The sequence below is a fragment of the Scyliorhinus torazame genome, chromosome 21 (genome assembly GCF_047496885.1).
Source record: "Scyliorhinus torazame isolate Kashiwa2021f chromosome 21, sScyTor2.1, whole genome shotgun sequence".
Lineage (NCBI taxonomy): Eukaryota > Metazoa > Chordata > Chondrichthyes > Carcharhiniformes > Scyliorhinidae > Scyliorhinus > Scyliorhinus torazame.
In genome coordinates this window covers 95,416,410-95,560,588 of record NC_092727.1, presented here as the reverse complement: position 1 = coordinate 95,560,588, position 144,179 = coordinate 95,416,410, and positions in this window count along the sequence as shown.

Genomic DNA, 144,179 nt, shown 5'->3' with positions numbered 1-144,179 from the left:
CCCAGCCGCATGTCGCGCCCCCGAGTTTGACAATGCCTGATCGAGCTAGTGAGTATTGGTAGGTTACATAAATGTGGAAAGTCCCCAGTTCTGCTTTTACCCAGGGTGGGGTTTTGGATCAGCTGAGAGGGTAGATTTCAGGGCAGGCTAGTGTACCGATTTCCCGATGTGAGACCAACACATGTAGACTCTGAAAGGAGCCGAAAGAGGCAGCACCCCCAAACAATGTCAATAGTTACTTTCGGCCATTGATGCATTTGCTTAAGGACCATTTACTATTGAATTCTTATGCTTTTGACTCTGTGAGTTTGTTTATTCTTGATGCTCACTGTGGTTGATTAGTGAAGCCGCGGCGTGGACTCAGAAAATGAAATAAAGTGTAGAAAAAGCTGAAAACCAGAGCTGGAGCATGGAGCAGACTATTTAAAACATTGTGAATAAAATTTGCTACACACATAGAAATTAGTGTCAACTTGGCATTGTTCTGAGATATATAAAATATACAACATGTCAGCTTTTAGTTTTAAGGGCCAGGTTCACGTTGTTGTCAGAATCACTACGTGGGGGAGGAGAGGACAGTCAGTGTGGTGGTATGTATTAGGGGTAATACGGTACACCACGTGTCGACAGGCTATTGGTGGAGGGATGCCAGGTCCTGATAGGATCTGCCACCTACTGGACTCCGCCCAGAAATGCCGGTATAAGAACCCAGCTTTTCCCTCCATTTCCCTCAGCAGCTGCATTCTGTAACCACGCTGCTGGGGATAAAGTTCTGCTTACTAAAGCCTTCAATTGACATTACCTCAACCTGCCTCGCGTCATATTGACGGTGCTACAGTGAGTTAGCGGGGAATGATCTGTAATCACAGGATAGAAGCAAAATGCAGCATTGAAGAAAGAAGCTTGAAGCATAGCATTCATTCACAGGCCAGGAAGTTGTGCTCAGTGATACGCAATATGTTTCATAATTTTCCACTCTTGGCAAAGACTTTTTTAAGAGGGTGGTTTGGGATCGTGGGAAGCCGGGGGTAGTGGGGTGATTGAGGCAGACTCTAAACGTGGATTGTCCATACTAAATTGCCCCTTAGTATCCAAAGATGTGCAGCATTGATGGGGTTATGGGGATATGGCAAGGGAATTGGGTCTAGGCCAGGTAATCTTTCAGGGGGTTGGTGCAGACTTGATGGGCCAAATGGCCTCCTTCTGCATCGCAGGGGTCAAATTGATTCTACGGATAGTGTAATGCTGATAGATGAAGGGTATAAGAGGAACTTGGATTAATCTCTCCTGAACTTGGTCTGACCAGAAGTGAGGAGCAGCATTTTCAGGAGTGAGGTACAACCCTTGGTCGCAGGGTCACAGGGGTGAGGACAAAGGAGCAGGAAGCCTTCAAAGTCTGCACCTTGCAAATCTCCTCCAGCTCCCTCCATCGCTCTTTCAGTTCTCTCTTCCCAGTTCCTTGAATATTCCCTATCTGAGGCAGATAGGGAATGGGTGACCAACAGACAGAGAAAGAGTAGGAAGGCAGTGCAGGGATCCCCTGCGGTCATCTCCCTCCAAAACAGATTTACCGTTTTGGAAACTGTTGGGGGAGATGGCTCACCAGGGGAAGGTGGCAGCAGCCAGGTTCATGGCACCGTGGCTGGCTCTGCTGCACAGAAGGGCGGGAAAAAGAGTGGCAGAGCTATAGTGATAGGGGATTCAATTGTAAGGGGAATAGACAGGCGTTTCTGTGGACGCAAACAAGAATCCAGGTTGGTATGTTGCCTCCCTGGTGCAAGGATGTCTCGGAGCGGCTGCAGGGCATTCTGGAGGGGGAGGGTGAACAACAAGCTGTCGTGGTGCATATAGGCACCAACGATATAGGTAAAAAACGGGATGAGGTCCTACAAGCTGAATTTAGGGAGTTAGGAATTAAACTAAAAAGTAGGACCTCAAAGGTAGTAATCTCAGGATTGCTACCAGTGCCACGTGATAGTCAGAGTAGGAATGACAGGATAGCTAGGATGAATACGTGGCTTGAGAGATGGTGCAAGAGGGAGGGTTTCAAATTCCTGGGACATTGGGACCGGTTCTGGGGGAGGTGGGACCTGTACAAATCGGACGGTCTGCATCTGGGTGGGACCGGAACCAATGTTCTCGGGGGTGTGTTTGCTAGTGCAGTTGGGGAGGGTTTAAACTAATGTGGCAGGGGGATGGGAACCGATGTAGGAAGTCAGTGGGGACAGAAACAAAAGGCAGGAAGGGAGAGTGTGTAAAGCATGACCAGCGAAAGCAGGGCAGAGAGCAAGAAAGGTCTACATTAAACTGCATTTATTTCAATGCAAGGGACCTGACGGGCAAAGCGGATGAACTCAGGGCATGGACGGGCACATGGGACTGGGATATTATAGCTATGACTGAAACATGACTAAGGGAGGGGCAGGACTGGCAGCTCAATGTTCCGGGGTACAGATGCTATAGAAAGGATAGAACAGGAGGTAAGAGAGGAGGGGGAGTGGCGTTTTTGATTAGGGAGAACATCACGGCATTACTTAAAGGGGATATATCCGAGGGTTCGCCCACTGAGTCTATATGGGTGGAACTGAAAAATAAGAAGGGAGAGATCACCTTGGTAGGACTGTACTACAGGCCCCCAAATAGTCAGCGGGAAATTGAGGAGCAAATATGTAAGGAGATTACAGATAGCTGCAAGAATAATAGGGTGGTAGTAGTAGGGGACTTTAACTTTCCCAACATTAACTGGGACAGCCATAGCATTAGGGGCTTGGATGGAGGGAAATTTGTTGAGTGTATTCAGGAGGAATTTCTCATTCAGTATGTGGATGGACCGACTAGAGAGGGGGCAAAACTTGACCTCGTCTTGGGAAATAAGGAAGGGCAAGTGACAGAAGTGCTAGTGAGAGATCACTTTGGGACAAGTGACCATAACTCCATTAGTTTTAAGATAGCTATGGAGAATGATAGGTCTGGCCCAAGAGTTAAAATTCTTAATTGGGGCAAGGCCAATTTTGATGGTATCAGACAGGAACTTGCAGAGGTAGATTGGGGGAGACTGTTGGCAGGCAAAGGGACGGCTGGTAAATGGGAGGCTTTTAAAAATGTGTTAACCAGGGTGCAGGGTAAGCACATTCCCTTTAGAGTGAAGGGCAAGGCTGGTAGAAGTAGGGAACCCTGGATGACTCGAGATATTGAGACTCTGGTCAAAAAGAAGAAGGAGGCATATGACGTACATAAGCAACTGGGATCAAGTGGATCCCTTGAAGAGTATAGAGATTGTCGAAATAGAGTTAAGAGGGAAATCAGGAGGGCAAAAAGGGGACATGAAATTGCTTTGGCAAATAATGCAAGGGAGAATCCAAAGAGATTCTACAGATACATAAAGGGGAAAAGAGTAACTAGGGACAGAGTAGGGCCTCTTAAGGATCAACAAGGGCATCTATGTGCAGAGCCACAAGAGTTGGGTGAGATCCTGAATGAATATTTCTCATCGGTATTCACGGTGGAGAAAGGCATGGATGTTAGGAAACTAAGGGAAATAAATAGTGATGTCTTGAGAAGTGTGCATATTACAGAGGCGGAGGTGCTGGAAGTCTTAAAGCGCATCAAGGTAGATAAATCCCCGGGACCTGATGAAATGTATCCCAGGATGTTGTGGGGGGCTAGGGAGGAAATTGCGGGTCCCCTAACAGAGATATTTGAATCATCGGCAGCCACAGGTGAGGTGCCTGAAGATTGGAGAGTGGCGAATGTTGTGCCCTTGTTTAAGAAGGGCAGCAGGGAAAAGCCTGGGAACTACAGACCGGTGAGCCTAACGTCTGTAGTAGGTAAGTTGCTAGAAGGTATTCTGAGAGACAGGATCTACAAGCATTTAGAGAGGCAAGGACTGATTCGGGGCAGTCAGCATGGCTTTGTGCGTGGAAAATCATGTCTCACAAATTTGATTGAGTTTTTTGAGGGGGTGACCAAGAAGGTAGATGAGGGCAGTGCAGTAGATGTTGTCTACATGGACTTTAGCAAAGCCTTTGACAAGGTACCGCATGGTAGGTTGTTGCAGAAGGTTAAAGCTCACGGGATCCAGGGTGAGGTTGCCAATTGGATTCAAAATTGGCTGGACGACAGAAGACAGAGGGTGGTTGTAGAGGGTTGTTTTTCAAACTGGAGGCCTGTGACCAGTGGTGTGCCTTAGGGATCGGTGCTGGGTCCACTGTTATTTGTGATTTATATTAATGATTTGGATGAGAATTTAGGAGGCATGGTTAGTAAGTTTGCAGATGACACCAAGATTGGTGGCACAGTGGATAGTGAAGAAGGTTATCTAGGATTGCAACGGGATCTTGATCAATTAGGCCAGTGGGCCGACGAATGGCAGATGGAGTTTAATTTAGATAAATGTGAGGTGATGCATTTTGGCAGATCGAATCAGGCCAGGACCTACTCAGTTAATGGTATGGCGTTGGGGAGAGTTATAGAACAAAGAGATCTAGGAGTACAGGTTCATAGCTCCTTGAAGGTGGAGTCGCAGGTGGACAGGGTGGTGAAGAAGGCATTCGGCATGCTTGGTTTCATTGGTCAGAACATTGAATACAGGAGTTGGGACGTCTTGTTGAAGTTGTACAAGACATTGGCACGGCCACACTTGGAATACTGTGTGCAGTTCTGGTCACCCTATTATAGAAAGGATATTATTAAACTGGAAAGAGTGCAGAAACGATTTACTAGGATGTTGCCGGGACTTGATGGTTTGAGTTATAAGGAGAGGCTGGATAGACTGGGACTTTTTTCCCTGGAGCGTAGGAGGCTTAGGGGTGATCTTATAGAGGTCTATAAAATAATAAGGGGCATAGATAAGGTAGATAGTCAACATCATTTCCCAAAGGTAGGGGTGTCTAAAACTAGAGGGCATAGGTTTACGGTGAGAGGGGAGAGATTCAGAAGGGCCCAGAGGGGCAATTTCTTCACTCAGAGGGTAGTGAGTGTCTGGAATGGGCTGCCAGAGGTAGTAGTAGAGGCAGGTACAATTGTGTCTTTTAAAAAACATTTAGATAGTTACATGGGTAAGATGGGTATAGAGGGTTATGGGCCAAGTGCGGGCAACTGGGACTAGCTTAATGGTAAAAACTGGGCAGCATGGACTGGTTGGGCCGAAGGGCCTGTTTCCATGCTGTAAACTTCTATGATTCTATGATTCTATCAGTATTAAATGGAAACACACAGGTCAGCCACCATGTATAATTTCCCCAGTGCTGTGTGGCTTCACTGCTGATGAATAGATCATAAACAAGTGACCAACGCAGTGGTCTCTGTGGATGGCCAGTCCTCTGAAGTGTCCCCCCTGTAGCTGAGGATGAGACGGATGCAAACTGCTTGCTTGTGCGGAGTTGCACCTGAGATGCCGAACTCACCACGTGCCGGGGGGTGAGTGGCACCTCCAAAAGCTGCTGCACTGGCATCACTGTGGAAACACCCTCAGTCACAAGGTGCAACACTCACGTTGCTTTGTCTATCTAGATGGCAAAGGGTTAAATGACGATGATAGACCTGGTTAAGGGTGGCCCCACAACACCATCTGTCACCTCTTCAGCACTTTCATGACGCTCTTGATCACTGGATAGCATCACGAGCTAGGTCGCAGCTGACACCCACTCTATGCCTCTCTGTGCCATTTGTGTTACTGATTAGTCAAAGCTGCTGAGCCTGGCATATACTCTGTGCTGTCCCTGCATGCACTTGTAACTGCACATACTCTCCAACAGATTGGCCATCTCTCAATAGAGGCACTTGACGAATGTGATATAAAATAGTTACTTTAGAGATATTAGTTAATGTAATGTAGAAATAAGCCACTTTGATTCTGGCAAGTAGAGACAAAGGATCTTAGACCGCATGGAAAAAAGCAGGAAGAGGTGTGTCTATGAGAGTGATGCTGAATTGATAGGGGCCGGCGAAAGGGATTGGAAGTGAGCCAATCAGAATAGATCAAACAGGTCAGGAGGGACATAGGATGACCTATGGGTGTCGAGTATGTGAAACTTGATGCCATTTGAATGTATCAGTACTGATCTCTTTGTCTGGGACATTCACTTAGTCCCGAAGCTGCAGAGAGCAACATGTTATCTGTATCACTGTGGACTAAGTTTAGCTTGCAAGCTGAATAAAATAACTAATGTTATACCTGCAAATCCATCTCGACTTTTATTGAGGCCAGACTGACGGATAAGAAATTTGGGATTCAACATTTGGTGCCGAAAACCGGGATTTCTCAGGGCGATCCTGGTCCAACTGCGAAATCAGAATTAGACTGATTATGAACAGGAGGATGGGGAACAAGGGGCCCTCAATGTAGAACTGGAAAATGACCGCGCATTGATTGTTCCCCTCTTCTTATCGTCTGATTAGTCTGGTCACTCGCGGTTGGCACAGAAAGACCGCCTCGACGAAATCACAGGTCAGTCTGGGGATTAGCAATTTAATTGATGGGATTTCATATTGTTGATTCGGCTTGGGTTAGGGTTTTGGGTTGATGTGACATCTCAAATGATGATTCAATTCCAAGTATAAGGGTTCAGAGGCTGATGGGACTTCAGTAGTGAAGGTTCAGTCTATTATATGGGTTCAGGGGCTGATGAGACTTCAGTAGTGAAGGTTCAGTCCAGTATAACTGTTTTTAAATCTGAAGATGGTTCAACTCTATGTGTGAGTGTTTTAAATATATAGTTGATTAAGCTAAAATTGTCTCCTTGGACTGTATTGGCGAAGAACTCAGTTCCGAGGACTAGTTGAGATTGTGGGGAATGCTACATATTGGTTGAAGCAGAAGTCTCTCAAAGGGTTAACAGCAGCAGGCAAAATCAAAAGACAGACAGTGCTTCTCACTCAGGCTTTGAGATAACAGCAGCAGCCTGTAGTGTAATCGGATACCTTTCCTTTGAGTCAGTGAACACCAGCAAAGTTACGTTTTGAATTAATTAAAGGAAACCAGTGGGTTTCTCCACCTCTTTGATAAAAGTTATTATTTTCGAAAGCAATTGATTGAAATTGCCAGAATCTTAAGTTTTACTTACTTGAAATAATGTATATCTCATTTTATCAGGAGATTAATAGAAACTTAAAGGAGGTCACGGACAGCATTAAAAAAAAAAGTGTATATCTGGAGATGATAGTTGATTTTGCCAACACTTATGTGAATGTAAAAGGAAAAAAAAACTTGTTAAAAGAAAAATTGTTAAGATAAAGAAATAATTAAGTTGTAAATGTTATACAAGTTTGTGTTAAGCAAATTGTAAATTTGGTTCTGAGTTGAAATCAGAGCTAAGCTTGCAAGTTGCAGTAATTCAATTTGAATTTTCAAACATTTTTAAGTTTAAAAAAAAAAAAGCGCAAGTAGAGACAGGAAAGACACGGGTCAAACAAAAGATGAGCTACGTAGTTCAATGGCTGGCCTTGAATTGACAGAAAAAGAAAAATTCAATAATTTGGAAAAGTCAGTAAAAGTTCCGTCCGCACCCGTAGCATGGTCTGCGCTCATTCCAGAACCACCAGAGTACAATAATATATACCCAATCATTGCTCCCCAGATTCCAAATATGCCAGAAACTCAAGCCCTTTTGGGTGATAGTGTGGGTCCTGATTTACCAACTTCACGACCAGAAGAGCAAAAGGAACTCTGTCCCACAAGCCCAGTTAGCTCTAGGACAAGATCTCGGACAGCGAGAGAGGGGCTTGACCCTCACCAGAAACAATTAAGCATATCACCTAAGTCTCTCCAAACTAAGGAGAAACCACAAGATTCGGGGACAAAGGAAGCTGAAACAACTTCTTTTGAAGAGAAAGAACTCCCCCTAGTGACAGGGAGAGACGTTGAAGTCTTGGAACAACCAGGGGAAATAGCTAGAGTGCCCCCTGGTGACATTCGGAGACAGTTACCGATTAGGAAGATGCGAAACCCCGACGCAGTGACTGCGGGAGCGAACCCCATGATAGACGTTTACTTCCCATGGACACCCAGTGAGATGATGGCTATTATGTCTACAATCCCAGATAGAAAAAATCTCCTGCTGCCTTCATGGATTCCTTGAGGACTACCATCTCAATTTATCAAGCTGATTTAAGGGACCTCTGGGCCCTAGTCCAGCAGATTTTAACCCCAGCAGAGTACCGCAATTATCTTAACCACCTGAATTATGCAAGTCATGCCGCACTTCAGCAGGCCTATGCGTTAGACGACGATAGAAGGACACAGATCCTGAATGCATTGAATAGCACATTTCAAAGGCCCATAAATCTTTCTGTTATCTTAGACCTAATACCTAAGAAGACTGAAGAGCCAGAGGAATTTCTGGAGCGTTTTAATGAAATCTACCGTGGGCAGTCAGGCGACTTGCTGTATCAAAATGGTCAGAATTCCCCTCAATATTGTGCTATGTTAATGCATTGCCTACCACCTTCTGTGGTTACTGCTGTGAAATGTAATAACATGAATTGGACAGAGAACGACCCTTCCCAGATGGCAAGGGCAGTCAGATTTTATTGGAAGGAGGGTGTAGGCCAAGAAGGAGGCTCAGTTACAAAGGTTAAGACTGAGTATGTAATGAAAAAGGATGATTAGCGATCCCAACAAGCAGCAGAAATGGTAGTTTATCAGCAGGAGCCCTAATATTGTGACTTTGGGTGGGTGGATCAGCGAGGAGGAGGATACCAAACCCACCCAAAGGGACCCTCACCCCCTTTTTATGGCCCACCGAATGCATCGACAGCTTTACAACCGCAGCCCCCTCTGAGGGGCCATTGGTGTACTGGGAGAAGAGGACGAGGCAGATATAGAGGGAGCAATGCATGTTTTAATTGCGGCCGTGCAGATCACTGGCAACAGGAATGCCCCTTTAAAAGACAGGACAGGTGTGTGAGTATCCTATTTCTGAACCTGTGACAGTCACTTACGAGAATAAGTCTGCAGAGCATCAGTTTGTAGTGACTACTGGATTGGACTGTAACTTGTTGGCCCGAGATTTACTGTGTATCTTCCAGCTACAGCTAGAATGCGGAGATGAGGGGGTAACGGTTACATCATGGAGGATGAGACAACAGTGCTATATTTCTATCACCCCCCAGTGCTGGACGTTAGACGTTGAACAGTCACTGCATCACATTACCCTGGCCTATGATGAACTGGACAAAACAGGGAGTTGGAGGACAAATACCGGCCATTACTTGAGACCGAATGGCCAGTCAAGGTTACAGCCACAGTCACGGGAAAAGAAGGTACAGCCGATTTTGTTACAATATCACCACATTTATGGCCACAGTCAGCTTCGGTAAGCCCTCATATTACACGTCAGGTCCACGACCAATACCATGCCAGGGATATGGGGCGAATGGTCAGGAGGGCAGTGGATCATTCGGATCCAACAGAGTACGCACTTCAAGTCATGCCGGACGGCACTACCATAAAACATTTTGAGGTCCCTGAAACGATTAACACTCGACTGCAGCATCACAGGAGACATGATGTGTTGGAATATGTCAATCCACAGGTCTGGGCGGAATACCCATCACAAGTGGGAAAGACAAATGTTACACCTATTAAGGTGATGATTAAGGATCATGTAAAGCTACCTTCCATTCGACAATACCCCCTGAAATCTCAAGCTGCTCCATCAATAGATAAATTAATTCAAGAGCTGTTGAAACAGGGTATTTTGGTCCCTTGCCAATCAGAATGTAACACCCCCATACTTGCTGTGCCTAAACCAGCCAAACCAGACCAGTACCGATTAGTACAGGATTTACGTTCACTCAATGCCATCGAATAGCCGTTACATGCTCTCACCCTCCAACAGGATATTACGGTGTATAGCTCCCACTCGGTCATCGCACTACTGAGGCAACTGCAGACTCAGCATCATACCGCAGCTCGTCAGAATAGGTATGAGATATACCTTTTGAACAATCCACGTCTGACATTTAACCACTGTACCACTATCAATCCAGCCTGTTTTCTTAGTGGTCCCCCTATCCATGAAGACGCACCTGGCCACGACTGTTTAGCCTTGATTCAGGAAACTACCACAATAAGGGGCGATTTGAGTGACATTTTGTCAGAACAACCTGACATGATTATGTGTGGTCAAATATCCCACCGGGGTTTAGTTAATGACCTACTGCAGGCCCTCCTTATGCCCGCGCAGATTTCCGTTATTAGATGCGCTGCCCACACGAATGGTACAACCCCAGTTGACGTTGGTAATGAACGAGCAGATTGTGCAGCGCGAACAGCCGCGCAAATTTCAGCAAGTGATGGTGCCTAAGATGTTAAGTCAGACTAAACGATCTACTATAAATATGTCTGCTTCTGACAAGTCAATGCCAACCATCCAAGACGTCATAAGGTTACAGGAGGACGCCCCTGAGAGTGATAAACAAATGTGGAAACGGTTAGGTTGTACATATGATTGTGTTTCCTCTTTATGGACCACGCCTGCACATCAGACTTGTATGTCTGATGTGCTGGCTTTATGGGTCATTGAATGTGTACACTTTGCAACTCATTGTGGGGCTCGAGGGACTAGTGATTTGTTGCTGGACACTTGGTGGCACCCTAAAATGCAGGGGTTGGCCCAAAGTATCAGTAATCGGTGTTTGATTTGTCAGCAATATAACACCGGAAAAGGTATCCCTTGTGGGATGGGGCAAACCCCGTTGCCCAGTGGTCCCTTTGAGACGCTCCAAATGGATTACATTGAGATGGAAAGGTGTCAATGTTATAAATATGTTTTGGTCATTGTGGATGTGTTCAGCAGATGGGTCGAGGTGTATCCGACTATCGATAATAAAGCTGCTACTGTGGTTAAAGTCTTGATGCGGGAAATCATTCCCCGTGCTATTTTACAGGTGTGGAGCATGATGGAGTGGCTACGCATCGTCTGTATGATATTTGGCCTCACTCCGCTTGGCGTGTTATTGGCGATGGACATGGAAAAGGGGAATATTATGTACCTGTGTAGCCCCAACCAATCTACAAGGATACATCACCTATGCAAAGGTGATGTTCTTCGCTGCCCCCATATACGAGGACATGGTATCGACTCATGGAAGGTCATCAAAGTTAAGGAGAATGCAGGAGTCATGAAGCAGTTGCACCGGTCCCGGCGATGGGAAGGGAACATTATATGGACATTGCCTTGTTTTTGGAATACATGTAAATTCGATTTTGGATGTGTTAAGAGTGGTGCAATAAAGGTAAAATCAGGCTGTCAGAAGAGCGTAGGAAGAGGCTATGAGAAAGTGAAAGGGACTAGAGAGAGGATGGGGCGTATGATAAGGGAAGTACAGCTAGAACGTAGGTTACCGGGAGATACACTTAAGTTAGTTAAAGGCCAAACTGAGGAAAACCCGGGTAGTAAACCTTGGGAGCCCTCGGGGCAATAACCAAGGAGTTGTCTCAGCTACGGTTGTTTGCAATGCAGAACCGGTATGCTCTTGACTATCTTCTGGCCCGTGAGGGTGGGGTATGCGCCATAGTGCAGGGCAAGTGTATCATGGGAGTTCAAGACTTGACCGCTAACATCACTAAATTTATGGATCACATACGGGATCACTTGGACGGGATGCAGGATCCTGGCTCTTGGGGTAACTGGGGATTTGGAGGTTGGAAGGACTGGTTGATAAATATGGCCATGTATCTAGTGGTAGCTATCGGCTGCATCTTTGTGGGCCTGGCCATCCTTAAATGTGTGATGAGTAGAATGCGGGGTGTACTGGATCAGATCAAAGCCCCCAAAAAATGTAACTGTTAAAATCCATGAGGGTGAAGCAGATGAGGGGGGGCTAGGACAGGAATTGGAAATGCAGCGATGGATCTTTTTAGATGGGGAACCGTAGCTATGGATTGGATAGTCCGGTTATCATGGAATGATAAAAGGAGGGAATGACGAATGTGATATAAAATAGTTACTTTAGAGATATTAGTTAATGTAATGTAGAAATAAGCCACTTTGATTCTGGCAAGTAGAGACAAAGGATCTTAGACCGCATGGAAAAAAGCAGGAAGAGGTGTGTCTATGAGAGTGATGCTGAATTGATCGGGGCCGGAGAAAGGGATTGGAAGTGAGCCAATCAGAATAGATCAAATAGGTCAGGAGGGACATAGGATGACCTATGGGTGTCGAGTATGTGAAACTTGATGCCATTTGAATGTATCAGTACTGATCTCTTTGTCTGGGACATTCACTTAGTCCCGGAGCTGCAGAGAGCAACATGTTATCTGTATCACTGTGGACTAAGTTTAGCTTGCAAGCTGAATAAAATAACTAATGTTATACCTGCAAATCCATCTCGACTTTTATTGAGGCCAGACTGACGGATAAAGAAATTTGGGATTCAACACACTCATGTGCTTAAAGCACTGGGTTGTTGGATGCATGAGATTCCTCCTTACTCCTCCTGTGGCCCTGCCCTGCCTTGGATTACTCAACATGTGAGCATACATCTCATGCAGGTCTCCAGTTGGAGCCATCTGTTTTGTGACTCACCTCTAGGGCTGTGCCTATTCTCTATTACTTCAGGTAGACCTTCCGCAATGGACTCTACTCCCCCTCTGAATGACCCAGCTCTGAAGTGACATGTGCTACCATCTCTAATAACCTGTGAGGACCAGCAGATGTGCAGTTCTATGTATTGGGGAAGGGTACACTAGTGAGATGGGACAGTTCAGACTTTGCGGTATCTTCTTCTGATTGCTCAGGAACTCTGACCCTCTGCAGTTGCTGTGAACGATATTAGAGAAGATTATGAGAGATCAGAACAGTCAACAGATGCTTCTGCTGCGTATAAAGAACGGCAAGACAGCTAATGCAATGACAGCTGGTTAAATAGGGAGCATGTGATATTGCAGTCTGTATTCAACCTCCTGACCATCAGCTCGGGTTCTGACCAATCCCTCTTTGCCCTCAGGAGGCCCCACTCTTTTGTACTCTGATGACTGCTGACTGGGAGACATGTCACCTGGGCCTCTGCTGCCACTCACTTTGAAAGGGCTTAACAACTGGCGAAATGTTTCCTGCACTTTATCCAGTCCCTCTTTAGCACCCCTCTACGGCTGTCCTCGTGTGTCACCTCCAGCCACACTCTCTTGGTGACTCTCACCAGCCTTTCTGTTGCGGCTGACAGGGGAGGGAATGTTCCTGCGCACATTCTCCATCTCTGGCAGGACTCCCAGAGAGCAGTCAGAAAAACAGGGTGGGAGGATACCTCGGCATGAGTGCCCTTCCTGTTTTTATGACCCCCCGGGCTAGCACGCGGTCAATTACAGCCCCATTTGACTCGGAGTTGCAACACAATTGAAATTAGCAAATAACTCTTTAAAAAACAGCCAAAGTCTTTAGCCCTTGGCTGCCCAATAACCCTCGTCACCAGGTTTAAAAATGTAATCATAATTAATTTTATTAATAATAATAGCTATAATTAAATATGTAGCAAATACAACTGGTTAAATATTATCGAATACCTAACTGCCGCTCATTAACTCTCCCCCACCCTCTACACACACACACTCACACACACACACACAAGACAGATAAACAAACACAGAGGGGAAAAGAGGTGTGTAAAAATAATGATGAAAGTAAAAGGTTAAGAGTCTTTGTTTCAGATGGTTGTCTTCTAACACACCTTAATTCAATCTCGGCTTTCAGGTTGAGGTTTCTGCTTTCAGCCTGTAATGGTTTTCACTGTAGATTCATCCAGATTCTCTGTAGGTTCAGAAATACTGCAGCTATGCAGCTTTTCTGGAGAGAATGAGATACAAACTTGACTCTTGATCCAAAAGGGTCTTTGCATCTCAAAATAGCTTTGGAACACATTTCAGGTCGGGACTCAGAAGTAATTGCAACATAATGATTCCAGGCTAGAAATTGAAATCCCATCCCTGGTATCCAGACGTGGTTACTGAAATAGTTCCTCCTAATGCCAGCACATATTCCAATATGGTGGGAAGATTTTATGGGATGCGGTAGCTCAAACAATGCAAGGGAGAGGAAATCGCTTACCAGATGCAAGTATCTCGCTGGAAATCAAACCATAGCTCACCCCTGGAGCTTCATTCTTCACCAGCTATGACTGTTTCTGATGCAGGGTAGGGGAATGTTCCATTTCAGCTGTACATGGGCCAGACATTTCAAGACTTTGCCAAACAGACAGACCCGAGACATGGCTTGGACCTACATTGTTGCTTTATGAAATAGCTGCATATAGTTAATATAACCGCATGTCTTTGCCATAGAGTTGCTCAATATTCTTGAATTATTTTTGCATCTATTCCCTATCTTGTCCCATTGAGAATGTCAAACAAATATACGATATTCAGGAAGTTTATAAAAGTTCTTTGCACGACCATTCCAAGCTGACATTATACAAGGTTCAAATCAAAGCAGTTTCTTCCAACACTGTACTTACTCACTACATTTGCAATTACGGTTAAATCTAAAATACTCGTTACATGTTGAACATACAGTCCAAGAGGTTATTCTTATATTCTAGCCCATCGGTGCACTATGGTGTTGGGCTTTGCCAGTGTGCTTCGCAGAGGCTGCCCCAAGCTTAGTGTATCCCTCACCTTGGAATCTGCTAGTCTGCAATATTCGGCTGAAGACAACTCTTTGCATTGGAAGGTCAGCAAGCTTCGAGCAGACCAGAGACCGTCTTTCACTGAATTGATGGTCCTCTCGCAGTTCATATCAGTGTGCATCCCTGGGAAAAGCCCACAGAGCACAGAGTGTTACACAGGACCACCTGCGGAGGGGGTGAGATTCTGGATGTGCGGAAAGGATCTGACAGGGAGGGGCCTAATCATCACCTATGACCTTTGTAGCAGAACGGAAGCTGACAATGAATTATCAAAACAATTCACCACTCAACCTCAGCCAATCTGACTGGTCCATTCCTCAGGACTTCCAGTTTTATTGCTTAAATATTCCAGCTTCGGTAATTGATTGGTTAGCTACAAAGTAGAATTGGATGTCGACAAAAGCAACTTTCATTTACGTAGCACCTTCAATACAGTAAAATGCTCCAAGGGACTTCACAGGAGAATTGTCAAACAAAACAAAACACAACACTGAGTCACAAGACAATATTAGGTCAGATGGTCAAAGTTTTAATCAAAGACTTCCAGTTCCTTGTGCTTCAGTGTCGGATTTATGTTTTCTGATCTTATCTCTGACTTTTCTTTCTCTGTCTGCCCCTTGGATCCTAGACTCTGACCTGCTCTGGTAGCCACAGTATTTATTTAGCTGGTCTATCCAATTTCTGTTCAATGGTAACTCCTCAGACGTTGATGGTGGCGGATTTGACTATGGTAAACCACAAGATGTTTGCCAACCGTGCCAGCCCAATGAAATACATGAGCCAAAGAGTTTAGTGAAGAAGAATGTAATGGCTGAGGGGCAGCTGAAATGTTCACAAAATAGTATTTCTTGAAAATGCTGACAAAGTACGCAAACTCAGCAAGGAATGATAATGCAGAGAGAACAGGTGGCTGTGAATGAAGAAAAGCTATCCGAGCTAGCTCAACAGCAACAAAATGTGCAAAAAGTAAACATTACAAGAAGTTCTACAAGTAAAGTTCTACAGGAAAGATTTTACAGGAAAATGGTTGCCTCAAGAGTTGAACTGGAAGATTTGAAGTGCAAGATACAAACTGAGTCAATGAGATGATGCACTGAAACCCAGACTGAGTTGGCAAGAGGCCAACAGTAAAATAAACAGTTGGAAGAATAGTTGATTGTCCTTTGATTGCAAATGCGAAAGGAATGTGTGACCATTCAACGACATGAAGACATGACGATTGTCTTAAATAGTAAAATGGAAGCAGCAGGAGAAACTTGAGGAGACGCGACTGAATTACAGGAAAGCTCAAGGTGAAGCAAGTGAGCTTTGCAAAGAGAAATAAAACCTGCTGAAAGACCTTCACATGCTACAGGAATTTAATAGGTCAAGGTTTAATCCTCTGGAAAATTGCAAAAAGAAGCAAAATGAATTTAGCGTCGCTCTAAACCAACTGATGGACCGGTCGGCAGAAAAAACTCGGCAATGTTCCATATTGTAGGTTGAAGCCAGAAGCTACAAGAAACAGACTGCAGAGCCGAACAAGTGGTTTGATGGCAAAGAGGAGGCAGTTAAACGAAAAACCACCAAACTTTCCAAGTTGCAGACAGAGAAAGAAAAGTCAGAAATAAGATCGGAAAACATAATTCCGACACAAGGAACTGGACGAAGACAAAGCTGACTGAAGGAAAAGATTCATAAGCTGGTAAAACAATTTGACAATAACACAGCACATAAATGTTTGGCGAAGATTGTCAAATATGTGCAAATGAAAGTTCCATTTGCGAAACATATATATCCAGCAAGAACAGGGTCGACAACACGGGGAAAAAAAATCGAGTCCCAAAAAGTTATCCCAATTTTTAAGAACATCCTCGTTTTCCAATATAATTTGAGGTATGTCAAATTCACAGTCATCTGGATTTGGTTCATCACTTAGAATCATTAAAACCTCCTCCTTTTTCTCTCCTTCCCTTTCAAAGTACCTTTTAAGCATATTCACATGGCACACTCGGTGAGTTTTCCTTCTATCCGGCGTTTTTACCACATAATTCACCTCACTTAATTTCCTTTCAATCTGATAAGGTCCACAAAACCTAGCTTTTAAAGGTTCTCCTACCACTGGTAACAATGCTAAAACTTTATCTCTACTGACAAAACTACAAACTTTGGATCTCTTGTCCGCTACGCGTTTCATCACATTTTATGCAGCCTTTAAATGTTGTCTAGCCAATTCACCTGCTCTATTTAATTGTTCCCTAAAATTTGACACGTAATCCAATAATGTAATTTCCGATTTCTCACTCACCAATTTTTCCGAAATTAATTTAAGTGGTCCTCTTACCTCATGACCAAAAATTTGTTCAAAAGGACTAAATTTGGTTGACTCATTAGGTGCATCACTAAATGCAAACAGTACAAATGGAATTCCTTTATCCCAATCCTCTGGGTAATCTTGACAATAAACCCTCAATATTGTCTTTAATGTCTGATGCCACCTTTCTGACACACCCTGCGATTCTGGATGGTACGCAGTTGATATAAATTGTTTTATTCCTAAGCTATCCATAACTTCTTTGAATAACCTGGAGGTAAAATTTGGTCCTTGAGCCGATTGTATTTCTGTGGGTAGTCCATATCTAGTAAAGAATTTAAGTAACTCCTCCACAATCTTTTTAGCTGTAATATTACGTACTGGAATGGTCTCTGGACACCTAGTAGACACATCCATTATCGTCAAAAGATATTGATTCCCACTTTTTGTTTTAGGAAGCGGTCCTACGCAATCAATTAGGACCCGTGTAAAAGGTTCCTCAAATGCTGGAATGGGTATTAAGGGCGCAGGTTTTATCACTGCTTAAGGTTTCCCTATCACTTGACATGCGTGACATGATTGACAAAATGTAACTACATCTTTATGGAGTCCAGGAGAATAAAAATGTTTCTGGATTTTAGCTTGAGTTTTCCTTATTCCCAAATGACCTCCCACTGGTACCTCATGTGCAACTCGCAACACCTCCTTTCTATACCCTAACGGCAATTCTACTTGATGAACTTCTGCCCATTTTTCATCCGCCTACATATGTACAGGTCTCCATTTTCTAATCAAGACATCGTTTTTACGGTAATAACACTCTGGTATACACTCAGACTCCTTTTCCGTGTATGCTTTCTGATTCATCCGTTTTATTTCTACATCTTTCTTTTGTAACTCCGCCAATTTTCCTGACCTAAAAATATCCACCTCATCCTTCACCTGTTCTTTTCCAACCATCTGATCAAAAATCGTTTCTGATAATTGTACTTCACCTTTATCTTCACTCTCTGATTTCTCCTTTTGTCTTAACATGTGACTTTATGACCTTGTTACTACACAATCCAGAAAAATCCCAGGATATTTGTCCTTCAACATTTCAGTTGTCTGATTTTCCATGGCTTATCAAGCACATCACTCCCACCTTCGATCCAGCTATATCATTACCCAAGATAAACTGTATTCCTGGACAAGATAGTTTCTCTATTACTCCTACTACCACTTCACCACTCTTCACTGGACTTTCCAACTGTACCTTATATAATGGAACACTACTCCTCTCACCCTGAATTGCACATAGTACCACCTTTTCTGGCAACATTCTTCCCAAACTACATAACTCCTCATCTCTTACCATTAAAGATTGACTAGCTTCCGTATCTCTTAAAATTGTGATTTCGTTACCTGGTCCTGATACACATGAGTAAACTTTACCCACAAAAGTAAATTCTTGAAAGAGATCTGGCACCTTCTTATACACCACATCTTGATCAGGCTGTACAATCTTGTGCACCTCCTTCGCTTCATTTGGGCTTTCCTTTACCACTTTCACAAACCCCACTGTCTTATCCTGTTTTACCACATCAGCCTTCCCAGTGCTTTTCTTCAACCACCAACACTATGACTTTACATTGCCTAGTTTATCACAGTGAAAACATTTGAAACTTTTCATGTCTCTTCCACCCTCCTGGATTTCTTTTTTAATCTGAGGTATACTCTCCTTATTATGTCCCATCAAATCACCTTTACTTTTACCACTTGAGTATTTCTCATGTCCCCAGTTTCTATCCCTCGCAGGCTGAAACTGATGTCGGAAACCAAGCTTTGATTTATGAACTAATTCATAATCATCTGCCATTTCTGCTGCTAACCTCACAGTTTTAACCCTCTGCTCTTCCACATGAGTTCTCACTACATCAGGAATTGAATTTTTAAACTCCTCCAAAAATATAATTTCTCTGAGAGCTTCATACGTTTGGTCTATTTTCAAAGCCCTTATCCACCTATCAAAATTACTCTGTTTGAGCTTTTCAAACTCCATGACATATTTAAATAGATCCCCACCAAGCCTTCGACTTTGACGCTCTTTCTCACTATCCTCATCACTGTCATCCACTTGTACATTTCCTTTTACGTCTGCCAATTTTCCCTGACTGTCATGTTTCATGGCAATTTTCTGATGTTCAAACTCTCTCTCTTTATCTTTTTCCCTGATCTGTATCACCCTTTCTCTTTCTTTTTGTTCTGCTAGGGCTATTCTTTCTTTTCTTCTTTCTTCTCTCTCTCTTTCTTTTTCCTCTCTATCTCTTTCGTATTGAAGCTGCTTTAATTCTTTCTCATGTTCCATTTGTTTAAGTTGTAACTGAATTTTTGCCATTTCCAATGAGTCAAACTGTATCTCAGGCAACTTTAAATGCTTAGCCACCACCATAATTACCTCATCTTTTCGCATTTTGTCAGGTAATGTTAACTGCAATGGTTTTGCCAAATCTAACAGTCTGCTTTTAGTCTCTGTCTGTAAGGTACTGCGTGTGATTGTCTCCACCCCCAAAAACTTCAGAGCCTCTGAAAGAGCCATTGTCCACAACACACTCCCTACCTAAACTGAAATACCACACCTGAAAAATAACCACAATATGCTCACCCCTCACTGTCTTTAAGTTCACTAAGACAATCCAATAGATAGACTTTTATCCCCCTCGAGCCCCCAATTGTTATGGGCCAGAGTTTAGAGAACCCCAAAGTGTATCATGTAGTTCACCTGACCCACAACGTTTATTACATTGTGATATGGGGAGCACACGGCCCACTCTACAGGTGTGGTACAGCAGAAATGGAAAAGTATTTTTTAAAGCAAAACAATGTTTATTTTATGAACTCAAGTTAACCTTTTTAAAACATACAGTGAACATCTTAGCAACCATCAATTCAAATACAACCCCCAAAGAATACAACACTAAGTAATCCTTAATAACTTCCCAAACAACATCCAGAAGACAAAAGAAACACCTTTTAACAGAAGCACATTAGGTTTACATTCACTACTGAGAACATTTATAATTCTGAATTCACCAAATGCTCAAGAGGTAGTCTTTTCATGGCAGAGAGAACAGCAGTACACCTGCTTTGTCTGGCTTCAGCTCCAACACAGAAAATGAACTGAAACACACCCTGCAGCAAACAGCCTAAAACAAAAGTAAAAAAGCTGACAGACAGCCCAGCTCCACCCCCTCTCTCTCATCACTGCAGTAATAAACACCCATTTCTTAAAGGTACTCTCACTACAGATATTTATATACGCACCCATTTATAAACACCCATTTCTTAAAGGTACTCTCACATGACAGAACACTCTGCAAGCTTATCCTCATGGAGAAGCAGCACGATGCAAGATAATATCTGGGATCTGTAAAGTGTTGAAGACTAACAATAAATGGTTTATGCTGAAATATGCATGTCTCAAGTTCCTCATCATAGACATCTAAAGAACCCATATCACAACTGGTATCTCAAGCTCACTTATGCCCATTTGAACAAAGATGTGATCTAGTTTTTAGTGACAAACAGGAAGAAAAATAACAGTTACTTAAGCATATTTAATGTAGAGAATCCTCCCTGGCACTTCATAGAGGACCCTCCACCTCAAAAGAAAAATTGATACAGAGCCAAAGAAGATATGAGAAGGGGTGACTAAAAATTGATTTTAAAAAGGTTGATTTCAAAGAAGGAGAATGCTTTAGAGTGTAATTCCAGGGTGCTGGGTGTTAACCATCCAATGATACATTGAAAGGATGGAGATTTGTGGCTATAACCAGATTGAGATCTGCAGATGGTGAAGATTGGGGTTTAGGGCTGGAGGAGGTACAAAGATTAGGCGGGATAAGGTCATGGATGGATTTAAACACTAATACTGGAATTTTAAATGGAAAGTTCTTTGTAACCAAGAGCCACTGTAGTCCATGGAGGACAGGGTGATGTGCGAGCAGGACTCAATGTAGGATCGAATACTTTAAGAGTTGTGAATAAGCAGAATATGGAGAGAGTGGTGGATGGGAGGTCAGACATTGGGACAAGTACCTCTACAAGTAGCAAAGCCTTAGATGATGCTTTCAGCACTTGAAGCATGTGCAGATACAGTTGTGGAATTAAATAGCCTTTTTGATGGAAAAGCTATCATGTCAGCTCAAGGTCAAATTGAACATTGTGATTGCAAATAGTCTAATTCAGCTTCAGACAATGACCAAAGAGAAGGATGGGAGAGGGATGTAAACCTGACTGTATAGGTACAGACAGAACTGCGAACAGCTTGGATACAAAGCTGGAAGGCAACAACACATTTCAGCAACTTGCAGATTGAGGAAGTACTTTGCTTCTGTGAAGCAAGAAAAATAGGTGTGGCGATTGTCCCTTTAAGGGCAACACAGCAGAGTAAGAGTCATCTGGGACTCAGAGTGGGGAGTCACCTGAGGTGGAGGAGTTTTCCTAGACAGAGGCATTTTAGAATTAGCTGCAAGCTAATGCTGCTGCTCTTGTAGATCACTGTAAATAAATCCTTTTGTATTCACTCCCATTTTTGCGCCGGCATCGGCACTTAGTCGCTTAGATAGGGTGGATGTAGGGACGTTGTTTCCATTAGCAGGGGAGACTAGGACCCAGGGGCACAGCCTTAGAATAAAAGGGAGTCACTTTAGAACAGAGATGAGGAGAAATTTCTTCAGCCAGAGAGTGGTGGGTCTGTGGAATTCATTGCCACAGAGGGCGGTGGAGGCCGGGACATTGAGTGTCTTTAAGACAGAAGTTGATAAATTCTTGATTTCTCGAGGAATTAAGGGCTATGGAGAGTGAGCAGGTAAATGGAGTTGAAATCAGCCATAATTGAATGGTGGAGTGGACTCGATGGGCCAAATGGCCTTACTTCCGCTCCTATGTCTTATGGTCTTATGGTCTTAGCCGCCCGATGGGAGAATCCCGCCCAGTGTTCTTACAGGGAACAGATCAGTCTGAGGGAGAGCCGTGGAGGAGTCTAGTAGCTGTGGGGAAGAAGCTATTCCTCTGTCTGGATGTGCAGATCTTCAGACATCTGTACCTTCTGCCTGATGGAAGGGTCTGTAAGAGGGCAAAGCCTGGGTGGGAGGGGTCACTGACAGTTCTATCTGCCTTCCTGAGGCAACAGGAGGTGTAGACAGAATCAATGGGAAGATGGCAAGTTTGAGTGATGTGTTGGGCTGAGTTCACCACACTCTGCAGTTTCTTGCGATCTTGGGCTGAGCAGCTGCCATTCCAAGCTGTAATGCAGCCAGATAGGATGCTCTCTGTGGCACATCTGTAGAAGTTTGTGAGAGCCGATGCAGACATGCCGAATTTCTTTAGCTTCCGTAGGAAGTAGAGATGCTGTTGGGCTTTCTTGACTGTTGCATCAACATGAGTGGAACAGGACAGACTGTTGGTAATGGTGACCCCCAGGAACATAAAGCTTCTTGAAGTGCATGCTCTTGGCCATGGAACTGAAATTTAGTTTGCACAAATAGAAGTGGTTAAATAATCAGTGGTGCACTCACAAAGCATTTCCTACTCTCTACTGAGGAGGATCACAATAATTAGTCTTTAACTTGGATTCTCATACTCCATTTCTCACTGTGGAGCACCTCCAGTGACAAAATTAAATCAGAGTTCATTTAAATCATTAATTCAGAGATATTTTATTCACATTCATCCTCTGCCAATGTTGTCCTTCTGCTCTCGGCTGCTACAGCGAGGAAGAAATCAGATTAAAGTTCCAATAGAAGTAGATTGATGAACTTTTACTTCATTCATCATTTACCGGACTCTCTTTGGAAGGAGCACTCCCGCATGTTTGCAGTATTTTTCAATGATGTTGTCAGTTTCCAGCTCTGAAGAAAAACATAACTTCCTTGTATCGGCGGGAAGCCATGGTTGGAAAGTTGGGAATATCAGTGGGAAGCCATGGCCCGCCGATACTGAGTGAGAAAAGTACACACATACCTGCGCTCAAAAATCACAGTGAACTTTCCAACTCCGGTGCAGCCTTGGGCCTGCAGTGGGACACTATGTGCAGCCCCAGCATGCGCAGTTTGAATGTAACCATGCCCCCATGAATTATGACGAGAAAACTCAGGAAACACCCTGTGGTATTATCAGGTATTGCGGTACCTAAGAGGCTGATGACCATTGGTTAAACCTAGGAGTTTACCATTAGCTGTTGATACGTAGCTCCACCCTGACAGGCGGAGTATAAGAACCGGTGCCATCCCAGCAGCCTTCACTTTCTGTACCGAAGCTGCTGGGGAACAAGTTCTAGTCGATTAAAGCCTTCAGTTATGAAATCACTTTGTCTTGAGTGTAATTGATCGTGCATCACACCCATTGAGGTCAAGGATTCAAACTGCGGGTTTGTATTGAAGACAACAAGCAAGTTTCACAGCAGGTTTCACAGCTGTTTTAAAGGTATAGTGAAGTATTTTTGTTCTTTCCTTTACATAGGCATTGCTATTGTTATTGGTTCTTTGAAAGTAATTTTTAATTTTATTTTTTATGATTGAAGACGATTATCATTTAAAAATTAGAAGCGAACATAGATTTTGTTATTTATTTGAAATCTCCAAAACTATTTAAATCTGCACTATATTAATATATAACTTTATGTGTGGCATGCTTAAAAGTGTTCGAATATTTTGACTTCGAATATGACAACTGAAAATTTAGTTGGGAAGAAAGGAAGACAGAACCTATCGGACCACTAACAATAAAGCAGGGCGAAATGTAAATAACACTGTCTCCTTACAGACATGCAAAAGGGGGTCATAAAATGCTGTTACAAGATGGTTCTCACCTGGTCATAAGATTGGAAACATGCCCCCCAGAGTGCGGGACAGAGAGAGGTCCCAGATGGAATCCCACGGAAGAGATAGGGATCAGGAACAGGTCCCATTAAGTGAAGCGAAAAGAAAGCAGCAAAGAAATAGACTCCGAGTTAATGAAAGATCGGCTGTGAGCAGACTTGAAGGGAAATGGGCTTGAGAGAAACCCTGTAGATCTGAGTGTGCAGTTGAAGGTTAGAGACTCCATGCTCTAGGCCGTTGGGCAATGGTACCCCTTTGAAGCAGTGGCATTCACAGCCGAAGGTCGGAGATTGTGCTTGGAAGGTCGTGCGTGTACTTGCAAATTCTGGGGGAAGGGATCTCGGAAGGTGAGATTGAAATCCTGCAAGGTGGACCATTGTTCAAACCATTCAAGTGGCAGTGACTTTTGGAAAGCATTATCTGGTCCTCCAGGGCGAATGTTCCAGCCTTTCCCAGAGGGTTAGGATGTGTGATGCACAGCATGCTCGACAATCTCCGATACAATCAATGGGAGGAGTGTAAAGTGCCCCCTGACCTGCCGACGCAACTGAAACTCAGCACTCCTAATGTCCTCATCACCACCTCGCCTGCGGTTGCATCCTTCCTGTGCTACGTTGTTGGACTTGTGGTTTGGGTCAACAGCCAAATTCCCAGAGGGTAATCCTTGTCACCCAGCAGCCATCTTGAACTTTGAGGTAATGCACTCATGGTCTGGTGCAACCTTAACTTTGCCACAATGAATCATGAGTATCCTCACGGTTGTCACGGATACTGAAGATACAACAAGGATCTTCAATTGAGTGTCACGAACGATCAGGACATTCAAAGAGTAGAAACTCTTCCTGTTAATGTGAGAAAAAGGCTCATTATTCGATGCCATCAGTGGAGTATGTGGTCCATCAATAGACCCGCAGGTTCTTTTGGGAAACCATTCGGAGGGAGAAAACAGTAAAAATGGGAAAATAGGATTGCCTCCTTACTGATTAACAATGCACAACTCACCTGACCTCATATTGCACAACATCCTCTCCCGATAGACTGTCAGAGCTGGATAGTTTATCTTTCTGATGAGCAAAGGGGTATGGTTCCTGACCTCCTTTCATGGTCCAATGTTGTCCTCTTTCTCTAACTAACAAAGTGGCATGATGGAAAGCAAGATTCCTAAAGCACCAAAAGGTAAACATGTCTCCATCTCACCATTGGAATTTACAAAGGATGCTGCAGCACCTGTTAAAGTGATAGCTTATGTTATTTTAAAATCAGATTTCTTGACATTAGACATTGCAATTTTCTCAAACATAGTTAAAAAATAAGTTACGCAGAGAACTGTAACAGAGAATGTGAATATTATGCAGACCTGTCTCATGTATATCACATAGTCCATTTTTAAAAATTCTAAAAATCCACATTCCATTTCAGAGACTTGTAAAAGTGAAATATACCATGCTGCATATCTATATTACACATGTCCTTGTATTAAATTTGCTGAAAAGCCAATTGCATGAAAAAGTTCCAAAAAATCAGAGATCTATCTTTTTTTGAAACTTGATGGAGATTGCCCTGTGTGTGACCACTCATGCCATGGCCACCACCAGAAGTCCCGAAACATCATGGAGAGTTACAGATGATTTGAACATCTTATTATCATTTTAACACACCTTCAGGAGTTTCTGTGATACAACCGCTGCCTGTTCTTTTGTGCTTTCAAAATCTGCTATACGGACCAGCAATGAGATTGGCAATTTTATGCACGATACTCTGCCTATTGACTCCAAGTCTCTGAAATGCACATTTCAATTAGAAGCCTGGAACAGTCGGAAGAAATATCGAAGCAATCCGGGTAGTGTAAAACCAGCTGCAGCATTCCTCTCTGGGCACCACACCTCAGGGGGCACATACTAATCTTGGAGGGGGTGCAGTATAGATTCACCAGCAGGAAACTGATTATGTGGATGGGTTACCTCTGCTTGGGTTTGTAGTCCTTTGAATATAGATGATTGAGTGGTGATCTAATTGAGGTGTTTAAGATGATTGAAGGGCTTGATAGAAAGAACAAAATTACATTCTCTGGTGGGGTGTCCCGGACAAAAGTGATTAACCTGAACAAGAGACAGGCCATTCGGGCGTGATGTCAAACAGTATTTCCTCACACAAAGGGTACTGGAAATCTGCAACTCAAAATACCTGGCTCATATTCATAAGCAACCAATAGGCAGGAAACGATCAGCAGACCCATTAAACCCAGACAAACATGTGCAGCAACGCACAGTACACATCCTGTAATCGCAGCACGGTAGCATGGTGGTTAGCACAATTGCTTCACAGCTCCAGGGTCCCACGTTCGATTCCCGACTTGGGTCATTGTCTGTGCGGAGTCTGCACGTTCTCCCCGTGTCTGCGTGGGTTTCCTCCGGGTGCTCCGGTTTCCTCCCACAGTCCAAAGATGTGCAGGTTAGGTGGATTGGCCATGCTAAATTGCCCTTAGTGTCCAAAATTGCCCTTAGTGTTGGGTGGGGTTACTGGGTTATGGGGATAGGGTGGAGGTGTGGGCTTGGGTAGGGTGCTCTTTCAAGGAGCCGCTGCAGACTCGACGGGCCGAATAGCCTCCTTCTGCACTGTAAATTCTATGAGACAAATCGCACAAATTGGGAATTACTGAGGCAGCCAAAGAGCAGTGTTTCCCCTGGCTGGGGAATCTAGAACATGGTGGCATAGCCTCAGGATAAGGGGCGAATAATTCAGGACTGAGACAAACAGAAATTTCTTCAATTAGAGGCTTGTGAAACTTTGGAATTGTTTACCCCTGGTGTGGTGGATGCCCCATCATTGAGTGTTTCCATGACTCAGATCGATAGATTATTGATCTCTTGGGGAATGAAGGGATATGAGGGGTGGAGTTTGGCAAAGAGTCAGGCTGAGACTGAAGACTGGCCTGTAACTCCCCAGTCGCACAGATCAATTTTCTCTTCAGATCTTGAACCTCTTTAAAGAAAAAGAAAGTGGGCGTTGTTTACGTCATCACTCTGTTAGGGAGGGGCCTGATAGAGCCGGCAGCCATCCAGTGCTGAAACTTAACAGGCCCCACCACGAAATTATCAGGGGCTCCACCCAAACCCCTGGGCTCACACTATGCCCATCGCCAGGTTGGCACTGCCATGTTGGCACAGTACCAAGCTGGCAGTGCCGAGTTGGCAGTGTCAACATGCGCCGGGCATGTCCTTCCACCCTCAGGGGCTATTCTTGTCTCTAACCCTGGAGTGATCTCCTCAACTGATTCTCGTTTTTCCAAACCTGTTGTAAACCTTGCCGCTGTAACATCACATCGACGAGTTATGAATATTTAGTCGCAGGGCACCATTCGGCGGGGGCCGTTAATGATATTTAAATATACTAAAATCTATTTAAATGATGGTTCCACCTCTTGTGGGCGTGGACCTTATGGCATTGCCGGCGAGGGCCGTGAAAATTGGGAAATATGATCCCTCCAGAAAGAATTGCATTCCCGATACTCTCCGGATATTCCGCCCACGTCGCCAATCCCACGCATGGCTTGTGCAGGCTCAAAATCACCCCCAAGGAGTTGACAGAGAAGTGGAGCTGAGGTAGAAGTTCAGTCATGGTCTTTTTGAATGTTGGACCAGCTTCGAGAGGCAGGTTTGTCGACTTGGCCCATCTCATTATATACATGAGTGCATATTATGACAATGTTCTTATTTTTTTAATCACTCATGGGGATGTGGGCATCGCTGGCTAGGCCAGCATTTAATGCCCAACCCTAATTGCCCTTGAGAAGATGGTGCTGAGCTGACTTCTCGAACCGCTGCAGTCCATGTGGTGTAGGTCAGGGAGGGATCTCCAGGATTTTGGCCCAGCGACAGTGAAGGAATGGTGATATGTTTACAAGTCATGATGGCCAATGACTTGGAGGGGATTCTCCTCATGGTGGTTCCCATGTGTCTGCTTCCCTTATACTTCTAGATGGTAGTGACTGTGGGTTTGACAGATTCTGTATCAGGAACATTGGTGAGTTCCTGAGGTGCATTTTATAGACACTGCTGCCACTGTGCATCAGAGGTGGAAGGAGTGAATGTTTGTGGATGGGGTGCTAATCAAATGGTTTGATTGTCTTGGCTGGTGTCAAGCTTCATGAGTGCTGCTGGAGCGGCATTCATCCAGGTAAGTGGAGAGTAGTCCATCACGCTCCTGATGTCTGCCTTGTAGAGTATGGACAGGCTTTGGGGAGTAAGTAAGTGAGTTACTCGCCATAGGATGTCTAGGCTCTGACCTAGGTCTTGTAGCCACAGGATTTATATAGTGAGTCCAGTTCAGTTTCTGGTCAAAGGTAACCCCCAGGATGTTGATAGTGGGTGAATTCAACAATGGTAATGCCATTGAATATCAAGGGCAGCAGGTTAGAATCTCTCTTGTTGGGGATAGCCATTGCCTGGCACTGGTGTGGCACGAATGTTACTTCCCACTTGTCAGCCCAAGCTTCATTATTGTCCAGGTCTTGCTGCAAATAGGCATGGACTGCTTCACTATTCAGTGGAGTTATGAGCGCTGCTGAACTTTGTGTAATCATCAGCAGACCTTCCCACTTCTGACCTTATGATAGAAGGAAGGTTATTGATGAAGTAACTGAAGATGATTGGGCCCAGGACACAACCCTTACAAAATTGTCCTGGATCTAAGATAATTGATCTCCAATAACCACAACTATCTTCCTTTATATTAAGTATGACTCCAACCAGCAGAGAGTTCCCCCCCGATTCCCACTGACTCCAGAAGGTTCCGCTTGATAGCACTGTTGATGACCCGTTCCATCACTTTGCTAATGATAGAGAGTAGACTAATGGGGTGGTAATTGGCAAGGTTGGATTTGGCCTTCTTCTTGTGTAATAATAATAATAATCACTTATTGTCACAAGTAGTTATTGTGAAAAGCCCCTAGTCACCACATTCCGGTGCCTGCTTTCCACATTGTCAGGTAGATGCCAGTATTGTAACTGTGCTGGAGCAGCTTGGCTAGGGGTGCAGCAAGTTCTGGAGCACAAGTATTTAGTATAATTGTTGGAATATTGTTGGGGCCTATAGTCTTTGCAGCATCCAGTGCCTTCAGTCATTCTTTGATGTCATGTAGAGTGAATTGAATTGGCTGAAGACTGAGATCTATGGTGATGGGAACTCGGGAGGAGGCCGAGATGGATCATCCACTCAGTACTTCTGGCTGAAGATTATTGCAAATGCTTCAGCTTTCTATTTTGCACTGATGTGCTGGGCTCTCCCATCATTGAGGATGGAGATATTTGTGGAGACCCCCCTCCTCCAGTGAGTTGTTGAATTGTCCATTGGTGTTCACGATTGGATATGGCTGGACTGCAGATCTTAGATCTGATCCATTGGTTGTGGAATAACTTACCTCTGTCTGTCACTGGTTGCTTATGCTGTTTGGCATTCAAGTAGTCGTGTGTTGTAGCTTCACCAGGTTTACATTTCAAGTTTCTCATGAGACTGTCCTGAACTAACCTTGATGGACATCGTTAATCTTAAGTAATGGCCAATGTTTGATAAATAAATAATTCTCTCAGACATCCACGTGAACAAATCAGGAGGTTTCAGCTGAGAATTAGAAGCCAATGAGAGTAAATGCGGGATTATACCATCAATAAGGATTTCCTTAAAAGTAAGACCTCGTGGTTGAAGTTTCATTCTTGAATTCTTGCCTTCCTGAATTCTTGAATTATCTATTTGTTTGTGATTTCTTTATGATTTTGTGTTTAATGCTTTCCTTGTATTGTTTCATATTTTGTTTCCACGTTTTGATTTAGTTCTGATACAAGTGTATTAAAGTGAATAATTAGCAATAAAGTAGTATTTTGGACACCTCAAATCAACCGGACAATCAACTCTTACTAGAAGATAGAATAAGAGATCCTACAGTCTTGTTCTACTCCTGATATGCCCCCCTTATGCCCTCATGCACTCTTTATTGAACCAGGTTTGATCCCCTGGCCTGGTATTTAAGCTAGAGTGGGCGATATGCCAAGCCATGAAGTTACAGTTTGTGATTGAGTACAATTTTGCTGCTGCCGATGGCCCACAGTGCCTCATGATCCCACAGTCTCGGGTTGCTAGATCTATCCCATTTAGCACAGTGTTAGTGCCATACAACACAATGGAGGTTATCCTCAATGTGAAGGTAGGACTTTGTCTCTACAAGGGCTATGCGGTGGTCACTCCTATTGAGCTTGGACAGGTGCATCTGTGGCAGGCAGGTTGGTGAGGATGACGTGTAGTATGCTTTTCCCTCATGTTGGTTCCTTCACCACCTGCCGCAGACCCAGTCTAGCATCTATATCCTTTAGGAACTCGGCTAACTTAGTCTGTAGTGGTGCTTTTGAGCGACTCTTGGTGATGGACATTGAAGTCCCCCACCCAGAATATATTCTGCACCCTTGTCACCCTCAGTGCTGTTCAAAATATAATCAGCAGAGAGGGGAGAGTGTTTTGGGTGGAGGGAAGGGGTTAGATAGTAATCAGCAGAAGGTTCCTTTTCCCATGTTGATGCCATGAGACTTCATGGAGTCCGAAGCCACTGTTGAGGACTCCCAGGGTAACTCCTTCCTGACTCTATACCATTGTGCCGGTGGGACAGGACATACCCAGGAATAATGATGTTGGTGTAAGTATAATTTCATGAGTATAACAATGTCAGGGTTTTGCTTGACTGTGAGAACAGCTCTCTCAATTTTGGTACAAGCCCCAGATGTTGGAAAGGAGGACTTTGCAGGGTAAACAGGGCTGGCTTTGCTATTACTGTTTCAGATGTTGAGATTGTATGTCCAGTTCAATTCTTTTTCAACTTTCTAATGTTTTGACACAACTGACTGGCTTCACTGGGGCATTTCAGAGAGTCAATCACTCTATGGAGTTGGAGTCACATTTTAATTGAATTCAAATTTCACCATCTGCTCTGGCGTGATTTTATTACCCTGGGTCTCTGGTTAGTAATCCAGTGACAATACCACTAAGACACCACCTCCCTGTTATGTTCTTCTGCTAGGCCAGTGTGAATGATGCACAGAACATTTAGTTCTTGACTCGTTAAAGTATTTTATTAGAAAATAAATGCGTGGCAAAGATAACCAGAATAAATATATCACAAATTACTAATACTGCTAAATTATCCTAGAGCTACTGCAAGTATGACTATCCACTAACACGACGAGCTCCCAGCTCCTCGACCTACAGAGACACATGGTCGACTTACATTGCCACCTGCTGGTCGGAGTCAGTTAAATCATGATTGACAAGATAGCTTATGCATATCATTACATTTCCCATTTATGCAAAGAGACCTGATCCAAGTTCAATCTCCCATCCTCATTTCGGAATCAGCTCAAACTTAGAAAGAGATTAGATATGTCCACCCCATCTTACACATCGAGAATAGCTTCCAATTAGCCATCCAATTTCTAATAAGCCTGGAATTGAACTCTCACATTTGTCTGACAACAAATACCAGAAACTGTTCCTGAGCAATATATTGCGTGAATTCAATGCTACGATCCAGTCAACAGCAATGCTGTTCATCAGTCTGTCGACGACTAAGTCCATAGTTGGAGGTATTAAGCTACAGTATTATTGTCTCTCTTCAAATTGATCATGGTAATCACTATAAAACATGAATAAGTAAGTGTGTGGTCTGAGAGCTCTCAGGAAATGCTTTCCAGCAGCTGCCACTGTGAAGGATAAGAGCGAAACCATTGATGTTCAAGGCCCTTTCCAACGAGAGTAACTCACCTCCTGTCTCCCCAAAGCATGCCCACCATCGACCACGGCTCAAGTCAGGGATGTGTTGGAATACTCTCCACTTGCCTGGATGAGTGCAGCACCAGCAACACTCAAGAGGCTCGACCACCATCCAGGACAAAGCAGCCCAACTTGATTGGCACTCCATCCACCCCCTTTAACATTCACTTCCTCCACCACTGATACACAGTGGCAGCCGTGTGTACCACATGCGTCAATTCACCTAGCTTTCTTTGAGAGCAGCTTCCAAACTTGTGTGACCATTACCACTTATAAGGACAAGGGCAGCAGAGGCATGGGAACACTACCACCTGCAAATACCCTCCAGATAACACACTATCCTTAGCTTGGAACCATATTGTCATTCCTTCACTGCCACTGGATAAAATTCCTGCAACACACTTCTTTACAGCACCGTATATGTACACCATGTAGATCGCAGTGGATCAGAAAGGTGGTTCGACACCACATTCACAAGGGGAATTAGGGATGATCAAAATATGCTGGACCAGCCAGCGACACACACATCCCAAGAAAGAATAAAACAAGTGAGACACCACCTTGAATTGTATCCTGTTTCCTCATCACTCCTGCACCAATAACGCCAAATTCCCGACCTAATACCATGGCAGGAACAACATCACCATACGCACTGCAACAGTTCAAGGAGCGCTCCCGCTAAAACTTTCTCAGGATACCCAGAGAGGGGCGATAAGAGCAGCCTTGCCACAAGGACAAACTTTACAAAAATTCAAGTTGAGCCTCGGAGTTTCCTCATGAAAAATGAAATGGAGCGTTTAAAATTTGATGATCAACTTATGACTGAAATATGAACCTGTCTGCTTTTAAGAAAAAAAGATTCTGACGGAGCTGCAGTGTATTGAAGGACTCATCATGGTTAAGTTCGGTTTTAATCTTTTTTGAGGTTTTTCTCTCAGCCCCTTTAATGTTACTGGCATGTAGCGATCCAGCCTTTTAGACTATTGGCGTTGAACTTTTGTTTTATAGCTCCTTGTCTGTTTGGATGCAGAATGATGTTTTGATTGCCCTTCTTTAGCTATTGCAGAAACTACAGTAGTTGAAGCGCTCTCCAGAATGTAATTTGTGTGTCTGTGTGTGTGGAGGGGGGAGGGGTGTGAGGAGGTAAAACAAATCTGTTATGGATTGTGTATTTTTTTCGCTTGATGATATCAAAAATGTTGAAGTAATATATGAAGGAAAACATGTCCACACAACACAAACACATGGCTCAATCAAGGAACTGAAAAATTCCACGGACCCTTGCAACTGATAGAAGGGTTTGCACACCCTGGCCAGCTCAGACATAGCCAGTTCATGCGGGCTGAAGAAAGAACTCTTTGTTGAGTTTTTTTTGATAAGTGCACTTTGGGGACATAACATTCCACTCTTGAAGTTAAGTGTAAAACTCAGGAAGCAGATAAACCAGTGTTTAATCTTATTGGAAGAACAGGCCCAGAATAATTCATTTACGTCAGGCTTAATTTAACCTCTTCTTCAAAGGGTTGTGGTAGTCATATTTGTGTGCCAATTAAATGTGTCTCTTTATCTCTTGATTTCTGTGAACCCTCCACTTCTGGCAATCTGCAACAACGCAGCTCAAAATGGGATGCAGTAATTCAATTGATAACGGAGAAGTTTGTCAATGTGGATCAGTTCATTTATCATTTAGATTTTTTTTTGGTTTCCACATTTCTCTTAGCTCGGGTGGGATTCTCCGTTGCCTGGCGCCGATATCGTAAGAGGCGGTCAGGCAGCGAAACCCTTCGTATGCCCAAATCGGGGGCAGCGCCGGTTTGGCGCTGGATTTCGAGTCTCCGCCCCCTCCAAAATGGCTTCATCGCTTGCGCACCACACGCCATTGGAAAGGCATTGGGTCATCATCAGAAGCCCCTCTCCCGATGCTCCACCCACGATGCGCCGAGTTCCTGACGGCGCAGAACACTTATGCTTATTTTTTTTGTCGACCCCACGTGGCGGCTGCAGACTGTGTCCAGCACCGTCAGTCGGGGGGAGCCGTGTCGCTGGCTGGTGGACCTTTGGCGAGGGCTGGGGGGACTGGTGGGGGGTGGTCTGGGGTAGCGAGGGGGGTCATTATTTGGCAGGCCGGGTCAGCGCATGCCCGGCACCATGTTACACGGCACGGCAGCCGCAGGCTGTTGCCGTGCGCATGCGCCGCCACCCCTGGCCATTCTCCAGCCATTTTTGGCATGGGAGCCGGGAACTTTACTCGGCGCGGTTGCTAGCCCCCCCAACGGTCCCGGAAGCGGTGCAGCCAGTTGCACCGTTTTCCGGATATAAAAACGCCACTATTCCCGCGCCGGCGTCAGCACATAATAATAACCGCTTATTGCCACAAGTAGGCTTCAATGAAGTTACTGTGAAAAGCCCCTAGTCGCCACATTCTGGCTCCTGTTCGGGGAGGCTGGTACGGAAATTGAACCCGCGCTGCTGGCCTTGTTCTGCATTACAAGCCATCTGTTTAGCCCACTGTGCTAAACCAGCCCCAATAGCCCCCTTAGTCTGTAAATCGGAGTATCCAACCCCATATATATTTTACATGGAAATAAGCTAAATCACCTATGACATTGGATCAAGATTTTGGATTTTGATTTGTTTATTGTCACCGAGTGTATACCGAGGTACAGTGAAAAGTATTATTCTCCCTGCAGCTCAAGCAATCATCGAGTATATGAAAAGAAAATACATAATCGGCAATACAAGGTACACAATTTAAATACATAGACACAGGCATCGGGTGAAGCAGGAGTGTAGCATTAATCAGATCAGTCCATAAGAGGGTCTTTTAGGAGTCTGGTAACAGCGGGGAAGGAGCTGTTTTTGAATCTGTTTTGCGTGTTCTCAGACTTTTTATCTCCTACCCGATGGAAGAAGTTGGAAGAGTGAGTAAGCCGGGTGGGAGGGGTCTTGGATTATGCTGCCCGCTTTCCTAAGGCAGCAATGGTGTAGAAAGAGTCAGTGGATGGGAGGCAGGTTCGTGTGATGGACTAGACGTGTTCACGACTCTCTGAAAGTTCTTGCGGTCTTGGGCCGAGCAGTTGCCCAGAGACTGTGATGTAGCCAGATAGGATGCTTTCTATGGTGCACCTGTAAAAGTTGATAAGAGTCAATGTGGACATGCAAAATTTCCTTAGTTCACTGAGGACGTATAGGCGCTGTTGTGCTTTATTTGTCGTAGCGACGACGTGGGTGGACCAGGACTGATTTTTGGTGAAGTGCACACCTAGGAATTTGAAACTGTCAACCATCTCCATCTCGGCCCCGTTGATGCAGACAGGGGTGTGTACAATACTTTCCTACCTGAAGTCAATGACCAGCTCTTTAGTTTTGGTGGCATCGATGGAGAGATTGTTGTCGTTACACCACTCCACTATGTTCTCTATCTCCCTCCTGTATTCTGACTCGTCATTTTTGAATGCCTTGAAAATAAAAATGGATGTGCATATGATATGATAAACAGAATTTACAGTGCAGAAGGAGGTCATTTGAGTCTGCATCGGCCCTTGGAAAGAGCACCCTACTTAAGCCCACGCCTCCACCCTATCCCCTGAACCCAGTAACCCCACCTAACCTTTTTGGACACCGAGGGCAATCTAGCATGGCCAATCCACCTAACCTGCACATCTTTGGACTGTGGGAGGAAACCAGAGCATCTGGAGGAAACCCACAAAGACACGGGGTGAATGTGCAGACTCCGCACAGACAGTGACCCAAGCCAGGAATCAGACATGGGACCCTGGAGCTGTGAAGCAACTATGCTAACCACTGTGCTGCCATGCTGCATGATACTAAGACACCATTGAATGGTTTAAAAGATACCGAGTGAGGATCAGGGACATGCCCAGATTATACAATGATTCAAAAAGTCTTGGCAGCTCACAAGTGTTGATAAGTAAATCAAGGTATTTCTCCAGCAGAGTATATTGAATATTCCCTCAGCCAGCTCTGCTGTACATTGTCCACAAACAAGGAGACAATTCACCTGTATGCAAAATAATGAATAGCAGCTATTAAATCATGGGAATTTTGATGAAAAATGAGATATCCTGGTGAAGATTTTCATATTGCACTCATCAGGGCAAACACAAGAATGTCAAATTTCAACAATCACAACAATTTAGGCTACAGGATAAAAGGGTGCAGATTGGCTGGCAAGCCAGACCTGATTGGCCGAGGTATTACCATAGAGAAAGCAACAAGGAAACCCAAAACTCTCCAAGCTCCCGAATAAATTAAACAGAAAAAGCCACAAGATCCTTTTCTTTAGGGAGAACGAGTCACTGTGTAGGAATGTATCTCCCTTCTAGCAAGTGTAAATGAGCTGGACAGATCATTTTAAATTGGTTGCTAGTGGAGCTATTAGCACACTCAAGGTTGTCCAGCAAGTGTTTTCCATTCACAGAATCACATGTAACAGAAGTCATTTTGTTCAGGGCTTTGCAAGCACAGGCTGGTTCAGTACGGTCTGTACTCTGCCTATTACAAACAGTCGGAGGAACATGCTGTTTGATTCATTCAGCCAATTGCTGGGATGCTCGGCCTACATACCTGACATTGCGCTGACACTGAAATATATACACGACGTTGCTCAATCAGGCAGCAGCATCATTTGTGTGTGTGCGTGTGTGTTCTGGGGGGTCACATGGAGGTCCCAGGACTGTATTCCTGGTGGGTCCTGACGAAGGCATCGCGCATGAGGAGATTCGCGTGTTTGGTGGCCGTGACGGCCTTACAGTCACAGTCCCGGACGAGTGGAATGAGGGCCCGCCAGAAGTCTTCGATGGACTCACCAGGTAGTTGCGAGCGGGTGGCAAGGTCATGCCTGGCGAAGAGCGTGTTTGTCTTTGAGGAGTTCCATTGCTTTTGTGTAATTTGTGGCGTCTTGGATCAACGGGAACACGCTGGAGCTCAGTCTGGAGTACAGGACGTTTACCTTCTGAGCCTCCGTTGGTGCGGGGTCCGCCGCGTTGATGTAAGCCTCAAAACATGCTAGCCAGTGAGTAAAGTTTTTCCTGGCATCGGGCGAGTTGGGATCCAGCTGCAGGCGATTGGGCTTAATTCGGATATCCATTCTGTGGAAAATCTGACTGTAATAAATTGATGCACGATCAATTGCACAAAGACTAAAGTTGGGTACAACTGTGGCTTTATTACAGTCAGATGCATGGCCTCCTGCTGCAGCTGGCGAAATGGCAGGGCACTGGAGGTCATGCACATTTATACAGTTCTCCCTGGGCGGAGCCAGCCGGCAGGAGCTACCGGCGAACCTGTAGCGCAGGTCCTACCTTACATCTCCTATTACAGTGGTTCACCACAGGTCCCAGACTGGAGTTCAGGAAACCTCAGGCTTAGTTCGCTAGCATGTTACCATTGCTCCCCATCATTAGATCCCAATCTGCATTTTTGAAGATGATCCCACTGATTTTGGATGGGTAATTCCGGCAACTCAAATTTGCAGTTTGTCAGATCAAGATGGAAAGCCAGTGTCTAGGTCATGCACTCCATCTTAACTGACACTGCACAACTGCTTTCCACTGGTCTTCACATCCTAGTGATTGTCATGATATTCAAACACACACATCATGATGGACACACCAACAGGCAAATCAGAGCACACAACACCACAACAAATCACAGACAAGAACACCAACCACATAAAAAGCACGAGCACGACACCTGGTGTTCAGTAGGTCTGGGGACAAAGACACAGAGAAGAGCTGTTACAAAATCACAAGCAGGGAACCCCCACGTGCAGAGAGTCAAGACAAAACTGTACATAGTAAGTTTGAATAAAATAGCGTTGTACCATATACAACCGTGTTGGCTCATCTGTGTGTCAGAACACCCAACACCACAGTGATCATCAACCAAAATAACCGCATTTACTGACTGCCTGCCCAAATGAAGAAATTACCTGAAAGTTTTGATTTCTTTTTAATTTTTACTTGAACAAGATTCAGAATCAACAAAAATTAATCGGCAAATTAAGGCAAATAGCAGGTACAACGATGACTATCTCACTGGTTTAGTAGGCAGTCCACACCACATATAGATCCCCATTTCTGCTGTGCATGTAATCCAAGCCCAATTACAGACCTTTCTACCCATAAGTTATCTAATTCTCTACCGATAGCAGCTTCTATATGAACAGCATACCACCCATGCAATTTTCTGATTATAGCCTCCTTCCTTCTGTCTCCTTCTCCACTCCTCTCCAGCTCTTTTGCTTCTGCTTCTCTTTCTGTCCTTATCTGTGTGCCAATTGCCTTCTGCCTACAGTTCCCCTGTCTTACACTTCTTTTTGTGTCTGGCCGCACAGCGTCCACATCTCTATTTCTTCCTTTTGATACTGCATCCAGGTCAAGGCCTAGGGTCGCCTTTTCACATGGACCATAATTTCTTCTTATGAAAAGAAATTGCAATCCACCCCTTTAGAATTGATGCAAGCTCTTAAAAGCCCTTTTTAAACATTATTAAAACAACTGCAGATTCCCAGAACATTTTTATGTAGAGTGTTACTGTAATTGCTTCCTGGTCAAAGGCCATCACAGTGGAAGGAGGAAGTTAAAACTCCCCCAGATAGTGAGCTTGGTCCATTGATAATACTCCTGCTTCTGAATCAGGAGATTGTTTGATCAAGTCACAATTCAGGAGCTGAGCACATTATCTAGATGTTTTGTTACAGTAGCAAGAGAATGCAGCATTGTCAAAGGTGCTGCCATTTAGACAAGACACTGTACTGACTTGACTGTTTAACTAGATGTAGAAAATCTTGCGGCATTATTCAAAAAAGAACCAGAAGGGCAGCAGGGTGGTGCATTGGGATAGCCCTGCAGCCTCACGGCGTCGAGGTCCCAGGTTCGATCCTGGCTCTGGGTCACTCTCTGTGTGGAGTTTGCACATTCTCCCCGTGTTTGCGTGGGTTTCGCCCCCACAACCCAAAGATGTGCAGCATAGGTGGATTGGCCATGCTAAATTGCCCCTTAATTGGAAAAAATGAATTGGGTACTCTAAATTTATATTTAATAAAAGAGCCAGACAGCTCTCTTGGCATCTTGGTTAACATAATCCCTTCGCCAATACGACCAGCCGAGATTAACTGGTCATCAATTTTGCTGTTGTTTGTGAGATCTTGACCGGCTGTTAACATAGGAACTTATAAACAGGAATAGGTCAATCATCTTGTTACGCCATTAAATCTTGCTGAAAATTGCAGACATGACTAAATTACAGAAGTCAAACCCTTCCCTCTTTCCTTCCCTCAGCACTCTAAGGGGCATGCTATGAGGCCTACTACCATCACCATTTGCGGCTTTACAATGTTTTCAACGATAATTCCTTCACTCATGCTTACATGTACCTTATGAGAATTATGGAAAAATGTCCATTAACTTTCCTAACCATTTCTTCACTCATGAATTCTACCTTTTCTTTAATTACTGTTTTACTTTAAGGCCTTTATGAAATGCTTTACTATTCCCTTTATATTAACTGCGACATGAAAACTAAATGGCTCTTTATTTTTAAAAACTTATTTTTTAAACTTTCAACTGACTAGTCTAGAAGTTCCTCTGGCGCCGGTTCCTCAATTCTCCGGTCCTCGGAGAGTACGCCGCGCCGGTTCCTCTACCTGCGGCCATTGCCAGAGGCCTGCCCCGCTATTCTCCAGCCACGACCGGCCGAAGTCGCGATGTTGTGAATCTAACATGGTACCAGCCTTTCGGGATACCCATGCGGCAGCTGAGGACTCAGTCCGCGGCCGCCATGATCAGGCGCGCGGCCAATTGGGGGCACTATTTAAGCGGCCCAGCTCCACGGTCTAAGTCCGCCATGCAGCACAGCGCGGCCGCTGGAGGCCGCCTCTGTGCGCATGCGCGGCCTCTGACCCGGAAGTGCGGGGGCCCGTATCTGCAGCTGGAGCTGTGAGTTTCACGACGGGTCCCTGCTAGTCCCTGCATGGATGAGAATATATGGCCTTTTGACGCCGGTTTTTCTGGCGTAATCGGCCATATTTTTCTTGACGGCATGGAGACATAGTCCCTGAAACAGAGATTCCAGCCCCCTATTTCGACAGTGTACAAACCTGATCCAAGCGATAGTGACTGTCCTTCGGAAAGAACCTCAGGAAAAACTCATCGATTTCTGGAAGGCAGATCACAGATTTAAAAGGAAGAAAATAGGTTCTGAAAAGATGCAGTTACCTGGACTTAAATTCAATTCCAGGATCTTAAAGGGGACCAGCTAACTTCAAATGGCTGTAGCATTCATCAGTGAATGTCTCAAAGACAAGCAAAGGACTTAATTGTATATTCTTTTAAGTTTTACTTGGATTCTAACTTTTCTTACTCCTTATGAGTTTGTGTGCATGTGTGTGTATTCGTCTTTTATTATTTTTATTCTGCTTCTTTTATTATTTTTCATCGGGTTTAGTAGCCGCTCTTTCTTTGACTGAAGAAAACCTGGTTTGATTGGCTCCTTATTTAAAATATATACGTTTGGATTGGAAAAGGCATCTCCAAGGAAAATAAATTTTTAAAACCTTTCTTGCGACCAACTGAAAAGGCTGAATGAAGGGGAGTCAATTCGGTCCTCCTGACCCAGTTGTAACACTTGCAAGTCTTTCTTCAGGCCGTCTCTTAGTTAGGAGGGAAGTTTCAAAAGGCTAGGATTTTCTTTTGGAACAGAGGAGACTGAGGGTCTAACTGAAGGACATAAAATTATGTGAGATCAAGATAGAATTAATAGGAAGGACCGAAACCCTTTGACTGAGAAGCCCATAACCAGCAAGGGGAGGGGGGCGTGTGAGTGTAGATTTAGGATAAGAGGCAGGAGGATCCGAAGGGATTCGATGGGAAATGTATTCACCCAAAAGGTGGGGGGTGTTGCAGTACAGGTTCCTGATGGTGGGTGGGAGGGGGGAATGTAGCTCACCATTGGCCAGCAGCAGGATATTCTGGTCCCACCAATGTCAATGGGACTTCTGATTGAATCCACTCTCCGCCACCAGAAAACCTGTGGCGGGAGCTTGTTGTCGGTGGGACCGGAAGATCTCGCTGAGAACGGCTGGAAAATTCCACCCAGGGTCTCTCATTGTTGTAGTTTTGCATTGATGAAACCTTGAGATTTGAATGTCTAAACATGAACCCTTTATTGATAGGCTTTAACTATTCACATTTCCAAGGTATCGTCATTTACGGTATTGCTCAACCATACAGGCTAGCTGCTTACTTGCAGAGTGCTTCTTCCAGCCTGTTCTCCCAGGGTCTCCTCTCATGTGACTGTATATATCATAGCCTGGGTGGTGCTATTCTATCATGCTATGCTAACCTTTATGTCTGGTTATTCACCCTGGGTAACACGGACTGCAACTGGATGCAGTTGTACTTGAAAGTAGACTCCAAACTTTGATGTAGTTCAATACGCTTTATTGAACTTGTTAAGCAGTGCACACAGTTCGCTGTGGGCTTGACACTCTACTAATCTAAGCGTGCTTACTATAACTAACTAGACCAGACTAGCTCTGAGCCACATGTAGAAGGTGCTAACTGATATATACACCCTGACTGTCACTACAGTTGTCACCAGTGGAAAGAGGCAGAGTGTTGATGCTTCTTGTGTTTTATAGTGGGAGACCACCTTCTAGTGTTCTGCCTCGCGATTGGTTGTGCTCTGTCCTGTGTTGATTGGCTGTACTGGGTGTCTGTCACTGCCTGTCTGTATCTCAGTATGTGCATGAGTGCATATCATGACACCTTACTCTGCTGAGCACCTTTACATTATAATCGGCACAGGCACATGTCACAACAATGGGGATCTGGAATTCACTACCTAAAAGGGTGATAGAGGAAGAAGCACACATAACACAAAAAAATACTCGGATATAGATTTGAAGTGCCGTTATCTACAAGGCTACAGGCCAAGAACTGGAAAGCGGGATTAACCTGGATATCTACGTGTCAGCCAGGATGGACATGCTGGGCCCAATGGTCTCCTTCTGTGCTGGAAATGTCAATAATTCTATGATTTTTTAACCTATTTCGCTTCCCCATATTTTCTATTCTCTACTGGATTTTCTTTTGTGTTACCTGCTCTGTGAGTAATGGGCGTGAATTGACACCACTTCCCCCTGGTATTGTGTTGATTTTCCATCATCATATAAACAATGATTGAAAACTGTCCCCCCCCCCCCCCCCGAGTCTGTGTTTTTTTATTTCTCCCCCGTCCCCAGCCTCAAATCTTTCTGATCTCACCAGTTTAGATTTCCACTCTCACATAATTGCCTGAGACAGTCTCTCTGGCTGCTCCCTCCTCCCTGACTCAGATCTGTTCATTAGTAGAACATGCTCTGCCTGATGCTCTGGCCGAGAGCTCGTAAAACTGAGGGGAAGTTGAGTTCAAACGTCAATCATAGTTTGAGTACAAGCTCGAGCTCCCCAGTTGGGAACGGGCCACTTTACATTAAGTTGCATGATCACCTCATATGTTGTCTCACACATCCATTCCTGGTGGCATTGTTGCAAACCATTGCAGAGCCCTCTCTCCCGTCCCGTCTCCCAACCCCTCTCACACATGCATGCACATAAAACTGCAGGAAGGGAGTTCACAAACAAAGTTCAAATCCAGTTACTCTAAGCAAGTTAAATATTCTCTGACACCACATTGGCCTCTACAAACAAGAAATCATCTTGATTTAAGCTGTGTGTGATATAGGCTGTATATTATTCTATATAGGGGAGTTAAGGGATTATCATTAAAAGTCTCACAATCATAAATGCATAGTGTTTATAGGGTAGGGTAATGTAGCTGTAAGTACTTACATCTGTATTTGTCTTGCGATTGTACATATTAAATCAACCTAACCATTTTATAGGTGTCCCTTGACAGAAGACTCCTCAATATAGTCCAGGAGTCTCTCATTTTAATCCTGAAGATCCAACACAGATGCATCTAAGTAAGTCGGTCAGGGGCGTCTTTCAGAGTGCACTTACAAACCTATGATAAGTTCTTCTTTGCTTTTATGTTTCATGTGTCAAGGGGGAACCATGATCTTTGGAACTTTATTATCTTGCTGGAATGGTTACTGACACCAAGGATGGTGCTGTTTAGCTTGCTTTCACCAGCTATGATGTAGTCATGCCACAGTTTGTAGACTTTCTTTCAAGTCTGTCTGTCTCCAACACTGCCTGGCTAATATAAAAGCATTCTAATATCATTGCAATCTTTCTGAGATTGGAACGATGCCTTGACATGAAACGTATTCAATTCTAAGACGTATATCAGTAAAGTGCGCAAAAGTAAAACTGACTGTAATGACCTCCAATTGGCATTATTGGTTGGCCAATTGGAGTATGAGCGCCCTCAATGATAGCTCATTGAGGGGGCCCCTATAAGCACCTGTGTAGGCTTTGTGAGGCAGTCTTAAGTTGACTGGAATGCTTGCAGCACTGTTTGGAGCTGCTCTTGTATATAAGTTATTGCAAATAAATACTGGTGTGGTGACGGAACCCTTGCCGCCTGTGGATTATTACACTGACCTACCCTGATCGTGACACATTTAGTATGGAAAGAAGGGACAGGCACAATGATTGCATTCAGATTTATTCCACTGGTTTTGCTGTGGGTTGTTGATCAGAATCTGCTGCAATGTTCGGCGATTTCCTCCCTTCCTTCCCCCCCAGCCCCCCCCCCCCCCCCCCCCCACTCTCCCGAGGTACTTACTTCTCAGCTCTTCAAAAGAGAAAGTATTGGTGCTGTCCCCATGAAAAGTCCAGAGTTGGACTGTTGCCGAGGTGAAATTATACCTAGAAGGTTCGGGGAGAATCTTATGAGACCCAACATTGATCCATGGGAATTCCTGCATCTTGAGCTAAAGTACCATGCGTTAGATTCATTTCGGGAAGCTAACCAACCCACTATGAGCTCTTAAAACGGCAGACTCACGCAATTCCAAATGGAAGTACTTCTTCGGCGTTATGGCCATTATGGCACAAATCCCGTTCTGACCGCGATCTCTCGTCAGAGGGCCGTATTGTGATTTGCGCCAGGGAGATCTCAGAATGATATCATCCCCACGCCCCACTGTGATGTAAACACTCACTGAGGACGTGAACACGATTACCACACAGTTGCATGCATTTAAATCTTCCTAAACGGCATATCGCTGCCTCTTCCAGGGACGCCATATCTACCCACCCTGCCTGTGTGACATCACGCCAGCAGGAATTACTACTGCTCTCTGATGTGTTATACGAGTTGGTTTAACACCTGACTGCATCTCGATGCAGTAAGACGAGAAACAGGCTTCCGACACAGGAGATGGTCCAACACTGTTTTATTGAACCTGCTGACTGCTGCACATAATCAGCTGTGGGTTGACACTCTATTAATCTAAACTGATAACCTCTGTCTGGCTTGACCAGACTGGCTCTCTGTCACATGGAGACGGTGCTCACTGCACGTTGCACCCTGACTATCTCTGTAGCTGTATCCAGTGAAAAGAGCCAGAGAGTCTTGATGCCTCGTGTGTTTTATAATGGTGGTGTCCCCTGCAGTGTCCTGTCTGGTGATTGGTTGTTCTGTGTCCTGTGTGTTTATTGGTTATTCTGTGTGTCAGTCACTGCCTGTCTGTATCTCATTATATACATGAGTGGATATTATGACATCTCCCCTTTTTGAAATAATGTTTTTATTTTGGAATGTGGCTGTATATACATGTATGAGTATGTACAAATGTTGAGTGAATGAACATATGTACATGGGAACGTGTCTAGCGTGCAGATACAGAGCAAACTGAACAAAATTTACGGGATTCAAGTCTACAGATTCAGACTTTGTGGTTGGCGATGGAATCTTTTCGATTTCCTCAGAGGTGGAGGGGGGGGATGCCGGCACCTGGACAGGCGGGCTTGCTGCCAGATCGGTGGCCTCGTGGTGCGAGATGTCCGGAGGAGGCATGATGACATGCGGAAAGATGCGGTCAGGTGGTGGGCAGGCAATTTTGCGCAGTGCCCTGCTGTTGCGCCGTAGAATGGAGCCACCAGCCATTTGAACAATGAAAGACCTGGGGGCAGCCTGTCTTACGATAACAACTGGGGCTGACCAGCCTCCCTCAGGCAACTGGATGCGAACAACATCTTCTGGAGCCAGCGCAGGCAGATCCGTGGCATGAGCATCATACGTGATCTTCTGCTGGTCCCTGGATCGCTGCACTTTCTGCAGCACCATGAGGTGGTCAAGGTCTTGAACATTGATGGCTGGAACAGTCGTCCGCAGGTTGTGGTTCATGAGTAGCTGAGCCGGAGACAAACCAGTCAACAGAGGGGTTGCCCTGTATGCTAACAGCGCAAGGTGAAAATCAGATGCTGAGTCTGCAGCCTTGCAAAGCAGCCGCTTGACAATGTGGACCCCCTTCTCGGCCTTCCCGTTTGATTGCGGGTAATGTGGACAGGATGCGACATGCCTGAAGTGGTAGGATTGTGCAAAGTTGGACCACTCTTGGCTGTAGAAACATGGACCGTTGTCACTCATTACTGTGAGTGGTATACCGTGCCTGGCAAACATCTCCTTGCAGACCTTGATGACTGACTTTGACGTGAGGTCCGACAGTTTCACCACTTCCGGGTAGCTGGAAAAGTAGTCGATTAAAAGCACGTAATCACGCCCATTTGCGTGAAAGAGGTCTATCCCCACCTTAGACCACCGGAGAGGTCACGATCTCATGCTGTTGCAGTGTTTCCTTGGGCTGGGATGGTTGGAATTTCTGGCATGTGATGCAGTTGAGGACCATGTTGGCAATGTCCTAGCTGATGCCAGGCCAGTAAACTGCCTGCCGAGCTCTGGGTCGACATTTCTCGACCCCAAGGTGACCCTCATGGATCTGTTTGAGCACCATGGTTTGCATGCTTTGGGGAATGACGATTCTATCCAGTTTAAGAAGGATCCCCTCAACAACCGTTAACTCTTCCTTAACGTGGAAGAACTGGGGGCACTGCCCCTTTTGTCAGCCATGGGCGAGGTGTTGCATCACGCGCTGCAGTAGAGGATCTTTGGCTGTTTCTTTGCATATTTGGACAACTCGTTAATCAGTGGCTGGGAGGTTGCTGGCGCACAACTGTACCTGTGCCTCAATGTGGCGAATGAAGTCGACCTGTTCACACGTCGTGGTAATGGATCGGGATATGGCATCCGCGATTACCAACTCCTTACCCGGTGTGTAGACGAGTTCAAAGTCATAGCGGCAGAGACGAAGAAGAATTCGCTGAAGCCGAGGTGTCATATCATTTAAATTCTTCTGGATTATGTGGACTAAGGGCCTGTGATCTGTTTCCACCGTGAACTTTGGCAGACCATATACGTAGTCATGAAACTTGACTATTCCTGTCAGGAGACACAAGCACTCTTTTACTATCTGGGCATACCGTTGTTCGGTCGGAGTCATGGCCCTGGATGCATCGGCCACTGGAGCCCAGGACGAGGAGTCGTCTTTCTGGAGGAGCACCGCCCCAATGCCGTCCTGGCTTGCTTCTGTGGATATTTTGGTATCCTTGGTCGGGTCAAAGAACACCAGTACTGGGGCTGTTGTGAGCTTCGCCTTCAGCTCAAGCCACTCCGCTTGGTGCGCGGGAAGCCACTGGAACACTGTGGACTTTTTTACGAGATGCTGGAGGGCTGTAGTGTGCAATGCCATGTTAGAAATTAACTTTCCTAGAAAATTTACCATCCCAAGTGTCATAATATACACCAGTATATCATGGTGCAGACACGCACACACTCACTGATGGACATGCAGTGGGACCAATCAGCGTGCCCATCCCATCAAACACATTGTGATATTGCGTGAGGATGTCATCTATCTCAGCCTGTAGATTCGCATTGGGTGAGGCAGTCGCAGGTGCAGAGGGCATGGCATGGACTCGCCGGACCAGATTTAGGAGTTTGCATGCGCGAGCACCGAGCAGGGATGCCTTGTCAAGCCAGACGATCTTGAATCTTAACGTCGCCTTGGTTGCCTTGTGAGAGAAACTTAGCTGACACAATCCACTAGCAGCTATGGCATTGGCATTGTAGTCAAGGAGCTGGCAGGCTGGTGGAAGAATTCTAGGTTGGTTTCGGATGCTGTCAAGGTCTGACTGGGATATGAGATTTGCAGACGCGCCAGTGTCCAATTTGAATTGGATGCGACACTGGTTGACCGTGATGACAGCACACCACTCGTCGTCAGGATCCACACTTAGGATTGAAAAGCGTTTTGCAGGAGTGGAGGAGACCAGCTCGCATGTGGTGATGATGCCCACCCGATATGGAGACTCGAGGCAGTCTGCATCGGGGTCCGTTGGGCTTTCGGGGTCGGAATCCTGCATGCCTTGTTATATGCAGCAGACATGTCTGCACTGCAGCTGGGATCGCTGCCTGTTGATTAGTGGAGCGGACCTGCATAAGGCCGCATAATGCCCAGGCTTTCCAGATTGTAGACATCGCATGACACGTCATGACGCTGACGTCAGCGTGTTCCATGCACCTTCGCGCATGCGCAGTGCAGTTGGTCGACGTTCGCACATGCACAGTAGGGTTTTCGGCCTCATCGTCCTCCCGGTCATGGTGCGCATGCGTAGGAACCCGCGAAAAGCGCGCGAAACAGCCACTCTCCGCGATGCTCAGGTCTTGCATTCTTGCGACGGCCGGCACCCTTTCTGCCTCGTGGGAGGCCAGCTTTGCATTTTCTGCCGCCTTGATGCGGGAGTATCGATTGCTGGCAAGTTCATGGACAACGCACATTTCGATGGCAATGGAGAGGGTCATCCGTTTGATTTTGAGGAGCCGCTCCCGCAGGGAGTCGGAATGGACCCCGAAAACGATCTGACCCAGGATCATGGAATCAGCAGTCAAGTTATAATTAAATGACTGCGCTAGGATGCTGAGATGAGTCAAAAAGGACTGAAAAGGTTCATCCTTACCCTGAAGCCTCTGTTGGAAGATGTACCGTTCAAAGCTCTCATTCACCTTGACTTCGCAGTGGCTGTCGAACTTCAGCAGAACTTCATCTTGTCTTCGCCATCGGCAAACGTGAGCGAGTTAAAGATGTGGATGGCGTGATCCACCGCAGTCGACAGGAACAGCACAATCTTCCTGGCATCCGATGTTGCCTCGAGGTTGGAGGTCTCGATATACAGGAGGAACTTCTGTTTGAAGACCTTCCAGTTGGCGCCGAGGTTGCCGGAGATCCGGAGTTGCGGAGGGGGCTGGATCTTTTCCATGTCGCTGATGGCTGCTTGCTGGTCGTTGCAGATTCACTCAAGGTAGGTTCGTTAGAATTAATAGTTTCCTGGTACCATGATGTGTTATCTGAGTTGGTTTAACATTGACTGCAACTGGATGCAGTGAAACTAGAAACAGGCTTCCGACACAGGAGATGGTCCAACACTGTTTCATTGAACTTGCTGATTGCTGTACATAATCTGCTGTGGGTTGACATTCTATTAATCTAAACTGATAACCTCTGACTGGCTTGACCAGACTGGCTCTCTGTCACATGGAGACGGTGCTCACTGCACTGTGCACCCTGACTATCTCTGTAGCTGTATCCAGTGAAAAGAGGCAGAGTCTTGATGCCTCCTGTGTTTTATAGTGGTGGTGTCCCCTGCAGTGCCCTGTCTGGTGATTTGTTGTATCTCATTATATACATGAGTGGATATTATGACACTCTCCAGCAGTTGAGATGGCAACACCAGGGGCGCGGGGGCCAATGTAGCCCCTGGGTTGTTCGGGTCATGGTGGCACTGTCCCCTGGCACTTTGGCAGTGCAAACCCTGCAATTCCAGGGGGTCAGGTGTTGGGGCCTTCAGGGAACCTCATGGGGTTGGGGGTATCCGCTTTGTGGGGATGTTGGCAATGGTGGATTGTTGTTGGGGGTACAGAACCCCCATTGCTGGCGATGATGGTTGGCGGGGGGGCGGGGGGCTTACTTCCATTTTGAGATCAGCGCTCCCTTTGAAATGTTGCCGTGATATCTGTGGAGCCGGGCTTGCCAGCTTTGTGAGGCCCCGCCCCACCAGAGTGATGACACAAAACACGAGCCCTGCTGTTTTTTGACAAAGTATCAGAAGATCTGGAGAGAAAATCTTGGCGGTTCTCTGGGGTGAAACATGTCGGTTTTCAGTCAGAACCTGACACAGTGCCATTTTTTGGGAAAGTTCCACCCAAACTAAATGCACTGGCGACAGGATCACATCTCAGGTACGGTACATTGGAAAATCCGAATAGTTTATTCTCAGAGCATGCTAACAAAGGAGGTGGGGTTGATGAACAACCATTTTGGAAAGGGCTTTTTATCTATTGTCAATGTCGTCAAAATTATTAGTTTTAACCAGCACTGCTCCTTGCACAAGTTATCTCACCCTGGTACAACTGAGATTGGTAGTACAGTCGTTAGCACTGTTGCTTCACAGCGCCAGGGTCCCATGTTCGATTCCCGGATTAGGTCATTGTCTGTGCGGAGTCTGCACGTTCTCCCCGTGCCTGTGTGGGTTTCCTCTGGGTGCTCCGGTTTCCTCTCACATGTCCCAAAGATGTGCTTGTTAGGGGAATTGGACATTCTGAATTCTCCCTCGTGTACCCGAACAGGCGCCGGAATGTGGAGACTAGGGGATATTCACAGTAACTTCATTGCAATGTAAATGTAAGCCTACTTCTGTACTTGTGACAATAAAGACTATTATTATTATATATCCATGGATCACTGATGAACTGATCCTTTATTTGGTAGCCCTTCTTGATTCGATATATAAAAGTGCATGAAAGGTTGCATTCACAATGACTATAGACCTGTTGTGGGGTGAGGGGGGGGGGGTAATGGGGGCAGTGGGGGATGGGGGAAAAGGGGGATGGGCTGGAAAATGTCTTATTGCCTGGTGTTTCCAGAATACAAGTGAAATGATGCAGGAAACCAAGTAAGGAAGGGACGCGTTACAATAGATCAAAAAATCATGCTGGAAAGTGTGGCACCATGGCACCTTTTAGGGGGCGATCCTTCGCAGGCCATGTGACCCACCTGAAACCTATGGAAGTGTGAGGCACGATCAATTTGGCTGGAGACGAAGTTGAATTCAAACTGAGGCTTCATTAGTCTCTGAAGTGTGGCCTCCTACAGCAGCTGACAAAATGGCTGCGAGCTGAAGGCCACGCATATTTATAACCCGGCTCCTGGGCGGAGCTAGCATGCAGGGGCCGAGGTGAACCTGTAGTGCAGGTTCTACCGTACAACCCTTAATATAGGAACACAGTGGTTTACCACAAAGTGGAGAATGCAAACCTGGGCCTATAGGGTGTAAGGGTGCAGATCCCAGGAGAGGGGGATCATCAGAATCTGTCTTCGAGTTGTGGGAATTAGTCCTGTGTTGGAGTTGTGCTGACCTGTAAATATAAAGGGCGGGATTCTCCGTCAGCTGACGCCAGAATCGGGAAAGGTGATTGGGTGGAGAATCGGTTTTGACGCCAACTCGCAATTCTCCATCACCTCGAGAGCAGCGTCAGTGCGATTCCCCAGAACATACAAACAGCAGACAACGTTTGCATACCATTAGCGGGCCCGACCCGGTATTCCCCGAGGCCTTCCCGATACTCCACCTCCGATGTACCGAGTTCCCGACGGCGCAGTCCATATATACTTTTAAAAATCGTGAAACTGCCGTGGCGGCTGCTGAGGGAGAGGGGGTACAGAAGGCGTCCAGCATCACCATAGTTTGCTGACAGTTGTGCTGCTGGCCAGGGGGCTTTTGCCAGGGCCGGGAGGAGTAGTGGGGGGTGGGCTGTGGGGTGGGCTGTGGGGTCGGGGTGGATGGGCAGGGAACATCATTGCCGTAGCCGGCAAGGCAGCCATGCAGCTGCGCACACCGCTAACTGCCTATTTTGAACTTAGTGCTATGGGTGAGACAGGTGTCCCCACAGGGCCGACGGTGCCCTGTGGCCCCAGCCGACCCATCAGCTGTAAAGACGCACTCCAGCACAATCAGTGCCACCTTGTTTGGCTGGGATAAGTGTGTGTGTGGGGAGTGTAATGTGTATGTGCGGCTGCAGCTTGTTAGCCTCCCGAGTGTCAATCACAAACCCAGTGAATCCCGCATCGTTTGTAATTGGAATCGATTGTGTTCCATGCAAAGCCGATGCAAATCCCACAATAGTGGCGGAATCGGTCCAGGTGTTGACCAGTTTTTCTGTCGCCAAAGTCCACAAAATCTGCATTGGCGTCAACACTTCGGGCGCAATTCTCCCATCGGGAGCCTAAGTGCTGACGCCGGAGTGAAAACCGGAGTGTTTCACTCCGTCGTCGGAGACCGCTCCCAGCCCCCTATTCTCCTCGCATGCTGGAGGGTGCGGGTCTCTCCGTCTCCTGTGGTCTCCGAGGGGCATCCTGCGGGCGGTCTGATTCTGCGGGGATGGGTGCCTGGACGTTTGGTCCTGTGACACACTATGAAGCATGCATGGTTAGACATCAGGCAGTGATCAGGTGATACGGGGAGGGGGATATAGGGGAGGGGGGATATGGGGACGGGCTGTCGGTGGCTCACTCGCTAGTATGCCCCCGACCTCTGCATCAGCAACCTCCCGGTCCTCAGGTCTGCCAGCCACTTCCAGGGCCCTTTCCTCGTGTACAGTCAGTGGCCTCTCATCAGCGGGCCCTCCTCCAGTCCTCACATGCTCCCTATTGTTGTGTGCGCGCTTCTCCTGTGGGGGGGGGGGGGCAGGGGTAAAAGGCAACAGTGTTAGGCAGGTATATGAATGCACGCCATCGGTTGCGCGTGCATTGCAGAGGTTAAGGTTAGGGCTGGATTCACTTGGGGATATGGGGGAGGGGGGATATGGGGGAGGGGGGATATGGGGAGGGGGGGATATGGGGGATAAGGGGGATATGGGGGAGGGGGGATATGGGGGATATGGGGAGGGGGATATGGGGGATATGGGGGAGGGGGGATATGGGGGAGGGGGGATATGGGGGAGTGGGGATATGGGGAGGGGGGATATGGGGGAGGGGGGATATGGGGGATATTGGGGAGGGGGATATGGGGAGGGGGATATGGGGGAGGGGGGATATGGGGAGGGGGGATATTGGGGATATAGGGGGGGGGGGATATGTGGGAGGGGGATATGGGGGAGGGGGGATATGGGGGATATGGGGAGGGGGATATGGAGGAGGGGGGATATGGGGGAGTGGGGATATGGGGGAGGGGGGATATGGGGGAGGGGGGATATGGGGGATATGGGGGAGGGGGGATATGGGGGAGGGGGGATATGGGGGAGTGGGGATATGGGGAGGGGGGATATGGGGGAGGGGGAATATGGGGGATATGGGGAGGGGGATATGGGGAGGGGGGATATGGAGGATATGGGGGAGGGGGGATATGGGGAGGGGAGGATATGGGGGAGGGGGGATATGGGGAGGGGGGATATCGGGGATATGGGGGAGGGGGGATATGGGGGAGGGGGGATATGGGGGAGGGGGATATGGGGGAGGGGGGATATGGGGGAGGGGGATATGGGGGAGGGGGGATATGGGGGATATGGGGGAGGGGGATATGGGGGAGGGGGGATATGGGGGATATGGGGGAGGGGGGATATGGGGGAGGGGGGATATGGGGGAGGGGGATATGGGGGAGAGGGATATGGGGGATATGGGGGAGGGGGGATATGGGGGAGGGGGACATGGGGATATGGGGGAGGGGGGATATGGGGGAGGGGGATGTGGGGGATATGGGGGAGGGGGATATGAGGGAGAGGGGGATATGGGGAATATGGGGAGGGGGGATATGGGGGATATGGGGAGGGGGATATGGGGGAGGGGGGATATGGGGGAGGGGGATATGGGGGATATGGGGGAGGGGGGATATGGGGGATATGGGGGAGGGGGATATGGGGATATGGGGGAGGGGGGATATGGGGGAGCGGGGATATGGGGGAGGGCGGATATGGGGGAGGGAGATATGGGGGAGGGGGGATATGGGGGATATGGGGAGGGGGGATATTGGGAATATGGGGGAGGGGGGATATGGGGGAGGGGGATATGGGGAGGGGGGATATGGGGGAGGGGGATATGGGGGAGGGGGGATATGGGGGATATGCGGGAGGGGGGATATGGGGGAGGGGGGATATGGGGGATATGGGGAGGGGGATATGGGGGAGGGGGGATATGGGGAGGGGGATATGGGGGATATGGGGGATATGGGGGAGGGGGGATATGGGGGAGGGGGGATATGGGGAGGGGGGATATTGGGAATATGGGGGAGGGGGGGTATGGGGGAGGGGGATATGGGGAGGGGGGATATGGGGAGGGGGATATGGGGGAGGGGGGATATGGGGGATATGCGGGAGGGGGGATATGGGGGAGGGGGGATATGGGGGATATGGGGGAGGGGGGATATGGGGGAGGGGGGATATGGGGAGGGGGATATGGGGGATATGGGGGAGGGGGATATGGGGGAGGGGGGATATGGGGAGGCTCACCCTGCCTGCTCTGACGAGGTCGTTCACCTTCTTGTGGCACTGGGTGCCTGTCCCTGGTGTCAGGGCCACAGCGGTGACGGCCTCTGCCACTTCCCTCCACAGACGCCGGCTGTGGCGTGGGGCAACTCTGCAGCCGTGCCCGGGATACAGGGCATCCCTCCTCTGCTCCACCGCGTCCAGGAGCGCCCCCACATCGCGTGACTCGAACCTCGGGGCTGAGAGACGGCCAGCCATCCAGTCGGGTGTTGCGGTCGGGTGTTCCGGTCGGGTGGGGGGGGAGCAGCGCGGCCTTATGAGCCGTCACGCCGTGCAGCGCGTATGACGCTGCACGGCATGAACCACTGCGCAAGCGCGGATCCCGTTACGTCGCTGCTAGCCCATTTCAGGCCGGAGACTATTGACCCATTTATCCGACGTGACGCAAGTCGGATTTGCGCCGTTTTTTGCGCCGATCGGCGGACTTTCCGCCGATAACGGAGAATTTCGCCCCAGGTGTCTCCCAACTGACCTGGGGGGGAGAATTCTGCCCTTCGTCTCAGAGAATCCCTCCCAAAGTCCTCCCTTTGTCAGTAAATCACCATTGTGATTTAACTCGTCTTATTACCTCGCTCTACATCAGAAAATAATAAAGAATGAAAATGAGGAGGGAAGAAAAAAGAATGAGGAATAAACGGTGATGCATCATATAAAGGTGTTATTGAAAATTCAACTTAAAAGATTTACTTTGCATATGCAACTCTATTTATCTTTCTCAATGGCAAAGGAAGGGTTAATGTTTGGTGGCTGAGGGGTGGCTGTGGGGAGAGGGTAATTAATCAATTGGCACTAAAGGAGTGGGGAGCCGCTTGTGTTCTTTTAGGGTGAGTTTTGGAGGGGCATTCGTAACCCTTCAGGATCAGCATTCAGGAGGTGGATGCGGGGACTTTCCTCCTGGTTTATCAGCACAATGTACTGTGCAGCTGGTGAGCAAAGTGTGGATGCATTTGAAAAACAAAAAATGGGTTGCACTGGAACCTAAATTATCCTAAAATTATCCTGCACTTTCAGTGTTCCTAATGTGCGGTCTTGTCTCAAGGCAGACACCTCACCCAATATGGTGGGCAGTATATTTGCAGCCAGAAATGTTTGCATGCTTCCTACCCATTAGACTGGGAGCTTAGTAGGTTGTTTATTGCCTGAGAAATGAACACTGTGAGAATGAATTTCCAAACTATGGTATTATAACCAAAAATGCAGGAATTCCCATGGATATACGAGTGCTGATTGCAATGTGATTCTTCCTGAATTTTATAGATGTCATTTAATTACCTGTATGAGCAATGGAATTCTGCACAAAGGTTATGTATAATACGATACACTGTAAGGTTATGCAACAGCATTTGTGTTCATTCACCCCTGGAAAGCATTGGGTATCATTTTCTGGAGATGTTGTCAAAGCAATGAGGTGATGTCATTCACATTTGCAGCAGAAAGTGTCTGAAACATCATCACTTATTGTATGAGAAGAATCCTAGCACCATAATATGCCTCTTTATAGCGCTTTTCATTCTTCAAATCGTCACTCTCTCTCACAACACAATAGGGGTGATTTTAATTTAACCCTTCCATTGAAAAATATCATGGGATTGGTTGGAATGCTGATTTAACAGCAATCTTCCATAATTTTGCTCTACAGTAAAGTCAGTAGAGGATAATATTGAGGAGGTTGCAAATTCAGCCCGCTATTATCCTCCTGTGATTTTACTGGAGAGTAAAGCTATGAAAGAGGTTGTAAAATCGGCGCTGTACCCAATAACTTCAGTTTCCCGATGGATGGGCTATTCAGTGAATAAAAGTTTGTGTCTGGTCATCCTTTAAATATTTAGCCATTGATCAGCGTCACAAAAATAAAACAGATTATCTGGTGTTTATTAACGTTTGTGATGAATGTAGTGTGATGAACGGTTATTGTATTACTGTACCTTTATCATCATGTAAGGTGATGTCCCCTTTAAGACCGAGCTTGGAACCCTGGGGGCCTCCGCTCACCTGGGAGTCGTATATGAGGGGCCACCTTGCAGGCGGCACCCAGTAAGCACCCGCCTCGGCACCAGGCTAGTTCTTAGCTTATTAAAGCCTTCTTTACCGTTTTACTCTCTAGCGTCGTTATTGAGGGTACAACATGTAGGAAATACTTATAAATTATGGCCGGAATTCTCTGGCCATTGCAGTTCTCTGGTCTTGCCGGCAGCACAGCCTCACCCACCATTTCCCAGCGGCATGGGTTGGCTTCAATGGGAAATCCCATTGCCAAGCGGTGGGAGTATAAAATCCCACCATCAGCGAACAGTGAGCCACTGAGATAAAATTTATTTTGTTTTCTCTGGAATCTGTCTTCAAATTTTGGCTTGTCCTTAATGTACATAAAAATTGAGAAACACGCAGCTGGGGCACTGGAGAACCCAGCCCTATATTTTATATATTGTTGTAGTAATGTTATTAAAAAGCCTGGGTTCAAATATATGCAGGCAGTATGTCTGCTAAATCTGTGATTAAGGGGTCTTATGGTGAGGTAATCATTGACTTTAACCATTTATTTATTTACATATAGATGGATAATAGAATACTATTTATGTTTAGGAGGTTCCCTGGAGTGTAGATGGTATATGACAAATTGTGTTTAGTCCTTGCTAACCAGGTCATGGGATATCTTAGTGGGAGGAGACAGGAGAATTCCATATGCTTGGGATACAGATGTTGTAATTAATGGGAGGAGTGAAGCCTATCTGGAGCTTTGCAGTCTGCTATAACAGTTTAAGTTGAACAGCTGTTTGCCATAGGATTTTAGTCTGACAAGACAAAAGGATTGTGGTAGTCTGTATTAGGGGTATTACGGTACCTAGGTTGAGGCTGTAAGACCATTGGTGTGGGAGGTACCTGAGACATGAAGATCATTGGTGAAGCCTGCCTGCTGGTTCCACCCAGTAGGGCGGAGTATAAGAGCCTGTGTCTCCCTAGCAGCCGCATTCTGTACCTGCGCTGCTGGGGGAAACATCTAGTCCAATAAAGCCTTCGATTGTCAACCAATCTCGCTTCTGGAGTTATTGATCGAACATCAATTTATTGGACTAGATTTTAAAGAATGGAGCTTCGAATCAAGCCGGAGTGTCTGCAACTCAGCCACCACGCGGCAAACTCAGCGGCAACCTTCAAACACTGGCTGGCGCGCTTCAAAGGGTACATCAGGACGGCCACGACTGCACCCACGGTGGACCAGAAACTGCAAGTTCTCCACTTGAGGGTGAGCCCAGAGATCTACACCCTCATCAAGGATGCGGACGATTTTGAGGCCGCGATAGCCCTGTTGAAAGGACACTGCATTCACCCAGTAAACCAGGTTTACGCCCGACATCGGCTAGCGACAAGGCAACAAATCCCAGGGGAATCGCTGGATGAATTCTACCGCGCGCTCCTGGTACTGGATAGGAACTGTGACTTCCCGCAAGTTTCAGCCAGCAACCACACAGAACTTTTAATCCGGGTCGCATTCATTGCAGGTATGCTGTCCTCCCAAATCCGTCAGCGGCCGCTGGAGAAAGAGACATGTGCGGGTCGCGGGCGTTGCCATCTTCTTTTTCCCCAGCCATGTGTGGGCTCCGGGCGCCGCCATCTTGTTCCCCAGGGACCATGTGCGATGCGTGGGCGCTGCCATCTTGCCCACCCCCAGCCATGTGCGACCCGTGGCCGCCGCCATCTTGGCTGGAGTCTTAGGACCCCGATTCGGATGACCACACACCGCCCGAGGAAAATCTCCAATTTGTACCACGACTCGCCTCGGTGACCCTGGACCAGTTCGGCCCCAAACACTCTCGACCGCGACGACGACCGTACTCATCAACGGGCGCAAAACATCCTGCCTGATCGACTCCGGGAGCACAGAGAGCTTCATACACCCCAACACGGTAAGGTGCTGTTCTCTTCCCATACACCCAGTTAACCAAAAAATCTCCCTGGCCTCTGGGTCTCACTCTGTAGAGATCAAGGGGTTCTGTGTAGCGAACCTCACGGTCCAGGGAAGAGAATTAAAAACTTTCCGACTTCACGTCCTCCCTCACCTCTGCGCTGCCACGCTCCTGGGGTTGGACTTACAATGCAACCTCCAGAGCTTAACTTTTAAATTTGGCGGCCCCCCCTCACTGTCTGCAGCCTAGCAACCCTCAAGGTCGACCCGCCTTCCCTTTTTGCGAATCTCACCACGGATTGCAAACCCGTCGCCACCAGGGGCAGACGCTCCAGTGCACAGGACCAGACCTTCATTAGGTCGGAAGTCCAGCGGCTACTGAAAGAAGGTGTTATCGAGGCTAGCAACAGCCCCTGGAGAGCTCAAGTAGTGGTTGTAAAGACCGGGGAGAAGCACAGGATGGTCATCGATTATAGTCAGACCATCAACAGGTACACGCAGCTCGACGCGTACCGTCTCCCCCGCATATCTGATTTGGTCAATCAACCACACAATACAAGGTCTTTTCCACGGTGGACCTCAAATCCGCCTACCACCAGTTCCCCATCCGCCCGGACGACCGCATGTACACTGCATTCAAAGCAGATGGGCGGCTCTACCACTTCCTAAGGGTTCCCTTCGGTGTCACAAATGGAGTCTCGGTCTTCCACCTGGAAATGGACTGAACGGTTGACTGGTACGGTTTGCGGACCACGTTTCCGTACCTCGACCATGTCACCATCTGCGGCCATGACCAGCAGGACCACGACACCAACCTCCGCAAATTCCTCCATACCGCAAAAACCCTTAACTTGACCTACAACAAGGCCAAATGCGTGTTCAGCACCGACCGTCGAGCCATCCTCTGCTACGTAGTGCATGATGGAGTCATAGGCCCAGATCCCAAACGCATGCGTCCCCTCATGGAGTTTCCCCTCCCCCACTGCTCCAAGGCCGTGAAACGCTGCCTGGGATTTTTTTCATATTACGCCCAGTGGGTCCCCAATTATGCGGACAAGGCCCGCCCACTAATGCAATCCTCAGTTTTCCCCCTGTCGGCAGAGGCCCGCCAGGCCTTCAGCTGCAAAAAGGCGGACATCGCAAAGGCCACGATGCACGCAAACGATGAATCCCTTCCCTTCCAAGTCGAGAGCGACGCATCCGACGTAGCTCTGGCGGCCACCCTCAAACAAGCGGGCAGACCCGTGGCCTTCTTCTCACGCACCCTCCATGCTTCAGAAATCCGTCATTCCTCCGTTGAAAAGGAGGCCCAGGCCATAGTAGAAGCTGTGCGGCACTGGAGGCATTACCAGGCCGGCAGGAAATTCACGCTCCTCACTGGCTAACGGTCGGTAGCCTTCATATTCGATAATGCACAGCGTGGCAAGATAAAGGACGGTAAGATCTTACGGTGGAGGATTGAGCTCTCCACCTACAACTATGAGATCCTGTATCGTCCCGGGAAGCTAAACGAGCCTCCTGATGCCCTATCCCATGTGCCAACGCACAAGTGAACAGACTCCGGGCCCTCCATGAGGACTTCTGCCACCCGGGGGTTACTCAATTCTTCCATTTTGTCAAGACCCGCACCCTGCCCTACTCCCTCGAGGAGGTCAGGACCACCACCAGGAATTGCCAAATCTACGCAGAGTGCAAGCCGCACTTCTATAGGCCAGAGGAAGCGCACCTGATAAAGGCTTCCCGTCCCTTTGAACGCCTCAGTATGGACTTCAAAGGGCCCCTCCCCTCCACCGAACGCAACACGTACTTCCTGAACGTGAATGACGAGTCCTCCCAGTTCCCATTCGCCATCCCCTGCCCCGACATGACCGCAGCCACCGTCATAAAAGCCCTCCACAGTATCTTCACGCTGTTTGGTTTCCCCGCCTACATACACAGCGATAGGGGATCCTCTTTCATGAGCGACAAACTGCGTCAATTCCTGCTCAGCAAGGGCATCGCCTCAAGTAGGACGACTAGTTATAACCCCCGGGGAAACGGACAGGTAGAGAGGGAGAACGAAATGGTCTGGAAGACTGTCCTACTGGCCCTACGGTCCAGGAATCTCCCAGTCTCCCGCTGGCAGGAGATGCTTCCCGATGCACTCCACTCCATCCGATCACTGTTGCGTACCACGACAAATGAAACACCTCATGAAATTCTCCTCGTCTTCCCTAGGAAGTCCTCCTCCGGGACTTCGCTCCCAACATGGCTGGCAGCTCCTGGACCCATTCTGCTCCGCAAACACATGCGGGCGCACAAGTCGGACCCATTGGTAGAGAGGGTCCACCTCCTTCACGCTAACCCTCAGTACGCCTACGTGGCGTACCCCGACGGCCGGCAGGATACGGTCTCCCTACGGGACCTGGTGCCCACTGAATCACCCCTACCAACCCCACCCTCCCTCCCACCGGCGCACCCCACGGCTGCCTCCTTTCCAGGTGAATCGGCTCTCCCACGGGTCCCACCCAGGAGTGATGAAGCTACCGAAGAAGCCGAAGTCACGCCCCCGGAGTCACGGATGCCCGAGCCAGCGCCTGCATCACCGCCGAAACTGCGACGATTGCAGAGGACGACCAGGGCCCCTGATCGACTAATTGCTTCAGTCTGATATGTACATGTAAAATGAATACTGTAAATAGTTGTGACATGTAATAAGGCAAAACACTGGACCACCGACGGGGATCTCCATAACGTCTACCACTCACTGTATGACACGAGACCACCACCCCCCGCTGGACTCTTTTTTTAACAGGGGGTGAATGTGGTAGTCTGTATTAGGGGTATTACGATACCTAGGCTGAGGCTGTAAGACCATTGGTGTGGGAGGGACCTGAGACATGAAGATCATTGGTGAAGCCTGCCTGCTGGTTCCGCCCAGTAAGGCGAAGTATAAGAGTTTGTGTCTCCCAGCAGCCGCATTCTGTACCTACGCTGCTGGGGGAAATAGCGAGTCCAATAAAGCCTTCAATTGTCACCCAATCTCGCTTCTGGAGTTATTGATCGAGCATCAAAGATTTTCAGATTGTTCCTGAAAGGGTCTCCCCCCAAAATCTGCGCAGAGAAGCAAGTAACCCTGATTATTAACTGTATTTATAAGTGGCATTTGAACTGTATTGGATTGTTTAATTGGAATATATAGTGGCCGGTGTAAGAAAGGGAGTTAACGTTCCTTTTTTCATTTTATTTAAGAACTGTTCAATTGTTAATTGGAAAGCTATTACTGTGTTGCTAATGTGATTGATTCTGTGTTTAAATTAAAGTTTGTTTTAATAGAAAAGATGCCTATTGGTCAGTGTTATCATTCCTGTGGATTAGTAGTCTTCCCTCAAGTCTTACAAATTGCAAATTGTTGGGTTTCTTGTATGGGATCCTAACCCATTGCTGTTTGTGGGAGTTTGCTCACCTCAAAATGGCTGCCGCCACAACACTCAACAATGACTACACTTTGAAAAATAATTCATTGGCAAAAAGGTGTTTTGAGACATCCAGTGCTGGTGAAAAATGCAACAGAAATGCAAGTCTTTATTTCCAAATCCTTTGTAACGTCACCATCAGAGATGTAAAGAACATTGGAAAGGCTTTTTGGAAAAGTGGGATAAATTTTCTTTTGTTTTCTCTAGATCCTGTCTTCAAATTTAGGCTTCAGCTTGTCTTTAATGTCCATGAAAGTAGAGAAAGATATAAAATGGGGTTCAACTCATTAAGACCCAATTTACATTGCTCCACAAAGTCCAGATCTACCCCTAGTGCGTGAAAGTCTTTGTTGACTGTAAAGGTAGTCATGGGTAATTATAATTTCACGATGTCAACATTGGTGACGTTGGCCTCAGAATTTCAGTTGTGAGTCTGTATCAGGCCCTAACTGTTTATTAGCCAAGAGGGAATGGTCCAAAACTCATTTCATCCAAACCATTTTGTAGGACAGTGGGCTTAACTCTTTTTATTACAGATAAACAATGCCCAAAAGGAGCAAGGAAATTAATGATAAACTGAGAACAAACGATTGCATGAAATATGAAACAGAGTCTAAGAACCAGGATATAACAGGTTAAATAATTTGTGTACTGTCAAAATTGTATGATGACATGTCTAATCGCTGCTTTCAGATAACAGCAATCACCCACTGATTGACACACAAAGAGAGACTTATTTGTGATGGAGTTTGGTTGATATAACAGTCGGTTCGTCTCCCAAATGCCAACAAACTGTTTGGGCCCCTGATGTAAAGCTTGTAGTTCCATAATCTCATGCAAATCTATTGTTCTCCCAAGGGTCATGTTGCAGGTTCTGTAGGCAAGCCGTTCAAAACAGCGAGGCCGGGCTGGATGTTGAAATAATGACTGCTTTATGAAGTTATTGATGAAATGCTATGAGCTGAATGTTTGGGGTTTGGCTAAAGGAGAGTTTCACAGGAGTTCATTGAGACTGCTCCCAGGACCTGCAGCAAAGACTTGTGATGCTCATTACTTTTATTTAACAACATTGCAGCTAGGCCAAAGGACAAGGAAATAATTGGAGTGAAAGTGCCAGTCATGTCTGGTGAAGGCCTGTTGCACAAACAATTGTCAGTTTGTTTGACTGAGCTAATGAGACAACATCTCAACACTGTGGACATCTGAACAGTAATTAGCATGGAATTTTGAACCCAGTGTTGTGGGTAGCGGGTGAACTGTTTAAAACAATGGGCTGCCAGATCGGAATGGTCTGCTTCAGTAGTAGGTCAGCATCTCAGTCAGGATTTCTTGTTGCAGCCTGTGGACATAAATGAGGGCACATTTAAACTTTTGCAAAAGTAACCCCAAAAAAAACAATACAAACAAAATGGCTCCCAGATGGGATCTTTTTCAGCTATACTAAAAACATCAATACTTTTCTTTGGAACATTCATTCATTTTTGCGATATCCTGTTCCAAGATTAATGCAATTAAAAGTAACTTGTAAAATAGTTTATAAGAAGAACTGATGGGCTTGCTTTGTATTTATAGAGGGCATTTTACAATCAACGTTTGGAATCCAGTAACAATGGAAATGGGACCATTAATTTTCCCACAATAAGACCCCCCAAACAGCAGTGAAATAAAGATCAGATAATTTGGTTTAGTGATCACTGTTTGAGGGATGAATAGCAAAATAATGTCAAGGTATCTTTGATGTTCAACGAAAAGGTAGACAGGGCTTTGGCATTTCAAGCAACACACCACTTGCTGAGTACTGCATGGGATTTTGTGCTGTTGGAGTGTGGTTCTATTATCTTTATAGGATCCCTAATGTGCAGGAGGAGGCCATTTGCCCCATAGAGTCTGCAATTACCCTCTGAATAAGCACTCTACCTAGGCCCACTCCCCCACCCTATTCCCGCAATGCTGCACATTGATCATGACCAATCCACCTAACCTTATATCCCTGGACTGTAGGAGGAAACCGGATCATCCAGAGGAAACCCACACAGACGCCCAGAGAACTTGCAAACTCCACATCGATAGTCACCTAAGGCTGGAATGGAAGCTGGGTTCCTGGCACTGTGAAGCAGCAATGCTAACCACCATGCGGTCAGGCAGCATGCAGCCTTATGACTCTGAAATAAGAATGCTGCTGTCATGACAATGGATCATGGCCCAAATTATTTATGAATATACTGAACTTTTAAGTAAGACATGTGATTTTTAAAAGAGGATATACAGGAAAAAACAAGTAGCCACTTGCTGGAAATTCCTAAGTGGATTACACTTAACCAACTAATCCAGAGAGAACAGACTGTAGCATTTGGAGGGTGTCTGGGACTTCTTGATTTGAAACGGAGATGGAAAAAATGCAAAAGGCTGTGTTTTAATCTCGTACGCTGTGGAAACAATGAAGGCTGATTAACCTCTCAGCAGAAACCATCTCCTGTGATTTATATCCCAGACTGTGGATGGGATCTGAGTTGAAAGAAATCAGTTTCTGGGTGAAAGATATGGGGAGGGATTCTCATTTCCGCCGGTCTCGTTTTCTGGTGCGACGCGCCCCCGTCGACAGCGGGATCCCCTTTCCTGGCAGCCGGCCGTTGGGATTTCCCATTGTCGTCAGGAACTCCACAGGCGTGAGTGCGCTGCCGGCGAAGTGGAGGATCCTGCTGTCGGAGAATCCAGCCCATGATTTCTCCCCTTCTGAGAATATACAGAAAAGGGGTAAAAGCCGTGCAACCTTAGTCTCTGTGTGTTAGTCTGGTGCTCTAGTTCTATTGTACCAGTGTGTGCTGTGAAGGTCACAGGTGAGGAACATCCACTTACAGGTAAAAAAGTCACTCACTCTAACTGCTGGAAATCACCATCAAAGAGGAAACCTGTCAACTCCTTTCAGCTAAACTGCAGAACCAGGAATCAAACCAACTACTCAACTGCCAAAGTCAGCGCTGCCAGAATCACCCAAACTAATGGCTGCAATGTTGCGCCATCTACTACTCATGGACAAGCCAGAGACTGATTTCTATGGGAAAAAGATCTATGTCCGGATTTGGGCGTATTTAGCGGCATGTTTCTCGGTGGCTGTAGCGCTGAGAGACACCCCACTATCCAAAGGCACTTTGCTTTTTTTTTTTGGCCTTGGGTAGTTTCTCTCCACCGAGCAGCAGGAAAGGCTCCTTCTAGCTTGGGGTGCCATTTCGGAAGACTGACATGATCTTTCCCTCTGCCCCTTCAGTCCCCTCAACATTTTTGATGCCCCTTCTCCTCCTTACCTCAGGGAGGCCCCAGAAACACTTCCTGACCCCCCTCCACCTGGTAAGACCCTTCCCTGGGCCCGATCCCTGGCAGTGCCAACCTGGGAGCCTGGCAATGCCACCCTAGCACCCTTAGTGGCCTGACAGTGGCACCCTGGCAGTGACAAGGTACCCAGGTTTCAGACGGAGTGCCAGAGTGCCTCTCTGCCCTGTCCCCGGCATCCGGGCATCTCTAATGGTCTGGAAGACCCCCCCCCCCGGTTCCATTCCGACAGTCACAGTTGTGGAAACTAGTACTAAACGGTGCCCTGGTGAGGTTTCCCTTTGGTCCATATTTATGACCAAATGAGCGTAATGGCTCATTTAAATATGCAGATCTGGATCACGTCTAGTGTGGGCAAAATCCAGATCACGATGTCTTGGGCGATTTAATAAAATTTCATGAGGTTTTTCGAGCACTGCAAATCTTGCGAGAGGCCTTTCACGAGCTTCAACGGCCTCGTCCCAACCCCAAGTCAGACAGGACAAGGCCGTCAAATCACAACCCATTCTTAAACTTTAATGTTTGGATTCATTTCTCATTTCTAATCTGTGTGTAGTGCTTTTTTTCTTTCACGTTTTAGGAACTAATAAACTCACTCTTTCTATAACTCAAGAAAGACTGGTTAAATTGGGTCCTTTTAGGTCATAAATACATTTTAAATGTGAAAAGATATCCTGGAGGGAAGGGATCCTTTTCAAATTAACGTGGTTGTGTCCAACCCAGTGTTGAATGAGGAAGGGAAGAGTAAGTAAAGGATGCCAATTCATCCCTTCTCACCCAGGAGCATAACAATTTGGGGTTCCTTTTCCGAAACCATAACAAATGAGAGGAACTTGGCCAGGGACCAGCTGTAACACTACAAAATGAGCTACAATTAAAACTTGTCTGTTCTTTAAAGTAACTTACCCATTTCTCATTTGGGGCGTGATCTACCAGCCGCGCCATGCCCCCATTCAGGCGAACGTTGGCTCAACGCAGCTGGTAGATGCTGAGAGATCCTTCTTCCAGGATCCACCTGGCTCACCACACCTCATGGCATCTAACAGGATTTCGCGAGATGTAGCATTTTGAATCCTGCCCATTGTGGGCGGGATCAGTATTTGTCAAATTTGCATATTAGACTGAAGCAACTAGTCTCATTCTAATATGCACTTGCCTGAACTACCGAAGCCCTGGGATCGAACCTCTTTGCCTTGGACACCTTAGGCAAGTGATGTTTAGTATTGGTCCCTACAAATGGGGACCAGTTGGAATTACACTTGGGGGAGTGCCTCCCAGGAGATTGGAGGCCCCCAGGTGGTTGCACTCTGGTCAGGGTGACATCCTGGCACTATTGGTGCCACTTGGGCACATTGGCACTGCCAGCATGGCACTGCCAGGGTGCACAGGTGACACTGCCAGCTGGTTGGGGTGGTGCTAGGCTGGTAGTTTCCCTGTTCTGGAGATCGGGCCTGGGGATGCCCTGCCCGTGTGGGGGAGGGGGGGGAGTTCCTGAGGGGCCCGAGAACCCCTTTATTGGTGAGTTGGTGTTCCGGGGGATCGGTATGCCACTGGTCTCCTCCTGCAATGAGGAGTTCTGCCGAGCAGAGCTCCTCAGGGCAGGAAGCAGGACAAAGTTCGGCCTCAGCAAGGCATTCTGCACCGAGGCCCTGGATTACATCAAGGTCCAGTTCAATAGCCTGGTCTTTCTCGGCGCTGCAAGTGCCAGGAAATGCCCGGTTTAAACACACTCGACCCTATTGCAATTTGTTTAGATTGCACCCAAGGTTTGTGGCCGTGGGATCTAACCCCTTTGGATTAGATTTTATTTTTTTATTGTCACGTGGACTGAGGTACAGTGAAAAGTATTTTTCTGCGAGCAGCTCAACAGATCGTTAAGTACATGGGAAGAAAATAGAATAAAAGAAAATATATAATAGGGCAACACAAGGTATACAATGTAACTACATAAGCACCGGCATCAGATGAAGCATACGAGGTGTAGTGTTAATGAGGTCAGTCCATAAGAGGATCATTTAGGAGTCTGGTAACAGCGGGGAAGAAGCTGTTTTTTGAGTTTGTTCGTGCATGTTCTCAAACTTCTGTATCTCCTGCCCAATGGAAGAAGTTGGAAGAGTGAGTAAGCCGGATGGGAGGGATCTTTGATTATGCTGCCCGCTTACCCCAGGCAGCAGGAGGTGTAGATGGAGTCAATGGATGGGAGGCAGGTTTGTGTGATAGACTGGGCGGTGTTCACTACTCTCTGAAGTTTCTTGCGGTCCTGGGCCGAGCAGTTGCCATACCAGGCTGTGATGCAGCCAGATAGGATGCTTTCTATGGTGTATCTGTAAAAGTTAGTTTCCTGAGGATGTCGATGCGCTGTTGTGCTTTCTTGGTGGTAGCGTCGACGTGGGTGGACCAGGACAGACTTTTGGAGATGTGCACTCCAAGGAATTTGAAACTTTGGAGCTATCCTTTTCAGCTTCTGATAGACCTGCTGTGTGTTTGCAGCATTTTTTATTTGATTATTAATCATTTTGCCTGATATAAATTGTATAGTGTCTTCCGAAGTTGGATGAATGGGACTGCACACTGCAGTTCCCTTCACTGCACTATCTAACTTAGGAAAGTGACACAAGTTAAAAAGGCTCAATATAGGAGTGAATTGGGAAAATCCTTTGTTTTACTGGAAGCTGTGCTTATTTAAAATTGAAAGTGCAGCTTAGGAGTATTATATTCGTGCCATGAGAAATAAAATGTACTGGGCGGATTTCTCCGTCCCACCGAGCCAGATTTCTGGTTCAGCACACCGTCGGGATTGTCAGTTTTGATGGCTGTTCAATGGGGTATCCCATTGTGGGGTAACCCCAAGCTGTCGTGAAACCCCCGGGCTGCCGGCAAAATGGAGCATCCCGACGGCGGAGAATTCAGCCCAATGTTTTCCGAAAACAATAGGTAAAATAATAATAACCTTTATTCGTGTCACAAGTAGGCTTACATTAACACTGCAATGAAGTTACTGTGAAAAGCCCCCAGTCACCACATTCCAGCACCTGTTTGGGTACACAGAGGGAGAATTCAGAATGTCCAATTCACCTAACAGCACGTCTTTCGAGACTTGTGGGGGGGGAAACCAGAGCACCCGGAGGAAACCCAGGCAGACACGGGGAGAACATGCAGACTCCGCCCAGACAGTGACCCAGCGGGGAATTGAACCTGGGACCGTTGGTGCTGTGAAGCGACATTGCTAACCACTGCGCTACTGTGCCACCCGTGGTGATGTCACTTAAATAGGAATCATGAGGCCCAGACTCTGAGGATGGCAGCTGGTGGAATTTGAATTCCATTCATAACAATCTGGAATTGAAAACTCGTCTCAGTAATGATGACCATGAAATTACCTTGATTGTCGGAAAAACCAACCCGGTTCATTAGCATCTTTTGGGGAAGAAAATCTGCCGTCCTTACCTGACCTGGCCTACATGTGGCCCACAAAAATGTGGCTGACTCTTAACTGCCCTCTGAAATAGGGGGCAAGCTGCTCAGTACCCGCAATGGGTAGCAAGTCATCCAGCTCATAGGTAACTCAGGATGGACTACAAGTGCCAGCGACGCCCACATCCTGTGGAAGGATTTTTAAAGAAGTAAACACCGCTGAATAAAAAATTCCCACAAGTCCCTAATGTGGAATCTTTGACATGACTGTTCCAGTTCCCATTCTTGTTTGACGTTTTGCTTTGGAAAATAGTTTCCCTTGTCAATTTTAAACATTTTTTGTACTCATGAATGTGAAGGACATTGGAAAATGAGACTTTGAGATCTTACTAAGTGTATTGAGCTCTGAATCAGCTTTTGAAACGGATGAATCATTAAGGTCACTTGTTGTCTGAGATCGAGGTCAGGCCAGTTCCAAATTGCCAAAATAAGATTACTCCAGATAATGATTTACAATGTTCCATTTTATTGTTGCATTGGAGTCTCATCAAATTTCATTACGGATTTGAATGTCCCATTGAATAAAGTTGTTGATCGCTTCCACAGCAATGATCATTCGGCCTTTGTGCAATGTCTGCTTACATTACAAAACCTTACTGTTTTGTTGGCCCACCCTCTATTTGGTTGACAGAATGGCTGATGAGTAGTTGCCAGACAACACCACCCCTCCCCCCGCCACATTGAAAATGGGAGGTTCCTGAGCAAATTTGTTTCCCTGATTTGGAACACGAGGGAACAACGGTTTCAATAAGAGGCTGACAAGGTTAGGTGCTGAGCTGGAAGTTTTAGTTCCTTGCAAATTTCTCCTTATTGCTGCTGAAGTTGTGAATTATCATTGGTCCATAGTTCCAAAGCTCTTCAGCATCTTGTCTAAATAGTCATTCCATTACGTACAGCATCTAACATTTCATGTCAAGCTTTCAGGCATGGCTGACACTCAGGAGAGCTGGACTCTGGTTTTTAATAAATTAATTCTTTGAGTATCGGCATCACTAGTAAGATTAATATTTAACACCAATCCCTAACTCTCCCTGTGGTGTTCCCATGCATCTGCTGTCCTTGTCTTTTTGGTGTAAAGTAAATAAATAAAGTCGCCATAGTTCCAGATGACCACAAGCTGCTTTCCCTTTGAGGGGTGAGCTGACTGGTGGTGATTTAACCCGAAGATCACCACACCTCAGGTGTGGGGCAAGGTTTTGAAGGCCTTCATGAATAACTTCAGCCGGTACGAGAATTGAACCCACGATGTTGGCCTGGTTTTGCATCACAAACCAGCTGTCCAGCCAACTGAGCTAAACCAGGCACTGCCCCCTTGATGGTAGTGGTCGCAGGTTTGGCAGGTGCTGTCGAAGGAGACTTGGTGAGTTGCTGCAGTTCACCTTGTAGGTGGTACACACTGCCGTCACTGTGCATTGGTGATGGTGGGAGTGAATGTTGAAGACAATGGATCAAGTTGGCTGCTTTGAATGGCGTCAAGCTTTTGGAGCTGCACTCATCCAGGCAAATGGAGCATTCTATTGCACTCTTGACTTGCGCCTTATAGATGGTGGACAGACTTTGGGAGTCAGGAGTAGAATTACCCACTGCAGAATTCCCAGCCTCTGACCTGCTCGTGTAGCCAGTTTAGCTAAATTGGCTCGTCAGCTCGATTATGATGCAAGGCCAACAGTACTGGTTCAATTCCTGTACAGGCTGAGGTTATTTTTGAAGGCCACACCTCCTCAACCTTGCCCCTCGCCTGAGGTGAGGAGATCCTCAGGTTAAATCACCACCAGTCAGCTCTCTCCTGATGTGTTGGGTGCTCTGGATCCGTGAAACACAGACAGGCCACCAACACTTAAAATAGTACAACACTATTTTATTAAGTTAGAAACTGTTGAACATACTTTCACTGTGGGTTAACATGATGTTAGATTAAACTAAAGACCTATGCCTGTCCTAACCAATCTATGCACTCAGCACATGGTGAAGATCTGTGCTGTAAGCTGTAAGCTCTGTCCTTCTAAGAGGCTGCATCCCGAATGAGCGGGAACTCTGATGTCCCCTGTCTTTATAGTGAGTGTGCTCTAACTGGTGATTGGCTGCGGTGTTGTGTGTGTTGATTGGTCTTGCTGTGTGTCCATCAGTGTGTGTGTCTGCACCATGATATACTGGTGTATATTATGACATCCCCCCTTTTATAAAAAAAATGTATGTGTGTGGCAATAAATAATGTATGGTGAGAATGTTCCTAACTACGTGTGGGGTGCGGAGACATATTTACAGGACTACGTACATGAGAACTAAGCGATTTACATGGGAAGGTGCCTGGTGCAGAGAAGCAGTGTGCAACAAGAGTAACGAGATCAACACTATATACAAACCAGGGAAACGATCAAACAAAGCAACGAAACAATTCAGAGAGTCCATAAGTTCGCAAAGTTCATAAATCTAGTCTCTGAGGTGGGCGACAAATTCTGGTTGACCGCCTCAAGGATGGGTCGAGAGCCGCCGGTTCAGGAGCAGGCTGGACTGCGTCAAAGTCAGGGGGATGCAGAGTAACAGGGAGCTCTGCAGAGTCCATGGCAGGGTCAGCAGGAGGGCGAGGCGACACTGGAGGATCACGTGGTGAGCGTGGAACGAGACGAAGGGCGCGTAGATTGCAGCGCAGAATAGAGCCATCCGGCAGACGAACCAGGAACAAGCGGGGGACCACCTGCCGAAGGACAACAGCGGTTGCAGACCAGCCACCATCCGGAAGATGGACGCGGACGTTGTCATCTGGAGCCAGAGCAGGGGGATTAGCTGCACGGGAGTCATGAGCCGCCTTGTGATGTGCACAAGACAGCTGCATCCGGCGAAGGACTGGAACGTGGTCAAGGTCTGGGACATAGATGGACGGCACCATCGTCCTCAGGGTGCAACCCATGAGTAACTGAGCTGGTGACAGGCCAGTGGAAAGTGGGGCGGAGCGATAGGTCAGCAAGGCAAGGTAGAAATCGGACCCAGCATCGGCAGCCTTGCATAGGAGCCGTTTGACTATATGTTCTCCCTTCTCAACTTTGCCGTTGGATTGGGGGTACAGGGGACTGGACGTCACATGGGCAAAATTGTGCCGCCTGGCAAAGTTGGACCATTCTTGGCTGGCGAAGCAGGGGCCATTGTCCGACATAACCGTGAGCGGGATGCCGTGTCGAGCAAAGGTTTCTTTACATGCACGAATGACTGCAGATGAGGTGAGGTCATGCAACCTATCACCTCCGGGTAATTCGAAAAGAAGTCCATGATCAGGACATAGTCTCTACCCAGCGCGTGGAACACGTCGATGCCCACCTTGGTCCATGGTTACGTGACCAACTCATGGGACTGTAGGGCCTCACGTGGTTGGGCCGGCTGGAAGCGCTGACAAGTGGGGCAGTTGAGCACTGTGTTGGCTATGTCCTCATTAATGCCGGGCCAGTACACTGCCATTCGGGCCCGGCGGTGGCACTTTTCCACGCCAAGGTGGCCCTCGTGTAGTTGTTCCAGGACAAGCTGGCGCATGCTATGCGGGATGACAATGCGGTCCAGTTTTAGAAGAACCCCGTCTACTACCGCCAGATCATCTCTGACATTATAGAATTGAGGGCATTGGCCCTTGAGCCATCGTCCGTTAGGTGGCGCATGACACACAAGGGGTCAGCCGCCGTCTCGTGGCAAATTTGTAGAGGTGTTCATCCGAGGCAGGTAGATTGGAGGCCGCGAATGCCACATGGGCGTCAACCTGGCAGACAAATCTCGCTGGGTCACATGGGGTGTTGACTGCCCTGGAGAGAGCGTCAGCAATGATGAGGTCTTTGCCTGGGGTGTATACCAGCTGGAAGTTGTATCGCCGGAGCTTGTGAAGAATCCGCTGGAGGCGAGGCGTCATTTCGTTCAAGTCTTTCTGTATTATATTGACCAGCGGGCGATGGTCGGTCTCGACGGTAAATTGAGGAAGTCCGTAGACATAATCGTGAAACTTAACCACACCGGCCAGAAGGCCCAGGCACTCCTTTTCTATCTGCACGTAGCGCTGCTCCGTGGGGGTCATCGCACGTGACGCATATGCAACGGAGGCCCATGATGAGGCCTCATCATGCTGAAGGAGCACTGCCCCAATGCCGGATTGACTGGCATCGGTCGAAATTTTGGTCTCCTTTGCTGGATCAAAGAAAGCTAAGACCGGGGCCGTGGTCAGTTTTGTTTTCATTTCTCTCCATTTGCGCTCATGGGCAGGGAGCCATTGGAAGTCTGTCATCTTCCTGACCAGGTTCCTGAGAGCCGTGGTATGAGAGGCGAGGTTAGGGATGAATTTCCCTAAAAAATCGACCATGCCCAGAAATCGGAGGACCGCCTTCTTGTCCTCTGGTGTTTTCATAGCTGTGATGGCAGCTACCTTGTCCGCATCTGGCTGCACACCCAGTTGAGAGATGTGGTCCCCGAGGAACTTGAGTTCCGTCTGACCAAAAGAGCATTTGGCCCTGTTCAGGCGGAGGCCATGTTCATGTATACGTCTGAATACACGCTGGAGGCGTTGAATGGCCCGGACATTCCTGCGAGGCTGGCTGGAGCGACAAGAGTTGGCAGGCCGAGGTGATCTGCATAAAGCAGCATAGTGGCCAAGTTTGCCACATCTCAGGCATCGTCGGGATTTGGCAGGGCATTGCCGCTTTAAGTGGGCGGTGCCACAGTTGCCCAACGTTGTAGCGTCAGTACGTTCGCTGTGCCACCGCGCATGCGCGGTGCAGTCGTACGTGGTGCGTGCCTGCGCAGTACATTCGTCGACGTCGCCATCTCCTCGTTCGGTGCGCACAAGTGCGGGAGTCCGCGAAAAGCGCGCGAAATGGCCGCCCTCATCCATTCTGAGGCCCTGGAGTTGCTCGATTGCTTGGACCCATTCTGCCTCATGGGGACGTTGCCGCGCCGTTTTCGAGTCCGTATCGTTACAAAAAACAGGGTGTCCCCGAAGCAAAGAATCCAGCCTCTATCGGTATACATACAGGCACCAACACTTAAAATAGTACAACACTATTTTATTAAGTTAGAAACTGTTGAACATAATTTCACTGTGGGTTAACACAATGTTAGATTAAACTAAAGACCTATGCCTGTCCTAACCAGTCTATGCACTCAGCACATGGTGAAGATCTGTGCAGTAAGCTGTAAGCTCTGTCCTTCTAAGAGGCTGCATCCCGAATGAGCGGGAACTCTGATTCCCCCTGTCTTTATAGTGAGTGTGCTCTAACTGGTGATTGGCTGCGGTGTTGTGTGTGTTGATTGGTCTTGCTGTGTGTCCATCAGTGTGTGTGTCTGCACCATGATATACTGGTGTATATTATGACATCCCCCTCAAAGGGGAGAGCAGCCTATGGTCATCTGGGACTATGGTGACTTTACTTACTTTCTAGTATTTATATGAATATTTCAGTTCAGTTTCTGATCCATGATAACCAGCCAGGGCATTGATAGTGAAGCATTCAGTGATGGTAATGCTATTGAATGTCAAGGGTTAATGGTTGGTTTATCTCTTGTTGGAGATGGTCATTGCCTGGTACTTGGTTGTATGAATGCAACTTGCCGCTTATCAGCCAAGCCTGAATGCTATCTAAGTCTTGCTGCATATGGACATGCACTGCTTCAGTATCTGAGGAGTCACAAATGGTGCTGAACATCCCCACTTCTGACCTTATGATGGAGGGAAGGTCATTGATGAAGCTGCTGAAGATAGAATCATAGAATCATTGAATTTACAGTGCAGAAAACCATAAGACCATAAGACATAAGAGCAGGAATAGGCCACTCGGCCCATCGAGTCTGTTCCGCCATTCAATCGTGGCTGATATTTTTCTCATCCCCATTCTCCTGCCTTGTCCCCATAACCCCTGATCCCCTTATTAAATGAAGAACTTATCTATCTCTGTCTTAAAGGCACTCAGTGATTTGGCCTCCGCAGCCTTATGCAGCAAAGTGTTCCACAGATTCACCACCCTCTGGCTGAAGAAATACCTCCTCATCTCTGTTTTAAAGGATCGTCCCTTCAGTATGAGATGGTGTCCTCTGGTTCTAGCGTTTCCTACAAGTGGAAACATCCTCTCCACGTCCACTCTATCCAGGCCTCACAGTATTCTGTAAGTTTCAATAAGATCCCCCCTCATCTTTCCAAATGGCAACGAGGACAGACCCAGAGTCCTCAACTGTTTCTCATATGACAAGCTGTTCATTCCAGGGATCATTCTTGTAAACCTCCTCTGGACCCTCTCCAAAGCCAGCACATCCTTCCTTATGGGGCCCAAAACTGCTCACAATACTCCAAATAGGGTCTGACCAGAGCCTTACACAGCCTCAGATGTACATCCCTGCTCTTGTATTCTAGCCCTCTTGACTTGAATGCTAATTCATTCAAGAAGAGGCTAACTGGCCCATCAAATCTGCACTGGCTCTTGGAAAGGTGCACCAGACTCAATCCCATGCCCTCACCCTCCCCGTAACCCCACCTATCCTTTTTGACACTAAAGAACAATTTAGCATGGCCAACCACCTAACCTGCACATTTTTGGACGTGGAACGAAACCCAGAACACCCGGAGGAAACCCACGCAGACATGGGGAGAAAGTGCAAACTTCACACAGACAGTCACCCAAGGCCGGAATTGAACCCAGGATCCTGGAGATGTGAGGCACCAGTGCTAACTATGCCGTCCAAGATAATTGATTCGAGGATAACACCCGGGGGATCTCTTGCAGTGATGTCCTTGACCGAAATGATTGAACTCCAAAAACTTCAACCATCATCCTTTGTGATAGGCATGTGTTAGAGCGAAGATTTTCCCCGAGATTTCCATTGACTCCAGCTTTGCTAGGGCTCCTTGATGCCGTGCACACTCAGATGTTGCCTTGATGTCATGACCAGTCACTCTCACCTCATCTCTTGAGTTCAGTTCTTTTGTCCATATTGGAATTGTGGGCGGCACGGTAGCACAGTGGTTAGCACTGTTGCTTCACAGCTCCAGGGACGCAGTTTCGATTCCTGCTTGGGTCACTGTCTGTGTGGAATCTGCATGTTCTCTCTGTGTCTGCATGGGTTTCCTCCGGGTGCTCCGGTTTCCTCCCACAATAATAATAATAATAGCTTATTGTCACAAGTAGGCTTCAATGAAGTTAAGTCCCGAAAGTCGTGCTGTTAGTTGGTTGGATATTCTAAATTCTCCCTCTGTGTACCCTGTTGCTAATTGTGTTTCTCTTTATTTGGCTCTGAATATGGCGGTCAATATGGTCGCCTTCCTTAGTTCTAATTACGTTTTGTTCTAGAGTCGCCAGGTATCTCTCGATACTGCCACAAGGTTCAAACCGAATACTGATCAAAGACTCGATACACCAGTTAGTAAGTTCAAACTCACTGCTCATTTATTTACACACACAGTCAAATATACTCATGCATAAAACGCTACAAACTAAACTATCACTACTGCTAAAGCCTATACTTAGCTTCAGGCGCCCACTCAGTCAGAGGAACAATGGCTGTTGTTCGGTTCTGAGGCTGCTGGGGTGGAATTGGTACGGGATAACAGCTAAGATCGTCTGTCTGGTAGCGTGCGTTGACCTTGGACTTACTTGTTCTGGTGCAGCTGTTGGGCAGGTCTCTCCTCGGCGAGATCCGGAGCCAAGAGAGCGATTCTCTCTTGGGGGATCCTTCTTATACCCAAAGGGGCTTCGTGCACTTTTGGGCGGGCCTTGAACTTGGCCCCAATTAATTGGGCCGTTTCTCGATCGTTCCTATCGATTTCCTCCAATAAAGGGGTTGATGCCCTGATGGCTGGGCGTGTCCTAGGTGGCCGTTGGCCTGCTTTGTTCTGGTCTCCGGGGTGTCTGCCTTAGTATTGGTACTCAAATGTTACTCTTTTGTCCCCGGAGATGGGCCATTAGTATGCTAATGGTTTGCAGTTTTGGTCTTGTCTCAGAATTGTCCATTTTCCCTGCAATCTTTGCAAAATGTCCATTTTGTAATCGGGAAGTGGCCATCCCAGGTGGCTACAACTCGAACAGGCGCCGGAACGTGGCGACGAGGAGCTTTTCACAGTAACTTCATTGCAGTGTTCATGTAAGCCTACTTGTGACAATAAAGATTATTATTATTAATTAAGACGTAATGTGGTCAGGAGCTGAATGACCCTGTCGGAACCCAAACTGAGCATCAGTGAACAAGTTATTTCTGAGTAAGTGCTGTTTGATAGCACTGTCAATTATTCCTTCCTTTGTTGCTGACTGAGTAGACTGCTGAAGTAGTAATTGCATTTGTTGGATTTGTGCTGCTTTTTGTGTATAAGACATACCTTTGCCATATTGTTGGCTAGATGCCAGTGTTGTAGCTGTACTGGAACATGTTGGCTAGGTTTGTGACTACTTCTGGTGTACAAATCTTCAGTACCATTGACAGAATGTTGTCAGGACCCATAGCCTTTGCAGTATACAGTGCCTTCAGCCATTTCTTGATATCACATGGGGTGAATCGAATTGGCTGAAGACTGACATCAGTGATACCGGGAACCTCCAGAGGAGGCTGAGATGGATCATCCACTCGGCACTTCTGACTGAAGACTGTTGCAAATGATTCAGCCTTGTCTTTTGCACTGTCACAATTATGTGACTTGTGCATGAATGATATCAGTCTCTAATTTCAATGGCTGATCACGCATACATTGAACTGTTTAAAGAAGACTTTTAAAAAGCAAGCAAAGACACTGACTTAAGATTGCTGCCACAGGTCACATGATATCTGGCATTACAAGTTGACCAATTTTCTGGAATATTCCAATGTGGAATGCAATTTAGACAGGCCCAGATATCCTCTTGTGGAATTTCACACTGGCTGATGTCAAGCACTACTTAAAATATTTACTGGAACTGTACAAGACTTCACCTTTGCATTTCTATGAAGCTACCTCTCAAGCAGAGACAGGAATTCTACCAGGATAATAGTTACATGGTAAGATGCTTTTCCTATATCATCAAGTTAGACAATGGATCACTCAGGAATTAATGGTTGGGACATTGCACAATCTAATCAACTCGACCATAAAACAATAACCATGGTTTTTCCTGACATGAGCCAAGCAAGTACCCAAGTACCTTCTGAAATCATTAAGGGGAGGGAGAGGTCATTTGAGCAGAATAACAATTTTGAAAATCTCTTTTATTACAACATGCAAGCTACTAAGCAGTAGCCAGGAAGAAACCGGCTAATCGGCAGTGATACTCTCCCTCTAACCTTCTATCTTAAATTCAAGGCTATCTCTATGCCAGTTTGAAATCCGGCACTGCCATAGAGAATTCCCTTCCAAAGGAACCTCGGTTGCAAAAATCATCGACTTTTGAAAATGATGAATTACGTTTTTTGTCTTCATCTCCTAGAATTCAAAGACCACTGTAGGAAAACAATCTGCTACAGCCACAGACACCACAGAAGGATTCATAACAAGTGAACTCTCAGTTTTTTATCTTTTAGCATTGAATTTAATTTGGCCAAGAAGTAACTTCCTACTGTATAGCTTGTCATTATGCATGCCTGCGTGGATGTGAGTGAGTGCGTTGCTAAGGTCAGGCATGAATTTATCATTTTAAATGTTAATTTTTCTCCCTCCATGACAAGCATGTCATTCCTTAGGTAAGGAGATAAAAACTGCACGCTGATGTGTTATGTACTCTGGGATAACACAGGCTGCAACTGGATGCAGCTTTAACCAAAAGGTACTCCAGACCTTGAAGTTAGTTCAATCTGATTTATTGAACCAGCAGCACAGTTAGCACAGTTCTCTATGAGTTCGACTCTGCTAACCTAAGTGTGGTTACTCTGTCTGACTGAACCAGACTAGCTCTTAGCCACGTGCTGGAGGTGTGATACTGTACATACACCCTGACTCGCTCTTTAGATGTTCATCAGTGGAAAGAGACTGAGTGTGAGTGCCTTGTGCCTTTTATAGTGAGATACCACCCCTGAGTGTCCTGCCAGCTCATTGGTCATGTCCTGTTCTCTGTGTTCATTAGCTGCCTGTCTGTACCTGTCTGTATATCATTATCTGCATGTCTGCATATCATGACACACACAATACCATAGGCGTGGTCTCAGCAACGCCTTAGAAAATTGCAAGAACACTTTTTTAACTCAAATCCTCTTACACTAAAGGCCAGCATACCATTTGCCTTTCTAATTGCTTGTTGAACCTGCATGTTTATTTCCAGTTATTTACCTTTTCGACATTAACACTTCCCAATCTCTTACCATTTAACAAATACTTTATGGGTGGGATTTTCCATGCCCCATTCCTGCAGCATGTTTTGAGGCAGCTAAGGTGGCCCGCCATTGGCTGGCGGTGGGATTTTCCGAACCCGCCCCTGTCAACCAGTTTTCCCACTGTTTGCACCCTCTGCTGCTGGGAAACCCAAAGTGGGAGCTGTGATATCGGCGGGACTGAAAGATCTCACCGGCGCAAACCGCCAGAACACTTCAGCCTATCGGAGTGGATAATTTCACATTTTTCTCACATTATATTCCAAAAACTTGCTCCTGTGCCCACTCATATAAAGCCTAAGGCCTGTCTGAAGCCTCTTAGCATCTTCCTCAAAACTCCCACTCCTATATAGTTTTGCATCGTCAGTGTGTTGGAATTCAAAACTCTCACCATAAATTACTCAGGTGTCCAAACATTGTTTTCTGGGGCAACTGCCATAGTCCTATGCCAGATGTGCTTTTGAAAGTCCCTTCTCTCTCCAGATGGCCTGCCTCTAGTTGCCAATTGGGCACACTGCCCACTATCTCACAGTGCTATTGGCTGGCTTCTTGCCAAACAGCTCTTAATTGGCAGCAATGCGTATTATGTGCCATCTGGCAAAGGCAGGGGTGAGGGTGGGTGATCCACTGGCTTTTGCTTTGGCCTACTGCTGAGCAAAGTAACATTGATGCACGATCAACAACTACTAAAACGAGGTTGTAGTACAACTGAAGGCTTTAATAAGCTAGAACTGTTCCTCAGCACCTCAGGTACAGAATGAGGGCAGCTGGGAGGGCACGGGTTCTTCCGCCTATCAGGGCGGAGCTACTATACTATACAGCCAATGGTAAACCCCTAGGTTTATAAAGGAGGACCCCCTACCACTGTGTATGAACGCGGGGAAACCGAACAGTTAAAAAATGCTATGTAGGGCCTTGATGACGGTGGTTGCGGTCATGTCTGGGCAGGGGATGGCGAATGGGAACCGGAAGTACTCGTCAATCACGTTCAGGAAATACGTGTTGCGGTCGGTGGAGGGGAGAGGGCATTTGAAGTCCATGCTGAGGCATTCAAAGGGACGGGAAGCCTTAATCAGGTGCGCCCTCTCTGGTCGGGAGAAGTGTTGTTTGCACTCCGCGCAGATTTGGCAGTCCCTGGTGGCTGTCCTGACCTCCTCGATGGAGTAGGGCAGGTTGCGGGTTTTAACAAAATGGAAAAAGCGAGTGACCCCTGGGTGGCAGAGGTCCTCGTGGGGGGCTCGGAGGCGGTCCACTTGTGCCGGAGCACATGTGCCGCGGGACAGGGCGTCAGGAGGCTCATTTAGCTTCCCGGGACGATACAAGATCTCGTAGTTGTGGGTGGAGAGTTCGATCCTCCATCGCAAGATCTTGTCGTTTTTTTATCTTGCCCCGCTGTGCATTATCGAACATGAAAGCAACCAGCCGTTGGTCAGTGAGGAGAGTGAATCTCCTGCCGGCCAGGTAATGCCTCCAATGTCGCACAGCTTCTACTATGGCCTGGGCCTCCTTTTCGACTGAGGAGTGGTGGATTTCGGAAGCATGGAGGGTACGGGAGAAGAAGGCCACGGTCTGCCCGCTTGGTTGAGGGTGGCCGCCAGAGCTACGTCGGACGCATCGCTCTCGACCTGGAAGGGGAGGGACTCGTCAATGGCGTGCATCGTGGCCTTTGCAATGTCTGCTTTGATGCGGCTGAAGGACTGGCGGGCCTCTATCGATAGGGGGAAAGTTGTGGATTGGATGAGGGGACGGGCTTTGTCCGCATAGTTGGGGACACACTGGGCATAGTAAGAGAAAAACCCGAGGCAGCGCTTCAGGGCCTTGGGGCAGTGAGGGAGGGGGAACTCCATAAGGGGGTGCATGCGTTCAGGGTCGGGGCCTATAACTCCATTTTGCACTACGTAGCCGAGAATGGCTAGACGGTCAGTGCTAAACACGCATTTATCCTTATTGTATGTTAGGTTAAGGATTTTAGTGGTCTGGAGAAATTTTCGGAGGTTGGTGTTATGGTCCTGCTGGTCGTGGCCGCAGATGGTGACATTATCGAGATACCGGAACGTTGCCCGTAAACCGTACCGGTCAACCATTCGGTCCATCTCGCGCTGGAAGACCGAGACCCCGTTAGTGACACTGAAGGGAACCCTTAAGAAGTGATAGAGCCTCCCGTCTGCCTCAAAGGCAGTGTATTTGCGGTCACTAGTACGGAGGGGTAGCTGGTGGTAGGCGGACTTGAGGTCCACCGTGGAGAAGACCTTATAATGAGCGATCCTGTTTACGAGGTCGGATATGCGGGGGAGAGGGTACGCGTCCAGCTGCGTAAACCTTAGTAACCTTTGGACCTCTGACCTAATATAGATCTGATCCTGGGCACTGTACCATCTGCTCCTGGTGGCGATGGGTTTGCAATCCGGGGTGAGGTTCGCAAACAGGGAAGGCGGGTTGACCTTAAGGGTTGTGAGGCCGCAGACAGTAAGGGGGGGTATCGGGCCGCCAAATTGGAAGGTCAGACTTTGCAGGTTACACTGGAAGTCTAAACCCAGGAATGTAGCCGCGCAGAGGTGGGGAAGAACATAAAGGCGGAAATTTTTGAATTCCCTTCCCTGGACTGTGAGGTTTGCTAAACAGAACCCCTTTATCTCTACAGAGTGAGAACCGGAGGCCAGGGAGATTCTTTGATTAACAGGGTGGATAAAGAGGGAACAGCGCCTTACCGTGTCAGGGTGTATAAAGCTCCCAGAGTCGATCAGGCAGGACGTCTCGTGGCCGTTGATGAAGACGGTCGTCATTGTTGTTGAGAGTGTTCGAGGTCGAGTTTGGTCCAGGGTCACCGAGGCCAGACGCAGTAGTTGTGGATTTTGTTAAGGCAGTGCGTGGTCGGCCGAGCTGGGGTCCTGGGGCAGCCAAGATGGCGTCTCCCATTGGTCGCACATGGTGGTCGGGGGTGGACTAAATGGCGGCGCCCATCCATCCAGCGTGGTGTCCGAGGGACAAGATGGCGGCGCCCGGGGTCCGCACGTGGGCCTGGGATACGGGTGTGGCGGTGACCGCTGGCCGCCCGGGGCCCCTGGAGAAGTTCGCTGTGGCGGTCCGGAGTCGCCGCGGGAGACCGCGGCCACCGCTCGTGCCTGGCAGACTCCCATGAAATGGCCCTTTTTGCCGCACCCCCTGCAGATAGATGTGCGGGCCAGGCAGCGCTGGCGGGGGTGTTTTCCCTGCCCGCAAAAGAAGCAGCGGGGTCCATCGGGGTTGGCGGGCCGCCTTACAGCGCAGGCCTGCGGGGAAGCGGGGAAGGTCTCTGGGGCAGCCGCTGCGGGATTCCACGCTGCCCAGGGGGCCGCTGTGGTGTCGGTCATGTAGGATCGGCCGTTCTTGGAGGCAACGTCCATGGACCCTGCAAGGGCCCGTGCCTCCCTAAGTCCCAGGGTGTCTTTCTCTAAAAGACGCTGGCGGATTTTTGAAGTTCATACCTGCTACAAAGGCGTCCCAGACTAGGAGTTCCATGTGCTCGCTCGCCAAAACTTGCGGGCAGCCACAGCTTCTGCCCAGCACCAATAGCACGCGGTAGAATTCCTCCAATGATTCCCCGGGGTTTTGTCATCTTGTTGCAAGCAGGTGACGAGCGTAGACCTGGTTTACTGGGTGAATATAGTGTCCTTTTAAAAGTTTGATTGCTGCATCAAAATCTTCCACCTCCTCGATGAGGGTGTAGATCTCTAGGCTTACTCTTGAGTGCAGGACGTGCAGTTTCTGCCCCCCCAAGGGTGTGCCTCCCGCCGTCTCCAGGTAGCCTTTAAAACACGCCAGCCAGTGTTTAAAAATCGCCGCTGAGTTTGTCGCGTGGGGACTGAGTTGCAGACACTCCGGCTTGATTCGGAGGTCCATTCTTTCTACTTAGTTCTAGCTTATTAAATTGATGCACGATCAATAACTACTAAAATGAGGTTGTAGTACAACTGAAGGCTTTAATAAGCTAGAACTGTTCCCCAGCAGCTCAGGTACAGAGTGAGGACTGCAGGGACGGCACGGGTTCTTATACCCCGCCTATCAGGGCGGAGATACTATACTATACAGCCAATGGTAAACCCCTAGGTTTAACCAATGGTACTTCAGCCTCTCAGGGACCGTAATACCTGGTAATACCACAAACATTCTGGCCAGTATTTATGTGGCTGTGCCGGTTGACCTTCTGGTTAGTGGTGACTGTCAGGATGTAGTAGCTGAAGCACGACAATGGTAATACCATTAAATGCTAACGAGAGGTAGTTTGGTTCTTTCTTGTTGGAGATGAGTCATTGACTGGCACTTGTATGCTACATATTGCTTGCTACCTATCAGCCAAAGTCTCCATGGTGTCCAAGGCTTGTTATTTGCAGGAATAGACTATTTCATTGTCTGAGGAGTTACAAATGGAACTGATCTGTGCAGCCTCCCAACAAACAGCCTAATTTAAGGCCATATAATGGAGGAAAGGTCATTGTAACTGAAATTGGTTGGGCCTAAAACACCACCCTCAGGAACTCCTGCTCTAGCACTGAGATGATTGACCTTCAACAACAACAACCATATTGCTTTCTGTTAAGTATGACACCAGTCATTGGAACATTTCTGATCCACATTGATTTCAATTTTGTTAAGGCTTTTTAGTGCTACATTTGGTCAATTATTGCCCTGACAGTCATTCTCACCACCTTTAGAATTTAGCTCTTTGGTCCATTTCTGAACCAAAGCAACAATGGAATCTGGGTTAGAGTGGTTCTAACGGAACACAGACTGAGCATCATTGAGCAGGTTATTGCTAAGTGCTGTACAATAGCACTGTTGACAACTCCTTCCATCACTTCGCTGATGATTGCACACTGAATGAAAAACAAACAGAAAGGCCAGTCAACCTTTTCCCCTCCAACATAATGAAAATAATATAAAATGTATAACTTAGAAGGAAGCATTTGACTTTCTTCAAACATATGTCAACTTTGATCCATATGAACACACAAATGAATTAAAAGCAGGAGGAGGTCATTGGGTCTCTTGAGCCTGCTGCACCATTCAATAAGAACATGGTTGATCTGATTTTAGCCTCAACTTCACATTTCTACTGATCTCTGATAACCTTTCATCCTCTCGCTTATCAATAATTTATCTACCTTTGCCTTGATGGTTTTCAAGACTCTGCTACACCCACCTTGTGAGGAATAGAATTCCAAAGTTTTGCACCCCCTTTGAGAGAAAATATTTTCCTCCTCTCTGTCCCAATTGGGTGACCGCTTATTTCAAAACAGTGACCCCGGGTTCCAGCAAAGACATAAACGTTCAAAGCACAGATTCTTAGGCGGACTGGAAATGATTTGCACCCATTGCTCCTCAACAGAAAGTGCAAATGCAGAATCATTTCACTGAGTTACCCATGCTAAAGATTACAGTGAGCGATGCTGCCATTTTGGGCCACACGGTGGAGCAGTGGTTACCACTACTGCCTCACGGCCCCAAGGATCCAGGTTTGATCCCTGCCCTGGGTCACCGTCCGTGTAGAGTTCGCACATTCTCCCCGTGTCTGCGAGGGTCTCACCCCCACAAACCCCCAAAAAGGGCAGCACGGTAGCATTGTGGATAGCACAATTGCTTCACAGCTCCAGCGTCCCAGGTTCGATTCCGGCTTGGGTCACTGTCTGTGCGGAGTCTGCACATCCTCCCCGTGTGTGCATGGGTTTCCTCCGGGTGCTCCGGTTTCCTCCCACAGTCCAAAGATGTGCAGGTTAGGTGGATTGGCTATGATAAATTGCCCTTAGTGTCCAAAAGTGCCCTTAGTGTTGGGTGGGGTTACTGGGTTATGGGGATAGGGTGGAGGTGTTGACCTTGGGTAGGGTGCTCTTTCCAAGAGCCGGTGCAGACTCGATGGGCCGAATGGCCTCCTTCTGCACTGCAAATTCTATGAAAAACCAAAAATTGTGCGACGTGGCAGGATTGGCTACGCTAAATTGCCCCTTAATTGGAAAAAAAAAGACATGCTGCCCTTTTGATTTGCATTGTTGCACAACTACGACAAGACCACGTGCCCCCCCCCTCCCCCTCACCAATCGCAGCGCAAACAGAATGAACTGACCTTGGGGGAGAAATTAATTAATGTTGCATCGTTTCAAGCAGCGCTACACAGGCTTGAACATTTACTCCCCACAAAGCTAGGTGGGTTCCCAACTGCACAACAACCCACACTATGTTCTTCAATGGTATCAGTGAAGAGGTCCATGCAGGCCTTTCAGGCAATTGCCTGCGACTCAGGGAATCAACAAAAGTCCTACAACGATGCTATGAAATTGAATTTCACCCCGACTAAATTTGCGGCTGCATATGTTTTTCCAGTAAAGTTGAAACAGCCAATGCACTCTCGTTCATGCTTACCATTTACTATTACAGGAAAGGAGCATATGACAACATTTGCTAAATGATTATGATTGTATATCAGAATATTGATTTATTAATAATTCTGCTATTTCCATCCTGTTGTGATTCTCATGTCATTTCTATGTCATGTTGTACTAATTTCCTCATAATCTTAAATGGGAATTGTAAAATTGTCCCGTTACTGTATGCTTTTGTCCTTCACTATTACTCTACAATGATGATATTACTGTTCGCTCTTAATTTAGAATATTTACCCTCTATTTTTCAAAATGCTTTGAATTACTATTATTTTACAGGTTTGAACAACTTGCAATTTAAAGTGACATATTCGTGTCACACAATCTTTCCTCTCCACTGCCTCTCTGAGCTTACGTTTTGATTCTGAAGATCATTTATGTAAATTGAAAATGTCACGGCCCCAGCATTGAACACTGAAGCACTTATCTTATTGTCAGTTAAGCAGTACAGCCTCCACCGAAATGGTCACTTGTGGCAAAGTGTTATGGAGCAGAATTTCCAAAGAGAGACATTATAATACAATGACCATGTTGAGCATTATCTACAATCACATAGCAGATGGCAGTGCAAAGTGGTGTGGCTAATTTAGCAGAATAGTAATCTATATTGCCATCTGCCATTTTGCCAGGACAACATTAGCGCTAGTTGAATGCCAACCTCGGCAATGTACACCATGGATACAATTGCAATAACTTTCATTATTGTTGCTTTCAGTTTTGTTCCCAAACTCCAAGCCGGTTTTGATCACATATAATGTGCTATGAAGTTACAGTTTATATGCACACCTCACTGTTAAGTTCTCTTTAAACTGTGAAACCTTGGGACTTCAAGTCAAGTTTTATGTATCTTTGGGACTGCGTTCACTTTTTTGACTGGCACATTCCTACACTTGGGACCATTTAAAAAATATATATTTGGGAATTGTCCTCCACTGAAAAATGTGCTTTTGTTTCTCTATTATATAAGTTACCATCGTAATAAATTTTTGCCCACATCTTGAGAAATAGCGACTTGTTGACCAGCATTTTGCTCCCAAACTGTCCACTCCACAGTATGATTAACAAACTGCTTAACTTTTATGTCAGTTAACTGGTTTGCTAGCTACGGTGTCATAGGCCGGTTATTATTGTGGTTGGCTGAAAATATTTAATTGCCACTTGCAATATTGTACTTTCAGATTTTGAAAATCTCAAAGCGATGAACACGAGGGGCGGGATTCTCTGACCACCCGCCGGGCCGGAGAACCGCCGGGAGGCGGCGTGAATCCCGCCCCGCCGCCCCGATGCCGGCTGCCAGATTCTCTGCCGCTGGTTTTTCGGCGGGGGCGGGAATCGCACCACGGCAGGTGGGGGCCGTTGGCAGAGGTCCCCCCGGCGATTCTCCACTCAGTGATGGGCCGAGCGGCCGCCCGTTTTTGGTCTGTCCCGCCGGTGTAGATCACACCAGGTCCATACCGGTGGGACCTGGCTCTGCGGGCGGCCTGCGGAGTCCTCGGGGGGGTGCGGGGGGATCTGGCCCTGGGGGGGGGCCCCCGTGGTGGCCTGGCCCACAATCAGGGCCCACCGATCCGCGGGCGGGCCTGTGCCATGGGGGCACTCTTTCCTTCTGCGCCGGCCGCTGTTACGGTCCGCCATGGCCGGCGCGGAGATGACGTCAGTACACGCTGCCGCTCCCGCACATGTGCCAACTTGCGCCGGGGGGCGGGGACCCTTTGCCGCCGGTTGGCGCGGCGCCAACCCCGCCGATGCTGGCCTAGCCCCCGAAGGTGCGGAGGATTCCGCACCTTTCAGGCGGCCCGACGCCGGAGTGGTTCACGCCACTCCTCGGCGCCGGTATGGCCCGCCCCGTCGGATAGCGGAGAATCCCACCCGAGATTTTTCGAAATGGATTATCATTATTGAAAATGAACATTTTCTGTGTTTTTTCTGTGAAATAAGGACGTCAGGCCCTCGGCGACATGGGAAAGGCATGCCTTGCAAATACCGGCAATAAGGGATTAAATGGAGTCAGCGTAACTGAAAGCACATTTTCAGGCAATGGGATCAGATGGGGGCTTGAATCAGATTGGAGTTTAGATATTGAGTATGCAAAACCTGCGTTGGCCATGGTTGAATCTGTGGTTGAATCCTGTGACCTGATTGTACCCTGAAGGGTGAATGCTGGAAATTCTATTCATTATGGGCAGGACATTTGGTGGGGCCTCAGTGTCTATATTTCTGTTGTTAGTTCCTGGCAGGTGAAGCTTCATGTGGAGCTGCACATTCTTAAAACCTACTCGAAATATAGTACCAGTCTTGAACAATGTCATTTCAGTGTATCTTTTAAACTGTCATTGACATGCATTTCGTTTTTTATTTTGAGGCTAGGATATATCATAAAAATTGTCAACGGTGGAGAATGAATAAGAGGTTTGGAATTTAATCATTGGGTTCATCTGAAACCATTCGAACCTAGAATAAATTACAGCTGTAGTACTCATTCCAAATCGTCTAATTCTATACATAATTTACACGCCACACTGCTGTACATCACAAGTCTCCATCACAGCATGTGAAAGAATTAGCAAACTTGTTATGGTACAAAGATGATCTGCCTGCAGTGCCGATATTATGGAGGGAATAAGATCCAAGAGCTGAATATGGCAACATAAATTGTGTTCAGAGCCTTTGAACACAACCAAAGCCCCTTCCCAGTCTGAGCTTCACTATTAAGCAGCAGCAGCAAGAATGCAGCAATGTGACTGAGTGTTCTGTCACCAAACGTTGATGGATCACAGAATCCTGAAATACCTAAGCCTTAAGCACACTGATAGCAGTGAGCTCAGCCTTTATCGCCAACAAGACTGCCGGGATAATGTAACAAGTGTTCAGCAGCTACTGCTGACAATGATGCCGTTGATCCAGAATAGCATAAGCTCTGCAGTAATTGTCCTGGCATACTTGAAATTGTGGTGGTAGTTTAAGTGTTTTGACATCCAGCTTATAATAAGATCACACAGCCTGTGAAATCGTCAGGAGCCGATCTGATTGCTGCTTCCCACTATTACTAGCTCGAAAAGCTATTTTCTGCTCCTTCATCCTTCTCCCTGTTTTCTTTTTAGTTGTTCCCATTATATTTCCTTCACCAAGCAGATGAATGGAATAATCTAAGTCCCACACTTTTCAATGACAATCACTGACATCAGTTTGAGGATAACTGATAGGAGGAAGACTGTTTTCAGACTGAAAGACTTTTTCCTCTCTCCTGAATATGGAGTAATGTATTGCAGGTGCCATCCTCACCCGAAGGTAACACTCACTCACAAAGGGCTGGCGGATTCAAAATACAGATTGTGATTCTCTAGGTTTGAAGTCCAAGGCTGCACAATGAGCACGACCAGGCTGTGCCTCTCATCTATCAAGGCCAGGATGAGTTTGCAGTTTGGACTTAACTTGTCCCTTTGAATGGATAAGTCCTTTGATGTGGGCACTTTGATATTTTTCTATTTACTTCAAACCTGGAAGTGGAGTTATCTTTTGCTACAGTAATGCTATTGTGCAACGCATGTCTTTTTTCTTATTTTTCATTTCTTTGCGTGATGGTACCTTTCATGTGAGGAAATGAAAACTGAACTGAAATTACTGAAATGTAGCAAAGCTTTAGTAAAATACTGGCGCTTCTGATTTGTTTAGAGAACATCAAAAGACTTGGATCAAAGTAAAGGTAATGGCAGTGGGGTGAGATGGGGATTGAGGGAGGGTGAGCAGAAGGGGGCTGCACCATAATTACAATTTCGACTAACCTCTCCCGCCTGCAATTCAAGAGACGGGCATCGAAGAGCTCACTAAAACAGACTGAAATGGAAAGGAAATTATTAAAATTGCAGAGATATGAGGAGACAACCTCCTCATTTTTTTCCCCTTCCTCTGCACTTTGCCTCCCCTCTTGGCATGGGATCAAGTTGGCAGTGCATCAAAGGGCCAAGTAAGATCAGCAATGTTTGCTCATCCTTATTTCAAGGAGACTAGTTGTGTTTTGGTGGTAGGCATTTGTTAATGTGCCAAAGCAGGAATAGATTTCTTATTCCTTTCTTGAATATTTTTGGTGTTGCAAATCAGAAACAAACGTCAAGCCATCTACAGCTCCCATTTATTAATGGTCACTCCCATCAGCCATGTGAATTGAGTTTAATTTTTCATTAGTTACTTTAGATGGTATGCAGTCTGGATGTCTGCTCCCACGAGCATTCAAACTGAATGCTATCTGTTTGTTGTAATTATATTTCAAATTTAATGAAAGCAAAGGATAAATCTCAGTTCATGGTCTGTTAATCTGGAAAGTCTATGGCGTTTCTCCACGAAAGAAAAATGTTGGACAGTTTTCCTGAATATTGTCACAACAAATGGTATAAAACTGCTGAGGATATCTAAAGATTTTCAGTGATCAATAGTCAACCGGCAGACAATGTTCCATTGACTCTGCAATTTTTCTCTCTTATGATTCAAAACCTTATTAAAGCACTATAATAATAATAATCGCTTATTGTCACAAGTAGGCTTCAAATGAAGTTACTGTGAAAAACCCCTAGGCGCCTGTTCAGGGAGGTCGGTACGCGAATTGAACTTGCGCTGCTGGCATTGTTCTGCATTACAAGCCAGCTATTTAGCCCACTGTTCTAAACCAGCCCCTTTATATGATTATCATAGCCAGTCATGGAAGACCGCCCATCAGATGTTAAACGCCCTTTAAATTGCCGTTTACTTTGGCAGGATTGTAATATCGCGACGGGTGGGAGTGGCCATTTGATCCAAATTGCTAACATTTTTTTTCATTTAGTTGCATCTTCATAAGGTCTCGTACCTCTTTGTGCAAATAGTGAAAGCGAGAGCTGTTGTGGAGCTGAGTCCACAAAAGATCAGTCATGATCTCATTGAATGGTGAGGTAGGCTTGAAGGGCCAGATGGCCTATTCCTGTTCCTAGTTCTTATGTTCATGTGTTTTTCCTCCAGGTTTGACTCTTCCAACACATTCCTTGCTGGCATCTCACTTTCTCCCTTCCATTCACTTGCGATCATACAAAACCCTGCTGTCTGCATCCTTTTATTAAAAATGCATTTTATTACAAACATGTATCAAAACAGGTTACAGCAAATAAACACCCCAGGAAACATACTTCCCAACAATCAACTATATGCTGTCTGCATCCTTACTCACACAAGTCACCTATCATCCTTGTGCTCAGCGATTCATATTGACTCATCTTAAAGCAACACCTTGGTTTTAAAATTTACATTTTTGTTTCCAAATCCTTCCATGCCCTTGTCCTTCCCTATCTCTGTCATCTCCATCAGCCCCACAACTGTCATGATATTCAAACACACACATCATGATGGACACACCAACAGACAAATCAGAGCACACAACACCACAACCAATCACACACAAAGACAGGAACCACATAAAAGCACGAACACGACACCTAGTGGACAGTAGGTCTGGGGACAAGGACACGGACACGACCTGTTTCAACATCACAAATAGGGAATCTCCACGTGCAGAGTATCAAGACAAAACTGTACATAGAAAGTTTAAATAAAATAGCGTTGTACCATATACAACCGTGTTGGCTCATCTGTGTGTCAGAACGCCCAACACCACAACAACCTTTGGAAATATTTGTGTTCCTCCAATTCTGGCCCCTTGAGAATCCTTGATTTTTATCGCTCCGCAATTAGTGTCTGGTGCCTTCAGCTGTCCAGGCCCAGCAATTTGGAATGCCCTCCCTAATCCTCTCCTACCCCTTTTTCTTCTTTGAGAAACTTCTTCAAACTTCTTCTTGACTAAACTTTGGTTATCTGTCCAAATATCAATTTATGTAGGGGGCTCTAAATGTTTGTTTTATTACATTCCCATGAAACACTGGTTTTATTATGTTGCTGGAGATTGGGATTCCCTCCATGACCAACGGCACTAGATTTGATGCTTGATAATGATGTAAGTTTGGAAGCGGAAAGGAATTCTTCCAAAGCAAATTGGTCTTCACGTGTGTTCCTAGAGACCATAGTACTGATGCCAACACCAGCAACAGTCATCAAAAGAGTCCTGTTTACTTTTAGACGGAGCACATTGTTTTCAAATAAAAGATCACACTCTATGGATAAACTGAACAGGAAGGGTTACCTTGAGTAGTTAGGAAAAATTCTGTCTATTCGAAAACTCTCATCCTATGCAATAACCCATGAACAATGTGCTGGCGTTAAACACAATATGCATTAAATTCAATAATCCCACAGATTTATCCTTGCTTGTGTTTATAACAGTGCAATCACATAATTTTATGCAGCAATTATATATATATAACATAGCCCACATGATGACCACGGGGAAACGATCATTGACCTCCCTGTGGAATTTGTGGGGTATGAGCTCCCCAGATAGGGGCGGAGGCCACCCACTGGGGTTTCATTATATACTGACATAAAAGCTGGCCCAAAGCTGGTGTGGTCAGTTCTCCCAGCAAGGACAGTACTGGGAGCTATATGTTGCTTTGACCAGCTTTTATCAGAGTTCATAACGAGCCTCAGGCGGGTGGCCTCTGCCCCCTATCTGGGGAGCTGGTACTGCACGAGTGCAGTGGGGAGATCAATGATTGTTTCCCCTTGGGAGTTACAACAATATATGTAGCTGAATGTTTTCCTGAACTAGCACATCAACATAGAGCAGAATTTTACAATCCTGTCGCAGTGGGGGCGGGCTGGTGAAAGGTGACGAGCCGTTCAAAGATCCATTGACTTCAGCTGGTCCGGAAAGTCCCACAGGCGGGAGGGTCGGAAATTCCACCCATAGATTCCAAAGCAGGTAACATTTGAGGGGGGGGGGGGGGCGCATTTTGAACCCATGTTAGGCATCAGTGAGAGCGACGACGTGGTTGCAAAATCCGGAGAGAATTGGAAAATGCGATAGTCTCCGGTGAGATCCGGATATCGGGGGCGGGATTCTCTGATTTTTTGGTGACCGGAGAATCGGCTCCATTGGCGCTGGCGAGGTCGGCGCGGTCGAGGGCCGCTATACTTGCCCCCACCCCACCCCCCCCCCCCCCCGGCGATTCTCCGCATGCGTTGAGATGAGTGGCCGCCGAGATAGGTCGAGTCCTGCCGCCGCCGTTCACATGTCGTCCTACCCGGCGGGACCTCGGTGTTCATCCTGTGGCCTGGTGGTGGGGGATCCGACCCTGGGGGGGGGGGCCTCCACCGTGGTCTGGCCCGCGATCAGGGCCTACCGATAGGCGGGCTGGCTTCTCCTGGTGGGGGCCTATATTCCTCCGTGCCGGGCCCCTGTAGCTCTCTGCCATATTGCATCGGGGCCGGCGCGGAGAAGGCAACTAACGCGCATGCGCGAGCTCACGCCGGATGTAACGCGGATGCTCGAATTCGCACCGGCCGTAGTGCGCATGCACAGACCCACGGCGCCCATTTGATGCCGGTATAGGCAGCTGGAGCTGCGCGAGTCGCTCCAGTGCTGTGCTGGCCCCCTGTCGGACGCAGGACCGCTGATCCTGAGGGCCTGTTGACGCCATTTACGATGGCACCAACACTTAACCTCAGGATCAGAGAATCCTGCCCCCGATTTCCAAACGCCCTTGCCTGTAGAGTAACGAGAAACACATCGTTGGATCCCAGGAACCTCATTTATATTAGCAAGCCCTCCCTCCGGGACTCACTCTGGGACTCCACCGCCCGCCCCACCCCCACCACCACTAGAGATTCAGTGGGCGTGGGCGCGATTGCACGTTGGCGCTATTTACAACATGTTTACATAAATGTGAATCAGGCAACCTCAGCCCTGAGGGGGATTTTGCAGGTGCTCTTCAGTCAGCCATCGCCATCGCAGGGTGTTGAAAGCTCAGGGTGCACCGGCAAGGACGCGAGGGGTTCAGGAGAGTTCAACTCGGGACCAGGAGAGGGGTTCAGTCTCTCTTTGGGTAGATGGTGGCGCAGTGGTATTGTCACTCTAGTCTAATGTTCCAGAGACCGAGGGTAATGCTCTGGGAACCTTGGTTCGAATCCCACTATGGCAAAAGGTGAAATTTGAATTCAATAAAACATCTGGATTTAAAAGTCTAATGGTGACTATGAAACCATTGTCGATTGTCGTAAAAACCAATCTGGTTCACTGATGTCCTTTAAGGAAGGAAATCTGCTGCCCTTACCTGCACTGGCACACATGTGACTCCAGATCCACAGCAATGTGGTTGACTCTCTTAAAGAAATGCCACTCAGTTTGAGGGTAATTAGGGACAGGCAACAAATGCTGGCTTTGCCTGCAATGCGCACATTCCATGAAAGAATAAAGAAAGAAAAATAAATAGCAGAGGGAGGGGTCACTCACAGGCCTTACCTTCCCTTGATGTCGGGATGGTCCTGTCTTTAAGGGGCTCTGGAGGCTGGCATGCAGGCATCGGTTCCCATGACCCCCTTACTGGGCTTGTGCCCAAATCATCACTGAGAGTGTGCCCACCCTTAGCGGGAGCTGAAAAGTGGGTTGGAGGATGTGAACGCAGAGTGTCAGCATTGGGGTGACTGTGATGTACCTGGGTAGGGTTCATTGAGAGGCCAGGCTGTAGGGACAGAGTGGGAGACTCACGATTAGGTTGTATTCCTGCCTCATCAGGCCTGAAGACTTCCTCAATAGGGGGAGGATGCCTGCAGCATGGTTTGAATTTCACGGCACTGTGACGGCAAAGGGGAAAACTTCCTGGAAGTTCAAATCCACTTGTCAGGGAGGTTTGAGTGTCAAGAATTAATGTAAGGGTAGATGGCTGTGGCAGGTGGAAGGTTGGTTAACTCTGCAGCCCTTGTGATCTGGAATAATGAGGATGCCCTCCAGGAATGTGTTTGAAATGCTAATAGAAATCTTCACATGAATCAGCTGTGCATTACCTGCCACAAGGGGCAGCCAGTTGCCTGATCAGCTCCCTCACCCTTCCCTGACTAAGCAATTATGCCAATTAAATCAGCAGAGCTAAACATGAGTACCACTGATTGGAGACATTAGCCCCAAGCATTGAACTCCAAAGCTTAACATAACACAAATAACACTGATGTGTAACCCTGTGCAGGGTGTGATGGCGATATTTATCATCACTCACACTGTTCAGATTCATGACGGGGAGGCATCTTTGAGGTCCCCCGTGAGGATGCAGACATTGGTCCCAATCATCCACTCAACAGTCCTTTCACCTAACACCGGGTTTGGGGGGGGGGGCAGGGGGGAAATAACGGGGACTTAGGTACCACTCAGACTCTTGAGAGTCCATGGGCTGGATTCTCCGCTGTCGGGATTTTCCATTGCGCCATAGCCCGGGGATTTTCCGACGGTGTGGGGCTGCCCACAATAGGAATCTCCATTAGCCGGCTGGTGAGATGGAGAATTCCGGGGGCACGAAATCTGGTGCGGCGGGATGAAGAATCCCGCCCCATGCGCTTCATCCAGGTGGAGTTGAGAGGACCAACTGTGGGCAAGTGGCTATAGTGTGAGAGGTGAGGGTGTGAAGCTTAGTGAAGGGGCACTCAGTAAGTGAGAAGCGCATGGGTAGATGTCCCAAGGGTGTGGAGGTGTGGATTCTCTGTCAAGGATCCTCACCACTCACTCTGGTGCTGACCCCTTTTCAGTGTATGATTCTGGGGATTCATAAAGCCAGCTGAGTTGTCTTTCCTACTCATACCAATTGAGCATCAGCAGAGACAGCGACATGTCGCATCGCGAGACCATGACCAGCATCCTGCAGAGGAGGGGGAGGGTGGGCCCATTGAGACGTACCACAGATGTTGGAGCCTCGGAGACTCTACCGGCAAAGGATATTCTGATGTCAGACATCCTACCTGTAGATGTCGGAGGTTCAGCGCGAAGAAGATTGAATCTGTCCCGGGGGACGGTGGATCATCACTGCCATATCCTGCAACAGCTGGCACCACATTGAACAGGAGGACACCCACTGACTGCGGGGGGAGTGGGCCTAGGCAAGGTGCTCTTTCAGAGGATCAGTGCAGACTCAATGAGCCGAATGGCCTCCTTCTGCACTGCAAGATTCTATGATCCTAGATATTTTGATGGAGAGCAGAGCAGAAGAGATGGTTCTTCGAGGTCAGGGAGTACCCACTCAGCAGGTGGTTGATGATGCCAGTGCAGAGTCCACAAATACTCATTATAATGTGGCTCATGCTTCAACTCATGCCCTGGTCAAGCAGACGAATGGACTGCTTGAGATGCGATTCCGGTGCTTTGACCAGTCGGGGTACCATCCAATACACCTGCAGAGATGTCCCGCAAAATTGTGGTCTGCTGTGCTCTCCACAACCTGGTGCTGCAGAGGGGAAACCAGCTGAACACGGGGCATATGGGAGAGCGACACATCTCCTCGGATGAGGAGGAAGTTGAGGAGAGCAGCAAAGGTCAAAATGCGAAGGAGGAGGAAGGACCTCAGGTGATGGTCTGGGCCCCCATGGACTGAAGAGTTAGGGTCGCTCTCATATTCTCTCTGTTTAGGAATGACCAGGACTAGGGGTTGAAGAGCTCTCCCATCATTGGGTCTAACATCAAACTAATGTGCTGCCAATAGTAGGTTCTTGTGATGGTGCCTACATAGGACCAAAGTAGGCAATTCAGCCCTTCGAGCCTGTTCCGCTATTCAATCAGATCATGGCTGATCACTTTCCTAGTCTCAGATCCACCTCCCTACCTGTTCCCCATATCCCTTTGACCCGTTTTTTTCAGAAACATATCTAACTCCTTCTTGAAACCATTTAATGATTCAGACTCCACCGCACTAGGGGGCAGCAAGTTCCACATATTCACCACTCTCTGCAAGAAGTAGTTCCTCCTCATCTCAGTTTGAAATCTACCGCCTCTCAACCTACATTCATGAGCAGGGCACTGCTCTCATCCTCAGCGATATGTTTGATTCTTGCCTGACAGCGAGCTCAACATGTCGTGCCAATGAACAGGCTTATCATAGGGTTCAGGGATGCTGGGTGATTTATATCAGCTACTGCAGCCCCCCCCCCCCCAGAGGTCAGGGGTCCCAGTATTTTCCTCCAACAAATATCCGAGGTGGGCAGCCTCTCAACACTTCATCAGCTCTTGACTTTCTCACCACTAGAGTAGAGTGGCCTGAGAACTGATGCTACTGTGGGGGCAGGAGGGGGGGAGGTGTTGGGGAGAGGTGGCGACAGTTTCTATGGAAAGGAATTGGGGACGTGAGCCCCGGGGGGTGGTCCCCAACAGCAGCAGCATGACCTAACTGAGACATGTACGGGAAATGGGAGAGACATAGCCCTAACGTTCTCACACTGCACATGGACGAAGAGCCAAGTTTGCACAGGGGTTTGCGGAGCATGGTGCCATGAAAGGAGAACGTGGAGGAGCTGATTCATACTGGAGCGATACAACAGTGGTGATCTATCTCTACTAGTGTCTAGGTTCACCTTGCCCACCAGGTGCCTATAGTTTAATACACTTCCTCACCCTGCCACTACGTCTGGGTGTATCCCCAGGATTCTTAGCTGAGGTTGAGGTGGCCTGCTGCCTTCCTCACCCTGTTGCCTGCGATGACCTTGGTGGGCGTCCCCCGGGGGAGTTTGGACCTTGAGGGTGGGGGCCTACTTTTGGGCAGCATGGGTGTTGCAGTGCTACCCTCCTTGGCGTGCAGGGGTAGAGGTGTGTCGCTCACAAAAGGGGGGGGGGTGTCAAATGAGCTAGGGCCTCCTGGCCTGGGGCTGCCAATCTTGCCAATCCTCATCCCTTCAAATGCCCAGGACCCTGTGCTCCTCGTTGAGATAGAGAGGCAGCTGGAGTGAGATCCAGAAGTCCCCTGTCTACTGGCGCTGACACTCGTGGATTCCCATTAATGCCTGCACCTTCCAGTTGGCGTCTTGCACCATGGAGCTCATGCCCTCGGCCATGGAGTTCATGAGCTGATTAATGGAGCAAACATCCCCCACCATGAAGTGCACGTCCTGGACCAAGGCCTCCACTGCGGACGTCACGCTCGCAGCGTTGGCCTTGTTGCGTCAAGTGGCGGCACCATCTCCTCAGACAGAAGGCAATGAAACCCCTCCAGTCGACATTAGTCTGAGAAGGGATGCTGTCACCCTTTCCTGATGCTCCCTTTTCTGAGGCTTTTGATAAGGTCCCACATGGGAGACGGATAGCGAAGGTAAGGGCCCATGGGATCCAAGGAAATTGGGCAAATTGGATCCAGAAATGGCTTAGTGGCAGGAAATAGAGGGTGATGGTCAAGGGGTGTTTTTCTGACTGGAAGCCCGTGTCCAGTAGGGTCTCACACGTATCAGTATTGGGGGCCTTGCTGTTTGTGGTTTATATAAATGTTTCAGGGAGCAATGTAGAAAGGTTAATCAGTAAATTTGTCCATGATAAAATTGATGGGGTGCCAAATATGTGAGGAGGTCCACCTTCGAATTCAGGAGGATATAGACGGGCTGGTCAGATGGGCTGATCAGTGGCAAATGGAATTAAATCTGGATAAGAGCGAGGTGATGCACTTGGGCAAGACAAATAAGGCAAGGGAATACAGGATAAATGGCAGGATCCTGGGAAGCACCAAAGATCAGAGGGACCTTGCTGTGCATGTACACCTGTCCCTTAAGGTAGCAGAGCAGGTGGATACAGTGATTAAGAAGGCATGTGGTAGACTTGCCTTTATTAGGTGAGACATAATTTAAGAGCAGAGAGGTTATGCTGGGACTGTATAAGACATTGGTTAGGCCACAGCGAGAGTATTGTGTGCAGTTCTGGAATCCACATTGTGGGAGGGGTGTTATCGCATTGGAAAGGGGACAAAGGATGTTGCCTGGGCTGCTGGAGAGTTTTAGTTATGAAGAGAGATTGAAAAGGCTTGGATTGTTTGACTTGGTGCAGAGGAGACTGCCGGGGGTGGGGGGCATGGTTGAGACATATAAAATTCTGAGGCTGCATCTTTTGAACCACTGGAAGGTGATCAGGTCAGGTACATGAATGGCCGGAACAGTCGTCCGCAGGTTACGATTCATAAGGAGCTGTGCTGGAGACATACCGTTGGACAGAGGGGTTGCCCTGTACGCCAGAAGAGCAAGATTAAAGTCCGAAGCTGAGTCCGCATAATACACATTGAGGATGGGTGTGTGTGTTGGTAAATGCGAGGAGGCCTTGTCATGCCTGGTGATGATGTCCACTCGATATGAGGACTCTGGGCAGTCGTCCACTGGATCCGTGACGGGATCAGGTTCCAAATCCAGCAGCCCTTGCTGCACACTTCGAACGCGTCTGCGTTGGAACTGAGATCGCTGGCCCCTGATCGGACGTGCAGACCTGCATAATGCCGCATAATGCAGCATAATGGCCAAGCTTCTTGGAGTTGCGACATCGCCTGCCGCTTACATTACCGCTTTAAATGGGCGGTGCCGCAGTTGGGGCACGTCATCACGTCGACGTCGTGACGCTCGGTGCGTCGCCGCACATGCGAAGTGCGGTCAGCCGTCGCTCGCACCTGCGCAGTGTAGTTTTCAGCCGCTTCGTTCTCCCGACCGTGGTGCGCATGCATGGGACCCCTGGAAAAGCGCTCAAAATGGCCGCCTTCATCGATGCTCAGGCGCCGCATTCGGGCGATGGCCTGTACACTCTCAGCCTTGTGGGAGGCAAGTTGGTCCTGCTCTGCCGACTTAAGGCGGGAATAGCGACTTTGCACGTCTCGATGGCCACTGGCAGGGTCATATTTTTTAGTTTTAGGAGCTTCTCTCGCAGGGCGCCGGAGTGGACGCCAAACACGATCTGATCCCTGATGAGGGCATCAGTGATGTCACTGTAGTTGCAGAATTGCACTAGAATGCAAAGATGAGTGAGAAAAGACTGGAAAGGCTCATCCTTACGCTGAAGGCGCTGCTGAAAGACATAACGCTCGAAGCTTTCGTTCGTCTTGACCTCACAGTGACTGTCGAATTTGGCTAAGACGGTCTGGAACTTGGTCTTGACCTCACCGTCGGCAAAAGTGAGCGAATTGAAGATTTGGACGGCCTAGTCCCCCGCAGTCAACAGTAGCAGCGCGATTGTTCGGGCATCGGACGCACTTTCGAGACCAGAGGCCTCAAGGTATAGACTGAATTTCTGCTTGATGACCCACCAGTTGGCGCCAAGGTTCCCGGAGATCCGTAGCTGTGGTGGTGCCTGGATCTTTTCCATGCCGCTGGAAGGCAGTTGCTGGTCGTCAGTGAATTTTCGAAGGTAAATTACTTAGAAGCAGTAGCCACTCCTGGTATCATGTCGTGTTATTCACCCTGGGGTAACACGGACTGCAACACGATGCAGTTAAATGATCAAGCATACACCAAACGTAGGCGTTGGTTCAATAACATTTATTGAACTTCAGTAACGAAGCACACAGCTGCCTGTGGGTTGACTCTCTACTACTCTAAGTAAACTTAAATGAACTATCTAGACCAGGCTAGCTCTGATCCACGTGTAGAAGGTGTTGAATGATTTGTACACCCTGATGTCACTACAGTTGTCACCAGTGGAAAGAGGCAGGGTGCTCATGCCTCGTGTGTTTTATAGTTGAAAGACCCCCTTTGGTGTTCTGTCTGGTGATTGTTGATTGGCTCGCCTGGGTGTCTGTCACTGCCTGCTTTTACCTCATGATGTGCAAGGGTGCATATTATGACAACCGTGAAGTGGTGAAACTGTCTGACCTCACATCAAGGACGGTCATCAAGGCCTGCAAGGAGACATTTGCCAGGTATTGTATTCCGCTCACGGTCATGAGCGACAAGGGTCCCTGCTTCTACAGCCAAGAGTGGTCCAACTTCGCAAAGCTATACCAGTTCAAGCACATTATCTCGAGTCCGCATTACCCGCAATCTAACGAGTATAGATATCATGAAGCAACTGCTCTGCAAGGCTGCGGACTCAGCTTCTGACTTTAACCTTGCACTCCTGGCGTACAGGGCAACCGATCTGTTCTCCGGTATGTCTCCGGCACAACTCCATATGAATAGAGACCTGCGGACGACTGTTCCGGCCATTGATTTACCTGACCTGGATCACCTCCCAGGGCTGCAAAAGGTGCAGCAACTCAGAAACCGGCAAAAGCTGACATATGATGCTCATGCTACTGATTTGCCTGTGCTCTCTCCAGGAGATGCTGTTCGCATCAAGTTGTCTGATGGAGGCTGGTCAGCTCCAGCTATTGTTGTTCGACAGGCTGCTCCCAGGTTGTTCGAGGTTCGCATGGCTGATGGATCCATTGTCAGGCGCAACAGAAGGGCACCATGCAAACTTGCCTGCCCACCGCCGGATCTCACGTTCCCAGCTGTCATTATGCCTTTTCCGGACACCTCGCTCCACGAGGCCACCGATCTGGCTGCAATCCCACCTGTCAATGCACCGTCGTCCCCACATCCACCTCTCAGGTGGTCGACAAAGATCTGACGCCAGCCCCAGAGATTGGACTTATAAATATTACCTTTGTACATATTGTTCTGTATCTGCACGCTAGACACCTTACATGTACATATGCATTCACTCGCCATTTGCTGTAAATAGTTATATCTGTAAATATGTTGTATATGCTCTCAGCAACCGACAATTTTTTTTTTAAAAGGGGGATGTCATAATATGCACCCATGCACATCATGAGGTAAAAACAGGCAGTGACAGACACCCAGGTGAGCCAATCAACATACAGGACAGAACACAACCAATCACCAGACAAAACACCAGAGGGGAGCTTCCAACTATAAAACACACGAGACATCAGCACTCCGCCTCTTTCCACTAGTGACAACTGTAGTGACAGTCAGGATGTATATATCAGTCCGCACCTTCTACACGTGGATCAGAGCTAGCCTGGTCTAGTAAGTTAGAGTTAGTGCACTTAGAGTAGCAGAGTGTCAACCCACAGCCAGCTGTGTGCATTGGTACAGAAGTTCAATAAGTCGTATTGAACCAACTCCTACGTTTGGTGTCTGCTTTACAGTTCATCTGCATCCTGTTGCAGTCCGTGTTACCCCAGGGTGAATAACACGACATGATCCATAGGGTGGTTAGCACTGTTGCTTCACAGCACCAGGGTCCCAGGTTCGACTCCCGGCTTGGGTCACTGTCTTTGTGGAGTCTGCACGTTCTCCCTGTGTCTGCGTGGGTTTGCTCCGGTTTCCTCCCACAAGTCCCGAAAGACGTGCTTGTTAGGTAATTTGGACATTTTGAATTCTCCCTCCGTGTTACCGAACGGGCGCCGGAATGTGGCGACTAGGGGCGTTTCACAGTAACTTCAATGCAGTGTTAATGTAAGCCTACTTGTGACAATGAAGAGTATTATTATTATAAGAAGCCCAAAGAATTTGCCAAATGGAAACCACTTTTAGCTGGAGATACACAGTGCCCTGCTGAAGAAAAACAAACACAGACGTCATTCTCATACTGGGAGCAAGTTTCTTTACGTTTCCATTTGTGTGAAATTGAGGACCAGATATAAAGATCCAAAGAGAAAAGCCAGCTAGGACTTGTTTAGACAGATATAGTAAAGGGTTAATAGGTATGTTAGTGAGACAATGAGGTTAATGCTGAGGGAAGCATGGCATCAGAGTCATATGACCAAGAGACTCCAAGAGTGAAAGTCACAGAAACAGACTGTCCAGAGAATCATGTGCTTACCATGAGGTATTAGTAAATAGTTTTTAAAAAATAGTTTCAAGAAAAACTACATACCGATTATCTCAAGTTACTCATAGAATAACCAAAACCCCATCAAGACATGCGGCACAATTCAATTAAAAGGGAAAAAAGTCCCATAGTGAGCATGTTTAGCTGTGTGTTTCCTAGCGCTCACACTGCATGGCTAGGAAACAGCATCCCCATTAGATAAGGGCCTCAGGGGGAATGCATGGCCAAGGCCGAACATAGCCCCGTTTTGTGCACTGAGGTGTTCCGCTCGCCAGAACTCCTCACTGCAGTGAGAGATCAGGACGGCATTTAAATACACTATGCGAGGGTCCTCGGCACCCCTTATGGGAGCCCCCTGCACACCCCAACATCTGCGCAGTGCACCACTGGCCCAATCACCAGCGCACAAAAAATGCCAGCTTGGCACATTGGCAGCCTGGCAGCACCCCTGACAGGCTGGCTGTGCCAGTGTACCACCCTTCCCAAAGGGCATGCTCCTGGGGACTTCGATCCCCTGGAAGCCCCCACAGGTGCCATTCTGTCTGGGCCCTCATTTTTGGAGACCAATGCTGATCAGTGCTCACCCAAGGTCTCCAAGGCACAGGAGATGGATTGCACGCCTCAGTTAACTCAGGAATCTGCACATTAAAGTGATACTAGCTGTCTCGCTCTCATATGCAGATTTACCAAAATGTGATTGTAGTAGTCACCACTAGCTGTATTATATGTATTACGGTAAGACACATATACTAGAGGGTCATGGGTAAATCCCTGCCTGCTGGCTCCGCCCAGTAGGCGGCGTATAAATGTGTGTGCTCACCGGTGCTGCAGCCATTCTGGTAGCAGCTACAGGAGGCACAACATCTTTGCTCAATAATATTCCACTACTCTTGTCTTTGTGGTAATTGATAGTGCATCAATTTATTGAGCAAAGATTTTTAAAACGATGGATTTTTGCATCAAGCCTGATCGCCTGCAGCTGATCCCTCAAGCAGCCAATGCTATGTCCGCTTTTGACCACTGGCTAGCCTCCTTCGAAAGCTATCTCCGAACATCCGCTGAGGAACCCTCGGACACGCAGAAGCTCCAAGTCCTTTATTCACGGGTGAGCCCTGACATTTTTCCTCTCATCCGGGATTCGCCCACTTACTCCGAAGCAATGGACCTCCTGAAGGGACATTACGTTCGGCCAGTCAATCAACTATACGCCAGGCACCTCCTGTCCACGAGACAGCAACTCCCCGGTGAGTCCCTAGACGATTTCCGGCGTGCCCTGCACATCCTGGGGAGGAACTGTGACTGCCAGGAAGTTTCGGCAGTCCAGCACACAGAACTTTTAATCCGAGACGCCTTTGTTACAGGCATGAGGTCTGCGTACGTCCGCCAGCGCCTTTTGGAAGGGGGTATGCTTGATCTTGCGGGAACTAGGCAAGCTCGCGAACCCGTTAACAGTGGCCTCCCGTAACGTCCAGTCGTACGCCCCCGACCGCACGGCACTCTCATGGGCATCGTGGGCCCCACCAGCTACCGACTCCAGCTCACCGCAAGCCTGCGCCGCGCGGCAGCCAGCCAACCCCGGGGTGCCCAAATGCTATTTTTGCGGGCAGAACAAACATCCCCAGCAGCGCTGCCCGGCGCGGAGCGCAACCTGCAATGGATGAGGAAAGAAGGGACACTTTGTTTCTGTGTGCCAGGCCCGGTCAGTCGCCACTGTTTCTAGGCCCAGCGTTCCTACACCCACCACGTGTGACCAGGGGCGCCGCCATTTTCCTCCTCGCAAGCCACGTGCAGCTCGTGGGCGCCACCATCTTCTTCCCCGCAGGCCACGTGCGGCCCGTGGATGCCGCCATCTTTAATGCCGCCCGCCATGCGCACCCCATGGGCGCCTCCATCTTCGGCGCCATTTTGGACGACGCCTCAAGACCCCTGCTCGTCTAGAAGCTCGTCTGGCCGTTCATCGCCTGCCACTTCCCCCACCACCGCTGGCCAGCCTGGGGCCTCCCAGCATCTGTCGCAGATCGCTTCGATCACCCTGGACCAGTCCCGGCACGCAACCCCGTGACCGCAACGACAATGGTGAAAATCGATTGGCACAAGACGCCCTGACTTTTTGACTCTGGGAGCACAGAGAGCTTCATCCACCCCACCACGGTAAGGCGCTGCTCCCTCGTGGTACACCCCGTTACCCAGAAAATCTCCCTGGCCTCCGGATCCCATTCCGTGGAAATCCGTGGGTACTGCACTGCGACCCTCACCATCCAAGATGTAGAGTTTAGCTACTTCAGGCTCTACGTCCTCCCCTACCTCTGCGCTGCCCTGTTACTCAGCCTGAATTCCAGTGTCACCTCCAAAGCTAAAGCTTGAAATTCGGCAGACCCCTACCCCCCTCACCGTATGCGGCCTCACGATCCTTAAGGTCGATCCACCTTCCTTGTTTGCGAACCTCACCCCGGATTGCAAACCCGTCGCGAACAGGAGCAGATGGTACAGTGCCCAGGACAGGACCTTCACCAGGTCGGAGGTCCAACGGCTACTGCGGGAAGGCATCATCGAGGCTAGCAACAGCCCCTGGGGAGCCCAAGTGGTAGTAGTAAAGACTGGGGAGAAGCACAGGATGGTCATTGACTACAGTCAGACCATCAATCGGTACTCGCAGCTCGACGTGTACCCCCTCCCACGCATATCTGACATGGTCAATCAGATTGCACAGTATCGGGTCTTTTCCACAGTGGACCTGAAGTCCGCCTACCACCAGCTCCCCATCCGCCCGGAGGGCCGCCAATACACTACGATTGAAGCAGATGGCCACCTCTATCACTTCCTTAGGGTTCCCTTCGGCGTCATTAATGGGGTCTCGGTCTTCCAATGTGAGATGGACCGAATGGTTGACTGGTACGGACTGCGGGCCACCTTCCCGTACATAGACAACGTCACCATCTACGGCCACGATGAGCAGGACCACGACGCTAACCTCCTAAAATGTCTTCAGACCGCCAAGCTCCTTAATCTCACGTACAATAAGGAGAAATGCGTGTTCCGCACCAACCGCTTAGCCATCCTTGGCAATGTCATGGAAAATGGAATTCTAGGGCCCGACCCCGACCGTATGTGCTGCCTCATGGAACTCCCCCTCCCCCACTGCCCCAAGGCCCTGAAACGATGCCTGGGGTTTTTCTCCTACTATGCCCAGTGGGTCCCTAATTAAGCAGACAAGGCCCGCCCACTCATTCAGTCCACAGTTTTTCCCCTGACGGCTGAGGCCCATCAGGCCTTCAACCGCATCAAGGCAGACACCGCCAAGGCCACGATGCACGCAGTTAATGAGTCCCTCCCCTTCCAGGTCGAGAGCAATGCATTGGACGTAGCTCTGGCCGCCACCCTCAACCAGGTGGGCAGGCCCGTGGCCTTCTTTTCCCGCACCCACCATTCCTCTGAAATTCGGCACTCCTCTGTCGAAAAGGAAGCCCAAGCCATTGTGGAAGCTGTGCGGCATTGGAGGCATTACCTGGCCGGCAGGAGATTCACTCTCCTCACTGACCAATGGTCGGTTCCCTTCATGTTCAATAATACACAGCGGGGCAAGATCAAAAACGATAAGATCTTGAGGTGTAGGATCGAGCTCTCCACCTATAATTACGAGATTTTGTATCGCCCCGGGAAGCTCAACGAGCCCCCTGACGCCCTATCCTGTGGTACATGTGCCAGCGCACAAGTGGACCGACTCTGGGCTCTCCACGATGGCCTCTGCCACCCAGGGGTCACCCGGTTCTTCCTTTTCATCAAGGCCCTCAACCTGCCCTACTCCATTGAGGAGGTCAGGACAGTCACCAGAGACTGCCAGCTCTGCGCAGAGTGCAAGCCGCACTTCTACCGGCCAGATCGAGCGCACCTGATGAAGGCCTCCTGCCCCTTTGAGCACCTCAGCATGGACTTCAAAGGGCCCCTTCCCTCCACCGACCGCAACACGTACTTTCTGAACGTGGTCAATGAGTACTCCCAGTTCACTTTCGTTATCCCATGCCCCGAAATGACTTCTGCCACGGTCATTAAAGCGCTCCCAGTGGTTCCACTCAGGGGTGACGAAGACGAGGACAACACGCTCCCGGAGTCACAGGTGACCACGTCAGCGCCCACATCACCACCAGGACTGAGGCGATCATAGAGGATGATCAAGGCCCCCGACAGACTGACTTGTAAAAAATTTTTTCCCACCACCCCCGCCAGACTCTTTTTAACAGGGGGTGAATGTGGTAGTCGTCGCTAGCTGTATTATATGTATTACGGTAAGACACATATACTAGAGGTGCATGGGTAAATCCCTGCCTGCTGGCTCCGCCCAGTAGGCGGCGTATAAATGTGTGTGCTCGCCGGTGCTGCTCCCATCTGGTAGCAGCTGCAGGAGGCACAACGTCTTTGCTCAATAAAGCCTTGATTATTCCACTACTCTCGTCTTTGTGGTAATTCATAGTGCATCAGTGAACCCACCCCCAATGGACAGGATTTCCATCGCAACGTCTCACGAGATTGTGTTAGATCTCGCATGGCGCTGTGAGCCGGGTAGATCCTGGGGGCGGGGTCTCGTGGCATCTATCGGTCACGCTACACCGCAGCAAGCTACTTTTCGGCTGCAGCATAGCCATTGGATCACGTCCGTGGTAACTGATTGAAGCAGATACTGGGAAAATATCGAGCTAACCATCCAGTTTCCTAGCTCTGACTAATAGCGGTGTCAATCCACTGTCTTGCCTGCTGCTGGGATCGTCTGGGCCCACAGGAAGTCAACGGACTTTGGGCTGGGTCGTCGAATCTGCCACTGCGGGTCCTGTCACGACGGGACCATAAAATCTTCACCTCAGAAAATCAAATCTGCCGCTTCAGTTTGACATGAACAAGAATTGAGACAAGCTGATATTCTTTACTTTCTTTCCACATGTCAGCATCAAGCCGCAGAAAGTGCCTCTTGCATGATAGGTGAGGACATCTTCAGGCTTGAAATCAGCAGCAACCATTGTTAAATGTCTATCATCACAGCTTTCAAATAAATGGCATTTCAAGTTGGGCCAGCTGTCACTCGCTGTTCAGTATGAATCAAAGCTGTCGGAACAGACAGCAGCAAAGAACAGGAGCTGGGAACAAAATCCTGGTTATGGTAGATTGAGATTGTTCTCACACAAATCTGAATAATTCACAATTGATACTATATACCCAGGAATCAAAGGTACCGGTTGTCTGGGATTAAAAAAAAACAGGTTTTGTTGGTAACAAAGCTTTTTTTTGGTGAAATAATCAGCCTTTTCAGACAAGAGGAATTTTTATTTCAATGTTTGTGATTTCCTTTTGAATTGCATGTTTCAAAATGTTCATACACATGCAATTTGATCTCAGTGTCCTCCTGTAAACTCTTTCCCACAGTTATGGCCTAGATCGCCTCTGATAGTTGAGGCTTCTTTTCATTTCATTGCAAAGCAATAAAATGAGGAGACTTTTGATGCATATGACACAACAATGATGCCAGGAGCAGGTACTGAAGGGGGAAAAGATTCCACTTTGGACATGATGGACCTTAAGCCCATGGGTAAAATTGAACTTCGGCAGGGGAGCAGATCGGACTGTAATAGTTCGCCCCCCGCCCACCCCGTTATAAACCCCGGTGACTTTCCTTTCCACCGGCTGCAATGAATTTGGATTGTTCCCTCTGTCGTGTTGTTCACCCTGGGGTAACACGATGCAACTACCTGATCAAGTATACACCAAACGAAGGCGTTGGTTCAATATAAGATTTATTGAACCATTAACATTTCTCCTACTTGAGTTTGACTCTCTTGCTAATCTAACTATAGTAACTCAACTAACTAACCAGTCTGCTCTAATCCATGCGGTGGGTGTGATGCTTCCCTGATCTGCCTATGTCTCTCTGAGTGTCGCCTATGGAAAGTGAAAGAGCATGTGTGCCCTGTCCTTTTATATGGGTAGCCTCCTTGTGGTAGTGTCACCTCTGGGTGTGTCTTGACTGCCCATTGGCCGTGTCCTATCTTACTGACCTATTGCTTGAATGTCTGTGTGTCATGATGTCTCTGGTGCTCCCTCTAGTGTTTATCTAGTCTAAGTGTATTTACATTAACCCCTTGTGTATTTACAGTGTCCTAGTGTATCTACATTAACCCCTTGTGTATTTACAGTGATGTATGTCATCACATCTCCCCTTTTTGCGTGTTACATATTTTCTGTACATGATGAAAGAAAATTGAACAACATAGATAGATAAATGACGATATGTACAAATCATGATGACAGTGATTATCATACAATAAGCCCAAATCATATGTAAGTCCAAAGTTCATTAATTATTCTGGTCGAGTGTCTTTCTTGTTTGGTTGGTGAGGTGGTGATGTTGATGGTGGCATTGCATTGTAAACGCCATCAGTGACCCTGTGCTGAAGGAACCAAGAAGTGGTCAAATCACTTCGTTGTCTGATTTGGACTTTTCATAGGTTGTGTTGGTTGGTTTTGTTGCCGTGTTTGCTGCGCTCAAGGACCACACTCTGTGGATAATCCCAGCCATTCACACAGTTACTCGTGTCAGCGTCCTTTGTGGAATCTGCTGTTTCCTTGAGCGTGCCGTCACTGAGTCCTCGGTGTTCCCCGTCTGGAACGATGTCCGACTTACTTGAATCAGCTTTGGCTTGTCGATGCTCCCCGTCTGGAATCATTTCATTCAGGACTGCATTTGCTTGTGGAGAGGCTCGAGCGGATGAAGTGTGAATTAACGTGGTGTCACCGGAGTCACCAGTAGTCTCACTGTGATTGCCTTCTGTAACCTGTTTTAGGAGCCGCTCCCTCTCCTCCTGTGGCAATCCCATCCTCTTATCCTCTGCAACCATCTAACTACGGTGAGGTTCCAGCTCATGCAGATTTTCATACAGCACCACAGCTTCTTGCTTCATCTGGGAATGTGCTATCTCAGCCCCTGTCATAATATACACCAGTATATCATGGTGCAGACACACACACTGATGGACACACAGCAAGACCAATCAACACACACAACACTGCAGCCAATCATCAGTTAGAGCACACTCGCTATATAGACAGGGGGCATCAGAGTTCCCGCTCATTTGGGATGCAGCTTCTCAGAAGGACAGAGCTTACAGCTTACAGCACAGATCTTCACCATGTGCTGAGTGCATAGACTGGTTCGGACAGGCATAGGTCTTTAGTTTAATCTAACATTGTGTTAACCCACAGTGAAAGTATGTTCAACAGTTTCTAACTTAATAAAATAGTGTTGAACTATTTTAAGTGTTGGTGGCCTGTATGTGTTCCACGGATCCAGAGCACCCAACACAACATGATACCAGGAGTTGAGGGATGTTAGAACTTCTTAGACCTACCTGCAAGTGATCTACCTTCCACCAGCATACAGCCATCCTGCAAAATGGACAGCGTCTGCCCGCTGCCGCCGCTCCGCATCACCAGTAACCTGGGGGCCAACTGGAAGATATTCAAACAACACTTCCAGCTCTACTTTGAAGCCACAGACCGGGAAGCTGCCTCAGACACCAGGAAGATCGCTCTCTTCCGATCCACGGCCGGGGAACATGCCATCCACATTTTCAATTCTCTCACCTTTGCTGATGGTGAAGATAAATCAAAATTCAAGACGGTCCTCCTCAAGTTTGACAGTCACTGCAACATCGAGGCGAATGAAAGTTTTGAGCGCTATGTATTCCAACAGCGTTTGCAGGGTAAGGATGAACCTTTCCAGTCCTTTCTCACCCACCTCCGCATCCTTGCGCAGTCCTGTAATTACGGGCCCACCTCCGACTCCATGATACACAACGAGATCGTTTTTGGTGTTCAGTCGGACCCCCTACACCAGCAGCTCCTCAAGGTAAAGCAGCTCACCCTAGCGATTGCCATCGAGACCTGCGTGCTACACGAACACGCACTAGTCGGTATTCCCACATCCAAGCGGCTGAAACGGCGCGGCAAGGTCCCCACGAGGCAGGACGGGTCCAAGCAATCGAGCAACTCCAGGGCCTCAGCCTGGATGAGGGTGGCCATTTTGTGCACTTTTCGCGGACTCCCGCGCTTGTGCGCACCGAACGAGGAGACGGTGACGTCGACGAATGTACTGCGCAGGCGCACGCCATGTATGACCGCAACGTGCATGCGTGGTGGCGCAGAGAACATACTGACACGACAACATTGGGCAACTGTGTCTCCGCCCACTTAAAGCTACCAAATCCCGATGATGCCTGAGATGTGGCAAACTTGGCCACTATGCTGCTTTCTGCAGATCAGCTCAGCCTGCCAACTCTTGTCGCTCCAGCCAGCCTCGCAGGAATGTCCGGGCCATTCAACCCACGGTCACCAAGTCCGATTCGGACCTGCTACCCGATATTGATATCGAGGACCTGAAGGCGCCTTTTCGAGTCGGTATCATTACAAAAAACAGGGTGTCCCCAAAGCAAAGAATCCAGCCTCTATTGGTATACAGCATCGATCCAGACGGTGAGTGGTGTGCCACCCTTACGGTCAACCGGTCCCAAATACGATTCCGCCTGGACACTGATGCCTCCGCCAATCTCATTGCGCGGTCTGACCTCCAAAGTCTTTGTGTCAAACCAGCCATCCTGCCATTAGCCTGCCAGCTATTAGATTATAATGGCAATGCCATTGCTGCTAGCGGCTCATGCCAACTTGAAGTGACGCACAGGTCACGCAAAGCCATCCTTTCCTTTGAAATCGTGGGCTCCTTGAAAGCCTCCCTGCTTGGCGTGCAGGCATGCAAGCTGTTGAACCTACGTCAGAGAGTTCACTCTCTCTCTCCTGCTGACGCGTCTGCCTTTCAGGACACCGACTTCAGGGCGCAGCTCAACGCCATTATCAACCAGTACCATGACGTCTTCGAGGGCATGGGCACGCTCCCGTACACCTTCAAGATCCCAGCATCCCTTAAGGACCGCCTCAAGCAGCAGCTGCAGGACCTCCAGAACCAAGGAGTGATTTCCAAAGTCACGGAACCGACCGACTGGGTCAGTTCCATGGTATGTGTAAAAATGCCTTCCGGTGAATTGAGAATTTCCATTGATCCCAAGGATATAAATCGCAATATTATGAGGGAGCATTATCCAATTCCCAAGCACGAAGAGATCACATGTGCGATGGCTCGCGCCAAGCTCTTTACCAAACTCGACACCTCAAAAGGATTCTGGCAAATTCAGCTCGATAAATCCAGCAGGAAACTCTGCACATTTAATACCCCCTTTGGCAGATATTGTTATAACAGGGTGCCGTTTGGGATCATCTCTGCATCAAAAGTGTTCCATAGGATTACGGAACAAATGATGGAAGGCATTGAAGGTGTTCGATGACATAATCATTTGGTCTACCACCCCGCAGGAGCATGTTAGTCGCCTCCAGTGCGTATTCAGACGTATACATGAGCATGGCCTCCGCCTCAACAGGGCCAAATATTCTTTTGGTCAGACGGAACTCAAGTTCCTCGGGGACCACATCTCCCAATTGGGTGTGCAGCTGGATGCGGACAAGGTAGCTGCCATCATAGCTATGAAAACACCACAGGACAAGAAGGCGGCCCTCCGATTTCTGGGCATGTTCAATTTTTTAGGGAAATTCATCCCTAACCTCGCCTCTCATACCACGGCTCTCAGGAACCTGGTCAGGAAGACGACAGACTTCCAAAGGCTCCCTGCCCACAAGCGTGAATGGAGAGAACTCAAGACAAAACTGACCACGGCCCCGGTCTTAGCTTTCTTTGATCCAGCAAAGGAGACCAAAATTTTGACCGATGCCAGTCAATCCGGCATTGGGGCAGTGCTCCTTCAATGTGATGAGGCCTCATCATGGGCCCCCGTTGCACATGCGATGACCCCCACGGAGCAGCGCTACGTGCAGATAGAAAAGGAGTGCCTGGGCCTTCTGACCGGTGTGGTTAAGTTTCACGATTATGTCTACGGACTTCCTCAATTCACCGTCGAGATCGCCCATCGCCCGCTGGTCAATATAATACAGAAAGACTTGAACGATATGACGCCTCGCCTCCAGCGTATTCTTCTCAAGCTCCGGCGATATGTTGCTCTTATTAGCCTTAGTTTTATTAGCTCTAATTCTGTCACCTTTGCTCATGAGTCGCCAGGTATCTTTCTGATACCGCCACGTGGTTCAAGCTCAAGTAATGATTAATAATGCAGCAGACCACTTAAATCAACGATCATTTATTATATACAGCAACAAATACTTATACAATAATCCTACTTCTAGACTATTACCTACCACTAAAGGCCAATACTTAACTTTGGTGATGGCCCACCAGGTCAGGGAAACGAATGGCTTATCGAATTGGGTCTGGCTTGCGGGATTCAAAAAGGCTGGTACGGGTCGATAGTCTGGAACACCTATCTGGTAGTGATCGCTGGAGTAAGACTTACTTGTTCTTTCGTCGAAGGGTCTCGAAGGTTGCGAGTAGGAGAAGAAGGGGCAATCTGATCTTGGCCCCTATCTTTACAGTCCCCAGGGGCTTTCCACCTCTCGGAGCAGACCTTGACCCTGGTCCCAAGTGATTGGACTTGGTCCCAATCACTGGGTTTGATATGCTCCGAAAATGGGGCGATTCCTTGATCGGGGGGTGGTCGTCCACCTTTCTTTGTCTCAGCCACTGCTGGTGCCGAGAGGTCTGGATCGGCATTCAATTGCTAATTTGTAGCAATTGTTCCCGGGGATGGCCGATTAAACTGCAGATGGCTGGGTTGATGTGCTGCTAATGGTTGCAGGTATCGGCCTGGGCCGACTTCCCCAGAGCCGAATACACTGCTCTGTCTGCAGCTGTCCGTTTGAGTCCTGTTGGCTGATTTTCCCATCAGCCTCTTTAGTTCGCCATTTTACATCGGGGTTTGGCCATTTTACTCGGGAATCAGCCATTTTAGGTGGCTCAGATACGACTTCCAGCTGGTGTACACCCCAGGCAAAGACCTCATCATTCCTGATGCTCTCTCCAGGGCAGTCAACACTCCATGTGACCCAGCAGGATTTGTCTGCCAGGTTGACGCCCATGTGGCATTCGCGGCCTCCAATATACCTGCCACAGATGAACGCCTCGTCCAAATTCGCCGCGAGACGGCGGCTGACCCTTTGCTACAGCGTGTCATGCGCCACCTAACAGATGGGTGGCTCAAGGGCCAATGCCCTCAGTTCTATAACGTCAGAGATGATCTGGCAGTAGTAGACGGGGTTCTCCTGAAACTGGACCGCATTGTCATCCTGCATAGCATGCGCCAGCTCGTCCTGGAACAGCTACACGAGGGCCATCTTGGAGTGGAAAAGTGCCACCGACGGGCCTGAGAGGCAGTGTATTGGCCCGGCATTAATGACGACATAGTCAACACAGTGCTCAACTGCCCCACTTGTCAGCGCTTCCAGCCTGCCCAATCACGTGAGACCCTACAGCCCCATGAGTTGGTCACGTCCGCTTGGATCAAGGTAGGCATCAACCTGTCACACTCGCTGGGCAGGGACTATGTCCTGATTGTGGACTACTTTTCAAATTACCTGGTGGTGATACGGTTGCACGACATCACATCGTCTGCAGTCAGCCATGCCTGTAAGGACACCTTTGCTTGACACGGAATCCCACTCACTGTGATGTCGGACAATGGCCCCTGCTTCGCAAGCCAGGAATGGTCCAACTTTGCCAGGAGGTACAACTTTGTGCATGTGACATCCAGTCCCCCGTACCCCCAATCCAACGGCAAAGCGGAGAAGGGAGTCCACATAGTCAAACGGTTCCTCTGCAAGGCTACCGATGCTGGGTCCGATTTCTACCTCGCCTTGCTGGCCTATCACTCCGCCCCACTGTCCACTGGCCTGTCGCCAGCCCAGCTGCTTATGGGTCGCACCCTGAAGACGACAGTGCCAACCATTCATGTCCCAGACCTCGACCACGTTCCAGTCCTTTGCCGGATGCAGCTGTCTCGTGCACAGCACAAGGTGGCTCATAGATCATAGAATTTACAGTGCAGAAGGAGGCCATTCGGCCCATCGAGTCTGCACCGGCTCTTGGAAAGAGCACCCTATCCAAGGTCAACACCTCCACCCTATCCCCATAACCCAGTAACCCCACCCAACACTAAGGGCAATTTTGGACACTAAGGGCAATTGATCATGGCCAATCCACCTAACCTGCACATCTTTGGACTGTGGGAGGAAACCAGAGCACCCGGAGGAAACCCACGCACACACGGGGAGGATGTGCAGACTCCACACAGACAGTGACCCAAGCCAGAATCGAACCTGGGACCCTGGAGCTGTGAAGCGATTGTGCTATCCACAACGCAACGCTCATGACTCCCGTGCAGCCGATCTCCCTGCTCTAGCTCCAGATGACAACGTCCGCATCCATCTTCCGGATGGTGGCTTGTCTGCAACCGCTGTGGTCCTTCGGCAGGTTGCCCCCCCGTCGTTCCTGGTTCGTCTACCGGATGGCTCCATTCTGCGCCGCAATCGACGTGCCCTTCGTCTCGTTCCGCGCTCGCTACGTGATCCTCCACTGCCGCCTCGCCCTCCTGCTGACCCTGACCTGGACTATGCAGAGATTCCGGTCACTCTGCATCCTCCTCACTCTGACGCAGTCCAGCCCACTCCTCAGCTGGCGGCTCCCGACCCACCCTTGAGGCGGTCAACCAGAATTCGTCGCCCACCTCAGAGACATATGTGGATCATCATGGCACCATTAGAGCAACGGTTACTGGCAGAGGTGAGGTGGGTTGACTCATCTGGAACGTCCTAAGAGAGCCCACAGAGATGACAGGCAGCGTCTGCCAGCGTTTGGACTTCTCTGCTCACCATTGATGGACAGGCACTTCCACGCCCTATGGGCACCGTGGGGACTGGGGTGTTTTAACCACCCTGTTCATGACATTTTAGTTTTATGTTTTAAGTTTTCTTTGAGATTTGTTTTTGTTTGAAGGTATCCCTTCAAAGGGCTGCTCTTTTGATTTGTCCCTTAGTCTGTTTAGTTTAATTGGTTGAACCTAAAATACTATGGAAGGACCAGCACCCAGCAGAGAGACTCTGCAGAGAGCAGGTGCCTCACCATCTAACACACTGGCAGTGACCTTCTGAGGTCACAGCTGGAGTGTTGGATTCCAGGTCTGAACAGCACCCCTGGAACCCCTGGTTCTGCTCCGGGAGCTGCCTCTCCATAAGGGTTGCCACTCTCTCGATAGACTAGGCTGTGTGATTGGTGTTAAGGGTGGACGCAGTATTCATACTCTGCAAGGACTTCCTCATGATGGAGGCCATTGCACGCAGACCCTCAAGGATCTCCATCACATCTCCGCGCACATCCCGCTGGACATGACACAACTGCCACCTGATGGACAACTTCAGAGTCTCGTCAGCTACCTCAGACTCAGCATGGTCCTGGTCTCCAGCTGCGCTCCACAGTCAGCACCCTGGTGTCATAATATACACCAGTATATCATGGTGTAGACACACACATTGATAGACACACAGTGGGACCAATCAACACACGCAACACCGCAGCCAATCACCAGTTAGAGCACACGCACTATAAAGACAGGGGGCATCAGAGTTCCCGCTCATTCGAGTTGCAGCTAGCTAGGAGGACAGAGCTCACAGCCTGCAACACAGACATTCACCATGGGCTGAGTGCATCGACTGGTTAGGACAAGGCAAAGGTCTTTAGTTAAAGCTAGTATCGTGTTAACCCACAGTCTGAGTATGTTAAACAGTTAATGATTCAATAAAATAGTGTTGCACTCTTTCAAGTGTTGGTGACCTGTATGTGATCCAGAACACCCAACACATCACCTGGGATCTCTCTGTCTCTGCCAGATCCTCTCAGGAGTCTGATGTGTCCTCACCACTGTACACCACCCCTGGATAGGATGACCTAATTACCACCAGTGTGTGGCTGGCGTAAATTAAACCACCTATTTAACAGCGTTAACCAGTCATGATGGGTGACGCCGGCCAGCGTGGAGGTGGGGGTCAGCGTGGGGCGGCTTCCGGAGAAGTGACGGCACAGCCGCATGTGGTGGGGGAGTGTGCGTGCCGGGGGGGAAGGAGGGGTGGGGGGGGGGAGGAACGGGCCAGGGAGGGCGAGTGATGGAGAGGGTGCGTGCCGGGAAGGAGAGGAGGGGGCCGCGGAGGGCAAGTGATGGAGAGCGTGCATGCTGGGGAGAAGAGGAGGGGGGGGGGGGGGTTTGGGGAGGGGGTGTGCCGGGGAGTAGAGGAGGGGGCCGGGGAGGGCGAGTGATGGAGAGGGTGCATGCCGGGGAGGAGAGGAGGGGGCCGGGGAGGGCGAGTGATGGAGAGGGTACATGCCGGGGAGGAGAGGAGGGGGCAGGGGAGGGCGAGTGATGGAGAGGGTGCATGCCGGGGAGGAGAGGGGGGGGGGGGGTGATTTGGGGAGGGTGCGTGCCGGGGAGGAGAGGAGGGGGCCGTGGAGGGTGATTGATGGAGAGGGTGCATGCCGGGGAGGAGAGGAGGGGGGGGGTTTGGGGAGGGTGTGTGCCGGGGAGGAGAGGGGGGGGGGTTTGGGAGGGTGCGTGCCGGGGAGGAGAGGAGGGGGGGGGGTTTGGGGAGGGTGTGTGCCGGGGAGGAGAGGGGGGGGGGGTTTGGGAGGGTACGTGCCGGGTAGGAGAGGAGGGGGCCGGGGAGGGCGAGTGATGGGGAGGGTGCGTGCCGGGGAGGAGAGGAGGGGGCTGGGGAGGCCGAGTGATGGGGAGGGTTCATGCCGGGGAGGAGAGGAGGGGTCCGGGGAGGGCGAGTGATGGAGAGGGTGCATGCCGGGGAGGAGAGGGGGGGCGGTTTGGGGAGCGTGCCGGGGAGGGGGTGGTTGGCCGCCTGGCCATGTGCCAGCGGGCAACAGTCGCGACCATGCAGCTCATGGCACCTGGCTGTGGGGGAGGGGGGTATGGGCAATGGTGACATGTCGTCTATCCCCCCGCAATCTTTCATCCCCACCATGTTCGAGGGACGCGCCACACTGGTTGCTGGGCGACAGGGCTTACCCGTTGCGGTCGTGGCTGATGACACCTATTCGGAGGCCACAGACTGACGCGGAGAACCGCTACAACGATGCCCATGCAGGGGCCAGGGGTGTGATAGAGAGGGGCTTTTGGCTGCTGAAGATGTGCTTCAGGTGCCTGGACTACTCTGGAGGGGCCCTCCAGTACCCGTCAGATAGGATCGGCTGCATCGTTGTGGCCTGCTGCGTCCTGCACAACATAGCCCAGCAAAGGGGCGACGTGCTGCAGGCAGAGGAGGGGGAAGGGGAGGAGCAGCAAGATGAGGCGCAGACCTCCCAGATGAGGAGGATGGGGGCAATGGTCAGGACAGAGGGGCTGGACATGGATGGGAGGCTGCCCACTGTTAACGGGTGGGCCAGCGGGCACGGGACAGGCTGATAGCCGCCCGGTTCACGAACTAGGGGGGCGTGGGAATCACCGGGTATGGGCACAGACTGCACAATACCAGCCTACCATCTTCACCCCACCCACCCACCAGCCTACCACCCTCACCCCACCCACCCACCAGCCTACCACCGTCACCCCACCCACCCAACAACAACCTCCCTCACCCCACCCGCATGCACACCATCTCTCCATTGCACATCCACCTGCGGCACAACGGGCCGGGCTCACGCGGTCGCCGGTGGAAGCGTGTCTATTGCAGGCCATTCAGGATGAGAGAAGAACTAGCTAAGGTAGACTGGGAGCAAAGACTTCATGGTGAAGCAGTTGAGGAACAGTGGAGAACCTTCCGAGCGATCTTTCACAGTGTTCAGAAAAGGTTCATACCGACAAAAAAGAAAGACGGTAGAAAGGGGAAAAATCGACCGTGGATATCTAAGGAGGTGGGGGAGAGTATCACATTGAAGGAAAAAACATACAAAGTGGCAAAAATTAGTGGGAGACTAGAGGACTGGGAAGTCTTTAGGGGACAACAGAAAGCTACTAAAAAAGCCATAAAGAAGAGTAAGGTAGACTATGAAAGTAAACTGGCTCAGAATATAAAAGCAGATAGTAAAAGCTTCTACAAATATATAAGACAAAAAAGAGTGGCTAAGGTAAATATTGGTCCTTTGGAAGATGAGAAGGGAGATTTAATAATAGGAGACGGGGAAATGGCTGAGGAGCTGAACAGGTTTTTTTGGTCAGTCTTCACAGTGGAGGACACAAATAACATGCCAGTGACTGATGGAAAAAAGATATGATAGGTGAGGACCTTGAGATGATTGTAATCACTAAGGAGGCAGTATTGGGCAAGCTAATGGGGCTAAAGGTAGACAAGTCTCCTGGCCCTGATGGGATGCATCCCAGAGTGTTAAAAGAGATGGCTAGGGAAATTGTAAACGCACTAGTGATAATTTATCAGAATTCACTAGACGCTGGGGTGGTCCCAGAGGATTGGAAAGTAGCAAACGTGACACCACTGTTTAAAAAAGGAGGTCGGCAGAAAGCGGGTAATTATAGGCCGGAAAGCTTAACTTCGGTTGTAGGGAAAATGCTGGAATCTATCATTAAGGAGGAAATAGCGGGGCACCTGGAGGGAAATTGTCCCATTGGGCTGACGCAGCAAGGGTTCACAAAGGGTAGGTCGTGTCTGACTAATTTGGTAGAATTTTTTGAGGACGTTACCAGTGCAGTAGATAACGGGGAACCAATGGATGTGGTATATCTGGATTTCCAGAAAGCTTTTGACAAGGTGCCACACAAAAGGTTGCTGCATAAACTAAAGATGCATGGTATTGAGGGTAAAGTGGTAGCATAGGTAGAGGATTGGTTAACTAACAGAAAGCAGAGAGTGGGGATAAATGGGTGTTTCTCTGGTTGGCAACCTGTAACTAGTGGGGCCCCTCAAGGATCAGTGTTGGGCCCACAGCTGTTCACAATTTACATAGACGATTTGGAGTTGGGGACCAAGTGCAATGTGTCAAAGTTTGCAGACCACAGTAAGATGAGTGGTAAAGCAAAAAGTGCAGAGGATACCGGAAGTCTGCAGAAGGATTTGCGTAGGTTAGGTGAATGGGCTAGGGTCTGGCAGATGGAATTCAATGTTGCCAAGTGTGAGGCTATCCATTTTGGGAGGAATAACAGCAGAATGGATTATTATTTAAACGGTAAGATGTTAAAACATGCTGCTGTGCAGAGGGACCTGGGTGTGCTGGTGCACGAGTCGCAAAAAGTTGGTGTGCAGGTGCAACAGGTGATTAAGAAGGCTAATCGAGTTTTGTCTTTCGTTGCTAGAGGGATGGAGTTCAAAACTAGGGAGGTTATGCTGCAATTGTATAGGGTGTTGGTGAGGCCACATCTGGAGTATTGTGTTCAGTTTTGGTCTCCTTACCTGAGAAAGGACATATTGGCACTGGAGGGAGTGCAGAGGAGATTCAGTAGGTTGATCCCAGAGTTGAGGGGATTAGATTATGACGAGAGGTTGAGTAGACTGGGACTGTACTCATTGGAGTTTCGAAGGATGCGAGGGGATCTTATTGAAACATATAAAATTATGAAGGGAATAGATAGGATAGATGCGGGCAGGTTGTTTCCACTGGTCGGGGAAAGCAGAACTAGGGGGCATAGCCTCAAAATAAGGGGAAGTAGATATAGGACGGTGTGTAGGAGGAACTTCTTCACCCAAAGGGTTGTGAATCTCTGGAATTCCTTGCCCAGTGAAGCAGTTGAGGCTCCTTCTTTAAACATTTTTAAGAAAAAGATAGATACCTTTCTAAAGAATAAAGGGATTCGGGGATATGGTGTACGGGCCGGAGAGTGGAGCTGAGTCCACAAAAGATCAGCCATGATCTCATTAAATGGCGGAGCAGGCTCGAGGGGCCAGATGGCCTACTCCTGTTCCTAGTTCTTATGTTCTTATGTAACCCGCCCTGCGATGAGCTCTGGGCTCTACATCGTTGGACAATGTCTGACCCATGGCCACAGTACCACCCTTTACCCGGACCGTCCCTGCATGCGGCCGTGACACTGCAGCGCACGGTCCCGTCGACTGCCCGGGGGGATGGCGAGGGCGACCCGGGGGAAGGGGGGCGCACACTCACCTGAGGCCAACGTTCTATCACCCCTCACACACCCACTGGCGCTCACCTCACACCACACCCCCGCACACATCGGACAGAGCACAAAGGCAGCTTCTGTAGGTGTGAAAGTGATTTTAATAACAAACAGTTCATACACGTGCCCTAGCCCCAGAACTAATCTGTGCCCTGCACCCGTGCCAACTTACTCAGTGTCTAATGTTTTGGCGTTACGGCCCTTTGACTACATCTAGGTGGTTCCCCAGACGGTACAGCAGAACTGGGTGGACGCCTGTGTTTCCTGCCCTGTGACTAGGGACCCCTTTGGCGGCTGATTCCTGGGGCGGCCTGGCCTAGATGGGCCAGGCTGCGGCTTGGGCGACTGGGATGACGAGCTGCCAGCCTGTCCTGCCCGTTGCCCACCAGATGCACCTGGGACGGAAGGGGGGGAGTCCGAGGTGTTGTGGTGTTCCGGGATCTCCGTTACAGGGGGACCCAGTACGGGCCCCAATACCTCCTACTCCCTTGGGGTGCCCGATGGACCCCGGGCCTCTACATGGGTCGGTGATGCGAACGGACCGAGCATCCGCGCGTCCCCCCCCCGACACCTGGCGCTGCCAGTCCTGGAGGCCCGCCCTGGTATCAACAAAGGTCTGCACGTTTGCAGCCAAGGAGCTCAGGGTGTTGGCCATCCCTGTCTGTGTCTGGGCAATGCCGGCCAGCACCTGGGCAATGGCGCCGATGCCCTCAGCCGTGGCCTGCTGCTGGCTCTGGTTCATGGCTGCCTGTGAGAGGGCAGCCATGTCCTGGGTCATGGACGCCGCCCGCACACAACGCCCCAGGCCTTGCATACTGCTCCCCATGTCTGACACGGTTGCACCCATTGCCTCCACTGCGGACGCCACCCGTGCGGTTTCGGCCTGGGTGGCACGCATGACCGGCCACTCCCTGCTCCTGCACGCGGGTGGACTCCTCGACCTGCGTCTGCAGCTGCCGCAAGCCAGCCGTCACCCCCTTCGATTTCCCCTTCGTCCGTGCCTGCATCGGGTCTATGGGTGGGTGTGGTAACTCCAGGAACCCGGGACCCGTCCGGGCGGCAGATGATTGCCTGCGCCGGGCTGACCTCCGACCGCCCGACCCTTGGCTGCTCCTGCCTCCACCTGCTGTACCGGGACGGCTGTGTTGTGCGCACCAGTTCATGGCCCAGATGTCTCATCGCTGAAGTGCCCAACCGAGGTGAGTGTCTCTGCGATGGTGGAGGGTGTAGGAGATAGCAGTGGCTTAGTGTCGTGCTCCTCATCCGACCCAAAGTCCAGGGTCCCCTGGAGTGGTGATTCTTGTCCATCCGTCCCATGTGTGGATGTCGTGTGTGTCAGTGTCCTGTTCATCAGTGTCCAGTGCGTCAGTGTCGTGTGCGTCAGTGTCATGTTCATCAGTGTCCAGTGCGTCAGTGTCGTGTGCGTCAGTGTCATGTGCATCAGTGTCGTGTGCATCAGTGTCGTGTGCGTCAGTGGCGTGTGCATCAGTATCCTGTGCATCAGTATCCTGTGCGTCGGTGTCCTGGGCGTCAGTGTCCTGGGTGTCTGTGTCCTGGGTAGGTGTGTCCTGGGTAGGTGTGTCCTGGGTAGGTGTGTCCTGGGTAGGGGTGTCCTGGGTAGGGGTGTCCTGGGTCAGCTGCGACGGGGGCCTGTTCATCGCTGGGGGCGTCCTACGCCTGATGGGCGGGGTCTGTCCCTGGCTCGTGGCCGCCCTGGAACGTCCTGGGGACGGTCGCCATCCGCGGGGACGGGTGGGTCGATGTTCAGTCCTGCAATACACAATACAGCATGCATGGTTAGACACGCAGAGGGGGATATGGGGGATATGGTGGAAATGGGGAAGGGAGATATGGGGGAAGGGGGATATGGGGGAAGGGGGATATGGGGGAAGGGGGATATGGTGGAAATGGGGGAAGGGGGGTATGGGAGAAGGGGGATATTGGGGAAGGGGGATGTGGGAGATATAGGGAAAGGGGGATATGTGAGATATGGGGGAAGGGGGAAAGAGGGGCAGGCAGTGGGGGGTCTCACTTGGTGGTGCGCCCCCGACCTCTGCATCCGCAACCTCCCGTTCCTCGGGTACGCCTGCAGGTTCCAGAGCACTCTCCTCATGGATGGTGAGTGGTCGCAGTTCGGGCGAACCCCTCGCTCCCGGTTGTTGTTAGCGCGCTTCTCCTGTGGGGGCGTGAGGGTGGCAGGGATAAAGGGCAACAGTGTTAAGCAGACATATCCATGCAGACCAGCGGTTGTGTGTATGTTGGCAGAGGTTCACAACCCATCCTGTCACTGCAGCCTGCATGGGTGGGTGCAGCCATGTCGGTTGCACCTAGGGCTGTGCCGCCCATCGGAGGTGAGGGGGGGGGGAGGTACTCACCCTGGCTGCCCTGACAAGGTCATTGATCTTCTTGTGACACTGGACGCCTGCCCTTGGTGTTACAGCTACGGCACTGACGGCCTCTGCCACCTCCCTCCACAGGCGGCGGCTGAGGCGTGGGGCGACCCTGCGGCCGTGTCCGGGGTACAGGGCCTCCCTCCTCTGCTCCACTGCGTCCAGGAGCCCCTCGATGTCCCGCTGCTGGAACCTCGTCGCTGTGTGGCAGGCAACCATTTTGATGGGTCTCCAGTGGTGGGGGGGGGGCGTCTTTTGTGCTGCGACGCGCGGCGGGGGGGGGGGGCGTCCTTTGTGCTGCAACGCCACGCTCGTCCGTGACGGGTGATGCCGTCGCGAATGGCGTCACGCTGCTGCTAGCCCATTCCGGGCCGGAGAATTCGCAACGTTTTGGGGGGGCCCGACGCTGGAGTGATTCGCGAAGTTTTTGGCGCCGGGTTCGGGCCATCGTGCCGATTCAGGGAGAATCCCGCTCTATATTTTTTTTAAAATGGAGCTTCAAATGCAGTTTACTTTCTGATGAGAGGAGCCCATCATGTTTCCGGTACCCAGAGCACACGTATCTAAGACCTGCACTCTCACCTTCATCTGGAAACTCCACCTCAAAACAGAGGAGCGAAATAGCTGGTGGCACTCTAGCTGCAGAATATCACATCCATGCTTTGTGAGGGCTCGCAGATTTGGGACCCCTAACCTGTTCTGTGGCATTTATGTCTTGTCTTCTCCTAACTGGGAACAATAGAAAGCCTCATTAGCATTCCATCTCCCTGAAGGTCAACTCCATATCCTCCCTCTCACCACATGGGCATTAAGCAGGCCATTTCACTGTGGTACACCTCCCTCCTTCAAAGCACTAAGGCCTATTCTGCTAACGTTCCAGCCTTGCAGAGTGGGCTTCAGTGCCAGTTGGCAGACACATTCAGACTCCTGAGTGCACAGGGGAATGGCCATCTGACTACACATCCCCGGACATGCCCATGCTATCTCTGCATTTACCATGGAATTCGCAGAAGATCCACAGAACCCTTACAGTGCAGAAGAAGGCCATTTGGCCCACTGAGTGTTCACCGATGCTCTGAAAGCGCATCCTACCCAGGCCCACTCCCCCGACCCATCCCTGTAATCCTGTAACCCCATCTAACTTTTGGACACTGAGGGGCAATTTAGCATGCCCTTTCTGCCTAACCTACACATCTTTAGACTGTGGGAGGAAACCGGAGCACCCAGAGGAAACCCATGCCTCCTCATCAACTCCTCCTGGTGCTTGGATGTGGCGACTCTGGCGACCTACTGCTCCCCAGACCACACCTGACCGTGAAGTGCCACCCATATTATTTTCCACGTGAGTTCACTTCAGCCATTATCTCAGCGGTCTACATCCCACCCCTGGCAGTAGTGAGGAAGGCGCTGGACGAACTATACACAGTAATAAACAACTACGAAACAGTACACCCGGAGGCCTTGTTCATTGTGGCCGGAGACTTCAACAAGGCCAACCTCAAGAGTGTACTGCCAAAATTGAACTAGCACATCTCCTGTCCCACCAGGGGCGACAACACTCTTGACCACTGCTACTCAAAAATCAAGGGCGCCTACCGTTCCATCCCCCGAACGCACTTTGGAAATCAGACCATAAGACGGTGCTCCTTCTCCCGGCATACAAGCAGAAACTCAAGCGGGAGAACCCAGGTAAGAAGGTTGTGCAGTGCTGGTCCGAGGAGACAGAAGAGCTCTTACGTGACTGCTTAGAGACAGTGGACTGGTCCATATTTAAGAACTCAGCGATCAACTTAAATGAGTATGCCACCACTGTCACAGACTTCATCAGCAAATGTGGGCGACTGCGTGCCAAAGAAAGCAGTACGTGTGTTCCCCAACGGAAACCATGGCTCAATCGCGAGATTGACTCCCTACTGAAGGACAGATCTGAGGCGTTCAAGGCAGACGACCCTGACCTATACAAGAAATCCAGGTATGACCTCCGCAAAGCCATCAGAGATGCCAAGAGAGAATATCAAACCAAGCTAGAGTCACAGACAGACTCTCGGCGGTTGTGGCAAGGACTAAACAACATAACGGGCTACAAAGTGAAGCTGAACAGTATCTCTGGCAGCAGCGCACCCCTCCCCGATAAACTCAATGCATTCTATGCTCGGTTCGAGCAGGTAACCAACAATCAGCTGTCGAATGCCCCAGCATTCCATAATTCACCCATATCCACCATCACAGCTTCCGCAGTCAGATCAGCCTTCCTGAAAGTGAACCCTCGGAAGGCGACGGGCCCGGACGGGATCCCTGGTCGTGCACTCAGAGCCTGCGCGGACCAGCTGGCAGAGGTATTCGCGGACATCTTTAACCTGTCCCTACTCCACTCCGTGGTCCCCACCTGCTTCAAGAAAACCACCATCATACCGGTACCAAAGCAGAACCAGACAACATGCCTCAATGACTACCGACCAGGGGCCCTGACTTCAGTCGTAATGAAGTGCGTCGAGAGGTTGATCATGAAGCGCATCACCTCCATACTCCCAGAACGCCTTGATCCACTGCAATTCGCATACCGCTGCAACCGATCCACATCAGACACCATTTCCCTGGCCCTACACTCATCCCTCGAGCATCTCGAAAATAAGGACTCCTACATTAGACTCCTATTTATTGACTACAAGCTCATATCAAAGCTCCAAAACCTAGGACTTGGCTCCCCACTCTGCAACTGGATCCTCGATTTGCCTGACCAACAGACCACAATCAGTAAGAATGAACAACAACACTTCCTCCACAATAGTCCTCAACACCGGCGCCCCGCAAGGCTACGTACATAACCCCCTACTCTACTCCCTGTACACACACGACTGCGTGGCAAAACTTGGTCCCAACTCCATCTACAAGTTTGCTGACGATACGACCATAGTGGACTGGATCTCGAATAACGACGAGTCCTAATACAGAAGGGAGATAGAGAATCTAGTGGAGTGGTGTAGCGACAACAATCTGTCCCTCAATGCCAGCAAAACTAAAGAGCTGGTCATTGACTTCAGGAAGCAAAGTACTGTACACACCCCTGTCAGCAACAACGGGGCCGAGGTGGAGATGGTTAGCAGTCTCAAATTCCTAGGGGTGCACATCTCCAAAAATCTGTCCTGGTCCACCCACGTCGACGCTACCACCAAGAAAGCACAACAGCGCCTTTACTTCCTCAGAAAACTAAGGAAATTCGGCATGTCCACATTAACCCTTACCAACTTTTACAGATGCACCATAGAAAGCATCCTATCGGGCTGCATCACAGCCTGGTATAGCAACTGCTCGGCCCAGGACCGCAAGATACTTCAGAGAGTCGTGAACACCGCCCAGCCCATCACACGAACCTGCCTCCCATCCATTGACTCCATCTACACTGCCCGCTGCCTGGGGAAAGCGGGCAGCATAATCAAAGATCCCTCCCACCCGGCTTACTCACTCTTCCAACTTCTTCCATCAGGCAGGAGATACAGAAGTCTGAGAACACGCACAAACAGACTCAAAAACAGCTTCTTCCCCACTGTCACCAGACTCCTAAATGACCCTCTTATGGACTGATTTCATTAACACTACACCCTGTATGCTTCATCCGATGCCAGTGCTTATGTAGTTACATTGTATATGTTGTGTTGCTCTATTATGTATTTTCTTTTATTCCCTTTTCTTCTCATGTACTTAATGATCTGTTGAGCTGCTCGCAGAAAAATACTTTTCACTGTACCTCGGTACACGTGACAATAAGCAAATCCAATCCAAACACAGGGAGCAAGTGCAAACGCCACACAGACAGTCACCCAATGTCAGAATCGAACCTGGGTCCCTGACAACAGTGTTAACCACTGTGCCACCATGCCATCCAATAAATCATTGAACCTTGAAGATCATTGAACCCCTTGTGGCACTGAAGCTACGTGTGGCACATCACATTGTTCCCACTGCATGGTGCGGCAACCTCTGACCAGACCATTTTGGCCAAGTGGGGGGCGCTTCTTTTGCCGCCCACTGGCATGCCAATGTGCTGCCTGCCACTGACCTCCTCCAGCAGGATTCCCAGGCACTCATCAAAGAAAAGGGACACAGAGTGCCCATCCGACTTGCGCTCCCATCTTAGATGACCCACCTGGTGCTGATGCCATTGATGGAAAGTTATTATAATGGTTGCCACAGCTCCCTCAGATACCCCCCATAACTCCTGGCAGCCTTCAGAGAGCTGTCTCCTCTCTTTTTAAACTTCCCCACGTGGTACACCCAGTGTCATATCACTTTAATGACCTGATCTCCACTGGGAGCAGATTTTAGATCCGTTTCCAGCTGTGCCAACTTCAGGCACACCCCAAACATAAAATTCAGGCCAAAATTTTTATTGTAATTGAGTAGGGATTGGGAAAAAGCAACAAAATGGAATTGGCACACATTTCTTGATCCATCGTCTAGAACGGCACACTCCCGATACAATTCTGCCCACTGTGCCTATGTAATGGAATATTGTGTTAAAGGAACTGTATTACTACATCAACCATGAACTATAAAGTCCCATGTTCAATCCAGGGTGCGTGCTATTCTCTGATCATAGTTCTGCTGGTGTTAGAGATGCTACCACGGAAACATCTCAGAGGGAAAAATTTAACATGGGTGTGTGAGTGGGTCCAAAAAAGAGAAATGTGCCAGGATGCCGGCTACCACAAGTTGATTTCCGGTTTTACTCAGGCAGAACAAGGGGCAAACAGCTAGCCTCCTCGATGGAGACGGCTTGCTATTTTAAATTTGTTCATGCGGTTAGGCACCTTGGATTTTCCCGGTTTTGCAGATTAAGCGGTGGCCTGATTGGTATCTCAAACTTCAGAACATTGGGCGGTGAGGACAGCTTTGGGGAGAAGTCCTTGTGGGCTTGGACCAGGAGAGCTTCCTCATTTTCCCTCCCTATGGCACTGGAGTCTGTCCCTTCTCAGCAACACAACCCTACACCACTCCCAGCCCCTCACCTCCCTCCAACCTGTCACTTATTGGCACCACCTCCTCCCCCCCCCCCCCCCCCGCCAGCAATTGGACTCTTTCCCAGAATCAGGGATCAGAAAGCTTGGGTTCGGACTCGGATCAGATGGGAAGCATTCACCTCCTGGGAAATGGTTCAGATCCCCTTCCACCATGGATTGGGATCCACCTCATCCCTGGGGTGGTATATTGGACCTCTGAGAATCAGGGATTGGACCCTCCCCCCCACCCATGGATTACATTGCTCTTCCCAGAGGTCAGCTGTCAGACCCTCCCCACACTGCCGCAAACTCCAGGATTGGGGATCGGACTCTTCCTGATATTAGCCCTCTACTCCGCTGTATATTAAGGGATACTGGGAAATGTCAGGTATACGGAGATAGGTTGCAGGTCAGCTATGATTTTTATTGAATGCAAAATAGACCTGAGTGGCTAAATGGTGAACTGCTATGGTGTGTTCCCCTGAGGATAAAACATCCTGGGCACAGGGATCAGTCCCCCCACTTGTGCTTCGATGAGCAGCAGCAGCAGCAGTCGATTCCCTACCTGCTCGTACGCCTCTCTTCCAGCATTCCACGCCTGACCAGAAGCCAAGCCTGTTAATCAAACTGACTTCCAGAAGGGGAAGCTGTCAGTGATCTTAAATGCAAGTTGTGGAGTTAATACCCACTGCAAGGTGGGGGTTGGAGGGGGGGGGTTATCTACTTCCATCCACGGTGGGGGGGGGGGGGAAATCTACTTCCACATTTCTCCTCACTATCTGATTCCACCTAGTCCCGATAGGGAAAAACCAAACAGGATTCTTCTTCTTGATCACAAGTCAGATTCTCTTGCAGGAAAGTGTTTGCCTCTGAATATTGTAAATGAGCAGCAACCTGCAGAAAGTCCTGGCCATTGAATCGGAAAAGGCAAATAGGGGCCTCAGTTGAATATTGCATCTGAAAGGCATCACCTCGAGGGAGTGCTGCATGGTTGGCGTGTCAGGGCTAGATTATGTGCTCAAGTCTGCGTCTCCGTCGAAGACCTTCTGACTCAGAGGTGAGAATGTTTCAAACTGAGCCAAGCTGCCTGAGATTCCACTTCAATAACATAATGGACAAAGGCAGCAGGCTCTTGGCTGTGCTCTCCAGTGATAAGGAATTTTATGGTTCCAGTTGCCAGTGGATGAAGGACTCAGCCCGCAGCACTCGCTCAGAAAATCAGCTACTTGCAGTTTATGGTCACATTCCAGTAATTCAACAATCTTTGAATGATCAAATATATTTATTTCAGTAGAATTTTGGGTGTGATTGTGTCTTATTGAATACTTAGCTCCTCAACCAATGCCACTAAAACAAATTATATGATCAATGTCAGGGGCGAGATTCTCCGACCCCCCGCCGGGTCGGAGAATCGCCGGGGGCTGGCGTGAATCCCGTCCCCGCCGGTTGCCGAATTCTCCGGCACCGGATATTCGGCGGGGGCGGGAATCGCGCCGGTTGCCGCCCCCCCCCCCCCCCCCCCCGTGATTCTCCGGCCTGGATGGGCCGAAGTCCCGCTGCTAAAATGCCTGTCCCGCCGGAGTAGATTAAACCTACCTTACCGGCGGGACAAGGCGGCACGGGCGGGCTCCGGGGTCCTGGGGGGGGGGGGGGGGGGGCGCGGGGCGATCTGACCCCGGGGGGTGCCCCCACGGTGGCCTGGCCCACGATCGGGGCCCACCGATCCACGGGCGGGCCTGTGCTGTGGGGGCACTCTTTTCCTTCCGCCTTCGCCACGATCTCCACCATGGTGGAGGCGGAAGAGACTCCCTCCACTGCGCATGCGCGGGAATGCCGTCAGCGGCCGCTAACGACAAAGCAGTCCACCCCACCCACCACCTTAAACATTCACTCCCTCCATCGCTGATGCACAGTGAACAGTGTGTGTACCATCTACAAGATGCACAACAACATTTCAGCTAAACTCCTTCAAAAGCACCTTCCAAATCTCCGACCTCCGCCCCCCCAGAAGGGCAAAGGCAGCAGCAGGCACGTGGGAACACCACCACCTGCATGTTCCCCTCCAAGCCACACACCATCCTGACTTGGAAATAGATCGTCGCTCCTTCACTGTCGCTGGGTCAAAATCCCAGAACTCCATCCCGAACAGCGCTGTCAGTGTACCTCCACCAGATGGACCGCAGCGTTTCAAGAAGGCAGCTCACCAATCCTTTCCACGGGCAATTAGGGATGGGCAATAAATGTTGACCAAGCCAATGAGGCCCATATCCCACAACAAATAAATTAAAACAAAATTCTCGAACTGCTTCTAGGACTGTAAACCATTTTGGGTCATCCTGGCCCCACAAACATTGTAACGGATAGCAAAAAATTTTCTTTTGAAATAGTTTACTGGTCACTCAAAAGCTTCCGAAATGGGACTACAGTGCACTGCTTATGTTCCATGCAGTCCTCTTTCAAAACTGCACATTAAGGGACATGGGTTTAGGAAGCTGCTTCCTACGTGGTTTGGGTGGTGTCATAATATACACCAGTATATCATGGTGCAGACACACACTGATGGACACACAGTGGGACCAATCAACACACACAACACCGCAGCCAATCACCAGTGAGAGCACACGCACTATAAAGACAGGGGGCATCAGAGTTCCCACTCATTCGAGTTGCAGCTAGCTAGGAGGACAGAGCTCACAGCCTGCAACACAGACATTCACCATATGCTGAGTGCATCGACTGGTTAGGACAAGGCAAAGGTCTTTAGTTAAAGCTAGTATCGTATTAACCCACAGTCTGAGTATGTTTAAACAGTTAATGATTCAATAAAATAGTGTCGCACTATTTCAAGTGTTGGTGACCTGTATGTGATCCAGAACACCTACCACATCAGGTGGGAGAGCTGGCTGCTCATTGAAAAGCCTGCCTGAGAGTTGCTACCCATGCCAAAAAGTGCACAAGATTCCCACCAGAATTCCAACTGTCTGCTAATTGTTTCTCGGGAAAGAAATAGGCGGCCAGCAGTTGAAATTCTCCCCCTTTTTGTTACAAGTAGCCACTTCCGCACCCTCCCCTTTCCTATTCTGTGTCCGAGAGTGGCAGTTTGGCACATCCAACCTATTCCATTCTTCCTGTGATTTGCCAGATTTATTTCACCTCCTTTGCTCTGTACAGTTCCAATATTCTTCTAACTTTTTGTTTTATTACCCTACTGGCTTTGGCCTATGCTGCTTCCCGCAAAACAGCGAAGCCTCCAATCCAAGTGTCATGCTGTCTATTTTAATACTTCTAATTTCCTTCTGAAATGAGCTCTACGCAAATTGAATGAAAAATCACGCCCCCCCCCCCTCCCCAAATCGATAGATTTTCTTTTTCTTGCATTTGGACCCCTCATCTACTCCTTCAGCTTTCACCCAAACTTTGGATCACAAGGTTCTAGTCTATTACAATCATTTCTGTGTCGTTGATTGTGACACTGTGAAACACCAGCATATCCTTCAACTCAAAATGAACAATGCAATGGAAGATTCACTCATTATTATTGGAAAGAGTGCAGGACGGACTATTATAATGATAATTCAATACACCCATTTCATTATGTTGAATAGTATGAATTATCACCATGATTAAAGAGATGGAATAATTTCCCTCGTTGAATTGATTTCCACGAGCAATTTGGCACACTGGATACTTAAGGCCAGCGCAGCTGCCACGTTCATTGAGTGATTTGACGAGTGGCAGGCCAAGACCTGTAATTTACGCCCCACAGTTGCTGCACTCAGTACACAGATGGTTAAACAATAGCAACGACAGCAGCTCCTTGGCTGCAAATTGGCCTGAGCGGACTCTCAGCCAGTGAGCAGACATTTCCCCCAGGGCTCGGCAGTAACAGACACAGTGTCTGCAGCTAGCCGCATCTACGGTCTGTGATGATCACATGAGATCAGAAGGAGCAGCCACAGTCTCCGAAAAGGCCACAGAGGCATTTATTATGAAGAGACTGTTATTTGTCACAAACACAGACATCCAGAGACATAATCATTGGAGAATGCAGCACCAGGAACATCCCTATCATGAAGAAAAATGCTGGCAATGTAAATAGTACAAGCAGCACATTTACTTTGTTCTTGATTCGAGAGTCTGTTTTGCACTGTGTTTGATTTTCACTGACTTTTCTTTTACTCCCTTCTGCTAAATACAGAACTTTCCAGAATTTCGATAAAGGAAAGAGGAATTGCATTTACATGGCACCTTTCATGACCAAAACGATTGACAGCCAATGAAATACCGGGGGTAGTCATTATTGTAGTGTAGGCAACATGGCAGCCTTTGGGAAGGTGGTGGTTTTGTGTTATTGTCCCTGGACTAGCAATCCAGGAACCTGGGTTTGGAATCCCACTATGGCAGATGGTGACATTTGAATTCAACAGAAATCTAGAATTAAAAGTCTAATGTTGACAATGATAACCATTTGGTTCACTGCTGCCTTTTAGAGAAGGAAACTGATCTGGCCTACATCTAACTACAAATCCACAGCAATGTGGTTGACTCTTAAAATGCCCTCTGAAATTCGAAAAGCTCAGGAGGCCCGAGAAGGTAAATCCAAGTTTAATTTGACGACAAAAGTAAAGGCTGCAACGCAGCTTACAGTTCCAAGGCCTCAACTGAGACTATCCATTTTTGCCAGTCCCAGTTCGGGCCGGCTTTTATGAGATGACTTCTATGAGCCCCAGCTAATGGGCCTCCGCCCACTAGCGGGGAAGCGCGTATTCCATGGGTCCCACGGGGAGGTCAGTTGGGGTGTCCCCGTGGCTCTCGTGAGGGTTATTACAGAAATGCTATTCGTTTCAAGGACAATTAGTGATGGGTAATAAATACTGGCCCAGCCAGTGACACCCGTACTCCCATGTACAGATAGAAAAATAAATTGTGCACAGCAAGCTCCCATTGACAGCAATGTGATAATATTTTTACCCTGTTGATTGTGGGATGAATATTAATTCGGACACCAGGGAAAAGTCCATTGCTCTTCTTTGAAATAGTGAGAGGACAGAAGGGGTTTAATGTCCCATCCGAAAGATATATCACTGGAATATTCACCTCAACTTTTGGCTTCAAGTCAGTAAGATTATTCTAACCTATTTGTGGGTCTGTCCTCGTGATTTCAGAGATGAGTGAAATACTTAAATGTGACTAATGGTTAAATACTATTTTCATCCCATAACTTACCCACAAAAATCTATCAGAGTGAATTAATTATTGATGATCCTGCTTCATGAGCTAGTACTTTATAATATTTTTTCCCCAAAATGTCCCCCACCCATCCTGTCCCGAAGGTTGTGACTCAGGAGTGAGACTATTTTGACGTATCAAGAAATTCCTTATGATAGGTATTAAAATGTTATTCCACAGGTATGCTGTTTGGGCTAGCAGTTAAGGCCGGGATGTTCCAACCCTCTATTCGCAGGAGCCGCTGCTGGAGATTCGGTGGCCCAACCAAAAGTTCATTGGCTTCCAGAGGGACCGGACGATCTCAGTGGTGGGCAGGGATGGAAAAGCCGGCCTTGTGCTTTCAAAAATATTGGCAGGATTTTCGGCTCCACCTGCGGCATGTTTTTCAGCGGTGGAGACGGCTCAACGTTGACCATAAACAGGATCTTCCATATCCCACCTCAGACAACGGGGTTTCCCATTGTTTGCACTCTCCGCCACCGGGGAACATGCAAGGACATGATAAGGTTGCCGGAAGAGCCCATCGGCGGGAATGGCCGCAAAATCACGCCCATTCACAGTATTTTGTTTCTTTACATGTAGCAGCATTTTCCACTATCAAAATGTACCCCTTAATGATCTATCACTAAGATCTTCCATTCACATTCGTTTAATAAGGACAGGGGGAGTCCACACCGAGTAATATCACCGAATCACAGAACAATACAGTGCAGAAGAGACCCTTCAGCCCATCGAGTCTGCACTGACGCATGAAAAACACCTCACCTGCCTATCTAATCGCATTTGCCAGCATTTGACCTATTGCCTTGAATGTTATGACGTGCCAAGTGCTCATCCAGGACTTTTTAAAGGACTTGAGGCAACCCACCTCTCCCACTCTCCCAGGCAGTGCATTCCAGATCGTCATCACCCTCTGGGTAAAAATCTTTTTCCTCAAATCTCCCCCAAACCTCCTGCACCTGACCTTGAACATGTGTCCCTTTGCAACTGGCCTTTCAACTAAGGGGAACAGCTGCTCTTTATCCACCCTGTTCATGCCCCTTCTAATCTTGTACACCTCGATAAGGTCGCCCCTCAGTAATATATGTAGTTTATATAAATGATAAACAATAGGGGGCCCGGCACAGATCCATGTGGCACGCTACTGGATACTGGGTTCCAGCCACTGAAGCAGTCAGCTGTCATCACCCTCTGTATCCTACAGCTAAGCCAATTTTGAATCCACCTTATCAAGTTCACCTGTGTCGCATGTGCATTTGCCTTCTTTATAAGTGTCCCATGTGGGTCCGTGTCAAAGGCTTTGCTGAAATCCATCTAAATTACATCAACTTCACTCCCGTCATCTACACACCTGGTCACATGCTCACAAAATTCAATAAAATTTGACAAAGCCATGCTGACTATTCCTGATCAAATCTTTCCTCTCCAAGTGGAGATATATTCGCTCCTTCAGTATTTTCTCCAATAGTTTCCCTATCACTGACTTGAGACTCACTGGTCTGTAGTTCCCTGGCTTATCTCTACAACCTTCCTGAAATAGTGGGACCACATTGGCTGTTCTTCAGTCCTCTGGCACCTCCCCTGAGGCCAGAGAGGAATTAAAAAATTGCGTCAGAGTCCCTGCAATCTCCGCCCTTGCTTCCCAGATCATCCTTGGACACAATTCACAATAAAGAAACAACGGGTGGGATTCTCCGTTGCCCGACGCTCGGAGCCTGGTGCTGAAATCGTGTTCGGAGCCCAGTGCTGAAATCAGGGCCGGAGCCGGATTGACTCCGGTCACCCATGCTCTACCCCCTCCAAAATGGCGTCATCGTGACGTGCGCCGCACGCAGTCTCAATACTGTTGGTACCTCATCGGCCAGCCCACCCACGATGCTCTGCCCCTATGGGCCGAGTTCCCGACGGAGTGGGACACATGTGGTCACACAAATCGTGAATCCGGGGTGGCGCCTGCCGACTGTGTCCAGCGTCGCCAACACTCGGCCGGGATCCGTGCCGCTGGCCCAGGGGGCTAATGCGAGGGCTGGGGGGACCGGTGGGAGGTCAGCAGGGGGTGGCCTGAGGGGTCGCGGATGGCGGGTTTGGTCCACACATGGCCGGCGCCATGTTGTACAGCGCGACCGCAGCAGATAGTCAGCCGTGCGCATGCGCGGCCTCGGATCCGGCCATTCTCCAGCCATTTTTGGCGCGGGAGGTGGGAGATCCAGTCAGCGCTGGTGCAAGCCACTCACTGGTACCGGAATCGATGAGGAGTTCGCATCGATTCTTTTCACATGAACCTCCCATGGATTCTCTGTTCGAGCCGGCACGTAGCCACAGGAACAGAGAATCCAGCCCAATGTTTTTATTTACAGTACAATATATACACAGCACCATAGATCCCTACCAGGTTCCTTTCTGGCTGACCTTTTCTACAGAAGTTAATAGAGATCCCCCGCTTCTAACGGGGGAGCTCATAATCCGCAAGGGCCACGGGGAAGATAATCATTCTCAGCCCCTAGGCCCCGTGCGGGTTATTACAATTAGGGCATATCAGAAGAATTAGCAATCACCTTACTTGATTACTTAAGAGGACAATAGGACTATTGTACTTGAAAAACAGGTAGCCAAAACACCAAACAAAATGGGAATGTTCGGTGATAAGCTAATTATCCTCGGTGAGCAAGTTGGGTGTGAATGAGATTGTGTTCTTTGCCAGTCGCCCTGCCACCACCACCCACCTGTGTGCAATGGGTCCACTGGCACTCACACTCTGGACTGACCCGTCATGAGCACTTGGATAGAGTGCCAAAGGAAGCTGGCATCAAGGAACTGCCCCCATGGCACAGGTCACTACCTTCAAGACAGGGAAACATTTTGGAAAAAAAAGCATTTCATTCAAATAAAATGGAAGCTCGTGGATCAGGAACGTCAATAATTATTTCACTCGGATGAGGGAATAACTTTTTGTTGGCAAGTTTCTCGGCGAACAGGAAGTGACTAGAAAAACATGAAATCAGCTGCTCGTACGAGGGAAATTATTTACATAGCTGTTCAGCAAGTCCATCAACAACCTAGAGCTGATTGGAGTTTCTGTCTTCACGTTATTTTCTTTCTCTGTAGCAAGAAAAACGAGAGTTCCAAGGAAAATCTGAACCATTGCTGGACGTGGTTGGGGAATCTTCCTACTGAAAATGATTTCCTCCCAAAGCAAGTTGAATAAATCACTGACAACCATCAAAGCCTTGGCCTCTTCATACAGGGGGACAGCTGGCTGCTCTTTCAGTGGTGAAAATGACCGTCCTAGTTTGGTCTGCCAATACTGCTAAATCCTGCAAAAACATTCACCCGCATTGCCAAGAACTGTTATGTTCGGATCAAGGTTCTGCACGGATCAGGATTTCCAATGACTTCAGGTAAAAATAACCGATTTGAAAATCTCTGCTGCGCAGTCCATTTAAAGGATTCATTTATCCATAACACAGAAAACACTGAGAAACATTTCCCCCCCAAAAACCTCTAAAATGTGTTGCTCCGTTCAAGCGAAATAATGGTGTTTCTCTGACTTTCAAGTGAGGCATGAATGTTGGGATAATTGAGCAACATTTGATGGATAGAGCTGAATTATTTTTATATTTTAAGGTTATCCAGTGGGAATGAATGGAATACGGTTTTAGTCCATTTTGGGAAGAACAGAAGGATTAGTCTCCAAAACTGTATTCCCAGAATCCTAGGCAGACACTGTCACAAAAATGAATGTCCATTTAGGTAAAAAGGGAGCCCCCCCCCACCGAACCATGGCCCTACTTTGCGGGGCGGCACAGTGGTTAGCAGTGTTGCTTCACAGCGCCAGGGCCACAGGTTCAATTCCCGGCTTGATCACTGTCTGTGTGGCGTCTGCACGTTCTCCCAGTGTCTGTGTGGGTTTCCTCCGGCTGCTCCGATTTCCTCCCACAAGTCCCAAAAGATGTGCTGTTAGGTGAATTGGACATTCGGAATTCTCCCTCAGCATAGCCGAAGAGGCGCCAGAGTGTGGCGACTGGGGGATTTTTACAGTAACTTCAATACAGTGTAATGTAAGCCTACTTGTGACAATAATAAAGATTATTATTATCTGCATAACCCCATCTAACCTTTCTTGACACAATTTGGCATGACCAATCTGCCTAACGTGCACATCTTTGGACTGTGGGTGGAAACTGGAGTACCCCGAGGAAATCCACCCAGACACGGGGAGAATGTGTAAACTCCATAGAGACAGTTAATCGAAGCCAGAATTGAACCTGAATCCATAGCTAACGACTGTGCCACCATGCCGCACCACATGAGGTGGAATGTCCTCAAATCAGAGGATAATTAAAGATGGGGAAACATCGGATGATAGAAATTAATGGATCTCCAGCAGCGTCAGATGAGGATATGGTAGCATAATGTACTTTAGTGGACTAGAATTTCAAGAAGCCTGGATTACTTCACTGAAAGACATACTCATCTCACCAAGGCAGTTTGAGGCAGTTTGAGAGCATAAAGTCCTTTTCAACACAGAAAACCAATGAAAGTGGTCATGGAGCTGTCAGGTGGGGATCTCATTGAAACTTACAGAATAATGAGAGGCCTAGATAGAGTGATTGTGGAGAGGATGTTTCCACTAGTAGGAGAAACTAGAACCTGAGGGCACAGCCTCAGACTGAAGGGACAATCCTTTAAAACAGAGATTAGGAGGAATTTCTTCAGCTAGAGGGTGGGGAATCTGTGGAACACATTGCCACAGAAGGCTGTGGAGGCCAAGTCACTGAGTATCTTTAAGACAGAGATAGATAGGTTCTTGATTAATAAGGGGAACAGGGGTTTTGGGGAGAAGGCAGGAGAATGGGGATGAGAAACATATCAGCCATGTTCAGATGGCGAAGCAGACTCGCTGAGTCGAATGGCTTAATTCTGCTCCTATGTCTTATGGTTTTATGGTTAAACGTTCATAACTATACAAATTATTCAATTTTCCATCTCCCACTCACTCTGGTCTCCCTGCCTAAACCTCCTACACTGTTCCAATGAAGCTCAATGGAAACTCAAGGTTCAAATCACCTCATCTCTCAGTTAGGCATGTTCCACACTCGATACTGAGTTCAACAATTTCAGGTCAGAACCACTACTCTCACGTTTTAACAGGAGTTACTGGTAATGATTCTGCTTTTTATCATTTTCAGTCCCTCTCACGCTGCTTTTCAAATTGTCCCATTACAATCCTGTTTAGCCTTGTGGCATCCTCCTTTCCAGCATTTAATCATTCCTGTCTTCCACCCTATCATAGATCTTCGCCTCTGTTCTTTCTATCTCTCCCCACTTTAGCTGGAATTTTCTGCTGGCGGGATCATATGGGTTTCCCGGGGGTGAGGGGTGCATTAAACGGGAAACCCCGTTGTAAACGGTGGGACCAGAAGATCCCACCGCCATCCAATGGCGGGCCCCCTCTGCTGCCACGAAACATGCGGCACGGTTGCGAGGAAAATCTTGCCCTGTACTTACCGCAAGGAAAATCTTACCCTGTACTTACTTAAACCTTGTTAAATCTCCTTTTGTGATTCTGATGAAATGTCATTGGCTTGAAACGTCAACTCTGTTCCTCTCTCCATAGATGCTGCCTGATCTGCTGAGTATTCCCTGCATGTTTCTGTGTTTATTTTGGATTTCTAGCAGCTTGCTTTCGAACTCCAATCCTTGCCTTGGAGGATTATTATTTCCATGTCAAGGTACTGGGCCATCAGCTTCTGATATGTACCCGTCTGACAGCTCAATTGTAAGCGCTGTGACATGTGTACAGTTGTGCAGCATCCAACCGGTGACAGAATGTTCACAAGCCTTCAGATGGAGAGTGAGTAGAATCCTAAAAAACATAGTCAGAGCATCCAAAATCTAATTTTCTAAATGTCAGATACAGCCTTCATTCTGCCTCATAGCAGTGTGAACCCAATTAATGGCTTTGGAAATTTGCTGCATTTTTAATGAACTGCCTAAGGAATAGAGACTGGTATTAATCAATAGAGAACAGGCAAGACAGAGATTTGTAACCGTCATTCAAAACAACCTACTCCTGAATTTAAAAAGATAGTAGCTTAAATTTTCTGGGCAAAATAACCACGGGGCTAATGTTGTCCAGGCGCAAATCACAAAGCAGCTTCTGGTGAGGGCAGCTTAAAGTAAAGATTGGTCATTGTTCAAGACGTGTCTCACTGCCATTAGCCTTCTGAAAATGAGATCTCGCTGCCTGACTCAAATGTCTTGAATGGAGTCAAAATGCTAGGCTTGCCCATTCCAGGCTAACTTTTTTTTTTATAACAGTGTAATAAGTGTCAGCTACTCTGAAACAACTTCTCTGGCATTGAAAATGAACTATCACTAACATAGAATAGAATCATAGAATTTACAGTGCAGAAGAAGGCCATCGAGTCTGCACCGGCCCATGGAAAGAGCACCTTACCCAAGCCCACACCTCCACCATATCCCCACGCCTCCACCCTATCCCCCTAACCCCACCTAACCTTTTTTTTGGACACTAAGGGAAAATTACCATGGTGAATCCACTTAACCTGCACATCTTTGGACTGTGGGAGGAAACCAGAGCTCCCAGTGGAAACCCATGCAGACATGGGGAGAACGTGTAGACTCCGCACATAGTGACCAAAGCTGGGAATCAAACCTGGGATCCTGGAGATGTGAAGAAATGGTGCTATCCTCTGTGCTACCGTACGGCCCTCATGGAGCCTCATTCAGCTTTAAATGTCCGCAGAACATTTTGTTAAGTTAATTATTTTTTCTGCCTTTATTTGGTCTCCCTTAATCTTTCTTCCCCTCTCTTTATCTCTTTGTTTGTATATGATTTGATGTTCAATTCACGATTCTAACTTATACTTCCTGGTTCAGACATGTGTCATGTGAGAGTACCTTTAAGAAATGGATGTTTAAGCAATGTACCTTTAAGAAATGGTGTCAGAGGGTGGGGGGGAGCTGAGCTCACTTCTGCTTTGAGTTTCAGTTTGAGAACGCAGCTGGGAGTGTCTGGGTGTTTTGCTGTGAGCTGCAGGAAGAAAACACAGAGCTGGTCTGTTGATTTCTGCAATCCAAAGACTATAAATACATTGAATGTAACCTAATGTGCTCCTATTTTTGAAGGTTTGAAGACTTTTGGATGTTTAAAGGAACAGTCTGAAGGATTATTTAGTGTTGTAGTCTTTTGGGGTTATCTTTGAAGTAATGGGTGTTAAGATATTCAATGTTTGTTTTTAAAAGGTTAACTTGAGTTCATAGAATAAACATTGTTTTGTTTTAAACACCATTTGTCCATTTCTGCTGTATCACACCTGGAGAGTACACCGTGTGCTTCCCACACCACAATCTGTTAAAAGTTGTGGGTCGGTTGAACTCCATGAAACACTTTGGGGTTCTGTAAACCAGGATCCATAACAATTGGGAGCTCGAGGGGGATAAAAGTCTATCGATTGGATTGGCTAGACAGTGAGGGGTGAGCATATTGTGCATGCTTTACAGGTGTGGTATTTTAGTTTAAGTGGGGAGTATGTTGTGGTCAATGGCTGTTTCAGAGGCTCAGGAGTTTTTGGGGGTGGACACGGTAACACGCAGTACCTTACGGACAGAGACTAAAAGCAGACTGTTAAGTTTGGCAAAAGCATTGCAGTTAACATTGCCTGGCAAAAGATGAGGTACTTGCCGCGGTAGCTGACCATTTAAATTTGCCTGAATTACATTCTGACTCATTAGAAATGGCAAAGCTCCAGTTGCAGATTAAGCAATTTGAACATGAAAAAGCAGCTTGAATATGCAATGAGAGAATAAGAAAAGGAGAGAGAAGAAAGAAACAATGAATGAGATAGAGATAGAGAGGAAAAAGAAAAGGAGAGAGAAGAAAGAAACAAAGAAAGAGATAGAGAGGAAAGGGAAAAAGAGAGAGAGTTTGAACTTCATAAAATGGCTATGAAACATGAAAATCAGTTAAAATTGGCAGACGCAAAGGGAAACATACAGTTGGATGAGATTGATGAGGATAGTGAGACAGAGCGCCATAGTCGAAGACATGGTGGGGATCTATTTAAATATGTCCAAGCATTGCCAAGGTTTGACGAGAAGGAGGTAGAAGCCTTTTTCATTTCATTTGAAAAGGTAGCTAAACAAATGAAATGGCGACAGGACATGTGGGTATTACTGATTCAAACTAAGCTGGTAGGTAGAGCTAGTGAAGTGTTTGCATCACTACCGGAGGAGGTATCTGGAACGTATGAGGAGGTGAAGAAATCCATCTTAAGTGCATATGAGCTAGTGCCTGAAGCTTACAGACAAAGGTTTAGAAATTTAAGGAAAGAATTTGGTCAAACATACATGGAGTTTGAAAGGCTCAAACAGAGTAATTTTGATAGGTGGATAAGGGCTTTGAGAATAGATCAAACGTATGAAGCTCTCAGAGAAATTATACTTTTGGGGGAGTTTAAAAATTCAATTCCTGATGTAGTGAGAACTCATGTGAAAGAGCAGACGGTTAAAACTGCGAGATTAGCAGCAGAAATGGCAGATGATTATGAATTAGTTCATAAATCAAGCCTTGGTTTCCGACATCAGCTTCAGCCGGTGAGGGATAGAAACTGGGGATGTGAGAAATACTCAAGTGGTAAAGGTAAAGGTGATCTGATGGGAGATAATAAAGAGAGTGTACCTCAGATTAAAAAAGAAATCCAGGAGGGTGGAAGAGAAATGAAAAGTTTCAAATGCTTTCACTGTAATAAACCAGACCATGTAAAGTCACAGTGTTGGTGGTTGAAGAAAAGCACTGGGAAGGCTGGTGTGGTTGAAGTAGGCCATTTTCCAAGATCAAATGTCTTTAACTGATGTTGTGTTCATGTATTAGCTGAAAGCTGCCTCTTTTAAGGGAGTTTTTGGGCAGGCTGCTTTGAAATAAAGTAGTAAGTGCTAGGAAAAAACAAATTGATTGGCATCTCAAGAACAGAAGAGTGAACCAGATGGGTTTTTACAACCACTGATGGTAGTCATCATGGTCACCATTACTGCGACTAGCTTTTAATTCCAGATTTATTAATTGAAATTAAATGCCAAAAGCTGCCGAGGTGGGATTTGAACCTATGTCTCCAGAGTACTAGCTGGGGCCTCTGGATAACTTAGCCCAGCGACAATACCACGATAACTCATGAACTCCCGGGCAACACGGTGGTGCAGTGGTTAGCCCTGCTGCCTCATGGCACCAAGGCCCCAGCGTCGATCCCAGCTCTGGGTCACTGTCCGTGTGGAGTTTGCACATTCTCCACGTGTTTGCATGGGTTTCACCTCCACAACCCAAAGATGTGCAGGGTAGGTGGATTGGCCAAGCTGAACTGAACCTTAATTGGAAAAAATGAATTGGGTACTCTAAATTTTTTTAAACTCATCACCTCCCCTCAATCTACTTCCACCACCCTTTCAGGCAGCGCATCCCAGGTCAAAACCTGTGAGGACAATCACTTTAAATCTGTGCCCTCTTTTGCCACTTAACATTTTCTCCTTGATTAGTTCTACTGAAATCATTTTGCATTTCAACACCTCTATCAATACTCCGTTTAACATTCTCTGTTTCAATAAAAAGCAATCACCGTTGATTTCTGTTTCTATGCCAATTCCATACCTACACTGTGAAGTAGGCCATTTTCCAAGATCAGATTTTTATCTCATCTCATCAAACATTCTTCATTCATTGGACTGTTTTATTGGACCGATTGGCACCGTTTATAATGTGCCCACAATGCAGAAGGGGACACCCGGATGGACATTCGTTTAAATCCCCTTCTGCACAGCTGAGAGACCTTCAATTCGAAATTGATGGAAGACCCTTGTTCTGCCCAGCAACAGCACGAGGCTGCATCTTAAAACGGCCCCCTGGCCAGGAGATCGGGATATCTGCGAGTCAAGACCCTGGCAGTGGGATATATGGCACAACTGTATTGCAAAGATTTATGAAAGAATGAAATAATATATTAATAAAATGGCCAAGGCAGGCAAAGAAACCAGAATAGGAGGAATAAAAGAAATATATAAATTAGATTAGCGTCCCCCACACACACAGCAGGACAAAGATGACATTAACACCTCATCTAGCAAACACAGAAATAAACACATAGCACAGCCACAGACATCGGAGGTCGATTTAGTTAAGGAGACACATCAGGGGGATAATGGGAAACACATTAAAGAAGGGAAGGACACTCGGAGCAAGCACAGATAATCTCATCAACACGGACACACACCATACAGATACAAATTGACAAAGATGCATATTCTCAGTTTAAACCTGTCTGAGAGATCTAAATCAAAACTACCCTTTAACTATTATGTATGAGCAAATGTTCCCGCTCGAATTTGGATTCCTATAAAAATCCAGAGCGAATGTGTAATTGTTGAGATTAACGTGGGCCAAGCCACTGTTTGAGCTGGCTGCGTGGGTCTCCCTGAAGGCTTCAGTAATTGTACAATAAAGAACAACGCTTTGAACCTTGCCTTGAGACTCGGCCTCTTGACTGCACTGGTACAAGGGATTTTTCCCTACAACATGGTAAAACAGGATAAGACAGTGGGGTTTGTTAGAGTGGTAAAGGAAGGCCCAAGGGAAGCGACGGAGGTGCAAACGATTGTACAGCCTGTTCAAGAAGTAATTGATAAGAAGGTGCCAGATGTCTTTAAAGAATTTACTTGTGTGGTTAAAGTTTATTCATGTGTATCAGGAGGAGCAGGTAAAGAAGTAACAATTTTAAGAGATACAGGAGCTAGTCAATCTTTAATGGTAAGAGATGAGGAGTTATGTAGTTTGGGAAGAATGTTGCCAGAAAAGGTGGTAATATGTGGCATTCAGGGTGAGAGGAGTCGCGTTCCATTATATAAGGTAAGGTTGGAAAGTCCAGTGAAGAGTGGTGAAGTGATAGTAGGAGTAATAGAGAAACTATCTTGTCCAGGAATACAGTTTATCTTGGGTAATGATTTAGCTGGGATCGCAGGTGGGAGTGATGCCTACTGTGGTTGATAATCCAGTGGAAAATCAGAAAACGGAAGTGTTGAAGGATGAATATCCTGGGATTTTTCCGGATTGTGTAGAACAAGGTTGCAAAGTCACAGGTTAAGACAAGAGGAGAAATCAAAGAGTGAAGATAAAGTGGAAGTGCAATTATCAGAAACGATTTTTGATCAAATTGCTGAAAAAGAACAAGAATAGGTGGAGGATGAGGCGGATATTTTTAGTTCAGGAAAATTGGCAGAGTTACAACAGAAAGATGTAGAAATAAAATGGATATATCAGAAAGCATATACGGAAGAGGAATCTGAGAGTATTCCAGAGTGTTATTACCATAAAAGTGATCTCTTGATGAGAAAAATGGAGACCTATGATGTGTTGGGTCGGCTGGGTCGAGGTGAACTGCACTTGATGCAGTGTAGCGAGAGACAGACCTCCAACACTTGATAAAATGCAACACAATTTTATTCAACATCCAAATTATTGTACATGTTCAACTGTGGGTCGACACTATGCTGACTTGACTGGAGACCTGACACTAGCCTGACCAGACTAACTTAGCTACCACATGGTGTAGGCACTGGCTAGCTCACGAGTTCTGACTGTCTCAGAGGCTGGGTCCTGAGAGAGCAGGAAAACTGGTGCCCTCTGGCTTTATAGTGGTCGTGCCTGTCTGGTGATTGGCTGCTCTGTTCTGTGTGCTTACTGGTCATCCTCTGTGTCAATTACTGCCTGTCTGCACTCCATTGTATACATAGATGTACATTATGACATCTCCCCCCCCCTTTTTTTAGCACAATGCCTGAAATTCGACCAATAAGACAACACAGTTGTGTAAAAGTTCAGTCTATAACTTTAGTCTCTGCGTCGAGCGATGAATTCTGGTTGACCGCCTCAAGGGTGGATCAGGGGCCACCTGCACTTGGATAGGCGGGACCGCCGCCAATGCGGTGATCGCAGAGGTCGGCAGGATTGCTGGTAGATCGGTGGCCTCGTGGTAGAGCACGTCCGGAGGAAGCATTGTGTGAGGCGGGACATCATGGTTAGGTGGCGGGCGTGGAACTCTGCGCAGAGCCAGTCTTTTACGTCATAGGAAGTAGCCATGAGCCATGCGGACGAGGAACGATCTCAGGGCCACTTGCTTGACCACCACAGCTGTGGCGGACCAGCCGCCGTCAGGCAACTGCAACGAACACGATCAGTTGGGACCAGCTCGGGGAGATCCGTGGCATGCGCGTCGTATGCTGATTTCTGTTGGGCCCGAGACTGCTGAATCTTTTGTATGACCGTGAGGTGGTCAAGGTCTGGAAGATGGATGGCTGGAACTGTGGTTCGCAGAATGCGGTTCATGAGCATCTGCGTGGGAGACAACCCAGTGGACAGCGGGGATGCTCTGTATGCCAGCAGCGCCAGGTTGAAGTCGGAGCCTGAGTCTGCAGCCTTGCATAGTAATCTCTTGACGATATGGACCCCTTTTTCGGCCTTCCCGTTTGACTGCAGGTAGTGGGGGCTGGAGGTGACGAAAGTTGTATTGGCGGGCAAAATCAGACCATTCCTGGCTGTAAAAACAGGGACCGTTTCACTCATCACCGTGAGCGGTATCCCATGCCTGGCAAATGTTTCTTTGCATGCTTTAATCACCGCCTTCGACGTGAGGTCGGACAGTTTCACCACTTCAGGGTAATTGGAGAAGTAGTTGACCAGG